Raw genomic sequence first — 144,179 nt, 5'->3', positions numbered from 1 at the left:
GTAAATTGTAACAATCACAGCTAGGGAAAAAAGACGAACGAAGTTTTATGATCTTCACATGGGGCAATCAATTGTGATAATCAATTACTTCAAGTCATTCATTGTACTACGTCATGTCAAACTGAAATGTACCAACACATGTACGAGGAAATACCATTACTTTTACCTTTGAGCTCATGAAACACGTTATCAAATATACATATGTTCTGTTTTCCACATAAGGTATCCTGTTCACATTGTATTCTAATTAGTCTTGAACATGGAATCCCGCCAGAAACACGCAATGCGGTACTGTCACGAATATGCTTCATAGCTGAATAAGTCAAGTATCATAAACATTATAAACTTATACAGAGGCACCGCTTTTCGTCTAAAAGCAGACGTCATCTCTTTCGTTCCTAATTACAATCTCCCTGTCAAGAACAATAGCAAAATGGATAGTGTATTTGAAAATTCTTCCTTTACTTAGACAAGCAAAGTGGTAACAGTAGTTGGTTGACTTAAAGAAAATGAATGCGTATTCGTCGGTTGACTTAAATTCGATGCTTTAGTAGTATGAACCGCAACGCTTTCCTACTCGTGAAACCAGGAAATCTCGCAACCGTAAGTTGCAGCTTCAAACGCCAAGCACTCAATACTCGGTCGGGTAGCTTCTCGTGTTCGTAACGACTCGGTATTAAGTTTTATGATTTCCTTAAAAGAGCTTTATAACCCGGAGGGCGGGAAAGGCTGCTTGCATCGAAAACAAGGCGCGGGTTATTACTAAAATTCGGTCGTCGTGCTATTAAAACCAAGCCATAAATCTTCTACCTGACACTTTTGTTGGTCCATTTTTTGGTCGTCAACTCGGGTTTTTCTTCTTCTTCTTTTTTCTGGGGATGGTCAATGGTCAGCGTCCCTCTCTCTTATTGTTATGTTCCATTGTTGCTGAAAATGTGTTTGACCGTTTGGGTAGATATTAAACACGTTCTGGCAACAACGTGAAGTTGATGTTTGAGTTGAAGAAATATACTGAACAATATGAGTTTTGTGTATATGTATATGTTTTATTCTGCATTTATGAATTACTTTGCATGTGTGTGATTTTAGGTTGTTGTTGGGGTTTTTTTTAGTTGGTTTATAACAGCAAATTTTATTTAAGGAACGGACATTCACGTTTCGGTCCATGTTGCTTTACATAGAGCAAAAGTAAAGTGATCGGCAATATAGGCACAAAACAAATATACCTTCATAGACTTCAGCAAGTAATATTGACAATGTGTTATTATTTGTGATAATGTGTCGATGAACTACTTTATCTAGAATACCCATAACACTACAATCAAGCGTGATTTTTGTTCCTAAGAGAAAATTGAAAGTTGTTGCTATGAATTTGAATCATGATCTTTACCTCAGCTGAAATGGATTGAGACTAAAGAGAAAAATGACATTGACGCCCCAAGAAATTTCGATAAGCAGTTTTTCATGTTGTACGTAAGCATATGCCCCTAAAAACTAGGAGAGTTCTCTGCTAAACGATTCAATATTTAAAAAATCTCTAAGAATTAAATTTTCAACCTATATCTCCTTTGGCTAACAAACTCATAACTCTTAGTATAATTCTCAAAATAAACAGAAATTGCTAAGATTGTCCATTTATATTAAAGAGGGATAGATCAATCTCGAACAACTGTTGACTGATTATAGTGTTTATTGAAAATCCTTGAGAGGGTTATACAAAAAAAAAATTGACAGAAAAAAAAATAAAATGGTTGAAATCCAAAATAATTTGATCCCTTAGTTACTTTCAGAAAATTGTACTATTCCCATATTTTTTTAAACCTACAACAGCGTAATAGTCTTTCTCTATTCAAACCTCGAACAAACAGTGGCAAACGCACCCTTTTTTTTTTCTATAGAGGGGTAAACTTACAGAATAACATTCCCACAAATAATTCCCACACTAATTTCATTTAGATGATCACTCGTCAGTTCTAACACATTCAAATTCTATGGCACATTTGCAAATAATCTATCTTAACATAGAACCCCATTCATATTTAATTGTCCATATGCTCAGACCTTCAAAAAGATAATATTAATTTCTTCTTTTATATAGATTCCTGCCCTTCTTTTGCCTTCCTATTTAATTGGCTCCCATGAAAGACCAGCACACTTTGATATCCATCCGACTTGTCTGTTCATATTTCCCCTTTCCTTGTTTTTGTTATTTTGTATTTACTTTATTTATAGCATTTTTGTATTCATTTCACTGTATAAGATATTGTTTATACTTTGTTTATCTCTATGTCAAAATGCATGACTTTATGTTTTACTTTCATATGACAGAAATCTAAAACAAACCTTGAATTGGTGATGTTCATTAAATTATTCCGAAGGTTCGTTATTTCGAAACACACATATTCCCTAAAGACATACCAAGATATTCGTTAATCTGAAATAAAAATGGGGTTCGTTAAAACAAATATCTATGGCCTATTTCGAAGATATGTTATTCTGATGTTTCGTTGATCCGAAAACGAAAAGAGATGCGCATTCATGAACATAATTCCGGGTTATTGTTTTTTTTTTTGTATTAAAAATTACCTTGGGAATAACTTACTTCTTCTCTTTTCCATTTTCGTATAAAAGAACTGTTGAAATAACGATCATTATTTAAATTTCCCGATTATTGAACCTTCAAAATAACGATTTTTTTGGGGAGTCATTTTCTTACTAACGAATCTTCGGGATAAAAAAACAAAACAAAACATTGATAACCATTTAAAGCATAATGATAATCTGTCATTTGACAAGAATGATAATGGATTTTTTCCCGAGCAGATTGCACGACAATGAAATCGATTTGAGCATCTACCAAGTGAGCCACTTGTCCGAGAATTTGCTTGTACAGAAATGTAGGGAATGTTTAAACCCATTCAGCAGAACACAAGCTGCGTACTAGATCATGCCTCTGGTCACAGCACACAAAAGGATAAGTTTTCAACAAAATAAAAACAAAAAACAACAACAACAAATTGAAATCAAGAGTTTCTTGCTGATGCCCGTCTTTTTTTTTTCTTTTTTTTTTGGGGGGGGGGGGCGATTTATCCGATATCATCTGAACACGAATCAGCTTACGATAAAGCTTAAGTATGGTGTTCAACAAGAAACTGTTGTCTACACTGAAGCAAAAATAAATAGATTGGGAAAAAAACGATTTTGCAGGATATATATATATATATATTACATAATTACAAGTAATACAATAATGCTTAAAATGAAAATATGTACCTGGATGTGTATATTAGGAAGGCCTACGTTAACGGTATTTGTATGAATAGAAATACAAATATTCTTCACTGCACTGACATGGCTGAATACAAGTAAGTCGTGAAGTATTGTTTTTTTTTTAACAAAGTGATACTTAATGAAAGAGGACATCTGATTACACAATATCAAATGTATCACGAAAAACAATTCTTTTGAAGTCTGTAGGCAAACTAAATTTGAGGTGAAGTTCAGTGAATATAAATTGAATTCTTCGGCATAGAAAACGTTATGTTCAATGAATACAATGCATGACATGTTTGATTTTGTCTTGATAACATGAATACATAAATATAATACCTTTTATCTATCGGCGTTAACATAATCGTGGCACGTTTTTCGAAAATCACTCTAAAGATTCCGTCAATCCGCGTTTTCCTCAGCTTTGTCCATAGGTAAGAGTTTTAGAGTTTTATCTTCCATGAAACAATTTGCAGGTATCATATTAATTTTTGAGTTGCGATAAACGTGGGAATCGGGTGCAATATTTCACTTTCACTTCAGTCTATCAAAATATCGACGCTTTCCTATATGTGCAACCTGAATTCTTCTTCCGTTCTTTTCTCTTTCATTTATTCTCCAGGAACCTACACTATACAAATAATCAATTTCAAGTAGGTCCCTCATTCATAAGGAAGAACCGATTTTTAAATGTTATTCATCAGTGTAAACACGTTTAACTATGCTACGATGAATTTTTAATACTTGGAACATCATATCGTCTATATGTACCTTTCAAAGCTAAATTCGTTTTAGTATAGATTATAAGAGGATTGCCAAAATTGTGTGCATTCGTTATGCACAGGTTTCTTTTACGACTGCCATTCAGTTTGTTCAAGTTGTGAAATGTTTGAATATTGTGCCACAGTCATTCAACGGAATTAATTTATTCTTCCAGGAAAAATGAAAATTCGAACTCAATTTGCTTGCCATTGTCATCATATTACACAGATTAAGTAACAACACGACAAGACACAAAATGATTTTCTTATACGAGTAGATGATTGTTCGTTGTAGATTATGTGTTCTCCTCAATGCAATATCGCCCCGTACTTCCTCGGTGCTTTTTAACAAAGGTTTGAAACAACGGGCCATAGCAGCAAGATGAAGAGTGAAGTTTGTAGGAGAAACAAATCGGGACAAACGCACACACACAAATTCAAGTGTTAGCTAAAATCATGCTTTGCTTCATCTCGACAACAATTCAGTCATTCTTCCTGCTTCATCTATCGCGTGAACGAGTTCAGGGTTGACAATATTAGTATTTGCCATTCCTGGGATATATCCTACTACGAAGACGAATATTTATCCCTTCAAATAAGATAACAATGATATTGCTTCAAATATGTCGATCACGTCATTTTCTCAGTTATCCCCCTAAACCGTAAGGCATTTACTACAGAATAAATATAGAATGCCAATTTCTAAATTTTGAACAGCATTAGTCTCCACAAAACTACAAACCTATCTAAATTCTAAATCAACTCTACCAACTCTGCTCGGTGCTTCTTTTAGTTTTTCTGAATACATGCCCCCAACTTAAAGATTGCTTAAACACATTGGTGAAATCTGTCACATGACATGCACATCTTCATTGTAGGTAAGCAGAGAGAGATATAGAGAGTTAAAAAAATTAAATTTCCCATAAATAAGTAGGTTTTGAAATGGTATGGTGTAAGCACATAGACAAATTGGATTGACAATAACTTGTGCATATACATGAAAACAACCTTGAATTGAATTCTAATTTTATTCTATCTTGTCCGAATAAAGGCACAATCTTAAAGATTACTTAAACACCTTGGTGAAATCTGTCACATGACATGCCAGAGCGAGAGAGAAAATTATCAAATTAAATTTCCCATATACATGATATAGGTTTTGAAACGGTATGGTGTAAGCACATAGATATATTGGATTGATAATAACTTCTGCACATACAACAAAACAACCTTTAATTCAATTTTAATATCATTCCATCTTGTCCTCATTCAAGTAGTGAAATAATATTGACATTTTTGACATACTAAATCAAAAGCAAGAATAAAGACTTGGAGACGTTGGAAAAGCAGAGCTTGTGTGGGAAGGTCTTCTCACAAGTAAAAAGAAAAGGAAGAAATACAAGTGTGTATACTTATAACGCGGAAAGAACTCCCACTGTAAGCAATATTATATATAAAAAAAAACCTCTTAACACATACACACAAGTATCAATGAATGAAAGTATTATAGGCTGTACTGACATTAAATACCCACAAGAAAAGACAAAGAAAGAAAGAACTGGAGGGAAGAGAGTGAAATGGGGAATATATAAAGCTTGACAAGCACATGGAAAAACAGAAGGAATATGTGTAGCTGACCACAAATTTTACAGTGATAGACAATGCAAGTGCACTGACTTCAAGAGTCAAGTGGCACGAGTATGAGAAATGAAACCACAGATTGATGTCACTTAGTCATCTACCATAATCTTTTAACGAAGAACGCTTTTCACCTTTCACTTAGGCCTACTTCGTTAATGACATATAAATGTTAGGTAATTGATTTCATAAAACTTGTCAGACTTTGAATAGAAAATCACTCTATAGAAACTCTACAGTGATAAAAAGCCATTGTAACTTCGGTTTGTGGCGCTTGTGACCATACACGTAAAAAGTTTCTATACTTTGACAGGACTTCTACAATAACGATAAAGATTACGCCATACACAGGAAATTTGACTGGGAAAGTACCAAGCATATGATTCTAATGAACGACTGAAGTTAAAATACAGGTACATTCTGCAAACGAAATGAAATATAGATACACAAACATGGACAGAATGTACCCCAAATGATATTTGAAACAACTAGTGTACGTGAATAAAAGTTATTGAAGAGGGGAAAGAATCAGACGGAAAAAATTTGTTATGATTACGCAGGAGACTTATATTCTATCAAACGTTAAAAAAGTAACCCCGCTGAGTCAGGCAATGACAAGCAAAAAGTACATATTTTGCGAAACGAAAAAAAAAAGACCAAAAAAAAAAAAAAAAAAAACCACCCGCGAATGAAACAGCATGAGTTGTTTTCCCTATAACCCTCATCAACATGATTGATTCGTACGTTTATCATTGAATAATACAGGCAAAGTTGCAGACCATTTCACCACAAATGGATTAAATAACAAATCTGTAGGTATGAATGAGGGATATTTGCCAACAAACGAAGAAGGCATTTGTACTAATGTCAGCCGATTAATATGGGAAGACATGTGCATGATCTGAACATCGTACTGGAAATTTTGCCTCGTTGACCTTCAGTTATAGTCAGTGTCTTAGCTCGGCAAAAATAATTAATGAGGAGGAAGAATTTAAGCTGAAAAGTCTTGCATTTTTAAGTGAGTTTACAATGTAGATGAATGTGATTCGCATTGGCTTGTTTTTACCTTATGTTTTTGTTTGCTGCTGTGACAAGCATCCCTTGCATGGGCTTATTTTTTTAAAGAAGGGACTGACGTTTTATTAATTTAAAAATATGCGGAGATGCCTTAGGAAGATGATTTTGATCTCAAATTGACACAGATGCCTGCGGGAAGTTAAGTGTATCAGTTTTCGTTCAAACTGACGTTCATGCCATGTTGTGCAACGGACTGTTCTTGTCACGGACTGTTCTTCTTTGTTTTGAAGAACCGTTTGCTCTTTTGAAGAGTCGCGCTCTTACCCACTCTGAGAATTTCTAACACTGTCATACAAACTTCAGATCAAACTTCCTTGTTTTGAACACGGGGCTGTTGCCTGATGTAAACCAGTGAAACTAATCAAACTAATCAAACACATTTCGTACTGCACCGCATATTCCACTTTCTATTCGTGGCTGAGTCTCCTAAGCAAATTTGGTCTTGAATTTGATTGATGATTTATCAAGAGTTTTGAACTTCTAAGATCACTTTCCGTCCTTCTTTCGTATGGTGAACATGGGTATCATCAATCATCATTGATTAATAATTTACACAAGAGGTCTATTCTTGAAATATGTGGAAAGTCAATGTTCGTCAGAGTGTCACATTCGATGGTCACGCGAGCGTTTGCCTTTTTCATGCACCCTGGTAAAATCGATCAAAAACGAAACGAAGACTTAAGGGAAAACTTAACACGGGAGTATTTCCTTTTTCATTACAGTAGTAATCCGTTAAATATCAATGAATTCAATAGCAAAAATAGGCGCATCATGGACTAATCATTATGCCTGGGAAATTGAACAGAATATTCTTTAATCATTGACATAAATTTAAAGAAATACATCACAGGTGGCTTGAAATGACACAACAACATTCCTACTGGTGGTAGCACATGCAGGTGTTAAACGATTTTAAACAGACCCCATATACGTGGTGCTAAATGTGCGGTAGACAACATCATATAGACAAAATATCTTCGAACTTAAACGATCTCACTTCTGTCAGCAATCTCAGGTAAATCCTTTCATTATGTTACGCGGAGTTTAAAACTTACGGGGCTTATAGCATGTCAATCGCGCATGTCTTTGGTCGATAAACACGGCGAATCTCCAGCTCCTAAATTTTGAATATGACAGTTCACTAGTGCTGTAAGAGTGATGTTTTTATAACGTTTTTGCTCTAAAATGAATTAATGATTCTATGGATGCATGAGAAATTATAAGCTTGTTTCTAATCAAAATTCCTTTACGAACGAGACATTTTTTCTCTAAAAAGAAAATGAGTAACTCCAAATAAATCAGTGATAATTACTACAATGAAAACCTTATTCCTAAAAAGAAAAGTGTGACGGTTTACATGTATTGAAATTTCCTTCCTCTTCTTACATTTCCTTTTCACTTTGGAATGCAATTTAATTGAATGTAGTAGTAAATCGTGCTTCTTTGGAATTTAATTTTAGACTTGATTGCTTTCATGGCAATTCCATTTATCACACGTGTAAGGTACTATGCAACTAACGCTTTATAATAAACGTCATTTCTGAAGGAAGATACATTGATTCAAGTACATTAATAACCGATAGAAATTTCGCGCTATTAAAGGCAGTGTCGAAGTTGCCACTACATTCAATGAATAACAAATAAAGAAGCCGAATATTAGGTTAATTACTTTTAAATAATCACGATTATCCTCATAACAAATTCACTTAGTGTAATAACTGAATAAGAATAAAATCTATTCGAAAATGAATAAGAAAAGACTCACACAGTATCAGATAACAACAATGTATTAAAATTAAGTTGAAACGTATGCTGATATGATAAAAGCATGCGTGTAATACAATGTTTTTTAAAAGACAGAAATATATATAAATGATTTCATATTCAGTTATTACCTTAACACAAAATAAAGTATTGTTTACAGTTATTGGACAGTATAGAAGCACTAAAAAAGATAAAAACAGGAAACCACCAAACCCACACACACATTAGGAGAATCTTAAGTTTACATCTCTACTTGATCTCTCATGAATACTTGCAATTTCCCCATGGTACCGGAAAACATATCACATTTTATGGGTTTGTATATTTTTTGAATATCTAACTGATTCGTATGTATGAATTCAATTCAGTTCAAAATTTTAAATGTAACAAATTCTTTCAAATATGATTACAATTATGACCCCCAAAATTCTCACATTTTATGGATTCGTATATTAGCTGAATTCGTAACTGATCATGTATGAATTCAATTCTAATCTCTATTTTCAATATCACAAATTCTTTCAGGTACAATTACAACAAAGCATTGTATAAATACGAAATATGCAAACATACACTGAAAGCAGAAGAGAAGATGAGCAAGTACAATACTTATATGAAACTATTTGTTCAAGATCATCGTGTTGTTTTAAAAACAGAGGCCCACGTAAAAGACATTTAGACACGCTTGTAGAGCTGTTGGACACTCAATAAATTGGATTTACAAAAGAAGAAAGTGAAATAATGCATGTGCATGCTGTGCATCGTAAAACTTATACAGAGTTCTCCCTTCTTTAAATAAGCTATATCACGCTGAGGTACATGGAAAGAAATATAAATTTCTTATGCAAATTCGTTCATGTTGACTTGTGAGTGAGTGCGCCAATTGCTGCTACTACTATATAGAGAACGGGAACAAGTTGTTTTATTACAAAACACAGAGCACGATAAATAATAAAGGTAATTAGAAAAAAAAAGATTATGAAATAACCGTTATTCAGTTACTTCTGCACTTGACATGGAAGAAAGCCCCTAACATATATGTCTCTCTGTAAATGCAGAAAAACAGTTGTATTTGTCGAATTCCACCACAGCGAAAGCTAACGACAGTCCTTTTTATGCTTACACCTCATTATGAAATTATATATGATGTAAGAAAATATATAACAAGCACCACAAGTAGTATACATTGTGCCAGTTTTTTTTAGACTTTCCTTACCCATCTTTACTTATATTTCATTCATGATTTCCAGTTAGCAATGGAATACACAGTGAATGCTTAAGTTGTTTTGGACGTAATTCTCATTGGACTTTTAATAATAATAATAATAGTGGCCTCTTATAAAGCGCTGAAGTCCATCAATAATGATGCTCATGATGATGTACAAAATGATGCTCATGATAATGATACTTCATACAGTGATCAATCCTTCAAATTTTAAGCAATATCTACGAGGGGACAAAATTATTTATATATAAAATTCAAGAGTTTCGATCTCACTTCATACCAAAGTATTTGTAGGCCTATGTTGAGATAGATATACACGTGTACCTCTCTCCATGTGATACATAATAATTTTGTGACAAAAATTGTCTGATGTTGATATAACCTGCTCTTGCCATTACAGCACTCATCCATAACATATGACAATTATTTTTCTTAATTGTTTTTACTATAATCCAATAGTTCCAACCTCGTTACTTTGTTTCGCATTGTCTTTTTGATATGATGGGTTTTTCGGATACTTTGTTTTGATTTTCTACCATTTGTGGAAGTTGTGTTTTTGTATTGAATTTATTGTGCTTTATTTTGTTCTTCATTTCGCTTCAGTTGAAAATGAAGGATTTCATTTAGACAGGATTTATCGTAAACACAATGTCATCATCACGACTGACGTCATTTCATCTGTTCATCTTGCGTTTCGAGAAAAACACATTTTATTTACTTTATGATTGAGTTATCAATGACCGCCTCACGTCAGTACCTTCGGGACGATTTGAAAAACAAGGAAAAAGTATGACAAAACAAAGGACACCGTCCACTGATCGTTGTCAACAGGGAAGACACCTAGGGTTTCTTGGATGCCATACCGCCTGAAAACTCATGACGTTTCGTGCAACGTCGGCCGTCAGTCCTGCACTACGAAGAAGTAGGGCTTCGAGCATGCCACAATAGAGACAAGCATCCCTCTCCCACAGCAAGTGTATCAACACTTCAGAGCCCTGTTTTATAAAAAGATGAAATCGATTTTAAATTTCCATAACACACAGGCTGCCATTGACTTATGATAGAAATCAACTTTATAATCAAGTTTAGCTCTTCATAAAACAGGGCCCTGAACCATCGACATCTTGAAATCTGCTACTTAGAATGCAAATGCGCATCTCGAAACTGGAAATTTGGCTGAGACAAAAGTGTCAATGCTTAGTAATATCAATCAATAAAATTGAGCCGATGGGGGAGGGGGTAGATAGCTTACCGTCGAGGTGTGTGTGTTTTTCTTTAAGAAAATGGGGATGGGGGATAAAGATATAATTTAGTACCATCTATAACTGTAGATGAGATGAAGAGGGATAAATCATAACGTAACAGAGTAACTAAGTCACATGAAGAGGAAAGAAGAGATAAAATGTTCAATAGATTTCATGGACGTATAAAGGATGATTGTAAAACGATTGGAGAAAGTTAAGAAGTAAGCCAAATAATGAAAAGTCGAAAAGATATCAACCTTCAAGTAGTTTATATTTACCATATCTATAGCAGAAGTGTAACTCTTAAGAAAAATTCAGGGCCTCATTTGACAACCTGCAAATACAACTGTTCAATAGGTTTACTACAATGTTATGATTTCTACTACCATGAACTGATGACTATATAAGACTTGGATAAAAATGAAAAATGCGACGAATACATAATGTGGTGTTTTTCAGGTTCTGCATTGGATTTAATGATTCTCTGATAACTAAACGCACATGATCTTCAAATGAGGTCAGCTAGATTGAGAGGAAGGTGAAAAAGAATACATAGAAATTAACAGTTAATAACAAAAATGAGCACAGGGGGAAAAAAAAGTAATTGAAAATTCGTTCCTATAGAAATACATTGGTTGAACGTAGACAAAAGGGGGAAATGATTTGATTGTTGCATGTGTGCAATCTGGACGATGTAAAGTAAATCAAGAGAGAAGTTAAAACTTTCATATTGTGGATCCAGTGTCAACGTTTGATGGAGAAGCGTATGTAAAAGGTTGGAGGAAGTGAAGTCTTTTTATTGATGGTTATATGACATATACATGTATTATATATATATATATATATATATATATATATATGTATATATATATATATATTCTATATTTAGAACTGAATCTGACTACATGATGGTTGACTATTTACCATCGTCCCTATATTCATTGAAAGCAGTGTAAATTTGCGAATATTTTACAAATTCATCGATTTATTTATCATTTTGATCACTAAACTTTGATCGTATTTCTGTTGGTAAAAAATCTATTAAAAAGGGTTCTTATATAGATGATAAAATACAGCGAAATTCAAATCATACGCTGTTGTGTAGATCGGATGGTCTTCTATTTATAAACTGAGCCGGATAAGTGTGGTATCCCAAGTAAGGTTGGGAAGAAAATGCACCGGAGCACATATCACTATCAATCTTTATAATAGAAACAGGAAGAAAGATGTTGAAAAGCTTCCTGCATGTGTGATGCTGCAGTGCAGGTGCATGTTTAAATGAGCTCTTGAGTGTATAGTTGTACTTTTTTTGTTCTAGATGTGAGTTAATCAGGAGGCTTGTTGGCGAAAGTGGGCAGTAATTGATGATTATTTGAATCATGTCACTATCATACTCTAAAGTGCCTTTATCGATAGATACATGTAAACACATTGTCTTTTTGTTTCGTTGTTTACTCGTTTATTCAGTAGTGATGGATGTGAAGTGGAAAAGTGCTTTTTAACAGTAAACTTCTCACATGTTAAAGATGTTTACTTCTCGAGGACGAATTCTCGTGGGAGGAAGTGTTTTGATTTCAATTTGATTTTTTTTTTCATATTTCTTAATGAAAAAATTACATCAAATATGACAAAGTTAACAAAAAACACGTAATATTAGGATCTTGAAGTGACATTGACATTTCAAAGTAGTTGGAAGGCTTATAGAAGAGTTGCTCTTGATTATGATTCCCTAAAAAGTTTGGCCTTACTCAAATTGATTGTTTTTTTTTCCCCCACAGGTACTTCTCCGTATAGATACTTTGATAGGTATTTTCCTCGAAATAAAAACAAAAAATAGAAGAGAAAAAGCATCTAAATCAGAGTGACACAGTTGATATATCAATCGTGACTTCAATTAGTACATTCTCAACAGTAATTAAGCAATTTCTGTTTTTCTTATATGTTGTTTTGCCTATTTTCTTTGTTTGTGCTTTTGCGTGTTGGTAGGACAGCAACATTTATTTTTCCATGTAGTTCTAGTAATTAAATCACTGCGAGAACGATTGGGTTTTGTAGGTTTACCTGCACTGGCAAACATCTCAGCCGAATCAAGAGGACATTACTAATTGCACAGGTCCGAATGAGAATGAGAGAGAGAGAAAAAAAAAAACCCCGACTGAATATCTGATTTCAAAATTCATGTATAAATTCGTCTCTTTTAGCTAGCTCTGGGATGAGAATATGGATATTACCATCCATTTTATGTAGATATTACCTTTCCTATCGAGCTCAAAGTTTGAGTTAAGATGATTGCAAAGATTGTATAAAGACATGCAATTCATAGAGAGAAGCCTCTCCTTTCTCGTTTACCTTTGGGAGCAGTGATCTTAAAAAAAGCAAACAAACAAGATATCACATTTGATGCACATGCGTAGGCTTGTTGTATCACAAAACAACCTACCATATACAATTTTTGCAATAAAGCCTAAAAAATAAGGAGATATCAGTATTTTTCTCAATAAACCATAACTGTAGACGGTTTAGTCTGGGAACATTCTTATTATAACTATTGTTCACATTTTGTGTATTATACGGATTCAAATTTTTACAGTAGCTATTTCTCTCCCTAACTCACATCATAGAACTATTTTGAAGGACTAGTGCTGGATTTTGATTCATCTGCAAATGGTAAATCATGCCTTTGAAGGAAATAATCTATTCAGCTTTTCTATGTAAGCGAGACATTGTTTGTTCCCGTCAAGACCAAAAAGTGTCTTAACGAGAAAATGTAAATCTTCGTCTCTTCCTAGATCTGGAGCATCTGCTGTAATACCCAACAGCCACCGCACCTCTCTTATCACGGCGACAAGATGTTTAACACAAAAATGGCGGGCCATCCTTCGCTACTGGCCCGCCTGCAAACAATGCCGTCAGGATGCCCTTGTTTCTTCTCGCCTCTGTCGAGATAACGCCCGTTGTTACAAACCGTGCCTCGTTTGAAGCACCGCGGGCATCACACGGACCGACGGTACGATAAGGCTCCGCGGTAACTCTCGGGCCGGCGGTCGCCATGTTTGGTTGGAGCTTCGGCAGAGGAGAGCAAACATGCAACCCTCGATGCAGCCGATGACTTCATCCAAATAACGGCCTTTTATCTCAACTTGTCTTATTTTGGCGGGCAGATCGCGCCGGAAATCGTATGATTTACAGCTTTGCAGTTTGATTAGACGTCCAGCAATCTCTAGCAATCACCACGATTAAGACCGCGTTGTTAACTAACGATTTGCGGGGAAATGACAATCTTAATTTTGAGCAATAGATAAAGTATCATCAGGGATTACTTGGCGGTTTTCCATTGTTTGTGCCCAGGTGTATGGTGTGTATGTCAGGAATTACATTACCTAGGTAAGATAATGTAAACTGCCATCAGCCTGCCGAAAACATCTGACTCGCTGCGATGGCAGTGAATATTCATATAGGATGGGTAATTTATTTGCCAAAACAAGTTTCGTCACTGCATCATTATAGTGATTATTGGCCTTGTTTATCTGTTGCTGACACCAACCTCTCCACAAGCCAGTAAATAACTTCAAAACTTTAAAGTTGGGAGTAAAAGGAATATGTTTGTTGCTTATTCCTGCAGTAGATAGTGGTATAATGCGTGAAAAGTCCAGAAAGTTTCGAAAGAAGATACGGCCTTATACTGAAACAAGGTAACTGATATTTCTATTTCATTATACAGCTATCAACATGGCATTTTATACACCATAGTGAATCGCTTGCTTTATGACTTAACTTAAATCTAGATATCTTGGAATACTTTGAGTCATCTGTGAAGTACAGATCACATCTCATGAAAACTAAAAAACAGATCTATGTTTTATCACAAACTCTCATGTAGGCCCTATTCTGAAATCACAGGTTTCATCTTGCCATATGGTAGAGGGGGTCTGCATCTTCTAAAATGTTAAACAGTTATTCAACAATACGATATATTACTGAACCCTTCATGTGGCATTTCAGATTCTACATATCAGATGCTGGATAACTAGCAAACATTTTGCCAGTATCACATACTATTAAGTCCAGAAAGATCTTTTGTTTCATCAACATTAGAAACCATATGTGACCAAACCGCCGTCAAGCGCTTAGAGAGAAAGTGTAAAGAGCACTGCATTGTAAGTTATGTAATGAAGACTGCTTGAAAGCTGTGGCTACAAATTTGGGGGGAAAAAGGCGATTCTGAACTTGAACTCGGTTCAATGCTTCAAATGTTTCCCAATTTGTACTGAGTGCCGTGTTTGACCAGAAAATTAAATGGCAGCGAATCTACAACACAGAAATGTTTTTGTACTGTGCAGGATATCCTATATCCGTAGAAGAAAGACGATATTCGTCATTTTTATATGGCTGTTGTCTGACTTTCAGAGAAAACAAATTCACACAAGGGCAAAAGCAGTTTCGAAGTAACCGCGGATTCTGTTTTGATAGCCAGATGGCCAACACTTGAAAGATTCTTTCATAAAGGAATAAACACACAGACATACAAATGCATTGCTTTTTGGGTGATGCGAATAATATACAATGAAACTGAATCTAAACAAACCTGTCAAACATGTTAAATTATGAAGGTTAAAAAATCAGGAAGGTATCAGGAAGGTAACAGGTTACAAAAAGAATGCGTACATCACGTTTTTATCATTAGATATTTTGCTAAATAACTTTTGTTCAAAATACTTATAACAGATTTTATCCAGATTTTTACGTGTCGGAATCATTTCTTTACACTGCTTGATGAAAAGCTGTTTGAGTATAGAAATTATTAGTAAAATTATATTGAAATTTAGATTCATTTTAAACTTCGTCGCTCAAGTTGAATTAATCCCCCTGATGAATTCAAAACTGGCTGTCTTAAATGACTCGCGCTTGATCATTTTAATCAATTCGTTTGTCTGTCAGTTTTCTTTTGATGCCGGTATGAGTGACAAAGTGTTAAATGCAAATCTTGACCACCCAGTTTTGGCAGCAATCGTTCCAACGATACTGCTAATCGAAGCAATTTAGAGGAAATTAAAACCGACAAAATATTAACGGCGTTTTACGTGTTGGGCCGAAATAATACGGTACATGATTCAAGGATGTACTGTCAAGAATGTTGTCGCTTGAGAGATATGTGTCTACCACAGGGTAGAAATCTCGTAGAGGAATGAATGGAGGCCAAGATCTAAACACAGGCGGTTACTGGCTAAGCACTGGGGACTAGGAGGAGACGGCACAGACAGACCAGAAATGTACGGCTCCGCTCGGAAGGCTGTGAAGGAGGGAGGAGATTTCCCTGCCGCTTTACCCCCGGAAGACGTGGGATTTGAAAAGGTAGAAAGCTGTGATCGTAAACCACTGAACACGACGTGTCGACCAGCAGTCAAGAAACGACATGCCAATAGGAAACAAATCCAGATGCCCCATGTTACACTTTTGTGCTTTATAAATGAAGATGGTATCATTATTATCAAAGCTTTTCCACACCACGTTGAGTTGTAAGATTTGAAAAATTACAGAACGTCGAAACGTCAGCACTTTGAAATGTTTTGATTTTTAGTTTAACCATAACACTTTTCGTGTTTCATTAGTGTGCAATGGTGCTTTTGTTTGTTTGATTGGTTGTTTGGGAGAAAACGTTCTGCTCATCTCGGTTCTTCTCAGGTCTTAAAAAGGCAACATTTTCTCGTGCAAATAGAATAAGAATTTATAGAAGCAGAAATAAATAGAACAAAGATGCCGACAGCATTGATGGGCATCATGATATGTCTTAATTACAGACTTTGCTGGGTCAATTCTATGTGGGAATGAAACTTTACCCATCCCCTCCTCGTCTTTTTTCTTGTATAACATTTTCATTTTCAAGAAAGTAATAGGAAGTCGAATCACCTGTCATCTAACAGCCAACCATTAAATCTAATTTAAGTTGTTATATCAACATTCATTAAAGTGTTCTTCACTGATGAGAACCACAATTTTAATCCTTTCTTAATCATTGCCGCCTGAAAAGATACTCGAGAGGGTAGTCTTAATCTATCTCATTGTTGAATGTAATATCGTAAATCCGGTGCAGTTGTGTGTTCAGTTTGTTTCAAAGTATACTAAAAAAAAAGTTTCTAATCTCAGCATAAATTGTTGTCATTTTCCAACAAAGTGTTGATATGCTAAAATTGGTTGAAATATGAGCTTAACTCTAGTTATCTAGTTGTGCTTTTCGATGATTTATAGAACTTTTATTAAATCAAATGTCGTTTATTCATACCGTGTAGCATAGCCATTTCAAAATGTAGTTGGAATTTCCTTCACATTCTCCCATTACTTTAAAAAACCGAGCCGAGCGATTTCTCCTCTTCATCGAAAGAGCAAATTTTTGCAATCATGATATTGTCAGAAATGAAGGATGAGTGACATTCTGTGCATCGAAACGCAGTATTTTTCAAGCATGTTGATGTTCCCTGTTTTCATGCCGACTTAACAAGGTCTAAAGCCTAGAATGCCGAAACATTTAAAACGGTGAGAGACTTCCTTTCACTTTTAGATAACCATCTAATTTGTCATAAACTGTGATCAATGATGTGATACATACGTTAAAAGTTTTGACAGCTATCGTAAAAAGTCTTACTACTCTATTGCCTCTCTCTATACGTTGTGAATTATTCAGTATCTACCGTCCTGCCCGCATAATGTCACACATCATTCTGTGTCGGTACCCTATTTCATACATCAAAATGTAGCTTATTTTTATTTCCATTAAGATGCAAAACCATCGAATCCCAAATTAAACATTCATGTACAAAAAAAGAAGCATCAAATTACGGCAAGCTTCGCTGGATGGTATACTTGCTAAAAATCGCTTGTCTATAGCTGGAAGTCCCGGCTATATAGTTGTTTGCCGATGAAAGATAAAATGTGTATCTTCATCTAAATTGATCAAAATTCCTTCAATGAACAGGCATTCTTAGCATAAGAAAATTGTGTGCCATAAAATGTTTCTGTCAGGAGCAAATTTTAACGCAGTTACTCTTCACAGTTGGTTTGTAGTTTTGGTTTGGGGTTTTGTACGTGCTGTAAATTGACAATTAAAATGCAATTTTACCCCTTAACAATGTGGTACAACACATACTATTTTTTCACATTCATCACGATATTTCAGCGTGAATTGTATAAACTTTTAAGCTATTGAAACTTTCTCTTCGTCTGTGAAGGCTATCAATATTGATGAGTGTGCGGCCGACTACTGTGGTAGCTCCATATGCCCTATGAATAGGTACGCGCCTGAATCAAATTTATGTAATTTGGGTGCATGTAAGTATTAGGTTCATGCTGCGCTCGTTAGGATTCAACGCGATGTCCCTGCTTTTTGTTTTCCTCTTTTTGTGCGTGTGTTTTCTTGGTGTACGAAAATTAAGTAAAATGGAATAATCTATCTTTTCTCGTGTATATAAAATCACATGCTTTATTGTCATATACTGCATAAGAACCAGGTTTTAGTAATATCACTATGTATAAGGCCAAAGAGAATGGTTCTTATTGACTACAGGCAACTTCTACTATGCAAAAGATCGAAACATTACATCATAACATTAATTCCATTCTGCATATTCCATTTAATATAAGTGTTTTTGGTTGTTGTTGTTGTTGCTGCTGCTGCTGTTGTTTGTTGTTGTTGTTGTTGTTAAACTCTGAAAATCAACGATATTCATACATTACAATGCGCAATATTCATGTACAAATACAAATCCAACATCCTCCCTTCCTCGTTCCACAACCTATTCATTGTGAACTCCAACGTCCACGCTTACCCAACTCGATTATCACCTCCACAATTCCAAGTTAATGATAGCTCATAAGTCAATTAGACACCATGGACCTGACGTTTGGAATAATCTCCCTGAGCAAATCAAGACAACCACTAAATTATATTCTTTTAACGCACTTGTGAAAAAAAAAAATCTTTTATCGAAATATAATGTATGAGTGATAAGAAGTTTTGGGGGTTTTATGTCCACTCATAAACAGTTTATATTGATGTAGTATTAGTTTTACTAATTTGCTGCACATCAAAATTGTTGATATTGTATACAGAAGTATGTAGCAGACATATATGTGACACAAAGATACACCAGAAGCAACTCTATCAGGTATGTCCAAACATTAAATTAACAAAATTGTATTTCATCGCATGCACAGCTCAGCACAGCACAGCACAGCACTCACCTCAGCACAGTATTATACTAAAGAATGCCTATTGATAACAAATAAACGATAACTATTTTGACTCTTCCTTTTATTTTTGACTTAATAAATTACTACGATATTTTGGATTTGATTATTGATTTTTTTTTTGTAGACACGTCCGTCATACAAATATGTAAATCGATTTTAAGTCTCGAATCTTACCCCGAGGCCTCGATCCATGTCAAGCTGCTGCTTATGATCGCGGTCTCCTGCTTTTCTGTTATTATAATAACCAAAAAATGTTTAATTTTAAAAATCAATTTATTCAAATCCCCTCTGTTATATTTTTTATCTGAAAATTCGTTTATTGGAACATGATGTACTCTGAATGAAAAATCAATTATCATTTACATAATCTGCAACTGTTGATTCAACGATTCACCTCTGGACATTTTTTTTTTTTGTGTGTGTGTATGTGTGTGTGTGAATGATACGCTACACGTCTTATACATCGAAAACTGTCATGTTCATAGTGTGTGTGTATATATATGTACTTTGAATTAATTTGTAAGACAGTATGCTTGCTTGTGTGTCGTGTAATGTTAATTTCTAAATATGTGTATTCTTTTGTTATGTGTGATTTGGAAAGAGGCAGAAATCAAATCAAATCAAATCGAAATCAAATGAAAATTGTTTGTCTATTTTACCCTGGAAGCTTTTGTTAAGGTCACTTTTGAAATAATGATTTTGTACTCATCGCCACTTAAATTAGGATTGATATCATATTACAACCAAAATTATATCATGAATTTATTGTGACTATCTCTAGGTTTACTTCTAATTTATTTCAGGTAATACATACAGCCAAAATGAATTGCTCGATTTCTAGACCAACTCACTTCATCTTCTGTAATAGGCAAGTGATTCTACGAATAATATATACATACATATGCCTCACCATGGAAGTTTAGAACTAATTATTAACTTTATATTTGGAAGAAATCATTGGTATCAATAGGGGGACGATCAAATGATAATTTCCATCATCATTCATAATAACGTACGGTTATACTGTGTATTGACAAATATATATTCCAGATTCGTTTTTTAAAGAGTGTTTCAGTATATTACTTCCCCTCCTTCTCCTATGGATTGTATACAGGGAAGGGAATGAAGTGGTATACAGCATTGTCTTTAATAGCTCTTTTACAGGACGAATAACTTTTTTGATTATTATCATTTATGTAATTTTGACAACAGAATCACACCTTGACGTAATGTCTAAACTTAAAAACATTCTGAAATCAAATCTAGCGTGATTATACCACTTTGCACAATAAAGACAAGAACCTACAAATTGAACCAATGTCAAATAGAAAAATTAATTTTGTTTCTGGGAAGCTAAACCGCTTCGGCAAAAGACAAGTTTATGATATTATGTTTATATTTGTGCTATAGACACAGGTATATGGCTTGTCATTGCATCAGATATGATAATACGTCATCAAGTTTTTTCCCGAAAAAATCGGCCATACAATAAAGAATTAAGTCAAATGTGTATGAGTTGAAATTCAGTCATCAATTCAATCATACTTAATTGCCATCAAACAAAAGGTAATACTCAATACAAAGTACTAAAACATTTTGTCAGAGTATCAGTTCAGACGTTGAAGATTGAAAAACTGTTGGAATATACCCTCGTTAGTACAGGCAACCTTAGTAAAACGATAATTAACCACTGATCACGTATCAGAGAATAATGTGATGCTTTGCCGCATCAAAACGACATTTGCCCGTCAGGAATATAACGCTGCAGATACAGTACAATGGCGGCGAGCCTACTGTATAGTGTATATATATGACCCGTTGGTGGCGCGCTTCTGTTGAATATGTGTGATTGTGGGTGATATCTGCTCACATTCCGTGAGCGTGTCATCACGACAGAACTCCGTGGTATAAATCTTAACAGTATAATGAAACTTTCGTCTTGCTTTGACAAGCGATATCAAACTTGATAAATTGATTTATAATTGACTTCATTCTTGATTTCGTTCTTTTTTTAGTTCAATTTCAAAACAAAGAAAAGAAAACTCTACCAAAGTGTACTTAGTGTACTTATACCTGTTTGATGAAAACTAAATGAACGCGAAATACCTATTTGATTCTAGTTATTGCAAAATCATAACATTTTATACTAAGGTCTAACATTGCAATAACCTTGCATTATTATATGCTATATGCCTGCCGTGTAAACATTTGTTTCAATGACATTATATTGACAAACATATACAATTGTATATATATATATATATATATATATATATATATATATATATATACATGCATTTGAATAATATGCATTTGAATAATATGCAGAAAGCAAATATAACAGTATGTTCATGTCGATAATCAATAAAAAAGAAACATACTTTGTATAAAGACACAATCATCTATTCCGCGGAACAGAAATTGAGGTACCACTCAAAAGATTATGCTTGTGAATTATGTGTACCCCCGAAAGAAGGGGAAAAGGGGGTGAAAATCTCACAACTACAAAAAGGGGGGGAAAAAGGTGAGGAATGAGGGAACAAAAAAGAATGAAAAACGAAAGTGCAGCCAAAAACTATGAAAAGATAAAAAGGAAGGAAATAGAAGGGAGAAAAGGGTGAGCAATACATAAAAATGCCTAGGTCATTAAGCCTATATAAATCAATGGTCAAAGCCCACCAATACGTTTATCCCTAGCAGGACATTACATTATTTACCATATGCAGATGAAACTAAAACCCAGCTTTAGTGCTTCAAAATAGTTCTAAAATGTGAGTTAGTGCTAGACATAAAAGATGTAAAAAGATTAATTAGTATAATCATTGTTAAGTACTTTGTATTGTTAAAAATACAAAATGTGAACAATAGTTTTAATACAATTGTTTCTAGAATAAACCGTCCACAGTTATGGTTTATTGAGAAAAATAGTGATATCTCCTTATATCTTAGTAGGCTTTTATGTCATAGTATAGGATGTTTTGTGATACAACTGATCTACGTATATGCATCTAATATGATAACTCGAACATTTTTTTAAATCACTGCTCCCAATTGTAAACAATACCTTTAAAGCAACAACAAAAGTGGCCCAGGGAACCGCTGGCAACAGAATTGGCTATCCGCTACTTGAAAGCACGTACACTCATAGTGATGGCAGGAATATGAAAATGGGATGTGACAGTTATTTCTTAAGCTGACACAGCCTGGGAATAGGCAATAATGCCGCGCTAACACAAAATACATATGAAAAGAAAAAAAAATCATTTTCTTTCTGTGGCATCATAAAACTTCAAAACGCATTATTTAGCTGTATACTTAAACGAATTCACTGAAGGTGCACTTTTCATGTCCATACTAAGAGAGTTTTAGAATCTTGGGTCAGTATAACAGGGATATCAATATTTGTCTGCTAAGCTGGTATAGTTTTCACCAAGGGTAAATGAAATTCGTTTGACCGTCTGGTTGGATATTTATGACATGTCTGGTTACGAAGAAACATGGAATATAAAAATTGACGGGAGGCAGTTATCATTATAAAAGTACATAGATTCTCCTAACTGAAATAGAAACAAATAGTCTTTAATTTTCAGAATATCTTTATCAAAAAAAAACAAAGAGCCTGTATGTGGGCATGGAGCAGAATTACGAGTGATCCGCAGTGTCTTCTTTTGAAATAGTAAAACCCTATCCATTGTTTGATGTGTGTTTCCCCATGTTAAGAATTTGAAATTAAGGTAAGGTGATATCAAGGACGAATACACTATAGATAATGAGTGTTACAGGATAGACAATATTGTAGTCTATTGATAACACCTATATATTACCAGTGATTACGAGAAATAATTTTACAAACGTTATCCATATGAAATTTCCTATCGACTGTAATTCCGAGAAATTTCCTATGCTAAACATTTTTTTAGGACAGTATCACCAAAACATGTAAATATCCATATTCAAATCATCTAATGTATTATCAAAGAGTATAAATTTTTCGATTTGTGGATACTTAGAGACAACTTAATAGTTCATATCCATTCAAATTCATTAATATGTAACTCATATTTAACTCTGCGCGCAAGAGCCTTCGCGAGAGAAAAAGAAATGCAATGTCATGTGAGTTGTCGGCGAAAGAGTATGAATGATAAAACATTAGAGGAGATACGCAAATCATTGATATAAATAACTATTAACAACACCGTACGGGCCCAATAGTCCACCTTATGGCACACCACAGTTGAATTCTTTCATGTCAGAGTTGTGATTATTTAAGAAATATATTGTTTACGATTAGATTAGTTGAATAGCATGGGGTCATAACACTACAAAATTCATCAGAGGACATGCAGATGTCCTGTTGTAACTAGGCGGAATGCACGGGAAGCAAATACAACTATTTGTGTGTGCACATGGGAGATAAAATGTCCGAATTCAACAGATAGCTATCCCTTCTGCGCTTCCGGCATTTTGGGTTTGTAAACACGGACATTTCACCTCTCCACTATCACTGTGGGGTGTCAAAATAATGATAAATCGAGCAACATGGCGGATCACTGAACGCCGCAACACAAAGGCGTTAAAAAAAATATTGTCGTTTGTGACTGTTATGTATATGTTATCCCTTCAGTCATCGTTTTTTTAAGGATTGTACTTAATGTAATGATATATACAGCGAGAGAAAACATAATTCATTCACAAATACAGTACATAAACACGGTGTAAAAGGCCTAAAAGACATCGTATGCTTAAATGAATTATTATTACTATTATCATTACCATGCATATGCTATACATGGTGCAACTATATCACAGCGCTTACAGAGGATACATGTGAAATGCATTATATCAAATCATTACAACGGAGGAAAAAGATAACTTTTCAATATTTTCTTTAAAGTGTTTGCTGAACTTGCAAATTTAATGACAGTGGGAAGTTTGTTTTATTAATTTATTGCTGCTACAGTAAAAGTGATATCCTCAATTTTACTACGAGTTTGAGGACAGGAAAGTGGTACTAGAACCTAGATTCCTCCAAAGAGGGGGAATATACAAATCGAGGTAAATTTTGAGGTATATCTTGGTGCTTGCATTGAGCTACAAATTCGTTTGTAGCTCCATGGTGCTTGGTTGTGAAAGGTTTAACGAATGAGTATGACAGAAAGTTATTTTCTACTATCTGAACCAAGAAAGGCACAAACTGACAAAATGCTCCTTATAAAAGTTTTCTGTGTTATATGAATATTGACACGTCGTTGAGACCAAATGAATAAAACTTCCGAGAAAGAAAGACACTGGTGTGTCAAATATTGTGGTGGACCTGTTCAAGTTATTCGACCGCCACTCTTTGTTGAATTGTGTGTCGTCAGTCATACGTTTGATGCCTCCCACAGTTTCGGGCCTTGTCCATGTACAAGCTACAGACCTACTATTGCAAACATCAGAATTCAAATGAACCATTTCATGCTTTCATCGCCTACAAATTTCTAAAGTCCTTTTCCAAGCACGAAGATAGAGCATCTCATACTGAAAGGCATGGCGATGGACTCACGCTCGTGCTCTTGTGGTACACGTCAGCGTCTTGCCCCACGGCGCATTTCGGCGTGGAAAGCCCAGGCGACCCGTTGGACCGTGCGACACTGCCGGACAGACTCAAGTCATCTGTGCATTTTCATATCGTAACTTCTTCATAAAGACAGGCGAACTGATTTTTTTTTATTGTGTTTCTTCCATACAATCCCATCGATTTCTTACTCGTTTAAAGAAAAATGAGAGAAGAATTTTGCAATGGCAACAGCCTGTATATTTTAGTATTACAACCCGCATCCCATTTTTAAAGTGATTATCATTAGATTAAAGTTTGCCTTCTCTTCTTTCACTAATTTGTTACTGCCTATGATGTCATCGCTTTTGAGTATTTTTTCCACTACACACACCGATCATGCTGCATGACGGAAGTTATTGCTAATGTTTCGGGGTTTTTTTTTCAGGTTTAATGTCGAACTGATTTTGAAAATGCAGAAAATCTTATTCGAATCAAGGAAGCAACAAAAGAAGAAGAAGAAGAAGGTATACGAACAAATTTCGGCCCCTCAAAAACACTAATGGTGTAGGAAGGTCGATTCGCATTTATTGGAGCTGCATTATGATATTTACACTGCTTTAAGTGTTAAAATAGATCGTTGATTAAGAAATGTCACTGATTTATTAGATGTTGCAAATTCCAGTAATGTAACACAGTGTTTTGTTTATTTTGGTTTTGTTTTGTTTTTGGTTTGTTTTGTTTTGTTTTTAATTTTCGCATCATTATCTTTTGCCTGTTCAGAGAATTATCATGTCAGTCAAATTTGATGTATGTACAACATTTCCCATCTAAAAGATTTTTTTTCTATCCGTCTTGTTTGCTTGTTTTTTTTTTTCATAATGTATTGTTTGCACACGTTTGGCTGGCAGCTCTTGGGTAAAATGTCAAGCGCATGGTTGACGATGATATGGGGTATAATTTTTTTTCTTCTTCTTCAATCTGTCTCCCTCTGAACAAATAAAATTTGTAAGGTCGTAACTGCTGATCTACATCAACAAAGATGTCGGGAAAAAGGAACCAACCATTCGAACCTGTCCTCTACAGCCCCGAATGAAAACAACGGGATGACGATGGCAAAGTCGTGCGATCTTACAAATTTCATTTGCACAGAGGAAGACAAATTGAAGAAAAGTGTCAGTTTATTACCTTATGTTCTACAGATTGTATTTTCATCCACGTTTTGTTATTAGCCAAACTTTTCTTCAATTTCCACTATATAAGCATTCACATACATTAATGTATGTTTGGGTGACAAAAATGTTTGGAATTAGTTATTTCTAGCATCTTTATTTTTTAACTCCCAACCTTATATAACATAAGATGGATAACACATTTTTGTTTGATGTATTTTTATGTCGATATCGTCAGTAACTCATTCGATCCTGATTTTTTTTTCACGCATATATATATATATATATATATATATATATATATACCATATACTGTATACCACATCCTACATTTCACTCGACTAACTACAGCCGAACCACTAACATTGTACTAAAAGTTAGCCTAATTCCCATATAAAACGCTGAGAATGGGGTTTGATTTAAGCTGATTTATATTTTCTTCTAATTTCATTAATCTCTAATCTTCATGCATTTCAACTGTTTTCTTTTTCTTTTAGAATTTCTTTTAGAATTGATCAGTCATCATTATCATTTCATCATATATGCATAATTTCCACTAATCAGCTCTGAATTGTCTTCCTTAGAACTCTCCCGAATGTCGTATACTGCTGTGACATCGCAGATATTGTCTAGATCGATAAGATGCAATAACGCTTCTTTTCATTTAGCAATACTCTCGTACCGTGCCAAAATTTCATACGTTATCATATCGCTCTACCCTAAACTTGATCTGAATATGAAAATGATATTTGTTTTAATAGCCGAGTAGAGTGTGTTGAATGCTTGCATATCAGCTATAATTACTACTTCGTGAAGCCGTACTTCCGATATAGTTCCTTCCGTAAATTCTATATTTCTCCTGATCGAACACCAACAGTCTCAAATCTGGATACACTATATTGAAAACTTGCAACAGCTCAAGAAATACGGGATGCTGATTTTAACAAACATTTTGAATGAAATTTACGTGATGTCGCCTGCAAAGATGAACACGTTTTCAATTACAAGAGGTAATTTCTTATCGCTCACTGTTCCGGTGCAACGGACTTCAAAATTGTCTTTTTTGTTCATTATTATCTTGATATAGAGAGAAGAGGAACATACAGCCAGATAGATAGGTAGACATACGGACAAACAGGCAGAAACACACAAACAGACAGAGTAGACTCTTGTCGGGTTCTGGTACTGACAGCAGCTCGATTGGGTCTCGTCAACATCCCCGTCATTAAAATTCCTTATGTTAGCTTAACTTTTGCAGGTGGACGAACGCTGGCGTGCCCGTTGGGTCGGGCAAACAATTACACGAAGTCCGGCGGATCGTCGCAGTTCTCGAAAAACGTTAAGTGACATGCTGTGCGTGGGACCTGCTGACCTAGCAACTGGACTGATTTAGTTGTCATGTTCTTGAGCAAGATTATTTGGTAGTGTCAAGCATTTGCCGTTATTCAATCGCCTTTATTTCCAGTTCCTTCAATCAATTTTCACAACACACAAAGCTTTTAGTCCTTCTTGTTCCGGCATGCATTATACTGCCCTATAGTTGGCGAGAGAACTAAAATTGTGGAGATAGGAAATTGTATTCTCAGTGCAAAAATAAATCTCGCGTCCCACATTGAAACAAATACACAATTATGACTTAGGAAAATATGATTTTGGTAACAACGGACACCAGAAGACGTAGTCGAGACCAACGTACAGAGGTTGATATTAAATTGAATGCAACCCTGTGCAAATAATCTTAATCTGAATGGGTTGGTGTCATAACTCGGCTTTGGTTTTCTTGACGCAGTGTCATCGAAATAGGGGGAAATAGTGAAAATTGATTCGGTTAATGCGTCGCGTAATGATTACTGTTGATGGCAGGCCTGCCTAGCTAGCTAAAGGAAGGTAAAGAGGATGTGCGTGAAGCGAACTGCGGGGATGGTAAACAACGAGGCCCATCATGGTCAAACTGACTATTCACCTTTATGGCCTTGTTCTAGTATCTGGTGCATCAATTTTGCATTTTTTTCTCTAAGTGAAATGTTTCTCGTCAGTTTTCTTGACGTCATGTCGTCCTTTAGGTGAAGCCAAGCATTTTGTTTATGAATTTCTTTCATGTCTCGCCAAGCCTTTGGACAACGGCCGTTTCTTGCATCTCTAGAAGAAACCCTACACAGTATGGTGGTAGCGTTTTGACGTCAGCAATAAGGAGAATCATGTCACATGACCAAAAAAATACAAGGAAGAGATCGATACAGTTCTCTGCTTGTTGCTTGCAAACTCTGATCGTGAAATACAAAAAAGCAAAAACAAAACAAAAAACACCACCAAACAGCAAAGAATACGACGACTTGTTTTGTTTGATATTATACCGTAAAACCTTACTCTGACACAACGGTTCCAAGGTTCCAACATCGAGTGTGTCATTATAACAAGAATTGCCTTTGTTTTTCATCGTCGCTATCATTAATACCGCTTACTTCAGATTAGTTGTTATTCGTTTGCTTCTTCATTTATTTCTTTTTTTTTCTGTCGAAACTCTCTTTTTTCCATCTTCCATTATGTCTCTTTCCCGATTTCAGAACTTTGAATTCCTTAAAATGCCAAACCCTCAGGAGGTTATCTTCTGCGAAACATTTTTACTTTGATAATAATGAAAACATTTAAAACGTATAATATACTTTTGTTTCTTTCTTTAGTGTCCCTTGCTCTCTCTCTCTCTCTTTATGACACCATAAAATACAAATTTTTCCGTACTCCCCCCTTTCGCGCGTGTTTCTCCATTATCTTCTTTTCTGTTTCCCATTCGTTATCTCCACAAACTTCTTGTAAACTGCTAGGATGGATATGTAATTCGTTCAGAAGAATGCTGGTGGATTTTCGACAAGATGTTTAAAGTTAGTCTTTGCCTTCTCTTTTGTTGGTTTTGTTTTATTCCTTTTATAACTTCTTTTCTTTTTTCTATGCTATAGTCACCTACATTCTTAGTCCGAATTCTTACATCCCTTGTTGTCTTTGTACATGTATTTCTGCGGTTTCCCTCATGATACTTATTCGGTCAATACATACATACATACGCACTTACACATACATACATACACACGTGTATATGAAGAATATAGTGACTGTACAACGTATATTTCATGGCCAACATCATCTAATCATTAATAGATAAGGCACTAAAATATTTCCCACTAAAATGTTGTTGTTTTTTTCAGTGTAACCCAAGTATACTGGTCCTTTAAGGAGAGTCCCCTTAAAACTATAGTAAACGTTGCTCTGTATAGAAATATCAACCACATTGGCTTACCATAGTGGTCCAAATTCTTGTATACCAGCCCAAACAATACCCAGCATAAGTCCAAGGTCATGTAACTTCCAGAGACGAAACCTTCTTTAGAAATGAATGAATTACAACTGATGGAAAACTGACATGCTACACTATGAGATTACAGACCACCTACAAAACCCATGGTTTCTCTCACATAAGATATACTCTCAGATCATATAAAACTCCACCATTGTGCAAATAAGATTTTCGCCCCGCAGCTCCACGTCATCATTAGCCACTAATGATTGCTAATGGATCTTAACAAACGTCTTTAATACAAATTAGAGGAGAGGTCCCCTGAATGATGTAGTGTCACGCGCCTTAATTACCCTCATTTGGGAACCATTTAATTTGGGTGTCATTCTTGCAAACTTCCTGCTGACGAGTGTTCAATATGCAGACAGTCATTTATAAATATGTATTTTTCCTCTCATAACTTAAACGATTTAGCAGTAGAGCTCTTGTGTGTGAGTTCAGGAAAAAAAATACAAAAGACAAAATCAACAATAAACAAAACGAGTAAGTCTGGCCACCGGTTTGGCTACCTTAATGATTGTGTAAAGCATGACTACGATATGCTGATTTCCAGCATCAGTGCTAAAGAATGAAAAAAAAAGGAACCACCTAAAAATCAAGACAACGTCAAGTTGTGATAGACCCTTTTCCTCGGCCAATCAGAGATACCATGTACAGTGAATTTCACTGATTGTAACTGCACGCAGAATGACGCCACTTTATCGTAACTTGCGCGGCGCCAGAACGGCGCAGAGTTTTGCTCATTATGCGCAGGTGCATGTCTGAAATGCGGAGTGCAGTTCACCGCACGAGGTCACACACCAACGGCTGTATCATGCAGCAAGGTTCATAGCTCACGTGGGTACCGGTGCATGAATACAAGAACACAATGATTGCATCCCCTCCCCCTTCCCACCCACCCCAAAATGCGTTTTAAGCTCCGTAGGCATGGTATTAACGTTAATTAGGACCCTTTTAAGGAATTTCGTCTTGTGAAAACTGCCATAGTATTTCACACTTGATGGTAAGCGGTGAAATAAAAGAGCAAAAACAAACAACCAGAAAGAAACAAACAGTGATCGGCCAACTTAAGGTTATTAACCACACTGACCTTTCTTGGGAGGCAAGGGTTCTTACAAATTCGAAATTAATTGTCGACTTTCACTTTTACTTCAACGGAAAGCTCTGTGTATTGCTGTAGGATGGGGACCTACTGTGTTTCCCTGGTCGTCTAGACTTTTTGGTATTTTTCTTCCTTGAGCATGTTGGAAACTGATGGCAGATTTTGCTTTCATTTGGCACAAACAATGCAATGGTCAGATTTCATTTCGCATCGTGTCTCATGGTAATTGAATGATTTATGAAACGTAAGCACACGTGTTTTTTTTTTTGTGTGTTTGTTTTTGTTGCTGTTGTTAAGGAACATTTTTGTCATTCCATTTGTCTATTCCAAGATTAACAAAATATATCAAAACACTGTGCTAACGAAATTATACTAGCAAGAAAAAGGACAAACATACACACACGCGCGCAGACGTTTTTAGGAATATTCTCTATTCCATTCATCAATTCCAAGACAAACAAAATGCAAAGCATAGTGTTACATAAATGATACAAGCAAGGAAAATACACACACACACACACACACATATACTATTTTGACGAATATTCTTTTTGTGTCATGCATTAATTCAAAGACAAACAAAATGCAGAACTTTTTGTTTCAGAATTGTTACACGCAGGGAAAGCAGTACATATATAATATCACACACACACACACACACACACACACACACACACTTTTTCAATGAACATTTGCTATTCCATTTATCAATTTCAAGATAAACTGAATGAAAAGCATAGTGATGATACAAACAAGAAACACACACACACACACACACACACACACACGCATAGTGTTTTGCGTCACTTTGTGCTGTAATTTCATACAGGAGAATGAAACCCCAAATACATAATACATATGTGGATTAAGGGAATGCATGTAGCGATATCAATAAAAGACATCAGCGAAGCTTCACGAAAATAGAACAATCCGTCAAAAATGTAAGATTTTTTAAGTTTCGGTGCCACCCTAGCTAGATGACTACAACATTTTGTGAGGTTAAGTATAAACATTAAGAATGAAAAGAAACTATAAAGAAAATTCCACATATTTTCACTTTCTAGCATTTATGAAAGAGGACTTGTCTTACCTCCTCCAGAAAACATGGGGAATTATATTAACCTCAATACTTATTAGTAATAAGTCGAGGGAATGTACATTGAATGTACACGAAATTTTGTGGATTTCTCTTTATACTTTTTACTGTCCCTTTGTGATGTCACGAAATATATGATAGTCTCCTCATCCAGCGATTGCCGCACCGAAATTTTAAAAATTAATAATTTTATATTGATTGTCCGATTTTCCTAAAACTTCTCTGATTATAATTATGTTCTACCAATATCTGTGCATTCATTGAGTCCACATGTATATTTGGGTTTCAATTCCCTTTATATCCCAACTTATTGTTTGACTAGCGGGGGATATCCCCAATTCCTATTATCACACCTGCTATAGAGGTTGCGTATTTCCTCTCCCCTCACACCTCCCCCACCCCCCCCCCCCATATATCAATAGATAGAGTATGATTGTCCAATAAAATGAAATCAACTAGAACGATAAGCACATTATGGAAGAAGCACACATTTAAAAAATGCCGACAGTTGCATAAGACGTGACCGTGAGTTAGTCCGAAACATATATTTATATCTCCCTGTTGATCTGACGGAGGTGAGTGTGCTCGCTTTGTTGTCTTTGCTACGAATTTTTTTTCAACAAATCATTGTTTTGAACATCTGTAATCTTGTAGGCGTGTTTTGATGCGTTTGCGTCATGATGGCCTAACGTCTTTCTTCCTGAAAATGCAGCAAGTAGACACTTTTGTTAACATTACATTTTTCCTTCCGTTAACGTTAACTTACATCAACAGGGCTCATGATAGCAATGTCCTTCTTCGGCTGACAAAATTAAGCTTTCGTGCAATGACCAACGGAGATTCCATGACCTAATTACAGAAGTTGTTAGGATGAGAAGATTTTCAAATTCCTTTAAAATAAGATAAAATAAAATCAATTAATGTTTGTCAGCAACTGAAATGTTATATCATGCAATACCTAAAGTTTCTTCCATTCTCTTCCTTACAACATGTACATAATTATGTACATGTTTACCAGTAATTAACAGTAATTATACCAATTCGAATTTTTACACCAGTTGTTTCTATTCCTAACTCCCATTTTCGAACTATTTTGAAGCACCAAAGCTGGGGTTTTGTTTCATCTGCAAATGGTAAATTATGCCTTTGATATTATAGCGAACGATTTTAACACGTTTCGTCGTCTTTTTATCGAAATCTTTGCAACAGTAAATCGGGACAGTCGGGAATGCGTGCCGAACGGGTTGGTCGACCCATGCGCTGTCCCTATAGCGGCGCATCGTGTGGCACATTATAATGTCCTACTAGTTCCGCATACAGAATAATCTTTTTGTCTTGTGTAACCACGCGCCAGGTCATAAATAGACTCGGAGAGAGAACATGAAGCCCGTCATTATTACTACGGCCTACCCTTTGAAACCTTTTTGCATAAATCAGTGGAATTTTTGCGGATTTCTTGAGGGGGTTAGAACCCTACTTGGAAATCCATGGAAAGGCTGGATTTCTTCGAAAGACAGAAATGGCGGGGATTTTCTCCTAATCAACAATTCATACATCCGTATTTCAGCACTTGCTCAGTGCGCATGTCCCCGTAGATTTTTAAGTTACGTATATGGTGCGGACAACGCCTCCTTTTGTGCACAAATCACCACTTGCTTGTTCGCGTAATCTACCTTTGTTTGGTTTGGGTTTTTTTCTTAAACCTAAAGAGAAGTCCGCTCTCCAATAGCTCTGTATGTTTTTTTTTTTTTTCTCCTTTATAATAAGAGGTCGTTTGTTGAGGTGTGAAGTTCATTTGTAAGTTGATGATCAGATTAACGCCAAACTTGAACTCCATTCACGTACATGTACTACTTGCTGATCCCAGCACTACGATCACTGAAAATACAACTAGGGGGGGGGGGGGGGGGATATAATATGACCTGTACTAGTATTGTCTGCGAGAGGCGCCAGACGTGGAAAAGGCGCATGCGTTGTAGCTGCACAACAAATAACCCGTTCGTTTGTTGGGCGGGAATCATCAAAGCAGTCAGAAGGCCAACTAGGTGATCTGAAAAGATACCGTGCTGTTGACACTGCAATTAGATCCGTTTTCTGTTTCAGGGCTCTACAGAGTTGATAACGGAACATCCCATCCGCTTCCAGCTCATGAAATTATATCAAAGCACAATATTTCAACGTAGATATTGCTTTCCGAAGTCATGTTTTCAAAATGATTATGAAATGCATGTATTAGCACATATAAAGCACATTCATAGATGCATCTATACACACATGGATTGTTGTATACCCATGGTACATGTATGTATGTATGTACGTATGTATACATTGTATGTATCTATGTATGTATATACACATACATAATTATATACTGTGGTACATGGAAAAAAAATTCATGTATTGTGTATGTACTGATTAATCTACCTGTGTAATATGTACTCATAAATTATGTCATTCCACATAGTGAAATGTATTTTTGAAAAAAAAAAAAAAAAATCTGCAAATTCAAGTACAGTAGGCCTACAGACAAATGTATGGAGATGTATGAAGATGTTTCCTGATGTCATGAAACTTTTGCATTAATTCAGTGGATAATGTTACCGGGATAATGAATACAGAGAAAAGAAACAATCATAGGAAAGAGAAATAGAAGGCCAACAGACCCATCACATTCTGCATGGACGGACAGACATGACAACTTACAAACACAATCAGAGTCTCTTGTATTTTACTGTGGGTAGATTTCAACACAAATTGAATGTTTATTCAGAATAACTTTGTCAACTCTTTTAACAGACGCAAACAAACTCCTCTTCTGATGTATGCACATTTTACATCGTGTGCACAGAAAGAGTTGGCTTTTTTGAGTATGTGTGTCTCTCTCTATCATCAGCACTGAGGTACCAAAGGGAACAACCAACATATATATAAATATAACACACTGGGCATGAACTATACTGATATTCATATTCCTCCTCCACAACTGTGCGTATATATCTTTATTCTACTCTACTCGGGAATTCACCATCATGGAATTGTTCAAATACATGTCAAATATAAATTGAGCCAATTTCCTATTTGTTTGTTTTTGTTTTTGTTTTTAATTCACTAAATTTTGTTTCCCTATATTCACAAGGATAACCTTTGACCACCTGGTCACAAGCCAATATCATCTTTGCGCATCTATGGTAGTATAATGAATCTGATAATTTGAATACAATTATCGCATCTGTGAACCTGCGTCATATTGCTTGAACGTTACTTCATTGCTTGACAAAACTGGACACACACACACACACACACACACACAAACACACAAGTCATTACTTAACTAGGAATGACTACTTACCAACAACGCACTAAAAATGTCATTTTTCATTGTACTTTTGTTTCTGTTTAATTTTCCTTTTTGATTGTTACCTTGGTTGGGCAAGCACATATCCATGTTTGAACGTGCCCTACTGGGGATATACCATTTGCACCATTGCTTATTATTAGATACAAAAAAGCAATCACGTTCATATTTCTCTAAAACCCCGTACTCATGGCAGGTTACATTTCTGCACCACTATGAAATACACAAAGAGACAACCAAAACAAGGAAACAACAATCAGCAAAATAACATTTGCACAGACAACACGCTCTCTGTACTATATCTTTAAATGTGGCCCTTGCAACAACAAAATAAACAAAATAATAAATGCAAAAAAAAAATGACACTACCCATGTGTATGTTCCATTAACAATGTTATTTCTTTACCAAGATTATATAACGTACATTCATTTTTGCTGTTGTTGCATATCAATGGTGCATGTATAAAGAGAGCACACACATTTCTAATGAATCGTAAACTGTGTCCTAACATTACAACAACAAAAAATACCGTCCTAACATTACAAAAACAAAAAATTGTGTCGTAACATTATAAAAAAACCAAACAAACAAAAAACTGTGTACTTGTATTCTATGCTCAAAATGAAATATGCTGCAAAAAACGGAAATGTTACACTAATTCTATGCAGGAGCAAAGCAGTGCCTGAGAGGCGGAGAGCAGGAAAGAATAACAGAGAGAAAAATAGACCGAGGAGAGAGAGAGAGAGAGAGATAAAGAGAAACCCTTTTATATAGCAAAGGCTATTAAACTCAATGTTCCTCCTTCTTTTCTGATATTCTTGTAGAGATGATATGGTGCTTTTCCTCTTTCTTCATTCTGCGATTGCAGTCCCGGCTGAAGCACTATTGAGCAGGAATTACGTAAGAACTACCAGCAGTATTGAGAAGGCAAGGAATAAACACTTGTCGTCGTATAATCAAGTCTGAGGAAGTATCGCGGAAGAAAACGAAAGGAAAACTGCTCTCCCCAAAAGTCGCACAATTTCCACCCGTCATCACCATTACCAAACTCCGCGAGCATATTATTATGATAGATTAATCACTAAGGACATTTCTGAACTGTTCTTGGAGGAACAGATGCAATTTGGCTCACATAAAAACTGCAAGAAGTTTCAATTATGATTGAAAAGCTACATCAATCACAATATGCCAGAAAAAAAAAGGAACAAAGAAAACTAAACTCCAACCGCTAACCATCAACCACGGAAATTCTAAGACTTCTTTCATCTCCAGAGTAGCATTTCTTAAAAGTACAAAAGAAATGATGCTTTAGTGTTAACCCGTTGAAGACGAGTCCCGAGAATACTCGGGTAGGTGTCAATGGGAAGTGCATGTTATAGCAAAATCAGTCCGTCCTCAACGGGTTAATGCTGTATCCCCCTATATCTTGTGATCCCTCATAAATCGTTGTAAATAATGCAACAAAACTCCACACAGACAAAGCAGGTAACATTGAGGCTTCCAAAAACGTATATATATACTGATATATAAATGTACAACCAAATTTTTCTTAGTTGGCATTGAAATTCTACAAAATTCACAGCAGATAGGAAACCAGAGGGAATTTGGCATTCAATACAGTTGCTGTCACTGAAAAACACATCAACAGGTATTCTAACATCCCACAGAATAAAATTTGTAACAACATTTCCCATTTCGTCCTATGTCTTACCAAGTGTTATTTTTAATGGTTGTAGGAATTTGTTGCACACTGACTTTTCTTCTTTCACAAATGGTCACAATGTAATGAAAAATTCTTCAAATTTTGAAAACTTTTACCTACAGATATTCTCACTCATAACAAGTTATCTACCTAACACTGCGTCTTCATGGTATATGACAGTCTTCTCCGATTTCAAAGGAGAGGTACAAGATAATTTATGATATCACAGGAACGGGCAACCATACAACTATATGGATCTCAATCATACAATCAAATAAAATCATTCAATATATTGCATTTCTCAGTATCCACATGCCCCTAAAAATGGTTGAACAAGAAACATTTTTTCTTTGCTAACTCTAAAACTGTCATTATGGTACAAAACATTGAGGTTGTTTGGTGCACGCTACTAGTACCCACCTTGAGCTCACCTTTGTGCAACACAAGCACGAAGGCTGAATATCAAATTTCACCTCATTCTCATGCAAACGTGGGAAAATACGTACATGGGGCACCTTCAACCAATGCTTAGAACATACTGTGAGCATACAATTTTCACAATGGCACCACTCACCATTTCCCTCAGTGCTGCCATAAAAAAAAGAAAAAAAAAAAAACCAAACTCACAGCTTTCTTGCTCATAACAAACATTCATTATAACCCCTATTCCTTCACACAGTTCTGAGGTCACCTCTTCATATCAGTCAGGGGGATGCCGAAAAGGGTGTCCTCTCAACATGGGGGCAAGTGACGCCCCCTACCATGACCCTACACCAACATATGAGTGTTAATGTATCCCACACAGTGGCGGATCGAGAGGGGGGCGCAACCGGCGCACGCCCCCCCCCCTTTATTTTTCATGAAAAACAAAAGAAATAAAAAGAAAAAAATGAAATGAAACCCGGAAGTGCCACCAGAAATGTTAGTCACGTCCCCCCCCCCCCCTTACAGAATTCCTGGATCCGCCCCTGCCACAGATTCTCAACAGCAGCTAAACCTTTGCACATTTTTTACTATCAAAGGAGAGCATGTGAGAGATAGAGATAATATCAATAACTAACTCACCAATGACAATAGAGCAAACATAACAATGTATTTAAAGGAACCTTCACATCAATAACATATTGCCCCATGAGCACCAAAATGATCTTTTTTTTCTTCTTCTTTTGAGGGGGTTTGTAATGAAAGTCATTGACATCCATGTGGAGGGTTTCCTTTTTACTACTTTGAGGAATTAAATCTGAATTTGTTTTCACTTTTAATCTTAACCTGATTTTTAGCTTCATTTTTACCGAACAAAATGTGCTGGCAACTTTAAACATGTTCTACTTTTTTACTTTATTCATATTAGAAGAGAAACAATATTGGTTGCTTTGAACAATATGGGGCACAAGCATATGAAGTGCTCTGTGTCAGAGTGTTTCAGAAAACAGTATAAAAAAAACATTCAGCTCCAGAACAGCAGTATGACATGGACTTTGTGAGGTCAATTCTTGGAAAAGTCATTACTGCAGAATCACACCTCTGTTACCAGCATCCTTTCCAAACTCATATGATGGATGTGTTCTTACAAAATTAAAAACAACACATGAAAATCAAACGGCACTAATGTGACAAAACTCAGAAACGCAGACAGAATACATCAAATGTATTCACTCATTACACATGGAGTTAGGCGCTAGGTCAACCCACAAATAAAAGGACAAAATCAGAAAGACAAGGACCGCACATGTTGTGCCATCGAGAACTCATGCAACTAGGAATGGTAACACAATTTCCTTCTTTCCTTCACTCATATTGGCAGACTTTATAAGGGATATTAAAATAACATGCAATCATATCATGAACTACCCAGATGTCAATAATACAGCTGAATTTCATAACACTTCATTCATTTGCAGACACAGCCATTGACAGTTAATTAAAGTCCTTGGCAGAATCTGCCAGTGCCTGTAAATGCAAAAACTGTAAAAAGGTTTCAAAACTTAAAGAAAAGGTTAAGTATGAACATTCCATAAGCCAACTGCAGTTGGGACTAAAAAAAAAAAGAAAAAAGAAAAACCCTAGGAAAGGCCAGAAAGGAACTGGGAGAGGCTTGAATGAAGACTACCAGGCAGGCAGATGATACAGCATCACATTCTCCCCACCAAGGGCTGGAAAGTCATCATTCTTTTCTTGAGCGTGTCTTGGGCTTTTTAGGTGTGCTGCATGAAGAATAATGAAACAAAAAAGTACAAAAAACAGGTCAGAATATTATACAGCTGATACATTAAGCTGGCGGGGTGAGAGCTAAATAGACTTTGTGTACTCTATACAACCACATAAAGCTCCTGTCTTGAATATTCATAAGATTAAAAAACTAGATATATCGCTACGGCGACTGATATGCCTCCGCCATAATGCATGGTTCTCCTATTAGGTCTATAGTACAATGTCTTGACAATGTGTGATGACAGTTTCAAACAATTGGCAAAATATTAAAATGACAGGTTTGACACAAATGTGCTGAATGTTCACTTTCCTAGAACTAGGTTCAATTGAATGAATGATTAAAATGTCAGAGTGCAGGTATTTGGGGAACTGATGATTTTTACTTGACTTTTCACCCTTTTATAAGTTTATGCATTGAGTAATTTTTCAAGGTATTGAGAAAAAGTATAATTTCAGTATCAAATGGGAAAATAGCATTATCTAAACCTGGCCTTTGACCTTTGACTTCACAGTTCCAAAGAGAATCACTGTTAAGTTGAACATGCATAAATATGTAAGTTTCATGATGATACCTTGAGTTACTTTTGAGATATGGAGGAAAAAGTGCAATTCAGCACTTTCACTTGACCTTTGACCTTTTGACCTTTGACCTTTTGGCAAGAAACTTCCCACAGAATATATATTGGGTAATACATGTATACATCAAGTAAACAAAAAAAAAAAAAAACCCTTCATTCATTGCCTAAATATAAGGAAAGTAGTGATATTTTGAGGAGTTGACCTTGACCTTTGACCCCCCTGACCTTTGACCCATGACCCCCAACTTCCCTAGATAATCACTGCCCATTGGTACAAGCATATATACTAAGTTCCATGAAGATACCTTGAACCATTTGCGAGATATGGAGAAAAACATGAAATTTCATTTTTTTTTTCACAAAATAACCTGTGACCTTTGACCTTTGACCCTGTGACCCTAAAATCCACACAAAGTATCATCCCCCAAGGATATACCCTCATACCAAGTTTGATGTAAAACCACCACACGGTTCTTGAGATATCGACAAAAACAAAACGGGATGGACGGACGGACGGACGACCCGAAAACATAATGCCTCCGGCCACTTCGTTGCGGAGGCATAAAAAGTTATACAACACCTAAAAAGATTCCAGCTATACAATTGGTCGATAGTTCATGTGACATGCAGTTAAAAGTACAGTTGCACACTGTCGGTGCTGAGCCGGGCAGTTTTGTTTAGGCAAAAATGGATAGTGCACAGCTGACGTCACCAATTTACACCGACTTCCATGTTAAACTCATAATCAACTCATAGTTTTTGCAACATTGCACGCCTCTGACATCAAAATAAAGATACCTTTACTGTCAACAACTTCAACCGATCGCTGTCATGTACGACTGACTGTACTGCACCACCCACTCGCCTTTCACGAAAAAATGGTGGCCATTTTGTTCTAACTTCAAGAGTAGGTGTGGAACCCACCCATTGACATATGCGGTGTTTTATAAAACAAATAGCACATGGTCTTTATTCCTGCAACAGAACAATGCACAAAATCTTGACCATTCACTATCTGTAATGAACATCTTAACATCTCCTTATTCACAAATCAATTCTTTGTGACACATTACTCTGAAGGAAGAACAGTTTATCTCAACAAGCACTTCCATCAGAAGTTAATTCAGCTTTAACCCACTGAAGACTAGTCCCAAGTATACTCGAGCAGGTGTATATGGGAAATGCCTGTTACAGCGCAATCAGCCTGTCCTCAATGGGTTAAGCAGTGGTTGCCTCGTAATATGTCCTGGACGGAGGACAAGTGTTTGGTTCTCACCTAGCTTTCTCCTGTGGCTCCTCCGCAGCCTCCTCCTCCTCCTCCTCCTCCTCCTGATTGATGCAGAAACAAAAGGTACATCCTAATGTGAGATGCTGATATGCAATGCTTGTTTGTTTTTTTACTCAAAGAGTTGCTAGTAGCCCTCACTTGCTTACATTTTGTGAATTTGCATCACAAAACTGTTATGTAATACTACTTTCACTTCATTCTATTGTTTTCAAACTTCCAAATAGTTTCATAAGAAAATAGCTAATTGGTGCATAGCATCTGAAGCCCATAAACAGCAGAGTTACTCCAAAGTGCATGTTTTCAGGCTTACTGTAGAATATAAACCTCAGCATCTTGTGATGGATTTTGTCACACGAGGACATTTATTTTGATTCAATCTGATATACTTCAAAGACCGAATGCTACCTGTCCTTCCCCTTCCTCTGTTCTATTTTGGGTATGATTTCAGAGTTTTGCTTATTTGGAATTCAAAATATGCATAGACAGAGGAAAACAAAATTAAATGTGTGGCTCTTCAAGAAAAAAAAAGGTCCAAATTCTTTTTGTGACTGTCACGACCAGACCAAACATCAACCTCAAAAAAAAAAAACAAAAAAAAAACACAGCACTTTGATGCTTTCAAATTAAATCAGTTTCTCATTCTTTCCCTGATCAGATAGCACAGTTCTGTGAAACACTGTGCCAAAGGGCAGTAAAGAGGCAGTTTTTTGTTTAATGTAAAGACCCTAAATCCTGTCACAAGCTAAACAAAGTCACATGAACCAAGGCAATCGGTACACGCGACTTCCATTATAACGAATTTCTTGGAATAGGCAGTTTTCTGTCATTATACTGAAATTCTGTTATCGCCAAAGGGTAAAGTATACAAAGATAAATAGATGATAATTTTGGGACCTGAATTTTCACTTTGTTGTGAGGAGAATTTTGCTAAGACCATGTTCATTAAAACGGGAGTGCACTGTATGAACAATGTTTGTTTGTCTGTTAGTTTGTCTGTGACATCTTACCTCCTCTGCAGGCCCCTCCAAGTCTGCCTTGGTGGCTTTCTTTCGTTGCCTGACGCTCGCATCACCCTCGGCCGACACTGCCTCTTCGCTTTCTTTCTCCCCGCCCTCAGCTGCTGCAGCCTCCTCTTCTTCCTCCTCCCCCTCTTCCCCTTCCCTGACATCATCCGGGCTGGGTGCATCACTCTTCTTGCTGTCTAGCTCTTCCGGGCTCTGCACATGAGAGATGGAGACAATATGAAAACATTATAAAGCCTATGACAAGATGTCAAAATGCCACTATCGAAATCAACTCAGATCTCCATGTATCCCCTTTTACAAATAAAAGCAGTGACAACAAAATTATCACTTACATCCAACCAAAAGGTAAAAAATAATGTGAAACATATGTTACACAAATCATACTGTTTTATTAATTTGTAAGAAATACATAATACAGTGTGGATCATAAAATTTATTAGAGAATACAAGTACAAATGAGTAGAACAATAAGAACAGGAATGTATCTTTTGCAAAGTTGACAGAAAATTAAGCATAATGATGGAAGAGAGTGGTCCACTGAAAAAACAGAGCTTGCAAAACATGGATCACTCAATACGTAACATGTAACTAACGTATCATACAGTATCAACTGTAAACATCAATATTTTTTCACACGTAAGTGGCTCAAAAACATATTTGCGGTTCTTGAATTTGCGGTGCGCAATTGCTTACTTGTATGACTTCATCCAAGTCACAGTATAAGACAGAATTCGATTTCCCTGCATGAAAATTGAAGTGCTGCCCAATCATTCCAAAGTAAGGCCTGCATAGAAACTACTGCATACACACATGAGTTCAAATGAATACTACTAATGGTACTAGGGCACAAGTGCACACACACACACTCATAAAACCGGAAGCACCACTAATAAAAACACACGATTCAAAGCTGTTCAAAATGTGCACAGAAAATCGCAAAGATATTTTTGCGGATTATACAATTAGCACTAGCCAAAGTAGTGCAAAATATGAGAAAAATTATTGTACTGCGAATATTTCCATGTTTACAGTATTAGCTATTCACATACAGCTAGAATATAACTGTTGAATACAGTATGTCCCGAAAAAAAAATTACAATTGGATTTTTGCATTGATAACACTCAATATGATTAAATCATCTAAATGCTACTTCAGGGTCTTAAAATATAACATCTTAGCTCTATTTTGCAGAAAACCCCATTCAATTTGGTTAAAGGGGATGGCTACTAACTGATCAGTGGGAATCAGTGGGAATGCTGGAGGATGATTGTTCCAATCCTTGTGGGATTCATTTAATAGTACATTATATATCTATTGTTGTGTGAAAATTATTTGCTTTAGAATGGTCTCATATTCAAGTAATGTGCAGTTTAATGTTTCCAGGTTAGCGTGCCTGGTCAGTGACGGGGCATTAATTTGCACATTACTTGAATATGAGACCGTTATGAAGCAAATAAATTTCACACAACAGTAGATATATAATGTACTATTAAATGAATCCCACAAGGATTGGAACAATCATCCCTCAGCATTCCCACTGATTCCCACTGATCGGTTACTAGCCATCCCCTTTAAGCAGTCACAGAAAAATGTGGATTGTTGTAAAGCATGTCATGAGTCTGATTCTTCCAAGTTTAGCACTTGGATGCTCTTGGGACATTGTTGGAACTGCATAAAGTATTAATGTGGTAACACAATAGACAGAACTCGGAGGGAAGGGATTCCTGACATGCACTACAAAAATCCTCATTTCTCTTTCACCACTGAAGCAAATTGAATGGGGTTTTCTGTAAGATGTGGGCAATGAGTTATAGTTTCATAACCTGAAATTGTGTTTGGATTGATTCACTATTTTTTAAAGTTATCGCTGCGGAGGGTACCATTGTAATTTTCTGGGGGGGACATACGGTATATAGCATGTAAGACTTCTTACCGACTTGAAGCAGAACCTGATGCAGAAGAAGAGCGGGATGATGACAATAAGAGCAAAGACTGCCCAGAGCCAGGGCCTCTCCTGGGCAGCATCCACCATACTGGACACAAAGGTCTCCTGAGAAGAGTGGACAAACAGAGAAGGAAGGGGGCATGAGGTCATTGCACTTCTCTGTTCACACCAACGTCACCATTGGTGGGCGACCAATGACTGAAGCATGCATGGTCTACCGTCATATTAAGCATTACAGAGCAAAGAAGGAAACACTGAAACAAATGAGAGAAGAAAATTCAAACCTAGGAATTCCCATAATATCACTTACTTCACTACTGGCGTTCACAAAAATAGGAAGAGAAGATTAAATGTTTCTTTTCTTTCTTTTTTTTAAAGAGGAAATATGAATGATCCTTTTTAACAGGACTACAATTGGAAGGGAAACATGTGCACATAGATGGGTTTGAAGTGACCTTACACTTCACAAAACATATATCTACCAGACGAACTCCATGTCCAACGAACTTTTCCTCAAAGATTATGCTGCACATTGGCCTTTTTCTGTCAACTTGAATACAGATCAGCATACAAATTGTGATCATACTTAACATATAAAAGGGGGTGGGGCCTCTGATTAGACTTTGGTAGTTTATATGGATTGAAACTTCTTGTAGAAGCATCTATCAACCTTTTGACTTAAGATACTCACAGCTGAGGCAACGACGCCCTCCTTGCGTTTGAGGTGGTAGCTGTCAGCAGCGTACTGGTCTGCCACGTCCTTGTCGGTAGTGATGATGAAGTTGTCGAAGAGGATGTTCTCGCTCATCGACCACAGCTCCAAGGCGATGGCTCCCTGGAACACGTAAATGAGACATTCACATTAAGAGGACTGCTCACATGACATGCTACCTTATTCCCTTTACTTGAGTCTATGCCTCGAAATGATAGTTAAATTCTACAGTATGTTTTCATACAGCCCAATATAAGTGGTAATACCAGTTTCGAACACAACAACACAGAAGGGAATTCTTTGAGCTTTCTTTTGTTTCCAACGATATGTCGTACAACTGGAAATGGTGAAGACGTTGCTGACAAAAACAGTGTCTGAGACAAACGTGGCGTGATGATCACTATCGCAACGGAAATAATAATGGTAACTACGCCAGCTACTTTGGTCGCACTACTTAGCTACTTTGGTAACATAGTAAGAGAAAACAACTGTCTTGAAAAGTAATGCTTCAAGGGAAAAACTGAAGGCTCAAGAAGGCCAGGATGATCAAAAGCTCTATGAGTTGATGGAATCAAATCCCTTATTGGTAAACCCCTATCAACTGTTTATCAACTCGCGGCTGACCGTGAAAGAGTGGAGATCAATCAGGGAAGTCACAAACTGTCAGCCATAACAGAAACATACCAAGAGAGATGCCAGACAAAAAGTATCATTGCAGAGATACAGAAGAATAGAGTGACATTGGGAGGGTGACAAAGGCAACTGATGACACTGACAATGACACTCACAGAGGGTAAGGTGTGGGTATAGGCAACATTGTTCACCATTCTTCTTCAAACAACCACAATCAAGTTGGTGAGTGCTCTGTCACTGTGGTGGAGAGGTCGACATTTCAATGTTCTGGAAGTTTTGAAGTAAAGACATAGTAATTCTAACTACAAATGATGATTTTGAAGAATATGAGGAATTAAATAAAAGGGGACCAAATGAAGCATGTACTGTAAAACGAGGAATGTTCGTGTGCATTTTAATTTTGCGAATTTAGCGAGAGCCAAGATTCATGAAATCACAATGCATGCAAAAGTTCTTGTTTACACTATATGCATTGAATGTTAGAGGCAGCTCGCAAAAGTTTTATGCCATGAAAAAGGCTATTGGCTCCAATTCACGAAAATTTCATGCCTCAAAAATATTGTGTTTTACAGTTAGTTGGGTTACTCCTGACTCAGGACCAATAACAAAAAAAGGAAAAAAAAAAGTTTTATGGTGTTGGCCTCAATAGCTTCCAGGGGAACTCTATTCCACTGTTTAAAGTCCATGACAGGTTCAAATTTTTTTAAGGTAATGTCTTCCGCTCTGCGGTGTGACTAGCTGTTTGATGACAGCCCTTTCTGTTTCGTAGTTCACGGAACTGTCAGCAGGTTACATTTAGGCTGGACTGACACGCACACATCAACTCACATATATCATCTCCACCAGCACCATTCTCGTAATTTATGACAATGTCATCACCAAGGACTACCCACTGTCAAGATCCCCGACATCCTCTTTGCCAGACTGGTTTCACTCTAAGGTACGGGCAAATAATGGAAAGGGGGAAGGGGAAGAAACTAAAAGAAACACAAGAATAGGGCAAAAAAGATATACTTTTCAACACTCACAATAGATGACATCTTGAACGGCTCGAGGTCTTCGAAGAAGTCTGGGTTTGCAATCATCCTAGGTTTCCACTCTCCCTGGTAGTTGGGGTTGTCAATGTAGGGGGGCTTCCATTTACCCTTGTAGCCAGGATTGGGCACCATGGGCGGTTTCCACTCACCACACCCAACATCGTCACAGAGTGGGTTGTCTGCAGATAAGGCAGTAACGCAAAGTTATTGTTGTATCAATACATAACCTCCCTTATCAACATTCTAAGGGTAAAATGTCAATTCAAGCTCACTTGTACTGCTCCTACAATGGCTGCAAAACTCTTTTCTTTTATCAACCTTGCACTGTCCATTTTTAACTGAACACTCTCAAAGTTTTCCAATACACAGGGGAAAAAAAAAAAAGTAAGGCCATGGAATTAAGTTTGTGATTTGTTGTAAATCTAATGCATCATACATATAATGATTTATTGACTTAGTAAACATGAAACACCTTGCATATAACAACTACTTGGATAAATGGGTACTCTCCAGTATGACTATAAAACAGTCACAGCCTAAAATTAATTCCTGATTTGGGATTGCAGTATAATAGATTACCCAACTTAAACCACACGAAGAGCAATCAGACGCTAAGTAGGTTATTAAATAAAACTTGCAATACCTCAACCCCCCATGTTCCTCCAACCTTTTCAAAACCTAATTTACTTTGACTTCTGAGGATCATTTATTGTATGCGCAAAGATGAAACTCCATTATGAATCTGCTTCTGTCAATCACTGATGCCACCCAAAATCACTTCTGGGAGCATTATTCCATCTTGTTCTAGATGATTTACAGGCCAGCAAATACCTTCACTGCCAGATGAATAACATTCAAATGTTCTTCCATCAACATTTGACCTTGACAGTTGATATTCGACTTTGAATGCTGCTACTGCCAGTATTACTACTGTTCCCACTACCATGACCACTACTACTACTACTATTTCTAGTAATACAGTGCACCCCCATTATAATGAACATGGTTATAACAAAATTCAGTTACAATGAAGTAAAAATTCAGGCCACAACATTATCCACTCTATGTATTTTTATTGTTTATTTGTTCTGTTTCAATGAAATTTCGATATAAAGAAAGAAAACTACTGGTCCCAAGGACTTCGTTATAATGGGAGTCCGCTGCTGTTGTTCTTCTACTACTACTACTACTACTACTACTACCACTACTACTACTTCTACTACTACTACTACTACTACTATTACTACTACTACTACTACTACTTCTACTACTACTACTACTACTACTTCTACTACAACAACTACTACTACTACTACTACTACTACTACTACTGTATGTCTACTTGTATATCTGAATTTAAAGCAATCAGTTTAAATGCATTTCCACAAATGTGAATAAGTTTGTTCAGCAAATGCCATAAAGTTTCTGATTAAGGAATAGTACATGTAAAATTTCTAGCAAAGACCTGTACATTGTAAGCAGATTCAGCATCATTTAAATTGATGCCAGTTTGAATTCAGACTCACTGATCTTTGGTGGTTCCCACTCGCCATCCATATCATCATCCCTGGAAAAAAAATCAAAAGATGAAAAGGATTCTTTTAACGGAAAAATCAAAATTATCAATTTCAGTCAAATATTCAATTAAGATCCGGAACAAAGAAAAATGGAACTCAAATTGCTTCTTTTTTGCTATTTTTGTTTATTTCTTAATTTGCTAATTTACTTCTTTTTTTCAAAACATAAGAAAGTATAAATCAACTGCTTTTTTGACTGTCACTTACTTTTCATACAGAATATGAATCTATTCTGTCCTAGCAATGCTGCTTTGCTTCAAATGATTTCAAGCAATGATTGAACACTAAAATATTTGATGGACAAGCTAACAGTTTCATTTGACTTTGAGTGCCATTTGGAGAGCCCTTACGAGGCGGATCATTTCCATCAAAAGGGATGACCAGTAACGGCTTGCGCTTTAATAGGTCAATCACATCTGCCATCAAAAGCGATCACTCGGCACGATGCTCACCAGTCGTCGGGTCTCTCTGCGTCTGGATCGTCGATCAGCTCCGGCTCGTCGTCAAGCCAGCCGTCCGGCTTCACGGCATTTTCGTCCTCAATCTGCGCGGGCGCATCCTCGTCCCAGTCGTCAGGCTTTTCGGCGCCGGGCTCGGGGATCCTGGGGAGAAAAGGATCCAAGATGTGCAGTGCAAAGTTCCTCATAGGAAATATTGTGCTGTCACATGACCATTACAAGCATTGCATGTACTAAACCTCGGCTGACATAAGCAATACCCAAAATAAATCAAGATTTGTATTGAATGTCAAGGTCAAGGAAACTTTGACAGAAATTAACCTCAAATGGCAAAGAAAATTGACTTCTGTTGCTGCATCTATTCAAAATGATAAATGGTATCTCAGTGATCATGTTCCCTTCATTAAAATTGTTCTATTGGCAGACACGGGTCATGCGAGAAGGGTGAATATGATGATCAAATAAGCCAGTCTACAAATGCATTGATAATGATAATGATAATTGCATTTATATGGCGCTTCATACTGGAGTTTCTAAGTGCACTGGTGCTATTCATACAAAAAGACTAGAAAACACAATAACATTAACAAAACTAGCATATTAACAGTAACAAAAGAAGAAGAAAGAAAAGAAAAAAAAAACCCAAAATACCTATGATACAATGATACAATAATTAATAACTGACTGTGTGCGCCTCCACGAAAAAAAACCCCCAACATCAATGTTCATATCAATGTTTGGGTTTGTTCTCTTCCGAAGGACTGAGTTACAATCTAATCAAGTCACCTGCTTCAAATAAACATAACTCAATATCCAGAATGCAGTTTGCTCTACATATTACTTTTTGATATGTCTGGCAAGCCTTCAAAGCAAGCTTTTCTAGCTGTACCGGACAGACTGTGTTACAAAGAAATGCTCAAGATTTCACTATATCAGTAAGCCAGTCTATTTGCTATTACTTTTGGATGGTTAAAATGCAAAATATCTTTTCTGACTGCCCAATTAATCATCAACTCTGAAAATAAACTTAACATATTTGAGTGTCATGCACACATGAATAAAAGAAACAATTCCAATGATAACTGTACAGTTTCTATAAGGTTTTAGTGAAATAGAGGTGACTAATTACAGTGATATTGCTATCCTGTTCATTGAAATGCATGTGTTTCTGAAATATAAAGCAGTAATAAAATGTGATCATATAAGACAAGCGGTGTGTATAGATTGGAATGCATTAAGATACTGCGCTGGATGTATGACATCCACACATGAAAAAGGACAAAACAGAAGAAGAATAAGAAGAATTTTTGGCTCACTTTTTCCTGTCATCCCAGTCTTTGGGCTTCTTGTCATCAGGGTCCTCAATTTCTGCTGGTGGGTTCACCGGAGGGCTTCAGGGTTGGACAAAAAAACAACAGCAAAAACACACAATCAAAACAAAAACCCTCCACATTTAGTTATAACAAAGATTCTATCTCACTTGCATCCCTTTGCAACCTCTTAATCCTCATTCCTGTAATGCCTTCATATGGTAGTACGAAGGTGCAGCAGCTTTCAGCTGCCGTAGCAGCTGCGTAACAACATGACGTGGTGTAGTGAACATGACAAAATGCCATCACTTCACAAATGTTTCACTTTCCATGACGGGAATGAGTGTAAAAGCTATGGGCACAGATGGAAATGTGTGACATTTTGTATCTCGCATTGATCATTTCCCCATAGGCCTACTTTTTAGCAGTCATTTTCTCAGGAGAGAAACAATATCTTTCAGACATTGATTCATTAAAGAGGTATCTAATTATTGGAGGCTGTACTAGATTTGGTTACCATGGCAATAATCAGGCAATCGGTTTGGAGTGTTTCAGTGAGTCATTGCTGTAGTTGCTGCAATTGATGCAATTTACTGTCCACATACGTTATAAACCTCTTTTTGAATGCCAATGGTATCACGATGATTTATCGTTTTACATGAATAAATTTTAGCAGCATTTGTGGTCATGAAATGTAATTTTTCTGCCGCAGTGATAAATTTGTGTCTGAGATTCTAATACTGTTTTGGACTGAGGCGCCAACACTTGCAGGTAAAGTATTGTTAGCATCATCACTCAATTAGCAAAGAAAGAATGAAATGAGTGAAAACTCTTAACTCTTGACTAAAAAGCAACACACATCATGAAAAGAAGAAAGAAAAAAAGATACTGACCTCATATCTTCTAGGAGACTGCCCTCACTGACGACCTTCTGGTCAACATACACTTGGAAGGTGTTGTCAGGATTCACCACTGGGGACAAGATAATGGTGAGGGAAAGGCCATGATGTCTCAAAGACCATTTCAACGATTTCCTGACAACAATGTAAAACTAAGAACCTCACTACAGGTGTAATTGGGCTCATTGAAGAGCATGGGCTAGATTGTTGTTCAAATTTATGAAATTCTTTGGTCAAGATGTCTTCATTGCAACTGATTGACAACATGTAGATAAATTGCTGTTGTTGTTGTTGTTGGTTTTTTTTTTTTTTTTTGGGGGGGGGGGGGGCTGGGGCGAGGGTCCTCTCTAGGACTCACCCTTGCAGGAGGCCAAAATGTGTGTTCCTGACTGCACTGGCACACAATACTTTAAGAACATGTATGACAAGGTCACTATGAAGCTGCATCTGCAGCACCAGATGTTGGAATGGTGCTTCCACACATGCAGACGTTACTTTAACAGTTGAAATGTCATTGACATTGTACACACACACACACACGCACACACACACACGTTGCCTACAGCATTGAGAGAGGTTACCAGGTACGTAGGTAGAAACAATGGCAAGCTGCAACATTGAAACCACTCTCACATACATCATCACGTCATGAAAGCTCTCACCGCTAGAAGTGAAAGTATTCATAGTTTCAAGTGGCTGATGAGAGCTCATCGTCTGGAAGCAGAGTGCAGAAGAAAGATCTCTCATCCCAAACTCTCTACATGTTCGGTTTTGCAATTTTGCTGTTGCTTTTTCGTTCTCTCTCTGTCAATTTTCCTTTTCGTTAAAGAGATGAACAGACACCTTTGCAAAAAACAGAATGTTCAAATTTTTTCTCCACGCTCTGTCTTGTGCATTTGTTCATTTGTTTTAAGCCAGCAGTCAATGAACGGGAGCTAAAAACCGGTAGATAAAAGATACAGTATATTCAGGTGCCACACACTGCAAATGAGTGGCAGTAAGCCTATCCACCTTGTGAAAACTTACTGTTTTCTATACAACTGTAGATGCATCTGCACTTATGTTAACAAAGTCTATTCAAAATCATAACAGTGTGGGAGAACTTTCAAGAGATTTAGTTTCAAGATGGGCTGCCAAAATCTGAGTTCTAAAACCTCTTGATCATGACAAGTCTATTTGATATGCCGGATGTCTGAAGGGGCCAAGCTATGACAGTGCCCTGGTGCCAACTAATACAGGAATGTTCTACAAACTGACTATCTGTTACAGTTTACCATGGTTTGACGGTCAAGTACTTCCTTATGATGCATGAGTTACGGAGGTTGTGACTGACTGACAAAACATGTCATGTTACCATAAACAGAACTTGATACATGGCCCAAGGTAGGTAAAGAAAAGAAAAGAAAACAAAACAAAAAATGAAGCCAAATATGATGAAACTTAACATAAAATTGAGAATACATGTCTACAAGAAATATAAACAAATGAAATAAAGCTTGCATAAGATTTTGCCCGGTGCATATGAAACCCTTCTTACATTTTTGTAATATAAACAGGCACAATGACAAATAGGTAAGACATGGATGAAAAATAACAACTGGCTGTTCCTTTGTATGCTTACAAGAGTAAAGATGGATAAGCTGCGTGTTTCTGCCAATCATGCTGTATCTATGCCCTGAATGTAGGTGCATACACCCCATCAACAACTGCACTCATTGACATGACAGGATAGATCCTTACCCAGAGTAAAGAGATGAACTTTCTGGTCCGTGAAGACATGGCTGAAGGAACCAGTGGGTTTCTTGGCATGCTTTTCCTGGAAGTGGAGAAAAAACAACAACAACAAAATGTATGGCATACCTGCATCTCTACACCGATACCATTGGGTAACAGTGTGAAGGGGTTAAGCGTCCAGCAAAAAGCCCCTGATTACCTACATCATCAAGTAATCATGTCCTATCAACAAGGCAATCGCCAAATTGTGTCTCGCCCATTCGCGTACAAGGAATTAATATTTTTTATAACTCCCAGAAGTTAATTGACCTGCTTATGACCTTTGACCTTGTGGTGACCTTCAACACCCTAAGGGACATTTACCATCCAAGTTGGGTCACAAACGGAAAAAGGGATCAAAAGTAATGAGCCATAATCGAAATGCGCCATAAAAACTTAACATTGGGCCCTAAAAATTTGTTGACCCCTTTCTGTGACCTTTGACCTTGTGATGACCTTTAACTCCCCAAGGGACATCTGCCGTCCAAGTTTGGTCACAAATGGACATAGGGATCAAAAGTTATGAGCCACAATCAAAACGCGCCCTAAAAACATAACATTGGGCCCTAAAAGTTTGTTGACCCCTGTCTGTGACCTTTGACCTTGTGACGACCTTCACCTCCCCAAGGGACATCTTCCATCTAAGTTTGGTCACAAACGGACAAAGGGATCAAAAGTTATGAGCCATAAACAAAATGCGCCCTAAAAACTTAACATTGGGCCCTAAAAGTCCGTTGACCCCCGTCTGTAACCTTTAACCTTGTGGTTACCTTCAACTTCCCAAGAGACATCTACCATCACCAAAGTTTGATTGCCATTGTACAGTTTGTAGCAACATGTGCCGAGTTACGTGTGATAAGAGAGTCTTCCAAGTAAACTTTAACGCATGACCTCAAATGACCTTTGACCTTATCATGTGACCTCTTACGGCACCATAACATGAAGGTACCCCTAGTGCATCCATCACCCAAGTTTGATTGCCATTGTAGCAACATGTGTCGAGTTACGTGTGATAAGAGAGTCTTGCAAGTAAACTTTAACGTATGACGTCAAATGACCTTTGACCTTATCCTGTGACCTCCAACAGCACCATAACATGAAGGTACCCCTAGTGCATCTATGACCCAAGTTAGGTTGTAATCCAAGCAACTTATGTGAAGTTATTTGTCAAAAGAGAGTCTTGCAGGTAAACTTTAACATAGAAAAGAGAGTCTTGCACATACTCTTTAATATATGACCTCAAATGACCTTTGACATCATCACATGACCTCCGACAACACCATAACATGAAGATACCCCTAGTGCTTCTATCACCCAAGTGTGGCTGCCATTGCTGTAACAGTTGCCAAGTTATGCATCATAAGAGAGTCTTGCAGGTAAACTTTAACATTTGTGACGGACGACGGACGACGGACGGACGACGGACGACGGACGGACGACGGACGGATGACGGACGGACGACGGACGGACGCCATTTGGATCCCTTAGTCTCGCCTTCACCTCCGGTGGGCGAGACAAAAACTGGGCTTGCAAGTTTTGGATCTTCATGCTGAAAAAAAAAAAAAAAAAATGTGCAAATGCAAAAGCCTAGCATGCACTTTTGCCCATTCATATTGTACTGTGTAGATCATATTGTTCACTTCATATATCCAATTATTAAATATGCTTGAAATATTCTCACACTATATTTGTTTTCTGTTTTGTTTTGTTTTGTTTTATATGTTTGTCTATTGTTGTTGATGTTGCAGTTTTCTACTATGACAACTTATAAAGTCTTCTCCTCTTAAAAAAAAAAAAAAAAAAAAAAAATCATCCAGGCAAAAGAAGAGGGAGGGGCAACCCTCTAGTTGTGGTACAATGGTCTGGTTACTTTCTACTCACTGTCGTTTAATCTGACCAAGGAGTATGAAAATGGGGAAGGGTACGAGGGGGGTCCAAATAGCTGCAGGAAGATAGATGGGTGGGACTGAAAGACAGCGAGCAGCTCCTAGAGTTGATTTATGAGTGCTGTCTAGTGGAGATGCCCACTCCAGCTTTCCACTTCCTGGTAGGGAAAGCTCAACGACCATGACTCACGGGGACGAGAGCCTGGCGCCAACAAGTGATCCACACGCCACTCCCGTGATTTACGACAGCCCGCTCGCGTACGCATTATACGCACCCCAATTTCTAGAATCAGACTGGAATGGCCAGTCTGCTGGCATAACACAGATTTCAGCTTTAATTCTGAGCAGATATACAATGCTTGTGTCTGTGGGTGCATGTGTGTGTGTGTGTGTGTGTGTGTGTTTGTGTGTGTGTGTGTTGGCATAAATTATACATCCATTCATATGACTGACAAGTACTTTATCACTGTCACATGTAAGTTGGCAATGTAAAAATCGGCCTGGGTTCTGTCTTGAACTGAAATATATAAAATCCTACAATATGTGCACACTCTCAGTTACTATTTGGATGGAAAGCATGCTACAGCATATGGCATTAAATATCCAATCTGAAAGGAAGGATCATTCATCAACATATTAACTCACCTCAAATTCGCCCGTGTTGGGATTCTTGTGTCTGAAAATAAAGTGGAGCTGAAATACAGAGAAAACAAGACAGAAATAACAAACAGTGAATGCCAATCAAAGCATCAAATGTGTCAAAAAACTGAGAAGACAGAAACATCAAATAAAGAATGTCAATCACCATTTATTTCTTTGAATGTCAAGAAAAGCCACCTTTGTTCCGCGAATACCTCCACTGACTGGTTTTGTCTGATTAAATAAAATTCATCAGTGGATTTTGAGTCATGATTATGATTCAAAAATACTCTGATATACTTGTCATTTTTATCTTCTTTTTTTTTTTTGTACTTCATGTGCTTAAAGCTATCACTTCTATTGGTTTTTTTTTTTCCTTCCAATTCTCATGTTCTGCTCAAGGGGTTACATAAGATCTAGAACAAAGGATTTTATTTCAATCATCAGTTGGCTTAGATTTGTACTTCAGTACTACATGAATTGTTAAACACTGCTAACCGCTACCATACACAGTCCTGTTACACAAAGCAGTATTACAGCAGCTATACAGTACACATCTACATTAGCAGACACACATACAAACACACACACACAGAGACTACATAGTCATTCACACTTTGTTGCACACTAATTGCGTGTCAAGGTGTTTGAGTTAAAGGTAAACCTAAAGATCATACAATGAATGAAAGACATGGGGCAGGGGTGGCTTTGCCCTTACAATGTAAGCACAAAGAAAACAGGCTTAATCTTGTTACAAGGAAGTTATTTTTCCGGGGGGGGGGGGGGGGGGGGGTAAGTTAACTACTCCATTCTATTTGATGTATTAAACTGGTGCCGTAACTGCAGTTTCATGAATATAGAAGATATATAGAAGTTTTCATATGACTGCTGTCATAAGAAGGGTAAGTCTCTACATATGTAGAAAAGCATCATTTCAAGAATGCCCCGAAACAATGCAACCAATGAGGGCAAATTCAACCAGAGCTAGACTTTACAAGACTCATAAGTTGTCAAAATATGCCACATCATACCAAGTAACCTTTCTCAACTTGGCAATTTCCAGGATATGCATGCAGTTTTTCTACATGCTACAATAAATGCACATAAAATGCACATAAAATGCACATGAAAAGTCCTCCTAGATTTGATGACACAGCAAAAGGGTTAACATACGAAACACTTAGTTACAGTGAGCAATAAGTATAAACTTTATTCCCATCTATAGCATTCAACCTGACATGACAAATTATTTTCTTCACTGTTGGCTTACACTGGTTTGTAACACACTACATGTACATGTATGAGTGTGTGCGACCCTACAATAAATTTTCTGAGGTAATGTAGAATACACTGATATAGGCTGATTTGAAGTGACCCATTTGACCAATGTAAAGGGAAATTGGGAAGTACATTTCACTGTAACCACAGGCAGATGTGCAATGTACAGTGAGATACAATTTGATCATTTTAAACACAGTTTCATGGTTTATAAACTTGCACTGAGCTGTCAAAATGCTGTCATACACTCCTTAGTTTGCAAATAAGATACTATGCCATGGACCCATTGAGCAGCAACTCTGTCCCACCAAGAATGTACATTGGCCATCAATTTTTCATTTTTTATTATTTTTTTGGTCTGTTGCAACAAATTCATTACTAGCAAATACACGGATATAACATGTTGTCCATGGTATTATATGCACAACACCAATCATTAAAACAAGGAATATCAACCACACAAACATAGCTTCTATAAGTTACAGGAAAAATACAACCATATTTCTTTCATTTGTTAGTGTGCTGTTTAGAGAACGTAAAGACAACTTTTTGCTGTTACCTTTGAATCTGCACCACACTTGTCTGGGCCAAACATGATGGTGTATGGAGTCTTGTCATGTACCCCATCCTATAGTGAAATAGACAAATATGCAAATGATAATTCTCTGATGTGATTAAAATTAAGCCACGAACATTAATCACATGTCTCCATTGGGATACATAAATAATGCAGAATGGGCCAACAATTCATAATCTTCAATACTCATGATACCCACTGTCAGATAACAAAAGATTTTATGTGACCCGCCACAACAAAAGGATCCTAAAGTCACTGACAGCCGAGCCAAGAAAATTGAGTTTGAAGTCAGATCATCAAAATCGGTCAAAACAATCGGATTTCTGTTTTCGGTATAATTTTGTGGTCTAATGTATCGTCTATCATCTGCCAAAATTTTGAAGCTAAATGATTAAAGGAAAGGCAAGAAATTAGCATTTTTCTGAGCCACGATTTTCTGACTTTCAACGGAACAGAAACGTGTCCAAAGATTTTGATTCAGCGCTGCAGATAGACTCCACCCCTAGCAACGAGGGAGTGATCTTATTGGTCAGTGCATGGCACCCTGGTTACTGACTGGTCGTGTGTAGACTGCTGGGGCTAAGCTTGAATGATCATCGCGGTGGTTGCCATGATCATCGCGGTGGTTGCCATGAGCAGACCTTCTATTGTCAAGAGGTGAAAAATGCCTTACCTCCCCTTGATCACGATTGCGTTGGAAAGAAAAGTTTGAAGGGGGTTTTCTCAAAACGCTGATTTCCTAGACCATGAAACATGGTCTCATAAAATCACCAATATCTCCGCAACCAAGTACTTTTATGAGTCATGTTATACATGAAATTAGAGCGGATGAGTAAGGGAATAATGTCATGCCATTTTCAGAAAATTGTCCTCTCCCGACATTAAGATCCTTTCGTGGCAGCGGGTCACATATGTATAATCAGTATGAGTGATTTCAGATTGTACGGTCTATGTATATCGATATTGTGCCTGCATTGACACCGTAAATTCAATTTTCACGGTCAAGTAATTATCACAATTAAGATGAGAAGAGTTTAACATCCTGCAATTCTTATGCACTCTTGTGCTAGTATAAAGGGAGAATATACCTGGGAAGAAATTTCCTTGTTTGCATTATACTGATTATTTATTGTAAAACCAGAAATATTCGCAGCATGAAAATTTTGTCAATTGGAGCCGACAACCTTTTTCACAGCATGAAATTTTCATGATTTGCCACAGGTATTCAATGCTGACTGTGTGGGCGAAAACTTTCGCAAATCCTGGCTCCTCACAAAATTTGCGAAGGTTTCATGAATGAGAAAATTTCTGGTTTTACAGTACTTCTGCGGATGGAAATGTTTATTTTTACTTTCTTTTCTTAAAAAAAGTTTTTCCTTCATAAATCTGCTTGTATCTCACAGTTCTTTACATCATAGCACATTCTCCAAAACAAAGTTGGTATACTCAAACACTGTGAAGAAAAGAACCTACATTTGTCCCTATGTGCATCATATTGTAGGATTCTTTTAGCAGTGAAATATAAGTCAGCAGGCCTACCGAGAAAGGTATTTCAAGGATCTCATAGCGTAAAAAGTCATGTGACTAATATTCAAACTACTTCAACTTTCCTACCAGCTGTGTAGTTTAAACTAGACTCAAAGTGTCCATTGATTCGCTGCTCTCATTTTACAAATTTAGGTCAAAATCATTTTCTCTGAGATCACTTTACAAAAACAGAGCAACACTAATGCTAACTTCCAGCTAAATGTATCAATGACTGAGAATATATATATGGATAGTGTATAGACTTATTTTTTTTTTTCAATGCAGCAGTACTTTTCATCTGGAATGGAAGGAAGAAGAAACGGTACATTTACTTGTATAGCTATTCATATGAATATTTAGATATAAATACAAAATTGTAAACATAGTCCCAATAAGAGATGTATAGTGTGTGCCGACTCTCAGGGATTCTCTTACCAGTTTCAGGTCAGGGTTATTTGTCAAAAGCTTCACATAGGCACCACCACAGTCATGAGAATTCTGGAACTTGACCTCATACCTGGAAGAAAAATGTTAAGGCAAAGTCACTCATTTAATATACATAGGAATGACCTGAAAGAAAGCCCCTCTCCAAAAAAAAAAATAAAATAAAATAAAATAAAAATAAAAAATAAAAAGAGCAAACAAACGAACAAACACAACAACACAAAAACGTGTAGACAAGAACAATTTTTGAACAAGACAGCTATAAAGTTCTCTCCTTTAAAAAAGAAAAAAAAATCTCATAATCAAAGTATATACTGTAAAACATGATATTTTAGCGGCATGAAATTTTCGCGAATTGGAGCCAATGGCCTTTTTCATGGCATGAAATTTTCAAGAAGTGCCTCTGGCATTCAATGCACATAATGTACGCAAGAGCCTACGTGTGCACTTTAATTTCGCGAATCTTGGCGCTCGCAAAACTAAAATGCACACGAATATTCCTCATTTTACAGTATGTATCATTACTTTCCTGTTAGGTAAATCAAAATGATATCAAACCAACCAGAAAAGATAAAATGGGATAAACCTATTTATAAAAATGGAGTGTGTTTATGTGCAATAATTGCACTACGTACTCTTAGAATATGCGGTAAAGTATGTGAGACGAGTAGCTTGTTCAAATGGATTAGGAACACATACAAGGATTACTTTGTGACTAGACTATACCCTTCAATAGCAGGGAAATACACACTGTGAGACACTGGGTCCAATTCACTGCACTAACCAATGCACATTAACCACATTATAATGTGTACTTACTGAACAACCAGTGGGTCAGCCACAAATTCAAATGGCTTGTCCAGTTTGGCAGCAACGGCATGATGCTTGGCCTTAGACTGTAATGAGACAGAGACAAGAAAGTTGGAAATTACACTCAACCACAACAGGTGGATGCAGTCAATTTCACAATACCAAAGATCAATCTTTCTGGAAAATGCATTCATCTATTAAAATCATAAGGATGACAAAAACTCAGAAATTCATTGCAAATACTTCAAATGCAGTCAAACCTGCCGAAATGGCCACCTGTTTATAGCGGCCACCTGTCATGTACAGCCACTGAAAAACATCCCGAAGGAGACAAGCAATGTTCAGACCCCGTGCACAGTGGCTATCTGTATAACACGGCCAGCGGCCACCAACTGTGTATCCCGTGGAAGATTCTAACCAGTGTAGAGCAGCCACAGACCCATACAGAGCCGCAGCTGAGTTGATAATCAGCCAGTGTGGTTTTCTGCTTTGCAGTCATGCCGGTCATACATTTTGAACAGCTCAATGATCGGCACTGCTGCATAATTCGGACAAATCGATCCCTTTTGATGGCTGAGCTGTAACTTTGGCAAAACTAATTAGGGGAAATCATGCCATAAACATTCAGCTAAATTTTTATCATATTCCAACATTGCATCTCACAAGAGATAAATATCATTCTGACAACTTTCTTTACATATCTTCTCAACAAGATTCTTGAACTTTTTACCACACATCTTCACTCATGACACTACTCTGGGTTAGTATACAATGCTGCTCACCTTCAGTACAAGACCCATGTCACCAGCAAGAGGTGTGGTTTCTGGCTCCTCCACTGCCCACTTTCCATTGTACTTAGCAATGTCCTCATCCACCCCATCCTTCTTGGCCTGAGAGGGCATCCACCTGGATTTCATGCAAAATTAAGCAGAACACTTACTGTAGAATTTTCAGAATATCCTGGAGTCATCATATATATATATATATATATATATATATATAGTTGGCAACTTGCCTCAAAATTCAGAGACACATCACATTTTCAAATTCATGAAATTCTTCCGTCGAGGTGTTTTCATTGCAACTGATTGACATCACATTTTGACCTATAAATTCTGGGATGTATCAACTTGATTTCATAGTCATCATGAACAGTTGCATGGCACCTGTTTTCTTGTATACATACAATCCCCTAATCCCCTGTAATCAATATTTGGATAGGGGACTACTGTAAAAGCTCCTATTTCTATAGTCTGTCCTTACTTCTTATCCTCCTCGATGATACTGTCTCTATCAAAATGTATGTTAATTGACAAGTTGTTCATTTCCCCTGAGATTAATGGTACACAATACGTTATCTCAATTTTCTTTAAACAATCTGTACCTAATGTTTACAAAACAAAAATCTCCAAGCTCCTTATTAGAGGGAAAAGAGAGAAAGAATATTAAAATATTAATAGAATTAAATGTGTCCTGTTCACACTTAAAGGTCCTGTTTACCTTTGGGAACAGTTATTTAAAAAATGTTCAAGATATCACGTTTAATGCGTATGTGTAGGTCTGCTGTATCACAAAACATCCTACCACATAAAATTTTCGCACTAAAGCCCAAAATATAAGGAGATATCAGTATTTTTCTCGTTAATACCCCCATCTCACTAGATGGCGATTCCGCTACGATCATCAAAAATCGACAAAGCGTGGCAGATCGTGGCTTGATCGCTTTAAATCTTCTCCATCGTATCTTGAGCAGTTCAGAAGCGCGGAGGGTCGCCACCATCGCCATGGTCGAAGACCTCACTACGGAAGTTTTGAACATGTCCAAAACTTCCGTAGCGAGGTCGCTGTGGTTTTAGAGCGTATCACAATCGCCTCACGAGCGCATTAAAAGCGCCACATTCGTAACTCTGACGTGGTGGCAACATATTAGGCGTAACTCAAGCGCATCGAAAGCGGCCCCCATCGCCCATGAAAATTACCGCTTTTACAGTATTATGTCACAGGAACCAACCATGAACGATAGAAAGTGATGCACAGACCAGGAAGGTGGACATGGAGAAAAACGTATAAAAATTCATTTTCCACGTACACTCAGTACGAATCTACTCTGTTTATTAAAGTGTTTGTTTTTCATGTACCATTCCAAGTCAATGAAAGTAAATTAAGTTGTAATTTTTTTCAAATACATCTTCATAAAAATTGTCTCATTGTCGGATACGATTTGTAGTTTGCTCGTCGCCGGTTCTTAAATATTCTATACACATTTTACCCTTTTAACTGAATGGATGACTTAACTATAGTGCAATTTCACATCAGGTTCAAACTGGTGTGTTCTAGAATGCTAAGATGTAAGGGTAAAACCATATCTACATATCCATGTTGGTTTGACACTGACATCTGCCTGAAGAAATTCAATCATGAAACCCAGTTTATACCCCGATCGCTTGAGATCATAGCATGAGCCCAGCATAAACGTATCACTGTCGCTCCGATCATATTACTGTTGTAGCGAGGTCTTGATAAGCGTACGAATGTCGCAACACAGTCGGTTCGATCGCAGAAGCAACGCGTCTCGTCGGCCTGGAAATGCGGATACAACGTGGCAAAGTCGTATTATCATCGTGGCGCTATCGCCAACTGCGCAGGTTGAGCGTGGAGAACCCGTAGTGTAATCGCCTCGGAGGCCAAAAATGGAGACGGATGGCCGATCACGCCAAGATTTGTTAAATCGCCACAGATCGCCATGGTCGCCATGGTCGTCTTCCTAGTGAGATGGGGGCTTAAACCATAACAGTACACGGTTTAGTTTGGCAACATTTTTATTATAACAATTGTTCACATTTTGTGTATGTAATAATACTTAATATTGATTATATGGATTCAAATTTTTACAGTGGTTGTTTCTATCCCAAACTCACATTTTGGATTTATTTTAAAGCATTAATGCTGGCTTTTTGTTTCATCTGCAAATGGTAAAATATGCCTTTAAGAAAATTAACACATAGTCAATCTTTATGGTCACATTTTGTCACACTTGCATGAAAAGGAGAAAAGGAAAAAGGAGGAGAAGGAGACAACAACAACAAGGACCATGAAGAAAAGGAAGAAGAAGAAGAAGAAGACGAAGAAGAAGAAGAAGAAGAAGAAGAAGAAGAAGAAGAAGAAGAAGAAGATGATGATGATGAAGATGATAATGATGATGATGTTGACTACAGTCAAGACGATATCACATACTTGGATCCCAGTACTGAGGCACTATCGAATGGCTCTGCAAGGTGAACAGGTCCTACTGGCTCAGGAGGGGAGTACTCCACCTGCTCTACTTGCTCTCGGTCCTCGGCCTCATCTTCCACGTCCACATCCATGTCATCAGCCTCATCCTCATCGTAGATGTCATCGTCATCTTCATAATCTTGACAGCGAACAGTGAGAAGGCTGCCCACGAGCAGCAATGACAGGAACAGCACCTTCAGTTTCATGATGACTGGTCAGTGCCTAATAACAAGACTCGGGATGTTGTGCTGAACCTGTTCAAGAATGGGATACAAAGAACAATCAAGTTAAGCAGCAAAGAACACAACTGTAATGGACTCAAATACACTATGGTACTTGACTAATCCACAGTCATTCCAATCATTTGGTTTCCCTGATGAATTCTCATCAAATGGAGGTCTAGAAGTGCATAGAATAGCCACACCTATACAGACCACATTGTACTTCTCACATACACACAAAAAAAAAAATACACAGAATCTTCTGTCTCAAGTATTAAAGGAGGCAGCTACTGAAGAGTGTCATCATGTAATGTGAGTCTACTCTGTCCCTGACCAAATAACATCACTGCAGAAAGTATGCTACAACTGTCAAACATCCATCTTTCCTCCACACTTCTGTCACTGTCTTCATGACCCCTGAGCATGATCAAAATGTACCACTGATGTCTTGTGACAAGACAAACACCACAGGAAGAGAAACTGCACCAATGGTGGTTTAACTAATTTCCTAGTCAGAGCTGCACCTGTTTGCTATGCAGAGGTGAAGAATTCAAGCAAAGCATGAACAAGGAGAAAAGGGTAAACATTGTGAAATATTCTGCATATTCTGTGCAAAACCTGTTAGCACTGCATCAAAGATATTACATGCTGCAACAGAAGCCAGTGTTCCTTTCCCCCATGGTCATACAAGAAAGTTACATTGAACAGTTGAATGGGCATCTCACCATGTACAATCTGAGGTAAATTATTAAACCTGTCACCTGGGTATAGTTCCTGTTGTGAGCTGTTTCAAAAAGGGTTATCAATCCAAGTATCAAGTATAATTCAAGTAGGTTCTACCATGTGATTACCAATTCCATTCCATGGTCCAGGATGGTGTTAAGAGTTCTCCCTACACTTGATTCCACTACTTACCTATTCATTGTTTTATCTTTCTCTGTTTCTGGCTGCTTACTTTGAATTGCCTAGACAAGGCTCAGGTCACTCTATTCAAAGCCACAAGTCCGTCCACACTCTGCTTCCCAATATTTCGGACAAGATAACCATGCTTCATCTCAGACTTCTAGGGAAACTGATGATGCTCACACCTAGCAGGATTGACTACCATCTCTTCCAGCACTTGCTGTGTCAAGACTCAGACTCCAAGTTAGCCAAAGTTACCAGAGCCTTCTCCACCAATAAACTCCTCCCCTCTTAGAGGAGGTCATTATTATCTGTACCCATTACTTACCCATTACTTATCAGCAATGGAAAATGATCACCACTACAGTAGTCCCGAGTCATAGAGATTGCCAGTCCAAAGAAGCCATTGCAACCAAGTCCACTGTTAATCTACATTTTGCACATTATCGGTACTCAATTCCCTAGACCTTGCACAGGCCAAAAGCTACTCTACTGCCTGTTTGACTCGCCTCACACTCCTGTGCCAGGTAATACCAATTACTAGTGATATCGTAACTGCTCTGTGGTGGCTAACCCACAAAGACCCGTCTCTACAGCCAGAATTGGGAGGCAACAAAGCATGCACCAGTTGTCCCTGGGTGTGTTTATCAACTCACTTCTGGCGTAGAATTAAGATTTCCGAACCAACTTTCAGGGAGATTTGGGCAGATGATAAAGACAAAGCTGTTGTGATTATGGGGCTAGCAATGCCTTTCTGAAATACTGAAAAAAGTGGGATCTCAAATGCATTTGAGCCAGAAACAAGTTTCTGTGGAGATGATAGACACGAAATCATTTTGAAACACTTTTATAGCTTACACTATACATGTACCCACACCAACTAGGGGTCTACATGATCTCTGCTCCTCAGGTCAAACAGCACAGAGGAGCTTTGTAGTGACAAGGCCTTCCTCTCGACTCACGATAGAGATGCACACAAGCAACAATATGAGAAATGCAATCTGAAAGCCATTTAATGTACCCAGGTAAATGCACTTTTGATAGTGGGTATTGAAACGTGTTTCAAACATGGGAAAGATTGTACACACAGCCAGAGTCAATCCAAGGATGAGACCATCAATCATGTCTGTACATCAACATCTCCTTGGGGAATGCATGCTCTAACATTAGACTCTATCACTTAGGCCTGAGAGTACATTTCACACCTCCCAAGTCCAAGAAAGTATGCAGCAGAGATTTTTTTTGACGTTATCACTCTCCTCCTGCGACAGACGGAAGGTTGTACTATACCTCGTTGTAGGGAAGCTCTTAACCACTGTCTCTATGACTATGGAGAATTAGGTGAGGTACACACTCACCCTTCTCAATTCCCAGCCCAAGATCGGCAAATTTAAGGGGAACGCAAACCCAAAGAGCAATGTGGATTGAGTGAAAGCAGCAACATTAGTAGAACATATCAGTGAAAGTTTGAGGAAAATCGGACAATCGATGCAAAAGCTATGAATTTTTAAAGTTTTGATGTTGGAACCGCTGCATGAGGAGACTACTAGAGGTTATGACGTATGAGTGGACAAGAATATGAAGAAAATATAAAGAAAATTCCACAAAAATTCATTTTTTTTATGAAAGTTACAATTTTCATCAACTTGATACTGACATATGTTAAAAGGTAGCAATATATTCCCCCTGCTTTCTGAAAGCGGTTAGTCAAGCGCTCTTTCATATGCTAGAAAAGTGAATCTATGTTGAATTTTCTTTATACTTTCTTTGTATTGTTGCCCACTCATACATCATAACCTCTAGTAGTCTCCTCATCCAGCAGTTCCAACACCAAAGTTTTAAAAATTCATAACTTTTGCATCAATTGTCCGATTTTCCTCAAACTTTCACTGACGTGTTCTACTAATGTTGCTGCTTTCACTCAATCCACATTGCTCTTTGGGTTTACGTTCCCTTTAAACTCGCATAGCAAAATCAACATTTCAAGAAAGCATTGCACTCACCAGATTAATGAATTATCCAACATTTTCGTAGAATTTTCATGAAAAAAGATGGAACAACCAGCCTGTCAGTATGTCGTAATAGCTCTTCAATATATGACTCCGTTAGCCAATCACATGCAAAGTAGATTTCTAGTTCTACGTGTTTTATCAAAACAAGTATTGTACCTCGCATGTGATTGGCTAACGGATTCAAAATGGCGACTTACAGCTAGCGAAAGGCGATGTTGCGATATGGATACCAATTTCTGCGATCTAACCTAGTTTCCGACTCACTAGTTACTGTATTTTGAATGCACAATGTGATACAGTTACCCCAAATTCAATATTGCTGCATAATGTGTCATGTCATGTCAAACTTGTTTGAATGTAAAAAAGCTGCATACAGCTGTATGAAATTGGTTTATCGTAATGTTTGGTCTGCAAAATCGTGAAATCGGCCCCACTGCAGTGCACGTGCACCCGTGCGTCAATAGCAAGCAAGGTTAGGTTAGGGCTAGGGTTTGGGGTTAGGTACACTGCAGTGTAGGGTTGTATAAATAGCGTTCGTCATTCAGCACTAGATGGCGCTCTCGCGCATGTACATCATTTTCTACACATGCAGTGTGCTCAATTTCTGAGCCCATTCGCGACGATCGCTAGCTGTAGCAGTTATGACAGGGGTGCATTGATATTCATATCAAAAGTAATACGGCCGTACTGCAAACATGTTCGAATCACAAACCTGAACTACTTTTGCCATCCTGTACGTGGGTTTGCGTCTGCTACCTACTGCTAGTAGCCCAAGGAGGACGATCTGTTCGGCATGCTAAGTCGAAATTTCACACTTATTTGTCGTGACCTTTGGTGTATTTTGTACTTAATTGACATTGCGCAAATTATGGCAGTATCGAAACTTCACTTTTTTTCAACATTGAAATGTTTTCTGATTTTTTTAAAAGGAAAATTTATCGAGCGCAAGTTAGCGCATGTGGCAAGAACGGTACATGAAATGGTGTAAAGCTTAACCAATAATAATCGTTTTCGGTTCGCGCGCAAAGACGAGCTATTGGATTACGATTGGTTTCTACCTATAAAGTAACCACGTGAGCTTAACTTGTACTGTTGGCTATGACGTGTGCTTTACATCTCTTTACATACATGTACATGTACACTGACGTACGGCCGCACAGCAGGCCGCCAGGCGCTAGCCAGGAGGTCGCTCCGCTCCCTCAGTGTCTCACGCCAAACTCTCACTCAAGGTTGGCAGCCCTGCGGATAATTGATCTCATTTCATGGCTTGGTGTACATCTGATTTTTATATGAAAAACGCTAGTATAAATATGGTTAAATTGGACGTTAAATTAGTCGAAGGACATTCAGACATTAGGGAGTCCTTCCGAGAATAAAAAGACCAAAGAAAAAAACGGGAGAAAGGGAGGACAAAAGATGCTATGCTGTGGAAATCAACCCCACCGCTGTATCAATCTCGCGTAAATGCCATTTGGTGGGGCCGCATTCATGAGAGAGTATTATACTGTGGAAGAAAGCCCCACCGCACCGCCATGCTTCCAGAACGCCACACACGGTGGGGCTGAATTCACGAGTAACTTTTATAAACTGGTGAGCCGTCGTAGTAGTACGGACACGTAGTGGTGGGACCTATTTCACGAGTATGCCGTTTGGTCTGTGCGTGACCACTGACAGAGCATCCCTACACCAGGAGTCAGTATGATCATGATGATACTCCATAGCCTTCGGTCTGTGATTAAAGCAAGTGGCCCAATGTTCGTCATCATAAGCAGCGAAAGCAAAATAGCGTGCATAATCCGAACGCTTGCGCTGCAACCATGGTTCGGCCCCCTGTACTCATTGTTCGGCCCCATATGTCCGTGCATCAACATGCGCGACGTACCGCGCCGTGCGCTCGCCCTGCCTATGTGAATGTATCAGCGCGCGGGCTACGCACGGGCGAAACCGTATAGTTCTACATACTGTAGTACATCGCACTACGAGAGCGCGGTACTATCCTGTGGCGAGAGATTCAATGCATTCACAACACGTTGCGTCCGAACCTTGGTGATGCAGAAAATTCAGGCACGGGTGGCATGCAAAATATAAATATCGCGTAATAAACGCTCAAGTTATCTCAGAAACGGTTGCAATCATGGCTATAAGTGTACTTGCTGTATAGACTCAATGCAGATAAACGGACTAGTAACTTTAAAACTTGGAATGAAACGAGTCTATATGTGTTGCTATGCAACTTTACTTACCTGTTACTTACCTGTTGAACTGCTTGTGCGAGTTGACCCGGGAGGGTTCAACAACGATTTCGGGGGTCCGGCGACGTGGCCCACTGACTCTTCGGAACACGTGTGGAGATAGTTGCATAGTTTGAATTTCGCACTTGATATGCGCTATTTTTTATTCATGAATTTCAGTGAATTTTTATTTGTAAGAGTGGGTGATTCATGGAACCCTGCCAGTCATGGACCACTTGCTTTAATTGATAAGAAGGGATCCGTGAAGCCAGAGCAGATGCAGTCTCCGCAGAACATATCCCTGACAACCAGATACAGATACAGACCGATCTTTCGGTCAAACAGCAGAGCCACTTGACTGCTCTCCCTGAGACCTTTAGAAAAGAAAGCCAAATCCATTGTCAATCCAGAACAGATTACCCGAACGAACACCCCCACCAAGGAAGAATCCGCCCGCAGTTGTTATCCACTCCAGGACAGGAGAAATTACACAAAACAAGCTTTCAATTTCAGTACGTGGGACTACACAGTGTATGCCCTGACCATGAGCGTGCATTTTCATGTTTCCCATAACTACAGTATTTTCTCTTGCAGCAAATGCACCAAATCATAATGTATAAATGAGAATAATTAATCATATCAATTCAAGTAAGTAATGCGTGAAAAAAATATCAAATGCGAATACAATTACCTTCCCTGGAAGGCGGTCACATGAACTCTCGTCGAATGTTCTACGGTCACACGCGTACCATCACATAAAGTCGCATGGAAATACACGATAGACACGCGTGGAGCACGCTGAGTGGTTGAAATTTGTGTGAGTTTTGTCGATTGGCAACAGTTATTTAGTGAGCGATAAACAATTATAATTTGCCATAAATGCATGATATGAATTATAATTTTTTGCTTTATAATGAAATCATTATTTTTACATATTAGTTATATGTTATTTTTATCCTCTGTTTGATATAAATTTTTTGCACTTACTGAGCGAGGATGAAAGAGGAAGGAGACTTTATACGCTTGATGAATGTATGAAAACAGCGGAAATTTCAAGCAGCCATATCGAGCCGAATTCAAATGTCTCGCAAGCAAGGCCGTGTAAGTGAGGTAAAACAATAAACAAATATCAAGTGTCTGTTTTAATGCGTAGTAACCTACCAGCTGAACGTTTTCAGATCAGGCGTTTGCGATCCGATCTTTTAATTCCACTCGATTCTCCCTGCTGGCCCTGGCTCTGGCCTTCCTTCTGCTGCCTCTCCGCCGCGCACTGCGCTGCCCTGCCAGCGGCGCCCTGTCGGACGGTAGCTCCGCGTCGCCTCGCCTCGGGTGCGGGCGAGGGGCGGGGATGTCTGCGCTGCGCTGCATGCAAAAGATGGCCTGGCCGAGTCATAGACTGCACTATCTATATTCACTCAGAGTCATACAAGTATTAGATTGTCTACTAGACTCTAGTTCTAATTGGTAAGGCTAGATGTCTAGATATAGTCTAGAAATAGATCTAACGTTTAATAGAGCATAGAAGGGGGGGGGGGGGTCCTACGTCCTATTACCACTTGCATGGGGGCCCCTAACCGCAGCAGCGACCCCATACGCCATACGGACAAATACGTACCGTAAAGGGGTTACTGTGTTACAGCGCCCCGCGACGGGGTTAGGGGCCCCCCACTTTTTTTCTTTTTTTTTTTACTCCGGAAGTGGCAACAGAAAAATGTGACTATCAAAAGCTATTTTTAACCCGGTAGTTGTATGATTGAGGGTACCACCTAGTATAGTTGGACCTACTACTTATCGACCGCCTAATGTTTATTTGCTTGATAAGAATATTTAACACTGAAATTCACGTTAAAAACTTGACCTACGTGATTGAGAAAATCCACCTCTATCAAATGCCGTTGTTCCCTTTTCGATTCGAAGTTTCAGTGCAAAAATATCGGCGACGAACTTGCGTGGCCTCGTTTCAGCTCCCCGCGGTAAATCGCGTTATTAGGATCGACCGCTGTTTTTGCATTGACAATGCACGCAAACCGAGTTGTATTGAACACCGTGTTGTAAGAAGCTTTTTAGAAGCCTTTTAGAAACTTCCATAGACATTACATTGTGCTGTCATTACGATTCGGTGAAAATATTCATTCGAAATTTTGTCCTTGATTAAAACCATTAATGAACAGTGAATTATCGCGTTTTCCCACACCATCCTCATCTACATTCAAAGCCAATCCATTTTTATGTGCTTTGCGCGCAGAGAAGTGCGTACTAAGTGTTCAGTGCGCGAATTATACGCGGTCGGTTTCAATAAGGGTGGTCGATATGTAGTAGGGCTACCATACCTATCGCCACCTTGACCGAAAGATCAGTCTGTATCTGGTCGTCGAGGATATGTTCCGCGGATCGGAGACTGCGTCTGGCTTCACACTCACATCCCCTCCTGTCTCCAGAGGAGAGCGATAAAAAAAAAAAGAAAAAAAGAAGAAGACTCCTGACAGACGGACCTTTCTGTCTATAAATCGCCACCCTAAGTTGCTAAGAAGGATCTGCAGCGTGTTTATTCCAAAAGTATAGAACGGATTTACCTAAGTTTTGCCACAAATGTGCCATAAATACTGCAGTTTCGAATATCATGACCGCCCTGTTTATTCTGTCCTGAATCTTCATAGTGAAATTTTTAGTGTGTGTATTTTAGTGTGTGAGATGCATTTTCTTGGCGCAGGTTAAAAGGGTACCAAAACATTGGCAATCGGTAATACACATGAATTTCATAGTCATGCGTCGTGTTCGCAATTTACTAATTGGATGTGTAACTGAACCATGTTTATTAGTTTAGTTTGTTAGTTTATGGCCTTGGGTAGCCCGACCAGATGCCGTGCACTAGTGCTAGCACAGCGTCTGACAGTGTGTGATAGTGACTGATACACATATCTACAAAACCCCATACACATACAAATGTATCTAATAAACCCCTTGAACACAGCCGCACAACAACAAAACTGTTGAAAATTTCTACATTGTTATCACAAATTTTACGAATCACTCACGTGAATTGAGATGCTTGGACTATCAGCATGGTATTTCAGTCCATAGTGAGCCCTCACGCAATATACACTGAGCAAAAAGTCCAATCTTAACCCGGAATGCTGTGATCATCGCTGGGCCATTCAAAATAAACCTTTGCCAGCTTTGAATGATGCAAATTGCGCTGCTAGAGTTTGTACGCCCGCGAAGTCGACAGCGCCCTCTTTGCCCAGTGCTGCACCGACATTTCGAATCATTTCTGCGATTTCTACGATTTCTGCAGCGTGCAGGATTAAAAAAGGTGCAATTTTTGGTAAGTTGTAAAATGAGTATAAAAATCAATATCAATAGCTGGAAACGGTAGCTAAATAGATAAAGCTTTCACCTTATGTAGTCTTAGTAACAAATATGGTGCAGTAAATTCAAAATCGAGTCAGTACACCATATTTGTTACGTAGTGTCCACACCGTACAGCCCTGTCGCGACTTACACTTGTGTACAGCGACAGGGCTGTGTATAGTTAGTGTGTGAGATGCATTTTCTTTGCGCAGGTTAAAAGGGTACCTAAACATCGGCACCCCCTCCCTACATGTAGGTAATTAATACACATGAATTTCATAGTCGTGCGTCGTGTTCGCAATTTACTAAGCGGATAAGTAACTGAACCATGTTTATTAGTGTAGTTTGTTAGTTTATGGCCTTGGGTTTGTTTTTCATGTCTTTGTTAATATTGTTGTCATAGCTTATGGCGCTTCATCCCACACATATTTTTTGTTGTATACGCAAACAGCTACATTGTATGATACACAGGGTGCCGATGTTAAGGTACCCTGCTTTTCAGCTGATGAAACTGGAAGTGGTACGAGACAAATATAGATTTAAACTGGGCCCTTCCCCACACTTTTAAAAATGCGGTGCCGGCCCTGTGTTTTACTTTTAATATTTAAATTAAAGGTGGATGATTTACACTGTACCTGTGTCATTGCTCGAAGAGGTGGATTGAACTTTGAAGTCCTTACCTGATTTCTTTCAAAGTTTCATTTATTCATCACTTCCAGTTCAGTGGTTCTGTCCTACGCAGCTCTCTCATGGACGCAATATCCTCCTTTGTCAAAATATAAAAATCTGCACATTCTATAATACAAATTTGTATGTACATGTACATTTGTAGCAGCAGCATCGTACGTGCAGAGTGAGTAAATTGTGTGAGGGATGAATCATTGCATACTATTGTGTGCAGAAAACTAGACAGAATGGAAAAGGGACAGCAGCTGACAGGAGGGCTTGTCTGATAGGGGGATATTGTAGTGATAAACTGAATGTCCAGAAACAGACTTTTGTGACTTGAGAGAATTCAACCGATCTATGCCAAAGATGGGAAGCTTTATGAGCCAAGATTGTTCCTGTTTCAATCATGCATATTTTACCTCCAAGAAATTTTGACCCCTTCTCTCTCCCCTTCGGAAAAAAAAAAATCCTATCAATGATAAATACAGTGAAGGAATTCTATATGAATTTAAGATTGCAACTGCATAGAACATAAGTCTGAAAACCGACTCTTTATCAACATACATTGTAAGTGATCATGTCACATGCTTACCCATTATCCCAGACAACCACGTTAAGTTTGCATAATTAATATCAAACATAGTTTTATGCAAATTTGGTTGCAGCCTGAATTGTCAGAAGTTAAAGGGATGGTATAGTTTTGGTTGAAACCTGGCTTCAGATTTCTATATGTTTGTGTGTGTGTGTGTGTGTGTGTGAGATAATGAGAAACCTCAAATATGAAATACGAAAGAACATGTCATTCAAAGCGGAATTCAACATTTATTTGATGAAAATTTGTTTTGAAATGGCTGAGATATCCAAAACAAAGCAATCCTAACAAAAGGTGGGACCAAACTTTTATTAGGATCTCTTTGTTTTACTTTCTTTTTGGATATCTCAGCCATTTCAAAACCAATTTTCATCAAATAAACTTTAAATTCCTATTAGAATGGTATGCTCTGTGACATTTTAAAGGTGGTTTCTCCATATCTTGCAAAAGGGATGGTATAGTATTGGTTGAGGTGACAATTTAGCTTTTAACTTTTTGCAAGATACTTAGAAACCACTTTAAGAAATGTTAAAAAGCATACAATTCTAAGAGAAATTAAAGGTTTATTCGATTAAAATTGTTTTGAAATGGCTGAGATATCAAAAAAATTAAGTAAAACAAAGTGGTTCAAATTTAAAACAAATTTTCAGCAAATAAACTTTGAATTTCTCTTAGAATATATGCTATGCTACATGTATATTTCATAAGAGGTTTGTCATTCAAATTCATGAAATTCTTCCGTCGAGATGTTTTCATTGTAACTGATTGACAAATTGCCCTACATCGAGGTAAAGGTTTTCAGGTTTGTCATTATCTAAAAAAAAAATTACAGTGAACAGTCACTGTCATTACAAACACAGTTTTGATATATGGTTTGAAACGCACTGTTGAGGTGTCATTAAAAATCATGTCTAACTCAGAAAGGAGGTTTTGAAAGTCTAGTAAAAACAACCACAATCTACAACTTGGTTTAATTGTTGTCACAGTTATGCGCAGCCTTTTTGACATAATTGCCAAGGGACAATCTGCACATGATGACATGCGCAACGACACAGTCTGCATGCTCTAGAGAGAGTAAAAAATGCACTCTGTCAACCAATGTTTCAAAACCGTGTTTCTCGGTGCAAAATCTTATAATGCAGTCTCACATGACTGCATGGCTGACATTATGGTGGTACACGCTTACATGGGCTGTGTATTTCTTGATTGGATTCAGAGCTTACATTATGTGGTATGAATGCACAATCTGCTTTGGTACTCATTATAGGGAAGACTGTTCTCGGATGATTTCTCCTCCATTCCTGATGAGGGATCTTACCATGGCTATGGTGAGTACTTGTCTGTCTTGCTGGATGTCATTTCCAGTTTTATACAGCTCTTTTCTTCTTTTTTTTTCTCTCTCTATTTCTATTTTCCTTCCTCTTCTTGCTTAGGAATGATAGTTATATTCTCCCTCTACTTCTTTTTTCCTTCTTCCTCAGCTTTCCCATCTTCATCATCTTCCTTCTTTTCTTCTGTTTTAGTGGATGCTAGTATTTATATTTTGTGATTTCCTCATATTTTCATATTTGATGAGGGGGGAAAAAAAAGAAGAGGCCAGTATCTTTTCTCATATTATGCTTTATTGATTCTAATTTCATGTGTATCTTAGTTAGCATAAATTACATTGACATTAGCCCAACCATGATAAGCATAATGATACAAATTATTTAATGTTCTGAACAGCTGAACTATTACCAGGTATTCAATGTTTATTTGCCTGCTCAGTGAGTCAGGGCATAAAAACTATCCACTTTTTGTCATACAAAAAGTCTGTACAGGTAAACCCCATTTATTGCCTTGCCAAGGCCCTGGTACATATTAAAATTGCCCAAAAAGAATTGAAAGTGACAGTCCTCAGCAGTACATTATAAAATATAGCAAAGCAAGTTTCTGTTATATAAGTGTTTTGCACTTGAATATTGATACATTTTATACATCGGGGTCCAAACTATGCATCTATAGCAATCCTGACTTAATTACTGATCAAGCAGCTATCTAAGTAGATATAGTGTTATAATATAAGAAGAAAGCCTTGTGAAAGTGGACTATTGTAGTGCTTAAATTGTATTTATGTCTTTGTGTCAGTGTGTGTCCTATGGCATGAAATGTCATGGTGATACCATGTGATGACCATTACCACTCACCTGGGGTAGATATGAAGGGGTAGGCTCTGTTTACCCAATGTGCACTGCATGAATCACTGTATCACAAGATTCATGCATGTTTTCTTACATTGTAACATTGTGCATTTAAACACCAAAGACTTAAGTTCAAAGAGAATAGATCTGTCTTTGTGAAGCTCACACCCTCTTCCCTGGGCCCAAAAATGCATTTCCCATTGATTGTCCTTTGCAGTGTATTGCTAGCACATCTTTCTAATGAGTGTAATGATCATTGCAGAACTGGGCTCCCAGAAGACTCCCGACAGGAGGGGCAGCCAGAACCTCCCCTCTCTCCAAGGGATGAATAGCGAGGAGAGAAAGCATTACAACAGGGCCCTCCGGGACTTGTGCCGTATCGTCAAGATCAGCAGCAAGAAGCTGGACCTCGCTGGAGAAGCAACAGGGTTAGAAAGTGACAGGGAGGACGTCCAGAGGTTCCAAGCAAGACGTCACCAACACTCTGAAAGAACTACAGGCAGTAAGTGATTCCTTGTGTAGTTCTTGATAATGCACGTTTTCCCCTCCCCTTTTATTATGCCTCCGCCACAAAGTGTCACCTACTCCAATGCAAAGGCTGTTTGGAACAACAATATGGATTCCTTTACTACTCGTCTGACCCATCCTAGATGGAATGTACAATACCATCTGATATCTTCATCCAACATCAGTGTTTGCATGTCTGCTATATAACATGAAGTATCCCTAATACAATGCAGTCATTGTAGCCCAGTGGTCTTCTTCCCGTGGTTGAGCAAGATAGACCTTTGCAAATAATTGCTTCCGATATGATCTCCTTTTGATGCAAAAACAGTGTCGAGCAATGCATGCTCTATGACAAGCTACATAAGAAAATGTGTGATATGTCTCTACAATTCACTGAATTTGTTTTTGTTTCATGATGGTGCACATCCTGTTCTCCACTCTCATTAGAAGTGGAGTGTATGTGCCATCAAGTTGGACCTTCAAAGGGCTTTTTTTGTACAATATTTCAACTGTGCTGAGACATGCCGGTGTAGTTGACTATGGAATGTTAGACTGCCAGACCTGCTGCAGCCTGCTGCAGGCATCCCAGACACTTTCCTTTGCAGACCAAGAAGTCTTACACCATTTGTATGGCACCATATATCTGTTTAAAAAAAAAAAAAAAATTATAAGGCACAGACTCTTCCCATAGAGTTAGTAATTGGATGCCTGAAGAAAAATGTGATTCTTAAATTACCCTTTGAAGTGTTCCAAATTGTAAATTTCATGGAGAAATGATGGAGGGGAGTTCCATAGGCAAGGAGCAATAGAGTCTTTCATGGAGTTACTGTATAAGCTGTTATTTTGCGAGGGTTTAATTTTCACGAATTTCGCGAATCACAGTTGGATCGCGAATTTAACAACACGTGAAAATGTGCTGTTTTGATAGAGCATTAACGTAAGCATCGGCGTCGATTCGCGAAAACAACATCTCGCGAAAATGTCTATGACCTCGTCATTCGCGAAAATATCTGTATGCGAAAATAATAGCGTATACAGTAGTCAGATACATACATCACTACTTTGGTCTGAAGAAACCTACTTTTCCTGGTTAACTTCAACATAGATTACAGTAATCTAGGTAATCATTGAATGTGTAGACAAGTCATGATGTTGAGGACATGCCATATTCACTTCTAGTGTTTAATCATTTCTGTCCAACAGCCCGGGAAGACTTTGCAACCCTCTCTGATCCAGATGTCACCCTGCAGTGGGCAACATCTGCCAATGGAAACCTCAATGAATCAGCCAGAAATGGGCACTATGCGCCAGATGATGAAGAGGAGGATGAATTCTTTGAAGCAAGTCTGGACAATTCCACCAGACACCATGCAAGGCAGAAGCGTGGTCATCGGCATGCTGCGGCCAACGATGACGGTCTGGGTCCTGTGAGTGAGGGTGAAGATGAAGAGGCAGAGATCACCACTGCACAATCGCTCCGTCTTCAAGCCATTTACGCGGAATTAGCAGCCATCAGTAAAAAGCTGCAGGTAAAGTTTCTGTGTGTTTTGTAGATCTTTTGTCTATCTGTCTGTCTGTTTGACCTTTCACATAATGACTGTATGGTATGAGATTCATACTCTCCTGTACTAAATATGCCATGTATTGTAAACTGTAGTACGGAGCCACTAATCAGTTGATTCATTTGACAAGGCTCCACATGTACACTAAGCTTTTTTGTTGAAGGCACATTTGGGCCACTGAAATAATCAAATCTCATTCTTTGGTGGCCTGACAATGAAATCTGGTTGGCTGAAAAAAAAAAATATAGAAAAGCATAAAACATAAAATGATTGGATAAGACATGAAAATGATACAGTAAACCATTGTGTAAATATTGGCAGTTATGATAAAGTGCTTCAAATACCAGGTACTGTGATAAAGTGTAATGTAATCAATGTTGAATTGAGGCATAAATTTGATTTTCCATGACACCACATATTTACGAAGTAATCATATTTATCATAGGGTATACCTACTTCTATTTCATGGTGGATAAAATTTGGCCATGAAAGTTGGCTTGTGAGAAAAATGGTTTGGCTGAATTTCGCCATAAAGTAGACCAAGTTTGGCCATGAAACTGGCAGCAATCTGGCAAACCTGGTCATGGTAGCTAGCTAAAATGCACGCAGTTTAATCAAGCACTGAGCCTCGAATTATTCTTCCCTTCTCTGAATGAGAAAAAGTTGAAACAACAAAATAAAACATAAAAACAATTTACACACTCAAAAATTTTGATGGCTTGATTGGGCCACCAAAACATATAATTTTGTAGCTGTAATAGTGGCCCAACGTCTATATATGGTGGCCCTGGACCACTGGACCACTGCTAATATCAAGCCTTGCATTCGCTATTCTCTTCACGTAGAGGCAGAGTACTGCCCTACAGGACAGAGAGGAATCCGTCTCTGAGCGAGAGAGGATCTTAGAGGAGAAGGAGGCTTTGCTAAGCGACCATGCGTCCCTCCGTCAAGCCTACAAGGACTTCAGCAAGAGGTGGCACACCTTACAAGAGGTGTGCTAATATTTTTTTTTTTTTCATTGAAGGGTGTTTGCCACACATTATATTTACACTTATGTATAGTTACAAGTATTGACACAATTTTTTCTTCTTCCTTTTTTCCTTAGGGAGAGGGTTAGCCCAGATTTATACATATTGTCACTCACACACTGGAGAATGTGCTACAGTATCTAGCACATTTATGCTCTGTGACAGCAACTTACAGGATGTGTTTGAAGATATGTTGGTACATGTTCACAAGTGCCAATTTTGTTGTGTAATATGAAGGGGAATATCAATAGCATATAAATCAGTCAGTTGATAGATTCAGTATTTGTTTTCTGAACTAATCCATAAGAACCCCATCCACAAAGCAATTCATTGGTTTTATCCTAACATAGCCTTGGTATTCACCTGAAATGATCACCCAAATTCTTCGTAAAGAGTGATTCTCTTTTTTATTATTATTACATTGAATGACTCACTGTTTGATCCTTGTTTATAAAACTTCATCATGTCAAGTTCACTTTGTGTATTTGTCAGTCAAGGGGTAACTTTGTTGTCAAGTTTGTATGAAAGCACATCAGCATCTGTCAGTAATATTTAGTATATATGTTAGTCAGGGATACTGGCATGGATAACATCAACAGCCCATCCCTCCCCCCCCCCCCCCCAATGTGGAGGAAACATAAACCATACCTGACATTTTAAAATATGTCAAGGTAAACTATGATCCATAAATGGGTTGTGGATGGATGTCGTACACTACGCCAAGAGATGTAACCACAAGTTTGGCACAGAATTCATTTCAATTATCTATTTTTGATGTTGTTTTTCTCCCACTGCATATGGTCTTTCATATGGAGATGACTATATAGGACCATCTCTAGGATAAGACAGATATATATGCAGATTGGGGTTTTCTTGTGGGTTGCTTTGTTAATGACAGACAATGCCTCTTTTTTTTTTTAAGATTACTCACCCACTACTACCTTCTAAATGCCTTTCCAACTTATTCATCAGAAGTACCCCCTTGCAAACTTTGAGTTTTACTTGAGCCATTGACTCATCTGCCATTTCAATTAATGTTTTTGAGTATAAACAAAAGGAACTGCCAAATGCATAATGACACCAAAGTACACTGAAGAGCTATTTGCACATCAAAGAACAGTTTTCCAGTGTAAGAAATTATTTGATATCAAAAAAAAGGGTTTTACTTTGCTCCCCAAGTAAGTCTCACATCATTGAATTTCCCCTTGTAAAAAAAAAAAAAAGGGGGGGGGGTAGCCATCTAGTTATGTCAGTGCTAGGCAATCAGGTGGTTACAGATTTGAGTTTGGCTTTAACTGGGAGGTCAAGGATCCAATTTCTGCCTCTTGAGAGTGCAGCAAAACCAGAGACTCCAACTCTCCCGCTTTCGACGGGAGATCTCCTGCCGAAAACCCATTTTCACAAAATCTCCCATTCTCCTGCTCGAGATTTAATTTCTCCCGCCCTGGCTCTGTGTCTCCCGCTTGTATGGTTTTGTAGATGCCGGTCAATTTCATAATACACATGCATGTACATGTATAACATCTGCACATGATATATGAAATGAAGTTTTATTAAGTCAAAATATATGATTTGATTCATTGAATTATAACTTACTTAGTGCCAGTGTATATGTTGAAAATAAGCCTGAGATAGCATGAGAGAGCATCTATAGAACCCTATAATGACCCAATGGACTTCGCACTTCGCGCACATCAAATTGGAGTCTCCTGTTTGCGAGGGGTTGAGGCGGGAGAATCTCCAGGTCAGAAGGTGCTTGGGGTTGGAGTCTCTGCAAAACCTTGTTTGATGCAATGCTCAGGCAATACTTAGAACAAGTCCTGTACAAGTTGGATGTCTTAAAGAGATAACTCATTATACACCAGCTTGGCTGTTTGCTAGAATCTAATACTGCATGCAGCCAAGATGTGACAACTGGCTATGAAAGCTTCCTTCTGGAGAGAAAAAGAAATGGCTGCTAAATACTGGAGACACTCTGTGTGGAGTTCTTTGCGTAGTGTCAAATTTACACTACACATTTAATGTTGTGATGCAAATGAAAAAAAAAGTGTACACGTGTATGGCAGTAAAAGATCACATCTCAACATTCAATTTGTCAGTGGCTCGGCATGACGGTGTGATTCCATTCCTGGGACTCACCATCTCACCTTTCACCAATTTTTTAAGGGCTTTGAACTACCTTTGTTGTCATCACACTGCATATTGTATTTGACAATTAAACTTGCGTCAGACCATGTGGCTGTGTTTCTCCAGTTGTTCGACTCTGATATTTTGAAGAAATGACAAGGTGTAGAGTTCTGTCCATCTGTCAACAGGAACACGATAAGCAGGTGCGGGAGCTGGAGACTATCATACGAGAGAGGAACAAGGAAAATAAGAGGCAGAAGGAGTCTTTTGACACTCTCAAACAGGCCAACGATGCCCTGAGAAACCAGGTAAGTGAGCAAGTGTTGAGCACTTGGTGTGTTATTTGGATCAACTAACTCACATTCAAGTTTGAAATTTCCAAATTTGTATTCATGTAGGCAATAAATGAATAATAACTTCAGGTAACTTCATCGAAGCTAGTATATGGTTGGAAGTGTCATCAGGTATTTAGTGACTAGATTTTTGTATATAATCTGGAAAGAACAAATTGATGATTATCTGCCATCTCACTCAGAGTTTATGGGAGATACTACAAACAAACTGAGACTGAAAGTATGTACAAAAGATGTAATTCTGTAAGAGATAATACCCTCAAAGAATTTTGATCCAAATTCTTATGTTGTAAATGTTATGGCATTTTGTACTGTGGAACAATGAGGTGTCAATTTTGATGGAATGAACATATTTCACCGATTTCAGCCTGCAGTAATTTAGATTTTCATCTTACTGGAGATATAGCTATGTGTTGTTGATGTTGTTTCCAAAGCTCTGTATTGATGTCAGTGAGTTATCAAGCCAGTCTCTCTTTTTATGACTTCTCTGCTTCCCATCTCAACAGCTTGATGTTGTCCAGGAGCAGAACAAGAAGCTGGAGTCGCAGTCGATCAGTCTGCAGAGCCGAGTGACCAACTTGCTGCGGCGTCAGGAGCTGACCAGCCGCCATCGCGACCAAGACAGTGCCATGTCCAAGGCGAGGGCCGAGTCGGTCAAGAAGAGTGGGCGGCAGCAGCAAGTGGCCAGGAACATGAGCTCAACATCAGAGCCATCATTCCAAAAGACTGCAACATCCAGAAGCCTGAAGGTAACTTTCAATTTTGTATAAAAAGAGATGATATATAGGCCTCCGTCGGTCAGTGTTGACCATGGTTAATGCGCTCTAGGAGTTGTCAAGTTGTGGTGATAATCCTTCCACTAGTGCCACAGCATCGGCTGTGGCTCACAAGTCCAATTCGCGAATGGCAGTCTCTACCACACCTGTGACAAGTGTGGGTAGTCGCAGGGTTTTCTCCGTGTGCTTGTGTTTTCCGTCTGGCTCTCTTTTCATCTGCAAGGCTCAGGATCCTCGCTTCACCTGCTTTGAGTTGCCTCTGAAGCGTACTGCGCCATCTGTTGCGGTCTGCTGATATGTCCTCCCAACTGTTGGTATCAATGTCCAGGGCCTTCAGGTCACGCTTGCAGACATCCTTATACCTCAGCTGGGGGCGGCCAATAGATCTTTTGCCAGAGGCGAGCTCACCATAGAGGATGTCTTTTGGTATGCGGCCATCGTCCATTCGGCGCACATGCCCGAGCCAACGCAATCTGCGTTTTCTTAGCAGCGTGTACATGGTGGGGAGGCCAGCACGCTCAAGGACCTTGGCATTTGGCACTTTGTCGGTCCAGTTTATGCCAAGGATGCGCCGCAGGCTGCGGAGATGGAAGCTCTTCAGCTTCCGCTCATGTTTGGCATATGTGGTCCATGCTTCACTTCCGTAGAGGAGTGTACTGATAATACATGCATTGTACACTGCCATCTTTGTTGTAATCGTTAGCTTGGGATTCTTCCAGACTCGTGTCGTCAGTCGGCCAAGTGTAGTTGCTGCCTTCCCAATGCGACAGTTGATTTCAGCATCGAGGGATAGATTTTCGCTGATTGTGGAACCAAGGTAGGTGAACTTGGGGACAACATCAAGCTTATAGTTGTCAATAGTGATGACAGGTGGAGTGTCAACATCTTGGCCCAAAACATTGGTCTTTTTCAAGCTGATGATTAGACCGAAGTCCTTGCAAGCTTGAGAGAGTCTGTCCATGAGACATTGGAGACCCCGCTCAGTGTGTGATGTAACTGCTGCGTCGTCAGCAAATAGTAGGTCTCTGATAAGGACTTCACGTATCTTAGTCTTCGCTCGCAGTCTTGCAAGGTTGAACAGTCTACCGTCTGATCTGGTATGTAGGTATACCCCTTCAGCTGAGGTCCCAAAGGCATTCTTTAGTACTATGGAGAAGAAGATACTGAAGAGGGTGGGCGCAAGGACACAGCCTTGTTTCACACCACTCTTGACATCAAAGGGCTCGGAAATGTTGCCCTCATACTGTACAGTTGCACTCATGTCGTCATGAAAAGATCTAATCATTCTGTGTAATTTTGGAGGACATCCAATTATCAGCAGAATGTTGAAGAGCCCTTCCCTGCTCACCTGGTCAAATGCTTTAGTCAGGTCGACGAAGGCGACATACAAGGACTTTTGCTGTTCTCTGCATTTCTCCTGCAGTTGACGGAGGGAGAATATCATGTCCACTGTTGAGCGTTCTGCACGGAAGCCACATTGGGACTCAGGGTAGACGCGTTCTGCGAGCTTCTGCAGGCGTATGAGCATGACACGGGCAAAGAGTTTGCCGACGACACTCAGGAGGGAGATGCCTCTGTAGTTGTTGCAGTCACTTTTGTCACCCTTGTTTTTGTACAGGGTGACAATCTTGGCATCCCTCATGTCTTGTGGTAGGGTTCCCTCTCTCCAACATTGGCAGAGGATGTCAAGAAGGGGCAGAAGAAGGGTATTTTTGCAACGCTTGATCAGGTCTGGCGGGATGCCATCGTTGCCAGGTGCCTTGCCACAAGTTAAGCTGTCGATAGCCTTGCAGAGCTCCTCCTGTGTTGGATCTACATCGAGCTCCTCCATTACAGGCAGAGGTACAAAAGTGTCAAGGACGGAAGAGACAACAACGTTTTCTTTGGAGTACAGCTCTGATTAGTGCTCAACCCATCTCTCCATCTGTTTTCCTTTGTCAGTAATTACTTCCCCACTAGCAGATTTGAGGGGGGCCGTCTTGGTCTGTGTTGGGCCTAGTGCACACTTGATTCCCTCATACATCCTTTTGATGTTGCCTGTGGCAGCTGCAGTCTGGATGTTGTTACTGAGCTGCTGCCAGAATTCGTTAGCACATCTTCTTGCTGTTTGCCGCACTTTGCCCCTAGCAGCTCTGAGTGCTTGAAGAGATTTCTCGTTTGGTGAGCGCTTGTATTCAATAAGGGCAGCACGCTTTGCATTGATGACGGGCATCATCACATTTGACTTGGCTTCAAACCAGTCACAGTTCTTGGAGGTCTTCTTTCCGAATGTATGAAGAGCTGTTTTCTGAATGGTCTCCCGAAGGTGGTCCCATTTCTCAGAAGCCGAGTTTTGCTGTTTGCCTGCAGACAAAGCATCCACAAGTGACTTCGCAAACTCCTCAACTTTATCCGGACACTGCATCTTTGTGGTGTCGATGCACGGCTTCCCCGATGTCTTTGTTCTGTGGAACTTCTTCGGGTGAAGTCTGAGCTTGCTGCACACCAGTGAGTGGTCAGTGTCACAGTCTGCACTGTGGTATGAGCGAGTGAGAAGCACAGTCTTGAGGCTTGTTCGTCTGACAATGACTAGATCCAGCTGGTGCCAGTGCTTGGAGCGTGGGTGTCTCCATGACACTCTGTGCTGTGGCTTAGTCTGAAAGTAGGAGTTGGTTACGCAGAGGCCATGGAAGGAGCAGAGTTCTAGCAGGCGCTGTCCATTCTCATTAATCTTGCCCACACCGAAGTGCCCCAGGCAGGATGGCCAAGAGTCGTGGTCAGCACCCACTCTGGCATTAAAGTCACCAAGAAGGACGAGGTGTTCATTGTCTGGAATGTTCCTGATGACATCGCTGAGGTTACTATAGAACTCGTCCTTGGCCTCTGGCGTGGAGGTCAGAGTTGGTGCATAGGCACTGACAAGGGTGACTGGGCCATCAGAGGTTTGGAGTCGCAGAGTCAGAAGTCGATCACTACCCTTGTCACCTGGCTCAACCATACTCAGCAAGGAATTCCTCACTGCAAATCCCACTCCGTGTTCTCTGCGCTCCTCTGTGCTCTTTCCTTTCCAGGAGAAGGTGTAGTCTCTCTCTTTCAGGATGCCTGATTCAAGTAGACGTGTTTCTTGTAGAGCAGCAATATCAACCTGTAGTCTCAGTAGTTCATCATTAATGATGGCAGTCTTTCTTGCATCGTTGATGCCTTGAAGGTCAGAATCATATCCGTGTCCAGGGGTCATTGTTCGAACGTTCCATGATCCAAGTTTGAGAACTAGTCTCTTGGTTTTCATTACTTTCTTTCTGTTTTTGTTTTTGCTTGGTGCAGTAGTTACAGCTTGCTTGTCGGAGTTATCCTAATCCCCATGCACCCAGTGAGGAAGGCAGGCTGTGGCGGGACAGCACCTAACTGGCTGGGGGCTGCCCAGCTTGAGGCGGGCGGTAGCTGTCCAATGGGACTGCGATGATCCCTCCCACCGTCAGAGGCAACCCGTAGCGTCCGAGTATACGCCAATTTACTCAAGACTTATAACTCGTAACTGCTGCCTCCCGTGTTGATATTACCGTCAATGAAGACAGTGCTGGAGTGACCTCTCCAGAACGCAAGCCTGGGCGTGATATATGGAGATACTGGGATGCCCAGTCGTCAGAATCCCCCTCTCTGCCTCACTGATGTGATCCAAAGGAACGACGAGTGCTACGTTTGGCATCAGCTTGGCTGCAGGAGTTGTCAAAGCAATGTCCATAACACTGATCCACTTACGGGGCTCCACTCCGGATTTCAAAGGTTAACTCCTTATACATTACATGTGGGTGTGTACCACCTCCAAACTGGCCGTTGACTGGCTTAGCAGCTCATCCGCCCCAGGATGAAGTTGATATTACATATGCATGTGAATAAGGGAAAGTGTTTGGAAAGAGAAAGAAAAAGGTAAGGCTCAGCATTGACTCCAGTTACCTCCCATACTAAGCATAAGACATATGGGGTTACGCCTTTGCCACCACTGCAGGGATCTGTGTATATGTACCCCACCATGGTGTCGGTGATGTCTCGACTTTTCCTAGGCTCAGGCGCCTCTATTCCTACCTAGCCATAATGTACTTAAGCCCTAGGCAACTGGATGTTGAGTGGAAAAAGAAGGGAAAGAGAAAATGAGCATATGGGAGGTAGAGGTTGCTCAGGCCCCACTCTGGTAAAGAACCAGCCCACCACCATTTGAGATGATTATTCAGAATTCATAATTTTAGTGTGGAAGAAAGTGAAAATCTTACAAAGTTGAGGTCTATGAAACTGGGCCTCATCAGCTGCACATGAGCAAGGGCTTTGACAAAACAAAGACTCTTGAATCAGAATTATTGTAAAAGTTGAAATTTTTGCCCAACCAGAAACTAGTGTGAAAAAAGAAGCATGCAAGTATTTTTGCTTGTTATATGTACCACTATGTAATGTCTTGATTCCACAGAATCAAAAACACATGAAATTCATCTTACTCGGCAGAGGGTGAAAAATTACTCCGCAAAAATGTCAACTTTTACAGTAGATGTCTGAAAAATATGTCAAATCTGTATGATGTATATGTACTGCATCCAAATGTCAGTCCTCAGAATAATCATTGGTTGATCTTTCATTTCATTCATTCTCATTTCATCTATTTTCATCTCCAACAATAATACTACTGCAGTAGAGTATTTGTACGTAACTTTGGTATACATAGTAAAATATACATTTTACCCATGTTAGTTCTTGCAACTTCTGCAGAAGTGTAGGGTCAGATAATTCAGCAATGAGTCATTATGTTGACCCGTAAGTACTGGTCCTTGATCTGTGTGCAGCCACTAGGACTATTGACTATTACATAAGTGATGACCATGCCATACTACACTGAAGTTTGTGGCATATATGTACCATAAATGTTTGTGGTGGTCATGGAAGATAAATGATGGAATGGTAGTATAGGCCCAGCCCCCCAATCCAGGGTCACAGGGACTTCATGCATGTTCCCAAAATCTCAGGTAAAGAGATACTTTTCCTGCAACAAAATCCAGTCTGAGAATTGTAAAAAAGAGGTGTATTCACCTTTCACCTGGAGATTTTAAAGGGGGGTTATAACGCTTCTTGAAGAACATAGAAAAATTGATCAAAAATTCATGTCATGAGATTCAAATTTTTGTTTGGTTTGAGTTCTGAGATCCCATTTTTATTGCATACCAATAATGACAGCTTTCCTGAGATTAGGTGGGGTTGTTTGTCTTGAGATGGAGGAATGGACTGAGAGCTCACATGAGATAGTGGCTGGGCTGCATTGAGCAGTGCTCCAGATCTAGGGGTATCTTCACGGCAGAAAGAGCATAATTGAAAGCCTACGAAAGGGGGTTCCAAAAATTTTGCAGCCCGGAGATAGGGGGCGCTTTCAAAGAGAGGGAATGAATATATTCATAACCTAAATAATAGTTAGGGGGAGGACTACAGAAGAAGGATAGGCTAATAGGCGGTGATAGTGCAGAGAGAGAGAAAGAGATAAATAGAATAGGGTGGTAAAGCACATGTAAGCAGCGATAAGACCTTTTACCACTATTACCCTTCTTTCCACTACTACCCCTCCTGCAGTTCTTGTCAGAACATAAACACATGGTATATAACAAACTCAAATGTTTGGCCAGCATATCTTGCAAACTTCTTCCTATGAAATGTCTGATAATGATTTGTTTTGTTTTGTTTTATAAGCAACATTCCAGCAGTCTCTATGATGCTCTTGGCATTCTTCTCGACTGGGTCAGTGAAGTCCATCTCAGACACTACTCTACTGACCCATCCAAACCCTTGGAGTCCCTCCCCTCTCCGGCCATCACCCACGACAGGTGCACCAGGGTAAGATGGGGGGAAAACTTCTCAGTCCTTAGTCATTGAAGTGGGTTCATGAGGTTGAGGGCAGGGAAGTTATCACTGCAGATCAGCACAAGGTTGTAATGGTATGTGGGCTGCTAGACATGCTACCAACAGGGCTCATTAGAGTCATGGAATAGACACATATTACCAAAAAGTTTGGACTTCCACTTCCAAAGTCCAAAGAAAATTCATGAAATAATTTCTTTGATTTTTCAAGAATTCATTAGCCTTATAATTGTGGTTTGTATTGATTTGCTTTGTTTTGTCATGGTGGGGATTTAAGAAAGAAGAGAAAGATTCCATTTAGAAACACACACAGGAGGTTCATACAACCTTAGTTCCCATGCAGTAGCCCCAGCACAGTTTCTGCCTTGGAACAGTTCAGAAAGGCAGCAAATAACCAAATCATATGATTGTGTGTTTCTTCAGTATTGAACATTCAGTGTGATTTTGATGGCTTCACTACAGGTGCTGCCAGCCCTGGTTGAGGTGATGGGGCAGCTCCCCGCTCAAGCAGCCAAACTCCACCTTCCGTGTCTTCAGTTTGTGTACTGGGCTCTTCTCCATCTGGACTCCAGCGACAAACAGGTATTAATGTCATTTTTTTTTTTCTTTTTTGCTTACTACAAAGTGTAGATATGTTGTGGTCACACAGACAATTACCTTAGTGGTGGTAATTGAGTTATGAGTACCTGAGCAGGCAGTGCATTTGGGGGTTGACATGTGCATTGCAGTGCCATACCCAAGGAGAAAATTGGAAATACAGTATTCATCGCATAATCGGGACAGGTTGGGAGTAGCAAACACGGCCCCTTTAAGCGGGGTGCCCGATTTCGCGATGAGCAGTCACCATACACTAACGGCATACGACATGTACATTATGTAGTGCACACACACACACACACACACACACATGCATACTGACGTACTGTACATGTACATGAATACACAACCACGCTACCCCTCAGCGCGACCCTCTAGCTGTCCCTGCATTCTCGCAATGATGTAGAGTAATCGCAACCGGGTTCTTCTTCTGTCGCCTCTCTTCGAACACAAAATTTATGTGGATTAAAAGCTAGCACTTTCTTAAACATTCGTAGAATCCTTGGACACGTAGGGCGTTCTGTATTTATCCACAACCATGGGAAATGATTACCCAGAACTGATGTGGGAACGTCAATGAAAAGTCCTTCAATCATTCAATCATCACGGCTTGATTGTTTACTTGCCGCGATCACTGCACTGTACATGTGTTGTAGCGATCTGGCTCGCCATATACTGTATACACATGTACAGAAAAGCGAAGGCGGGCAGCGAGCTGAAATGTACGTGTACTGGATGGACGGAGGTCAAAACACACCAGTCCGAAGCTTGCTTTGTAAGTTTGATGTAAACGACAACTGATAGGGAATCTTTGAAATATTGTTGTGGTATTTTGGTAGATTTTTTGTGTAAAATATCAACAAAATTAAAGATCGCTTGAAGAAAAATTGTCCCGTTTATCAGAGGTCCCCGCCCGATTATCCAGTGAAAATAACGTGCATTGGAAATGTTTCTGGGAAGCGTATGTCATTTAAGCGAGGTTCCCGATTATCAGATGCCCGATTATGCGATGAATACTGTATCTTCTTATTACAGATAACACAGGTGAAGGCTAATTGAGAAACAGAGTTTGCACTGACATCACAGGTACATGGTAACTGGAGCATGACTGGAAAAGCTTATTTACAGTTGCTTGTTCTTTGTGTGCTCTTGTGATGATGATGATGATGAAACATCATTTATATACCACCATTTATCTGTAGAAACATTCAAAGGCTCCGACTCCCACAATGTGTCACACATCATCCACAAAACTGCGCAGGAAACATTGACTGTATTTGACATTACTTTCTGACATTTTTGTTTCCTCCAGCACATCAACCTCTCCTCAACGTACCGCCGTCTCGGAGAGGAGCTGTACCGACCCGTCGTCGTCAGGTTTGCCTCTGATCGAGAGAAAATGAGTAGTCCGGACGGCCCGGCCGAGAAGCCCAAGGCGGCCAGCTTCTTCAAGAGCACCAACCTTCACATCAGGTTTCTCTCCTCTCTCATCATCCTCAAGACTGTCTCCCAAGGTCAGTCAGTCAGACCTCTGTGGTTGACCTCATAACCTCTGACCTCATGTTTAATTTCTTTGTGTGTGTGTGTGTGTGTGTGTGTGTGTGTGTGTGTGTGTGTGTGTGTGTGTGTGTGTGTGTGTGTGTTTTGTTTTTTCCATCTGACAATTGGCTGGATACCCCATATTCAGCTACACTAGCTGGTCTTAAGTGGGGTCCAGTTATATGTGAGGCAGGACCACTTCACCAGGTTATGCACCCAGGTCTTTGCAATGAGTGAATGAAGAGGGATCTTTTACGTGCATGAGTTGTAACTACCTAACACATGGGACCTCTATTTTATGTCCTATTCAAGGAACAGAGTGTTTTGCCTCTTACTAGAGGGGATGATATGATTTCACACAACATTGCTCTGTTAGACTCGGGAATCAAACCTGGGTCCTTTGGCTCTGGAGGCAGATGCGCTACCAACTGAGACAAATCATCTCCCTTCTCTCTGTGCTAAGATTAATGTCATGAGTGACATTATTCATGTTATTTGCTTCACAGGCTTCTAATAGAATTCAGAGGCATGTTGAGCAATTCCGTAGGATGCAACACATTGTCAGTGTGTTCTGCTGATAAGAAATCTCTAAATATCAGCTCTTTCGAAATGTCATTTAATCTAATCGGAGAAGTAGAATGTATTAGTTTATATTTTAGCAAGTAGATGACAAACAGTGATGTAATTAATTCACTTGCTTCTGTAGATATGAAGATGGTCTCTTTCATATAGCACAAATTTTATTGATGGGTAGTAACAAACTAAAATTAGTTTTGTGTGTGTGTTCTTATTGACACTGAATCATTTCCTGCCTCCCATTCAGTGGACTATCTTGCCAATGTGTTTGATGTCCTCCGTGCCGACCTCAAGGATGAAAGAGCCAAGGAGCTCTACCTCCGCTACCAGGCCACACCCATTATTGTGGGATTCATGAAGACCAGTGTCAGACCTGTGGTTGGGTGTGCTGTCGACATCTTCCTCCAGATGTCTACAGAGTCCAGTAAGCATTTTCTCTGTTGTCTTTTACATCATTTTGCTTTTGAATCATTAGGTTATGACACCCATCATTAAAAAGACAATTGCTACAAGGGTTGAGTGTGTGTTTGTTGTGTGTGTGTGTGTGTGTGGGGGGGGGGGGGTACATATGTATGTTTTGTTTGTTGTGTATTTAGTTTGCTCAAAAGGACCAATCACTAGAGCCACTGTTTATGCTGGCATATGCTGGCATATTTGCATATGCTGGCATATTTGCATATGAACCTCTCTTGCAACAAAACGATGTCTCTGGTTCTATTCATCATGTCTTGTGAGTTTAGATATGAAAGTTTTGTGGCATTGACCTTGAGATTAGATTCTAAGTTTGATACCAATACTTATTTTCAAGCATGTCATAATGATGTTATTGACAGGAGTACCCCAGCAAATGTAGAGTTTATTTAAAATTCATATCGATCTCAACAAATCCTTTCAGTACAATCAAATCAACATGCTCACTTGTGAATCTTGCACAGTTTTAAGTTATCGAAAAGAAAAAAAAATTATGTCTACCCCTTATATTCTGCTAACCCCCTATGTAAAGCATACAGTCATGCCCAGTTGTCATGCCATTTTATGGAAAGCTATAGCTGACAATTCAAGTCTTAATTCAATGTTAACATTCTATGTGAGTTATAGATAGATTCACCACAGGATTCCCATTACAGGGAGTGTTCGAATGTCTTGTTTGATGTAATTGCACATTTCTCCCTGGGAAACACCCCACCTCCCAACTCCAATAATCAGTCAACTTTGTCAAATTGGATGATTTTCATCAGAAACTGGGAATCATTCCACTAGTATGCTAGAGTAGCTTTTAATCTGTGTGCTGTCCTTTCATCGTCCACCCTTTTTCGGCAGTCTTTGTGGAGAAATTCCTACAAGGCTGCAGCACCGAGCCATGGTTCCGGGCCTGTGCCACTCTGATCAGCTCACCGGGCCTGGACGTCAAGGTCTGGGAGAAAATCAGCATCATCCTGCAGAAGCTGTCCAAGATCAAGTGAGCAGCACTGTTTTGTTTTAATGTCACTCTCAACTGATGAAATACCCTTTTTTTTGTTGATATTCATTTAGTTATTCATTCATCTACACTGCATGCATCCTTATTCATTTGTGTGATTCTTCTACTCTTGTATGTGATTTTTTTCTTTGTTAATTTTGTGGTAATGCCTTGCATGTGTGTTTTTGAATGCTCATGTTTTGTTATGATGTTGCCTCAGAGTCAGAAGCCACCCCTCTTTGCTCTTTTTCGCAAGGTTCTTTTCCAAGAAATATCCCAGCATAGGCTGAGGATTTCATTGTAGTCTTAATATGGTGTCTAATTGCTTAAATATGCCCTTATGTTTGCCCTGTTGGCACAGCATCAATTTTCAAAGATAGATTTAAGTATAAATAGTATGATGTCAAGTAATTTGTTCAGTTCTTTCTGCCATCACTTGACAACTAGCGATATTAATAATTCTGTGAATTGATCGTGGCCAAAAGTCATCCACAGATCAAATTACTAGTTATACTTGAAATAGAGCCGTTCACTTTGGAGGTAGATGCCCTCATGAGCCAAACTGTGACCAAAAAGCTTAGATGAATGCATGGCCATCTCCCGAGCGCAGTGCACCATGGATTTGCATGCATGTCTGTATGTTATCTACGTTTGATCCGTGAGGGCTTGTGGTGTGTGAGAGAAGAAGGATCGGAGAAGAACTCTCTGACCTCTTTCCTGGATAGCCATGTGGCATGTTACTTGGTCCAAACACTGAAGGAACATACCCTGGACACATTTTCCTCTGACAAAGATTCTGCTAGTATCAAAAGCTTAGGCCCTTTTTAACTCGCATTTTACTCCACTGGCTCGCTGCTATTAAAAAAGCAGTTTTCAGCAGGGTTTTTTTTTTTTTTTTTTTTTTGCTACAATAAAATAACGCTATAGGCTTCTTTTGCTCATATGTAAATACATACACATAAATACATGTACATGTACCATATGACAGGACATTCCGCAACGACAACTTTAGAAATAGTGAATGAATCCAAATGCAATTTCAACGTACGTATGAAACTGTAACTTATTACCCACATTTTGCAGAATCTCTCATCTGATTTGCTTCAGTGGTCAAAGAGAAATGAAGATCTTTGTAGAGCACGTCAGGAATCCTTCCCTCCAAGTTCTGTCCGTTGCGTTCACACATTAATGCACAGTTCCAAAAGCATGCAAGTGCTAAACTTGGAAGAAACAGACCTATGACATGCTTTACAACGAACCACATTTCTCTGTGACCACTCAACCAAATTGAATGGGGTTTTCTGCAAAATATAGCTATAAGTAAGATGTTATATTTCTAGATCCTGAAATAGCATTCAGACAGTTTAATCATATTGAAAGTTATCAGTGCAGAAATCCGATTGTAAGTTTTTAGGGGGACATACTGTACAGTCTGAACTTGCTCCTCACTCCCCTTGATATAAGCTGTTATTTTCGCAAATCACAGTTGGATCGTGAATTTAACAACACACGAAAATGCCTCGATGCACTTGGGTGATAATGCGTTTATGTTCCTGTTGGCGTCAATTCACGAAAACAACATTTCAGAAAAATATCTATGACCTCTTCATTCGCGAGAATAACAGCATATACCGTATTTGAACAATCCTAGTAAACTTGAGTAAGGTTCCAAATACATGTTTCACAAACTATACAGTACTTTTATCTTCATGTTGACATTCGAGCCTAAGTATCAGCCCTATACATTGATGTTTTTGCACCAATGCCCAAATGCACTTGCAGTCCCACAAGTACATATTCACGTTCAGTATCATAATGTTTGTATTGCAGTTGGGAAGGATTGCAACGTAGTGTACACAATGTATGTAACTCTTAATAACATGATTATTTCTTAGAGTCATTTTCTCAAAGCCGAAATCTCAATTTGTGAAGGTATATGCATCGTAGATACATGTTTACCTTTTTACTCTTATTGCATATTCAAACCTGAATGTGGAAAGATTTGGAACTAAGAACTTTTAGGCCCAAACACATCTTACCACAGAGCTAACTCATCTCCCTGTGTCAGTGATGAGTATTCCAACTTTGATACTTGTGTGGACATCACTTTGACTGACTTGCAGCTGTTAGTTCCCATAATAGACTTTACTTTCCGGTATGTATGTTTCTATTCCTGGTTGTGACAGATTTGTCACATCTCCTGACGTCAGCATGATTGCAAAGATAGAAACCAAAATAGCAGATCCGAGTTTTTCAACCAAAAAAAAAACCGAGACAGTTTTTCTAACCTCTCGTGGCTGTTTGGGTATAAGAGCCCCCTCTGTTGACAGGGAATGTCCAAGCCTTTTCATGAAGGCTGTTAATGATCACCTGTTGATAGTCAACAAGCAAGATTATCCCAACAAGAAGTGAATGTTTTTAGTCATCGGTGAAGTCACATTATCAGCCAGTAATTAGTCATCCTTTTCGCAGTTTTCTTGATACTCGACGTTTGTTGCAAGTTCTTGTGGTGAAGGAAAGAATAATTCCAGGCCGCAACAAATAGCAGCAGCTGCAACATTCATAGCAAAATCTTTCCGTTTATTTCAGCTGTATTGATATTTGTGGTATTAAAATTCACAAACTTCTGTTCACTGTGTACAGTGCTGTGTGAAGGAGGTTTAGCAGGGCTCAACACTAGCTTTTTTCTTCTTCTTCTTCTTCTTTTTTACTGATGGCCTGTTTGGTCCACTTACATCTTTAGATCTGAAATTTTAGTGTTTTGAAAAACAAATCTAATGACCCAAAGTAAAAGGAAACCTAATAGTCTATTTTGAATCATAGTTGCCCAATCAGGCCTTCAAAAGATGACCTTGGAAGTTTGGTGGCCCGTAATAAATTTTGAGTGGTCCCATCCCTCCGGGCCACCACTAAAGGCTATCAAGAGATAACCTTTTTGGAAGTTTGGTGGCTCAATATCAATTTTTTATCCCTGCTTTGTATATAATGCATCATCATGTTATCAAGAAGGAAGGCCTAGGATCAAGAAGGAAGGCCTAGGTTCAAGTCTCAGGATATATGAGCGAGATACTATAGCCACAATGTTTCTCTCTATCTAGATATGTATAAATGAGTAAGTGGGTAGGACAAGAAACAGAAATGTGGTAGTATACGTCAAGCTATGGCCTGGCCAGAATATTTTCCTGAAGTGGATTCATGCCCTGAAAGGGCCCAGGTTTGATTCCAGTGCCAAGGGTAATGTTATGTTGTGAAATCCTTTGTGCACCTCAATTGGGTGGAAAGCTGCTCCGTTGAAAACCTGGTAGTGTGGGAACAGAAGGGTAGCCCTGTTGAATCAATCTCCTATGTACTTCAATGTACCGGGGTACATTTGCAAACCACGACTAGTGCAGGCCTGCTAGAATAGAATTGCCCATCAGGGAATATGTGCATTGAAGCGTACACCCATCAGTAACGTTCGACTACAATAAAGATTTTTTGGCTATCTGTGTACTGACATACAGATCAGTGATAAAGCTGTACACAATTCATTACATATGGGGATTCCTGAACATATATCGGAGCCGGGCCAGCCTTCCCATTGCATGGTATCCCCTCACTACTGGGCTTTAAAACAACTATTACATTTGGTTAACTGTTCATGTGCCAAGGTGGGAACCCCCTTTGTGCCACATTATTCTGAGACACTAACGTTTTCATGCTTTGAGAAAACATTCTGGTTTTCAAGTCTATGTAACTTCTTTAGATTTCTGTTGATCTGGACAAATTGTGAGTGAAGTTGTAGAAAAAATGCCAAGCTTCACTTTGATGTATTATTGTATGACAAATCTATGGTTGTTTTTCTTTCAGATGACCAGTAGCTACATGCTGCAAAGGCATGACTTTTGCACACAAAACAGTGACAGAAACTTAGAAATTACTCTCAAATCCAGTAGAGAACACCTCTTGATAATCAATCACTACATGAAATGCAAACTATATGTGAGTGGAAGGAAGCGCGAGAATGGCTTTCATTGTACAAGTACCGCGGCATTTGGCGATTTATCGATCGGATTGGGCGGATTGACGCGTTTGAGCAGAATATGCGAAGTTGGCGCGCCGTCGACTGAGTCGGACGTGCGAACGTGGCACATAAAGAGTTAAACATACCTCTTTATCTATAGATCTATTCCTTTCTTCTACATTACAATTGTTTACAAGTGTGCAGCTCTTCGACCATTTAAAAGTCACATTTTAATTTTGTGGGGTAAAAAAAAAACACAAAAAAACAACCTTCCTTCTTGTCACATGCAAGGTCAGGCCATGCTATTCTCTCACGACCGGACAACAAATGCTTTTCCACAAATACGTTGGCTGTTTGGGACATGTAGGAAATGTATAATTACCAAAAGCAAGCACAACCAAATACAGATGTTTTGCACTTTGTGAGCACTTCAGCCCTGTCGCTTGGATTCAGAAGTTACTGCAGCATCCTGATAGGAAGTGTCATCAGTGCTGATCTTTAATTGCATACATTTTGATGTCTTTGTCCATTACCACCCACCTCACCCCTAGGAAAACATTCAAAACTCAAGATGCCTATTATTTTCCCACTCTCTCTCTCTGCCACAAGTGGGTGTACATTTTAATATCAACCAAATTTAAAAACATCGGATCTGAGAAAAAAGAAATCTCTCTATTAAAGAATTTTTTTTCTCTTAATTTCTACTCTGTCACCTTTGTGTGAACTTAAGGACCTTAAAAACAGACAGAAAAGTATTGTTTGTGTAGTCTCTTGGACCATTTCTCTTCTTTTGCTTTCACATCTTATGACAGTAAGAGAATATTTGTTAGATGTTAGCTGTACTCAGCTGGGCCTATGCAATGAAATCAGGGACAATGAGATGATAAGGAAGTTTGTATGGCAATTATCGGCCTGAGTCACACCCTCATGCAAGAGCTCAATACGAGCTCATTCCTGGTCTCGTGGTGAAATGACCCTAATCTTCCGATGATCATCTCTCCCTATTTTGAGGTCAGATACTTCTGTTTCTCTGGGACTTCTCCTTGGCTGCATTTTTGTCTTTCTTTTACAAGTAATAAAAACTGAGATTTCATTTGCTCTACATTCATCAAAACTAAGAAATTATTTTGACTTTCTTGTCACTTTTATTTTTCTAATGGTCATGTAACAGTTTAGTCAAATTTCTTGGAAATTTCCAATATATTGGCAGCTGTCTGCTATGGTGTTTTTCCTTGAAAGTGATGTTAAAACATTATTCCCATATTCTCAATAGTGTTTCTGATGTGTTACTATGACAACACTGCTGTCTGTCATGTGTCAATGGTTAAATTTTTCTGTTCCATTTACATTTACATAGTAGAGTATGACACAACTACTTAAATATGAACATTTGTGTAGAAATACCCTGTTGTTTACAATTCATAAAACAGTCTATAAAACAAGAAAAGTGATTCCTACCTGTGAAAATTCCTAATCTCCTTTAGATAAAGTTTGTGCTTGTCTTGTGAATCCTTTTGGGATCTTTTTCTCTACCTTTCTCTGCTTTTGGTACAAGACTCATCACCTTCTAGTTTAATGAAAAATGAAAGTCTAGGATTTTGTTCAAAGGGTGTCATCCTCGCAGTGAATTGTACAAGGTCCCTCTGGTTACCTCAACAAAAGAGTTCTGTTTCAGGACCATTTACACTGACAGTGAACAAAAAATCACAAATTTAGAAAGCTTGTGACATTACGGTGAAAGTTGCACAGCAACTGTGCCAAAAGTGACTCAAAGCATTGCCAGAAAAATTGGTCTCTGGGCTGTGATTTCTCAATTTTTTGGTGAAGTTTGCTGCCTCTGCGTTCCACAAGATATACCTCACTCCCAAAATCTTAACTATTTTTGTCATGAGAATTCTACTCAACATTTGGATCACTCCTCGCTGTCACATGTTGGTGAGTGTTTAGTCAGCTGGCTTTAGGCTGTCCATGACTGCATGTAATACATATTATTTGCATGCAGATTGCCTAGCCAAAGTGCATCCATTACAATGCCAAAAAGTTAGGATATTACAAAATATTTTGACATTGATGTTTTCAATGTAGTGTGAATAAAAAAGTTTGAAGATCTGTAACAAATTTTGACAGTACCAGTAGTCCTTGTATGGTAGGGCCTATTTTTGATCTTTTTAACTTTGTATCATTCCAAGACCTATTGTATGTTGCAAATGTGGTACACAGGTTATTTCCTGTGCCAAGGCACAACTAGCAAAAAGCCCTTTTGTGAAATATGGGCTCCTCCCTTTTGATTTAGATGGCACAACGAAATGGTCATATTTTTCACATAAACCTCCTACCCCTTAACCCCCCCCCCCCCCCCAGTGTAGATGTCTTGATTAAGCGTTAATCTCCAGGAGTTCACGACCCCTTGAAGAGGTGTTCTACCACCTGGTAGTTTGAGGCAGAGGGGATTACATCGTCACTGGTGAGAGACAAAAATAGGCCGATTTGAATCTGATATGTGGTTTTGCGAGGAGATTTCGTTGGGTTTCTCACAAAATCAAAATACACACTACAGGAAAAGAGGGATATTGCAGCTTATGTCATGCCTTCATTTAGTCAGAATGGGAAAAAAAAAAGTTGGAGAAAAGGGAGATGGGTGTACCAGGTTGTGTGTTGTATCCTTAAAGGTACAAGGTCATGAAGGTCTTTCCTAAATAATGAAATTTGAAGGAAAAACCTGTACCTAAGAAGGCACAATTTTTTGTCATTCCTCCGCCATGAAGTATCACCAGAGACATTATGATTGTTGGTTGTCTGTCTGTCTGTACATCCTTCCATTTGTCCGTCTGTCCTTCCGTCCTTCCATCCATTCATCCATCCGTAATCGATTTTGTGGACAGCGTAACGTAAGAAGAATCATTTGAGGTATCCAAATGAACCGTGGCATCATATGTATTTGTGGACAGAAGTATACCAGTTGCCATAGCAACATTTCTAGCTTTCCTTACCAGGGTAGAATCAAGTTGCAGAGATTACAGTGGGGATTTCAAAATACTTCACCATGAGCACTGGATCATCGACCATTTTGTTGTAATGCATTGCTTCATGTATTACTGAGAGCTTGTAATCTCTTTGCAAAGCAAAGTAGCATATGAAGCGTTGTTACGTCAGGGCTGCACTCTAACCCATTTTTTCTACTGGTTCGACCTGTCTGTCGGACCAGTAGGTACCCAGTTTTTCTAATCTTTTACTGGTCCATTCCTCAAAAAGTTACTAGTCCGACAGTTACTGGTCCTGGACCGTTCGACCAGTGCCAGTGTGCAGTGTTGGTTACATTACATAAATCCATTACCTACAAGAACATGATTAGCCCATTATAGTCTTTGTACATTATAAAATCTTGTGGAGGAACAGGTTTAAAGGAAGTCTCTTTGAGATTGTGGACTTTTGTCACACCATTTCCTGTTCTTGACAAAATAAGAGCAGTACTGAGGTTTCCCACCAGCTATTAGTGTCAAACCAAGAAGAGAAAGGGGAGAAACAAAAAAAAAAAAAAAAACCACCGAAGTAACATAAATTAACTGTCACGAGTTATGGGTATTAAAGGGACTGTACAGTACTGGTTGAGGTGAGGATTCAGGTTTATAACATTTCTAAGTAAGATAATGAGAAACCCCTTATGAAATATGAAAGAGCATGTAATTTTAAGAAGGATTCAACTTTAATTGATGAAAATTTGTTTTCAGATGGCTGAGGTATCTACAAAAAGTGATAATAATAAAAGGCGACAGGCCATGCCTTTTATTAGGATCTCTTTGTTTCACCTTGTTTTTGGATATCTCAACCATTTCAAAACCGATTTTCATCAAATAAACTTTTTATTCCCCTTAGAATTGCATGCTCTCTGACATCTCATAGAGTGGTTTCTGAATATCTCGCAAAATGTTAAAAGCTAAATCCTTACATCAACCAGAACTGTGCAGTCACTTTAACAGAGTACATAGTCATAGCAATAGTAAAAGATGAATCTTACATTGCCAATTCAATGTACAAACAATGCAATTTAGAATGACACTTGTGTGTCCATTGTGGTAATCACTTGAAAGAGGACTTGAACTGTATTTACTAGATACATTTTTGGGTAATATGTTTATTAATATAGGCTGATGGGAGGACTTGTGTGTGTGTGTGTGTGTGTGTGTGTGTGTGTGTGTGTGTGTGTGTGTGTGTGTGTGTGTGTGTGTGTGTGTGTGTGTGTGTGTGTCTTTGCCTTTCTGTCTGTCCATCTGTTTGTCTGTCTGTATGCAAAAGCTGTTTGTGTGTGTCTGTTTGGCAAATTGGTGCAGACACTTTCTTATCAAATGTATCTAACCCTTGCACTGTAAGGATGCATGGTAATAGAGCTCTCAGCCTGTTATCCAAGCTCCTCAATATGTCTACATTTGTTTCGGGGAAAACCTGGAAAATACAAAAATAGAGGACAAAGAAACAGTTTAACAAAATTAAGTTGGATGTCCTGTCATTCTGTGATCATGACAGGATATGTGCACATCTTATTTTGTCCTTCATATCACTTTCTCTATCTCTGTCTTTTCTGCATATGAATAATAAGGTTGGCAACAACAGCGACAACCAGAACATTAAAAAAAAAAGGGGCAATTCACAGGTGTGGGTGCTGAGTCACGAAGAAAACACAATGCCATCAAATTCCCGCGCAAGCTGCAGCTAATCTCGATTGAGGTTTCGGGCCGAAAAAATTCCGCCCAAAGAGAGTGAAATATTAAGGCCACACCACTCCCCAGGCTACGTGACCAACTGGCGCTGGTTATTAAAAGTGCGCCGTGGCTTGTTGCAGAGTGCAGCTATGCAGATTTTGAGAGATATGAATCAACAACACAGCGTGCTTCCTTTCTCTTTGTGGAAATGGTGATTAAAGGCAGAATTAAGTTGTGTTAATACTGCTCCCTGAGTTTTACAATGTGTGTTTTTTTTTCTCTGTAAAGTAATCTCAAAGAAAGTGGCCCTCACTTTTTGCACCAATGCAATTCACAAGATAGCACTGAGTATCAGTGAAGTGCCTGTAGCAGTAACAATAAAGTTTTTCCAGTTATAACAATGAGAAGTGAGAACATTAAGAGAATCTCCTCTTTGTGTCATGAAGTTCATCAAACTGTCTTCCTCCTGCCTGCAGAAAGAAAAAAAGAAGAAAAAAAAGATGAGTTACATGTTTGTGCAAACGTTCTGCCTCAGTCACAATCTAAATAGCGTGATGACTTGCCTGTAACTGCTTCTGGTCGGTCATAGGTATCATTTGATGCTGTCATTGGCTGTTACTGTGTAGTGGCTTGCAATTATCATAAGTGCAATTATTATGTTACCATAGTAACTGCTCAAATGCTCACAGATGATTGGTTGTTTACGGCTTCTGCCATGGTAGCGGCAAGTATTGCAAGGTGGCAGTGATTTCAGAAGTGTTGATGAAACCCGGCCCTTCTGGTCTGCAGTTGATATATTGTTATTGAGAGCTACTTTCAGCTTGAAATTAGGCTCATTTCAGCATCAGCTAGGTGTCATAGGGTAAAATTGAATTGTGATTCGGTAACCTTTCTTGTATTGTTTTTTTTTTTCAAATCACTCTTTTTCTTTACAAAGCTGTAATGAAAAACAACAACCAGCAACCAAGAGAGTGCCAGTAGTTTTGTTCTGTTTTCAATTAACCCATTACATATGAGATTCTAGAATTCCCATATACTTTGCATAAGACCAAATAGTCTTCAATTTGCAATGGTTAAACTCAGGAGGACAAGCATGCAGGAAATGATGACATAAATGGTATCCCGGGGTACCAAATAAAAATCAGCCATTTTGTTGAATTATTTATTTTTTCAAAAAGGTTGTACCCTGGGTGCCAAAAAGAGGAAATTATTTTGGTGCTGGAACTAGCGTGTGCTAGCCACTGCACTGCATGTGCACTGCACTAAAGCACACGCTAGTGGTATCGCAGCTTCCATGCACGCATAGTAACATGCAGTGGCATGGGAAAATGACTATGTACACGCACACACAGTGCATGCATTTTTCTCTGGCTGTCCTCGAGTGGACGTGAGGTGGCGCTACACAACATGGTTACCCGGGGTACTACGGTACCCCGGGGTAACGCGTGATGCATCAAATATATAGCAAGGAGAAATGTTGAAGTGTAATCCATTCTACAGTAAAGGACATCTCACAAACCAAAGCAGTAGTTTTTTTTTTTTTTTTTTTTTTTTTAAATGCACTACTCAGTTGAAAAGCTGTAAATGGAAAATATAGAGAATGGTATTCATGTATCCTTGTTCTATAGAATTAGATTTCCTTGTATTTGTTGAATGTATAGGCCTAAGTACAAACTAAACAATGCACTGTGTGTACTCTTTTCTGATACCGCAGTCAGGTCAACGCCATAAAGTATCTGAGTTGTCTTTGCCTTGTGCAAGCAGTGTTTTGTATGCTTGTGTCCTGTACATGCCAATAGTGATGTATGCCGTAATAGAATGATTGATGCCATAGATCTGAGAGAATTACCTGACTTTTGCATTATGTCTTGAAATTCTTGACTGTTTTGCCATCAGGAGTAACAAGCCGCTCTTCGAATCCTCGGGGACAGTTGGCATCATCCAGGAGATGATGAGGACCGGTGGAGTGATGGGCGGGGCCGGGCAGGACAACGCCTTTCTCCTGCTCAATCTCAGGTCCATCCTCTTCAACCTCAATCTGGTCAAATCTCACCCCCTTCCGTGAATGGAACTAATTGGTCAGCTGCCCCGATACACCATGGCTGGTGGGTTTGTTGGTACACCGGAGTACCTCAAGATGCGCTTCTCTTCTTCCTCCTCTTCCAAGGAGGAGATGAATGATGGGTATCTTCTAGTCAAGCGGAGCAATAATACTTTCCTGTCTGCACATCAAATGAAGTTCAATGAGTTGCATGAGTAAGTCAATATGTCACAGGTGGTACAACTATTGTGGTATACTGCTAAAGGTGTAAAGAACCTAGGTTTACATCATTGTCATACTCTTTATTTTTTTTTTAATGACAGAACTTCACATTTGAACAGACCTGAAAGATGTCCTCTGCAGCTGAAAGCAACAACAATGAGATGAGAAGTAAATAGTTTTCCATCAGAGAAATGTGTGTTGCAGCAAAATCAGCCCGTCCTCAACAGTTTAGAGTAAATCTGGTTTCGGCTTTAGAATTACTTGAAATCTGTATTGTACAAGTTTCTTTTTGTGATATTCCTGCATCCATGTTTGCCTCATTTGCATAAAGAAGGATTGTAACTTTCTTCACGCCTAAGACAGAAGGAAATGCTCACTCTCCATATTGCTTTACCGAAAGTGTACATGTAACTTTAAATAATCAGCAACAAGCAACTTCCGGCGCAACATGAGTTATCTCGCCCGAAGCAATCAACATTTTGAGTAACATCACACAGAATGATTCACACTGGTTGAATGTGTCCTTTATCATTAAATTTGTGCGGGGGTGGGGGTGGGGAGAGGAGGTTGTGAAGCAGAACTGATCAAGCTAAAACAAAGATGACCCGAAGTGAGAATTTGAACTACTTTTGCCAGTTACTGAACAAAGTGAAAGATACCAAATGTTCTGAAAATTTTTGCATGTAAAAAAAACAAAAAAAAAACAAAACAGTTGCCTGTCTGTATGTTGCCAAGTGACTTTATTTTAGTCACCATAGTTTGCTGGGTTGTTGGGAGGGAGGTAATTGCAAATTTAAACAGAGGATCTTTCTCTTTTTTTCTTTTTTTTTTTTGATTGGGGAAAAAAAAAATAACATTGAACTCGATGAATACCCACCACGTGAGAGAAAAACCACTAGACTGAGATGGGAAAGAGATCCGGCAACAGTTGTTCCATTGGCAGACGCGGATAGAACTCTGGAACGTTTTTACAAGTGTCGCGTCATTCAGACAGGAGACGGGACTGAGACATTCCTAAAAAGTGATGAATTCATTGTGAATCACCGGCGGAGTAGGATATGATTTCTGTGGCATATTCCAAAAAAAGAAGAAAAAAAAAAAGGAAAATGAAAAGAGGACATCCTAAAACCAAACCGCTCAGCTCTGTGGGCTGTCGCCAGTTTTCTCATTTTATTACTCTCTTCGCCAGCTTCAAATCTTTTTCACCTTGGACTTTCTGATGTAACCGCAACATCAAAATGATTTCATCTCTCAAGGTGTCTGTAGGGGGAGGAATATGTACATTAAAAAATATTATACAAATAATGAATGTTTATGAGTGCAATGGACAGAATATTTCATGAGGTGAAAGATGAAATGATCCGTTCAACGAGGTGCAGCCGAGTTGAATGGATCAAAGATTTCATCTTTCACTGAATGAAATATTCTGTCCATTGCTTGAATGAAAAACATTTATTATTTCTTTCATAAAAAACCTAAAATTGATCCTTGTCATTTGATGTTTTATGAATTTAGAAACAAGAGAGAATGTGCGGGATCTGAGATCAAGAGAGTGCTCACTGAGCGCGCTTGTCTACGCTAGCGCGCTCATCCGTGCTGTCACATGCACACTGCAAACGCAAGCGTTTTACATGCGTATTGTGCCAGGCTCTCGCCATGTGTGCAATGGAGCAAATCGCATGGATCCAAGATTGCACGGTAAATGGAGCAACAATTGTACGGATGATGACGTCATAGTGAAATGGGACGAATGATCAATAGCAAATAACCAATCAAATGACGAGGATCTATTTAGGCATTCTATATAGATAAATAAATTTTGTCCCACAAACATGAATACCTGAACATTGATAAAATTGATAAATAAAACCAAGAAACATCACACTTGCCCACAAATATTATTTGTAGTACGATGTACTAGTCCTGTGTTTTACTGTTAAGTTGTGCTTTACTGAAATGCTGAAAATGAATCCACATTGACAGATATGTTTCTGAGTTATTGTGTCATTTGAAGGTGTGTCCAGAGGGAAATAGTTTTACAGTTCCTGTATCACATAATACTAGCAACCAGGGACCATCATATAATGTATTCAGCAAACCCTGGCTCGTGGTAGACCAGGGGGCATTTCATGAAGCATTTTGTCAGATATTTTTTTCTGACAAATTGTTACAAGCTATATGAAATCCTTGCATCTGATTGGCTGAGAGCAATTCCGTCTGACAAATTTTGTCAGACAAAACGCTTCATGAAATGTCCCCAAGGCAAGATGTACACACTCCTGGGACCCAGTGAGATTACATGTACACGTGTGAAATGTACCCTCAAGCAAATGACAACAACAACAAACTGTTTAGTATGGATTTATAGTAGGTAATGACAAAATCTGTGACTTTATGACCCATAAACATGTACTGGTAAGAAGTGAGTTTATGAATGTGACATGCACGTCTACATTTCTCCATTCAGTACTCTTCTCTACAATTGAAGAGCTCATTTGCAAAAGGGGTTAGATCCATTTTTGACGGAAATTGAGTTATTAGCATCACTGCACAGAATTCTATTTGAGTTAGTTACAGTGAAAATTTCAAATCCAGACAAACATTTGAATAGAAATTATAGCAAAATTAGATTTTGATTTTCCATACACTTGTGTACAAGTTCTCACAAACAAACCAGTTTTTCTCTAAAGTACTGAAAGTGGATCTAACCCCTTTTGCAAATAAACTCCTCAATTGTGAATTTAACCACTCGTGAAACTTTCGTGAAGTTCTGATTCACAAAAAACGAGACTCCCTAAACAGATGGTTTATGCAGTATATGATGTGTGTTCTCAGTAATATACATGTACCTCTGTGCATAATGAATATGTATAATATACATGTATGTCCCTGGATCCCAAAACCAACAGAAAGTAGTCAGATATTGATTTTTTGGTTGTTGTTGTTGTTGTTGAGGACAGACTCTGAGAGACCAGACTCTAAGCTTTAACAGGATGTAAAACTCCATGGTAATTACTATTAAGGGGTCATCAGATTAAATTGAAATCCTTCACACTCATTAAGTACATTCTATTCGTGACTAATACTTCCTTTCCATGCAATAGCATCGTCCTTTCAAAAGTTATTAGAGTTGAAAGTGAAGAGTGTTGACAAGGTTTTTAAGACATGAAAAGGAACCTCTAAGTTGGACCTAATCACACAGACAAAAAAAAAAAAAAAATTAGCTAGAAAAACTTAAAATAATGATGATTTCCCATTCGTTTTTAGTGTCATAAACTGTAGATTTATAAAGAAAATCGGTGCTTACAGAAAATGTAAAAAAACTAAAAATTGAATAGGTTGACCCATTTCTCCATTTTAGGGGGTCCTCACATAAAATCAGGGTTGTTGTTGTTGTTTTTTTAACAAACATATAAATACTTTGAATACCAGTAAGCACGCCACTGATTCCAGTGTAGAAGAACCAATGAAATCAATGAAGGCCACGAAGATATAGCCAACCCTTCATTGTCTTATCATTATTACATATGAGAAAGACACTCATTATTGTATATCTTAGTGCAATCAACATTACACAGTTTCTAGCTGTGTGTACAAAGTGCTGTTGTATATTTGTGTTGTACATGTCAAAGATGAATGAAAACATTTTAGATGCACTGAAGAAATAACATGCAGGCAACAGTGACTTGTATATGATGAGAGTTATTTGTGTTGATCATGTGAATCTTTGTCACTGTACAAGTACTAGAAATCACAACTGTGTGTGCCTTTTTTTTTTTTTTTTTTTGTACTGATGTATAGTCTCTTCAAGTTGGTGCTTCCCAGCCATCAATTAAAATATGAAAACGTGAGAAATTTGACATATTTGTTTTGGATTTTTGAGTGAATTGTGTATGCCCATCCTCAGAGCTGAGTGTGTAAGAGTGCACTTTATATAGTTGTTTTGTTTTTGTTTTTGTTTTTTTACCAAACATGAACTGTACCAAGTGGAACAAAAAAGTAAGTGGTCTTATCACACAGTTACACATCAACAGGCACCCACACATGTAAGTACACACACACACACACATCCACACACATGTGGATATGTGTTATGTATGCATGTACACTTTGTGTATGTGAGTGTGTGAGTGGACGTGTGTATGTTTGTTTGTATGTAAAGTATGTGTGTGTATAATTCTATGTACTCACTTACACTGTAGATCATTTATTATTGGACTTTTCGTGTGAAAAAAAAGGCAGGAAAGGTATTGGCAAGCCAACTGTGCCACTCTTTAGCCAGTAATTCCCATATTTTGTGTGGAAAGCTGTGGAAAATGAAAGGAAGGATGGTGGTGTCGTTTCAGGAGTGGTATAACCATATTATCAGATGCAAGCTGCCTTTTGCTTCACACATAATTCATGCTTCAGTTGATATAAACAGCAGCTAACCTTGCATAAGTTGAAACCTTTGGGACTAAAACAGCTTCGACTTAAAGAGAAATTTAACTTTCAAAAGATTTTTAAAAAAGGAAAATTACAAAGTGGATGCTTTAGAACATCAACCTGTGCAATATTCGACTTGAGTTGGACTTATGCAAGATTGAATGTATACTTCTTTTAGTGAAATCTTTGAAGGCTTCCATGGCCGTAGAACGTTGGAAGGTAGAAGGCTTAACAATGCACCACGTATTCTTTCTTGGGTATGTATGTGGCCCTGAAAAGGGCGTACCCACTCTCGACGTTCCGGCAGGCATGTTCCTGAGTTTTCAAGAGTAAGAAAGAAGATACTTCTTTTCAAGAAATACTTCTTTCAGGACACACTTTTATGACAAAGTTTATCCATGGCAATTCTTCCGTTTTTGACAACCTAGGAAAAAGTGTTGACAGGCATATACAAATAGAGTTTCAAGGAAACAAAGAAAGCTAAAGATAGATGAAAATTGATTATTGAACCACATATTGCCTTTTGTGCCGGACGCAATCGCGTATATGGCACATTTGAATTTATTGTTTAATTGCCCTATCAAAACGGGCTAAATGTAAATAATTCAACATGCATTTCTTTTCCTCCGTATTCGGTAATGTATGCTCAAGAAAACGTGCAACGATTTAAAAATCTTGTTGCTGAAGGGAAATCTTTTCTGTTTAGTAACACAAAAAAAAATAATAGTAATGATTGCCACATTTGAAAAAGTCATACCTAAAAGACACTGATTCTATTTGTTGCTTTAACAAGGTAACCGTGAAACAATGCTGCAAGCGACTATCAGTTGAATAATCCAGTTTTTAAGTTTATTATTTATTAAGAGAACAGTATTGCTGATGCCGATTCGTTTTCGTTTCGTTTCATTTCGTTATCTTGGATCACCTATTTTTTCTGAACTGTTTCTTCTTTATTTCTCCCCAAATGTTGTGCAGAGGTTAACTCAAAATGTCCTTCCACTATTAACCTCAAACTTATGTCATCCATGCCATAAAGACGACAGAGCTAGTCTTGCTATTTTATCTGTAGCATCTGCTACTTCGGACAGGAGAGGCAATCGAGTACAGGCGCTCCCATCATCTACTTAAAGAAGTCCTCGGGACCGGCAGTTTTCTTTCGTTGTATTACAAGTATTGAAATTTCGTTGTAGCCGAACAATAACATATATATTAAGATAAATGGATGATAATTTGGGGATTTGAATTTTTACTTCATTTTACCGGGATTTACGTTATAACCGTGTTCGTTATAACGGGAGTGCACTGTATTATGGACAAGATTCATCTTTAAACTCAACTGTACATTCAAAGATAGTAAATACTAATGATATTTCATGAAAATTCAAATATAGTTTAAAGGGAAGATAAACCCCAAGAACAATGTGGATTGAGTGAAAGCAGCAACATTAGTAGAACACATCAGTAAAAGTTTGAAGAAAATCGGACAATCGATGCAAAAGTTATGAATTTTTAAAGTTTTGGTGTTGGAACCGCTGGATGAGGAGACTACTAGAGGTTATGACGTATGAGTGGACTACAATATCAAGAAAATATAAAGAAAATACTACAAAAATCCATTTTTCATGAAAATCACAAATTCCATCAACTTGATATTGACATATGTTAAGGGTAGCAATTATTCCCCCTGCTTTCTGAAAGCGGTTGGTCCACTGCTCTTTCATAATTCTAGAAAAGTGAATTTTTGTTGAATATCCTTTATATTTTCTTTGTATTGTTGTCCACTCATACGTCATATCCTCTAGTAGTCTCCTCATCCAGCGGTTCCAACACCAAAACTTTAAAAATTCATAACTTTTGCATCGATTGTCCGATTTTTCTCAAACTTTCACTGATGTGTTCTACTAATGTTGCTGCTTTCACTCAATCCACATTGCTCTTTGGGTTTACCTTCCCTTTAAGCCTGCCTCAGTTATTACGATTCCCAACCTCGGGAAAGATTTGTGCGACATAGAGCGAGAAGAATACCATTCTCCTTTCTATTTCGAAAACCTACCAGAACACGCCGAACACGCCTGATATTTGTGACGTCACAGAATGGACTCGGCAAGCAGAAGCAGACTACGTCCTATAGACAATGCACAGATTCAAAGGTGTTATTTTTCCAAGGTGAGCATTGTATTGATATTTACCCGGGATAAATGCCATACCGATGCAAAGTGAATCTAGCGCTTTTCCGTGTCATTTGAATAATATCCATCAACAGTAACGACAATATATCAAATAAAAGGTAAAATTCCATGTCTCTTATAGATTGGTCAGTTTATTACATCGGTAAAAACTTCGCCGAATTTTCTCGAATTCATCCGCAGTGCTTTCATTACCGCAGACATCGTATGAATTTTCTCATTGCTCTCAATTGTTGCATTCCCCGTTGTGGAATGAGGAAAAGTCTTTCATTTTGTCACTTCCAAGATTCTAGCATAAACACAGCATATAATTTCTGCCAAGTTGTAATTTTCTTTGAATTTCCATTTTAACTGATGTGACAATAAATGGCCGAGGAGCGACTCCGCAATGATCGGGCTGTAACTCAGTTCCACTATAGTACGGACTGTACAAGCGTTAGAAATCTGCGTCCGGGGAAATAAAAGTGACACGCCGTCCGTCGGTTCGAATCACCTACCACCGTGCGAATTCACATGTTCATCTGGAAGTGCATTCCGATTGCGAAATTGAAGCCATATTTTTGTCATTAGAATGCTTATTTTCGAGGAAGTGCCGCGCAGGAGTCTGGAGTTTTCAAAGCATGTCGTGTAAATTGATAGTGCTCTATTTGTAGCACAGCGCCCTCGTGGGTACAGGGTGTGTGAAGGAAAGATGACGAGTTTGTGTCTTTAGCTCTCCCATGTTTTATCCTTTTGGTTTCCTCTCTTTTTCTCTCTTACCATCCTTCGATACCAGGTGATGAATTACTATCTTAAGGTGATTTTGTGACATATCGGTTGAGCATTCTTTGCAATATTGCCACCCCCTTGTGGAGTAGTTTGTTTGTTTGTTTGTTTGTTTTTGGGTGGGTTTTGGGGGGTGTTTTTCTTCCACTTTTCTGATACATGTATCAAAATGCACGCCAGCATGAAATTCCATTGACGTTATGTACATGTTGTATATAGGAAAATTACATATTCGAGCATTTTTTCTTGTGTTTGTTTATTTGTCTCTTTTTTTGTTGTTGTTGTTTTTAGTCATTTTGTTTGTTTGTTCGTTTGGTTAGCTTTGTTATTGCTGTTGGAGGGTAGTAACTTTGTGCAGAAGTTTGCATGGAGTTACGCCATTGGATCAATATTAGAATCCTGTTCATAATTACAAGTAGCTGCACGCCAAACGATGAGTTGTACAGCTATCAAGACAGCTACCTCATCTTAAATCAATCAAATGTCCACCCCATTAATGTTGGCCGAGTAATAACGATTAACAAAAATGATAAGACCAGAGAGGTTTATAAGTGGTCTCTTAAAAACACTCTATCCCTTGAGTCGGATAAAACCAGTCTTGAGTGAGAAAAGTCCCCTTTTTATAACTGATAAAAGTAGACAAAGGTAAGTCACCTGTAAGAACTAGGTTTTTTTCTGTGTTGATCACAAATAAATCGTCTTTAAATTTGTTGGATGCCTTTGTTTGCCTTTGATTCTTTTCCTACTTGATAATTTCAACATGTTGAGATGCATCATTAGGGTTGGAGGCATTTTAGTGTACCCTGTACTTTGGAAAGTGTAAAGTGAATGTTTGATGTTTGCGTTCAATTGGAAGTGACGGAGCAAAAGTGCATGTTGCCCCAATCAGAGAACTAGGCCGGATAAAAACTCTAACACAATCATTTAGGGACATGTCTGTTGATGCGACACACGCGCAGTGTCTTCTTCTGGAATCTTTTTTTTTTCAGTCCTCCCACTGTGGTGTGCTAATATGAGAATATGATTAAGTCTTCATCATTCTCATCCTTCAAGGATTTCATTACATTTTTTTTTCCGCTGCTGCTACTAATCTATGAAGAGCTGGATGACAGAATCTATCTCCATAATCAAGAAAGGATTCATGTATTTTAGTTTTCATGATAGTATTGGCTACAACTATCGTCAGCATCCCCCTCGCTCTTATCAAAACCATCATCAACATCGACATTATTATCATTGTTATCATCGAGATTATTATCATCATTTGTATCCTAACCACCATTCCTATCATCATTGTCGTTGTCGTTATCGTCTTTGACATCCTCCTCCAACTACTGCGCTGCTTCCTCGCCATCGTATTAACTCTCTTCCCAAAATAACACTCCAAAATCTATTCACAGTTTCACAGTCAGTTCCAAAAACAAACAAACAAACAAACAAACAAACTAGTTTTCTCATGATCATCGTCATCGTCATCATCATCATCGTCATCATCATCATCATCATTATGATTATCATTTTCATTATCATCACCGCCGTCATCTTCGGCACCGTTGTCATTTTCGTCACATCACATCTCGTCCAAAGATATACGCAATGTGCAGTGAGCGTCCGGGCCAGGGGCAGGGTCTCCCGTTCGTTGAGGGGTCCAGCCACGAGCCACCTTACCACCCTCTGATCAACGATCGTACTATATCACAACACATATGCGTCCCATTGAAAAATTTGTATTCGCAGTGAAGACCTTTTACCAGTGCTCGAAAGGACACCATGTTTAATATGTTGACATCGTAACCAGTCATAACTTTCGCGATCTCTCTTGATATTTCGATAGTTCTATCGCTTTGATTTCTTCGATTTCTTTCATAGGGACTTTGTGGAGCAGATTTTCCTGTAATACCAAATTATTTGGTACATCTTGACTGCTGCTCTCTGAATTCCTTAGACTGAAAATCAATCGACGGTGAGGAACTAATCCAGTATTGAATTGAGAAAACGGTTGACTTCTATATTCTATTAGATCGAGATTTTCAATCTCATTTTGGAGTGGTCCCTCATCTCAATACAAAGAATTTAGAGAGTGATTACTTTCAGGTCGTTGATCGCGCTAACATCTTTGCGCCGCAACGCGTCAACGAAACAAAGGAGGTATCACACGTGTGTGATACCTCCTTGACGAAACTGAGTGAGACATTGATTATGGCACAATGAATACATAATTGCTGTTCTATTGTACCTTTTTTTTGGCAAAAACAGAGAAAAACTGGTCCCCGTCTGTAATCGACTTGAGAGGAAACAAGCACTGGCTTGTTTGGCAGATTGACTGATCCAGTAGGAGCCTAGATTCTCCATTAAGTAATACTGTATTTTTTTTCCAGCCCACGTGAGCCGACATTTCAGTGGCGACGCAATTAGTTGAAACATAGGCTGGTATGAAGAAAAAAAATCTTCTTTTTTAGCTTGCCGTCCTTTCGCTTTAGCATTGATAAATCATTTCCTTTCATTGAAAAAAAAAGTACAATTGAATTTAGTCATTAGGACATTCGTAGGAGTACGGACAAATTCCTTGTGGCTGCTTTTTTATCGCAGAGAAAACAAATTATCATCAATTTGAGAATGAAATGAGAAATCCGCGTTTGTGTGAACAAAAACAGACGAAACGAGGCGAAAGAGAGCGAGAAAAAGAGCATGGAAAGGATATGGCAAGCCAGTTGGTGCTATTCATAATCACCGTTGCAGGATATGGCGTTTGGCAATAGGCAGAGCGAGAAACACATGTAACCAATGTGTCATTGACTCTCCCGCCATTTCGGCTGACATGCAGGGTTAGCGCGCGAGTCGTCCTCTGCGACCAACTGTCGACAACAGAGAAAAACATCTCGTATGTTTTTCCTTCTCTTCCGTATGGGAATATTTGTCGTTTATCCCTCTTTTTTCAGTTTTGTGTGTATGCGTGACACATCCGTCTTTGTTGATCTAGGAAGAAATAATCTCATTATTGGTGTCGCTTGTGATCGTCTCATTTCCTCTTTACTCTGTGTAATCATGACTTCCAAAGCAAAGTGGGTGAAAGTCATTATATTGACATCTGTTAAAGGTTGTACCCCCAGTCTTTTCCATGTTTTTTTTTTTCCTTTATGATTTTGCAAACTTCACCAACGTCCATGAATTTACACGGGAGATGATGATTGTCTCAACAAGCAAGGATCAATAAATAGAGAGAACAAAAAGTCCATACCTCGTGTCTTGAAGAAAAAAGGCCGCCCTTTCATTGGTCTTGGTTCCAAACATACCTTCACCCTTTTAACCCCCCCCCCCCCACACACACACACATTCAAAAGAACGAAAGAACGAACACCTATTGGTAATCACTTTAAGGTGTGGTACAGTTTCAATTGAGATGGGGCTCCAGGTTTCCAACGTTTTTTATGATGATTTTCAGAGATAATGAGAAGCTTCTTATGTAATATGAAAGAGCATATGATTCTATGAGGAATTCAAAGTTTATTTGGTGGAAATTGGTATTGAAACGGCTAAGAAAGTGATCCTATAACAACAGGTTGGTCCCACCTTTTATTAGGAGTACTTTGTTTTACTTTGTTTTGGATATCTCAGCCATTTCAACACTGATTTTCATCAAATAAACTTTGAATTCCTCTTAGAATTGTAAGTAATTTAACTTTTTCTAAAGTGGTTTCTAAGTATCTTCCAAAAAGTAAAAAGCTGAATTTTCACCTCAACCATTGCTGTACCATTCCCTTAATCTACGATGCATTCACTGAATGCCTTGGGAACTTTTCGCTCTTTTTCGGTTTAATAGAAAGATAAACGCCTGGATGCCAGACTATCATCTCACCTGTTCCATACTGGAACGTATAACACTGTCAATTAGATTAGTCTATCATGTACGAGAAAACATCTATGAATCAGCCAGTCCACCCACACATGTAGTTTTTCTTTTTCTTTCCTGGAATATTTAGCCACTCTTACCGCTATGTTTTCCCTTGTAATTCACTTTATGCCAACATTTGTCTCTGTAGCCTTCAAAGCTTAAACGAATAAACTTTTTTTTTTACCGCACTTTTACCTATACTTTTTCACCAGTATGTAATGAAACATTCATGATATAATGAGAAAGTTTTATGTCATATTAAAGAAAACATAAGCTGAAACATATCAGCGAGGCGTGAGAGAGCAACTCTCACACCTCTCTGAATATATACTTAAACTGACACACACAAAACCGGCAAAACACACACAAATGCACGAACGAACAAACACTCCCATACCCGGCACATTCACCTACGCACGCTCACAAGGATTATTTTTTTTTCTTTGCAAACAATACGAAGAGTCGAAGATTAGGAACACAAAAAGTGCAGCTGACTTTATCAACAACATAACCAGATCATATACATATCCTTTCTCTTCATGCCCACAGGCAACGTTTCCGAAAGAGAGTAGATGAGCAGACGAATCGTCAATAATTCAATTTTGAAATAATGTCAACGTCCACGCACACATGCACACGGGCACACAAAGGAAAGACATTGCTTCTTCTTCTTTTCCCCCCCTTTTGAACTCTATTTCCTCTTCCGAAGTCAGTGCAGAAGCTATGAGCACGTTCCAGATATCACTATTAAAGTCCTATTTTTGTCTCGACCTTTTGCCGCCCAAATCTGCTGGAGAGGAAATATCAATGATTTTTCCATACCCATTGCACGAGCGAAAGGGAACGCTTTTTTTTCTCCCGTGAGGTGCAATTTCCAAAGTCGCAATGCTGTTCTATATAAAGTACGTTTGTCTTCAAGGTTTACCGTATTAAACTTAGGTGATGATAATAATGATCAGAATAGAGAGATATTATTAAACACCTATTTATTCACCACTTGACCTATTTATCAGTTTTATTTTACATCATCATTTTGTATTAAGTGGTACTGACATTTGCTGGCTCTCGAGGCTGTGCGTTTGTTTCATTTAGCTATCACTATACGCTGCTTTGGTCCCATCATTTCTCCTGTATACCTGCATTTCTTTTACGGCAGCCGTCGATTTTTCCAACACCCGATTTAATCCCTCGTGATTCCTTTCGGTTTGAAAATGATACTGGTAGATCTATTTGTGTTCTGATGATGTAGAGCACGTGATGAGATATCAGGCGATCCTTATGGTGTTAACACCTCATTTGCATACATCATCCTTGGGATAAGATATTATGATTGCTTGGCAAGCCAACTTTGTCGACAAATTGTACTATTTAAAACAGCATTTCAGGAAATCATCATCGGTAATCATTCATCTGATAAACATGGCTCTTGATATACGTCAGGGACAGAGTGTGACAGTCTGCGATCAGAGTAATGATAACGACAATAATAATGATGATAATAATAATTATAATAACAATAATAATAATAATGATGACAATAATAATAGTAACAATAATAATAATAATGATAATAATGCTATTAGTGTTATTATCATCATCATCGTTAGTACTGTTATAAAAACTTCAGAAAGATATCAATAAGATATCAGTCTCGATGATTTAGCAGAAATTTGACACGTGGAACAATGTGATGAAATGACATGTCCTCTTATGATTACTTTGTTGCTGCTGGTGTTGTAGGCCTAATTAAAGGCTTGCAAATATTTTCCCTTACTTAACAGACAAGAAGCAACAAATTTGACGGAGAAAAGCAGAAACAACGAGAGACACTTTTTTTTTATTTGGGAAAATGCTCTGTTGACAGGACTCCTTAGAGAACAATAACGTACACACATAAACACACATCTACACACTCAATAATCATTGTAACCCGGAGAAACTCTCACCTCGTAATCCGTAAGCTTCTTGCAGCATAATAGTCTCAAATGTTAGTTATCCGTGGTGATGTCAAAACTTGAAAACACATTCTTTAGTGACTAAAAAAAAAAAAAGACGATACAATGCTTAATCTTATTTCGCAGCACCATATCAAATGACTTTACTATTATCACTCTACGAAACAGAGTGTTATCAACTGATTGAAAAAAAAAAGTCATGTCCTCGGGGAGGCCGACATTATTATGTCTTTTGATATTTTAAATTGCTGTTACTCTCAATTTTACACGGAATGGTATAATTTATCTTCATCATTGGTTGAAAGCTGTCATCAGTATTCTTGCTACTGTTGACCTAAGGATCATATTCTTTTTTTAAAGAAAGCAGTATTTGTCAAGAGATGGCTCTCATGAGATGTACATATTCTTTTCTTTTTATTTAATGAACTTTGCCTACATGCGACAGCGAATTTTGCTGTGGCAATCGTTGGTGAGCTCCGTGTGAAGGCGCGATCTACTTTGAAAGAGCGCTCTCAATTGGCCAAACGCAGTACTCGAAAGCGAATCACTGAGCAATGCTGAAAGTATCGGCAATCGCGGAGCGGACGCACAATCACTTCACACTTTCATAATTGCATCCCCAATATAACAGGGTTAAGGGAGAGGGGTGAACTAGACAGCGAGGGGGGAAGGGGGGGGTGAGAGAAGTCAAGTTGAATGTTACGCGGACATGACTTTTCGAAACGCACCAACTACTATTTTGAACCGGCGCGCCGAGTGACGTATTCGGGGGGTTCTTATTTTTCACACCGTGTGTTTATAAATAATAATAAAAACATCACTCCGCGTCCGAGACGGGGTTGCTGGGCGGGAGACCGCGCTCGTCATCCGCTCAGCCCTATCAGTCGCTGACAGCCCATGGTTACGGTTTGTGGATGTTGTTAGCCGAAAGGCCAGGTGTCATCGGAGAGGGGGAGAGGGCGGACAAGAGGCTGGGATATGATGGGGGCGCATCCATGGTAACCATGGCAACACGTCGCTCTGCTATAGCCGAAATAGCGCTGACTGCGAAGAGCTTTTCTTCTTCTTTTTCTTCTATATTATATCTATCTCTCCTTTTTTTTTTTTTTTTTTTTGGGGGGGGGGTGGGGTAGGGGATGGGCAGACATCCGTTTTACCTATCACCCAGGTGGAAATAGGATCTTTACCTGCTGGTTACCAGGTACCGCCAAGTTGCAAAGTGGAAAAATGGAATTAAGTCAATCACAAGGTGACGACGGCCTGTCCCTCTTTCTTGCCAGGCTGTTATCGTCGGTACATGTAGGAGACTCAAAGTAGATTTTTTTTTTCTTTTAAATGAAATACTTCTTAAAGTGAAATCAGCACCATAGCAAAGACGCGAGCAGGTAAAGGCCTTGTTTAGCAATCTAAATGCGGCGACCCGAAATGATGGTTGAGAGGCGCTGTGAGAATAAGAAGGCAGATAAAAACAGACTGAAGAGCTAACAAACTAGAAAGTGTGAGATAAGATATAGGGGTTGGATAATAAGAATGGTACTGAGAAGGGGTATAAGTGTAACTGTAACTGTAAGCTGATTTAAAGGAGAACATAGACAGACACAGACACGCACGCGCGCGCGAACACACACACACAACACACACTCACACACACACACACGATACATATATGTACAATGTATATGTATATCAATCTACAGAGAACGACTGCAACGACGTCAAGGTGCATGAGATTTCTTTATATTTCCTCGTGTTAAAAGTATGGGATGCCCTTTGACCTAGATGCAATAAGTCAATTGGGGATTCCACGTTGGGCATGAGCAGAAAAAGGTCATTCGTACCAACCAGGGAGGTGTCACCTCCCTGGTACCAACAGGGCATGTTGGTCTTTGAATTCACGAGATATGTATCTCGGATGTATTGATTATTCAAGTAATCCTTATATACCAACGGTGCTTGCCACACTACCACCTGACAGCAAAAGTGGTATTTGGCAATATCAATAGAAAGAGATCGTTTAGACGTTCAGTGCAAAAAAAAAAAAAAAAAAAGAAAAAGAAAAAAAAATTAAATGCATGCTTTCCAACGTGTTAATTGACTGACCATTCTGGTCACCTTGGTCTAGTTCATCCTTACTTTGAACATGACTGATGAATTCCATGGATTGTTACATCGGGCAAGCCTATACATTATGTCGCTTTGAAAACGAGTGAAGTGTATAACCAACTGAGAAAAAAAAGTCGTTTGTACCCACGTGCACATGAGCTAACTCCGAACTGGCTTATTGCGATATGCAGTCTACATATATGTAAATCTATATATAGATTTCCATGGAATCCAAAAGGTTGGCTGTCATCTCTTTCGAATATCTTTGCAAGGCATGGCTGTGGGTTTTATTCTTCATAGTTACCGTTTCATCTGTCACTTTGTTTTCTTATCTTTTATCTGTTTTTGATGAGACTGTACCGTACCTATGCTATTACACTTGAATAGCTCTTCTGAGTGGCTTAAGATGTATACTCGTACATGACACTTTGAGACGTACTGTGCTTACGATGTTTATCTCGCTGTGTATGAAAGTTAAAAGCATGAATTATTGTATTATGATAAATTCTTTCTTAGCGCAACTTCACCTCGCGCTCTCGACTGATGCTTGCAAATTTGGAAATACGAGCAGTAATTCGTCACAACTTTTTTTTGCTTGTATATTTATTTGTCTATATTTGTTTCTTGTTTATTTATCTATCTTTTTGTTTGTGTTTTTGTTGTTATGTTTTAAATTGGGAGTTAAAGCGACAGTCGAAAAGAGTAGAAAACCCAACAGATGCAACGAAATCACACAAGTGGCACCAATAGCGCGACTCCCTAATTACAATTCTTATCGGCAGCACAGATTGTAACCACTCCCCGTCTCGACCGTCTTATGTCTTCCCGTTAATCTGGTATTAGGATTGAAAACTGCGATGAGCCGAGTGCAGATTTAGAGCAAATGAAATTACACGGGGCTTCTGAGTTGGCAGTTTCTCGCTCTGGATTATTATGACTTTGCACTTCGAAATGCCAAGATGGTTTCGTTTTTCCCCAGTTTCTGATGGTTATTAGAAAGTCTCGATCTGAAACAGGTGTGATGGATCGGTGAAAGTGTGCAGCAGTTTTGTGATTATAGCACGCGCGTATCATCTAAACCCAGTTCTTCATAGAGAGTCTTTTCTGGTAATGATTGCAAATTGTGATGTGTGGGTTTTTTTTAATTTCCAAAGCACCCATTACGAGCATGCTTTAGGATGATTGATTCTCACCGAGCTGGTGTCATAGTAACTACAATTATTTGCTGAATGTAATTAATTGAAAGTGCTCCAATACACAGAGTTAGACCTGGATTCATTCTAAGTCGTCGCATCTGCATGTGTCATTGGTTGCAATGTTTAAAAAGGGCGTTTGAAACCCATACCAGTGCTTGTAATTATTCGTCTCTGTCTGGAACATCCATCGCCTAGTTTCCCCAGAAAACATATCTTCTTCTTTTGTTTTATTATTCTGTGCATTTGTCGTGGTATATGAATGATACTTAAATAAGAGAATGTACAAAAAGTGTCAAGAATCTGTACAAAATGAGCTGAACGTGAATTTTATCAACCACTAGTAGGCAGATCATCAGTGGTATTCCAATAGAATCTACAATGGGCTAATCTACGGTGAATAAAAACGTATATCACGCACCTCCTTTGGTGGATTTTGGCAAACGCGACTAGGTCAACAAACGCATCATCTCACAATATAGTGTAGGCCCTATATCTTTCATCTGTTTTTACAGATTAAACTCTGCCCTGCTTTCCAAATATAAAGCAATAGCCTCTATTTTGTTTTTAATTCTTCATTGCATATATTAGGCCTATTATCAGCCATATGTCATTTGATTCTGAATTCGAATTCTCTCCATTTCCTTTCTTATCAAGACGATCTTTGATAAAAAGGCACACGTAAGTTTCTTTAGATTATAAACTCGTAAACGTCTCTACTTTTGTTTTGTTTCAACCATTTATGATCGCGAAGTAAAATACAAGTAAAATCTGCGCTTTCTATATTAGTGCTGTTTAATGTACGCACAAACGGGGATTATCCATCATGTTAGCCCGCTCATCTGTTTTGACGTGTGCATGGAATTGAGGCGGCAGAATGAAATTGATGCATTGCAACCTTTTGTTTTGCTAGAACGATACTGGAAATGGCACATCTTGAAGAAAGGAACAAACAATTTCTCTTCTTTGGTCAATTTTTCTCCGCTCCAACACCATTTTTTTTTTTGTTCTGTTTCATTCGTCTGAAGGGAACCATTTTTTGTTGCAATGATGTCGTGTTATCGATGTGTCGATCTCTCGGTTTTTCGCGGGAAGTGTTTCGTCGACTCTTTGTCATGACCTGTGTGTCGCTACAGTGCAAATTTAGAACCGCGATCTTGTCGCTGTCAAAGCGATAGGACTGATTTCTGAATTTCGCTGAGAGAGAAGGAGATATCTTTCTTTCTTTTCTTTCCTTTTTTTTGCATTTCTCTCTTTCTTTCGCTTCAAAACTTTTGATCGCAGTATGGAATCGGAAATCTCGCCACCCGAGACACACGTTTTGTCACAATCTCCTTCACTGCTGCAGCAGCGCCGCTACTACTAATTACCCGTGACCTGCACGGACCTGCACGCCGGTCGCTCTGGGAGAGAACAAGGCGTCGCGCGCTGACTCTCGCCCTGAGGCCATCCGTCCGTCCCGTTGATATGATGAATTGTATTTTTCTCTGCGATTTCTGCGTTTCAGTTTTTGTTTCTAAACTGTTGAATTTGCGGTATTCTTATGTCTCCTCGTCAGTCAGCTCAATTCTTAAAGGTGCCTGTCGTCGATGGTCGCCAGATTAGCTATGAATGATTTTGACCATAAAATTTCCGCTGGGTATCAAGACAGTGTGGACCTCAGAAGCAACAGGACCTCGGGAAGTGGCGTATGGTCATAAGTGACAAAGACAGTATCGCAGTGTATACTCTGGACACGCGTATTATTGTCAAGATAGGCGTGAATGATGGTTTTATGATGATTTGGCAAAGATCCATAATGATCATAAGTATTTGCGTCATGAGTACATAGCCTAGATGTGTGTTTTGCTCAGCACGGACGTGAGGGAAAGCGAAATCAATACACTTCCGGGCGTTTTCAGCCATGATTTATTTCTAATGAGATAAAGTATATTTATGCAGTACGTGAAGTTGGTTTTGTTGTTTGCATTGCTTTTTTGTTTGTTGTTTGACAATGAGATAAAGTCATACTTATGTTTGATCTCTTTTTTTTTAATAGTTTGTTCTGCTCTTTATTTGTTTTTGTTTTTCTCAAAGTAAATTTGCCGGCGGGGAAAACTCTGACCACTGCCACGAAACGGAACCCCCCCCCCCCCCCCCAAGCGAATACAGGAGTACTCTCATATTATTCCAGTTTAGCCTATTTGAAATATAAAGTTTGAAATAAAATTCAGCGTATGCTATTTTCTGTAGATGGCGGAAAGATAATGGAGGAAACATTGCTTGAAATAAGTACCAGTAATCCTTTAAGCTTGCCTGACAATGGACTGGAACGACACAGTCGAACGTCGTAGCACGGGACGTCTCGCTTTGTTTTTCGGTGTTCTGTGTTTGTTTTGTTTCGTTTTGTGTGTTCTTTTTATAAAGTTTCCTCGCTCGCTCCACTGCCACGAAAGAAGGAGTCTCTCTCGATGTGCTGACCGTGAATCTCTTCCACGCCCTACCGACCATCCCTCACCAGAAGCTATTTGTCTTGCTTTCCGGCGGGATAGCCTCCTCCCCCTCCTCCTTCTATTCCTACTCCCTTTTCTTCCCTTTGGATCTTACCACATCAGCTTGAACATTTTGAAGGTACAGTCGATAGTTTCTGTCCCGACACTTCATACCAAAGTTGGTGTATTATCTTCGTCACGTAATATTTTCTCCCCCCCCCCCCCCCGCGTTATCTCTCTCCCCTTTATGTAACGTGATTATATACGTGTATGTATGTATGTATGTATGTATATATATATATATATATATATACACACATATATACATACATACATATATGTCAATTTACATATATCTCAATTACGTCGATTCATGTGACAGACACATTAATCTTATCTAATAATAAAAATCGAAACGTGATAAGATTATTTTCATGTGATCATCACGTACGAGTTAAACAACATTGATAGATGCATGTAGGTGGTCTACATTTCCTGCATGTACATAAACTCAGATCTAATTAATATCGGATTTTCTTCTTTTTTGCCAATCTAAAAATCTAGATCGAGGTCGGGTATATCAATGTCATAAGTAATAGAATGCATTCATATTAAAAGTTGTATTTGGCCACTGTGTAATAGCAAACACACCCCTCAGATGTTGATGGGTCGGTGAGAACTCTGAGCTAGTAGTCACATTCAGTATACACGCGTTGACAAAGCTGCACCTTTATCAACAATGTCCTCATTGTCTTTTTATCTCCTCAGACTTTCTTGCTAAATCATTAATTAATGATCTCCACACAAATCATACTGCGAATGTTTTCGCGCATTACCGCTGGAGGGCTTCATTGAACTAGGTGTATATATAGGGCTCACACGGGTAAATATTTCCTCCTGTGTTGAAATTCAAAATTCAAAACAATCTGTAAAATGAAATGAGGTGTTTCATCTTCGGTAACCTGAAAAAGTGAGGTATACTCTTTCATCCATCAAATTTCCAAGGGGGATTCTTCAGCTCAAACTCTGTCCAAGGGTTCGCAAAGCCAGACTACGAGTTCTCTTCACTCCAAAAATCACATATTTTCTGTACATGCACCCAATCAAATATAGTCCCTTCAAATTCCACGAGAAAAGCTTTCATCTTCCAACCAAAATGCAGTTTGTAGAGGAATTCAAACTCAATATCTGCAGCTATTCAGTTTCTGCCAAATTACCTTTTCTGATTTTTAATTATTTTTTTTCTTTAAATATTTTAGTATCTTTGGTACGATTTTGTAATGGGGTCAGGAATATTCCATTATATCTACAGGTGTGAGCCCTGTGTGTTCCTGAAGTATAGAAGTGCTAGATAGAAACATATTGAACAAAGAAAAAATGGCGGTGCTTCCGGTCACTCGAAAACTACATCAGAGCAATGCCAGGAATCCCTGACGCCATCTTGTCACTTCCTCTCGATCTTAATTCTCTGATGGCCTGAGGAAAAAAATAGTACAAAGAAAAACTAGCTTTTATATTTTTCTTCCTTTTTCAGCTAGATTTTTTTTTTGTCATTATCAGCCAAAACTATCCCTTTCCTGCTGCTAAGTGTTCCGTGCAATTTGTAATATACCGCTGAGAACACCACCTTCCTCATGCGTCAATTGTAATCAGGATTTGGAAACGTCAACTGACCACCGTTCGCCATCAGGTTTCCTTTGTTTCAAATGATTTTAGTAATGACGACGACGATGATGACGAAAATGGATAAGATAATCATGACCATAATAATAAAGCTCGGCATTGCTCGGCATAACAATAATCATAGTGAAATGATAATGAAACTGATTATGATAATCACAAGTACATGACATTGTGTATGTACTTCAATCGTAAATATAGTACTACAAATTGCCATTGTTCCTGAGCGTTTATTGGTGGATTAGTAGCTATGACAATGATTAGGAAGTGATGATGATGATGATGATGATGATAATCATCATCATATAATAATAACAATAATATGACTTAAAACATAAGAGCAAATGATGTTTATACCGTAAAATCAACACAATTCATGTGCGCTGTTGACTGTGACTTTGATTGAAAACATTCTTCATTACGAATCAAGTCATTATTTATTACACATGAGGCTCATTCGTGTTGAAAGTTCGGAAGAAGTGCCAACTCCTAAATCATTGCAGTTTATTAAACAGAAAAAGAACGGTAAAATTCCAGATAGTTTTTGCATCCTGCCTCTCCGAAGTTTGGCTGACTGTGCCATGGTTCGCGGTTGACATCAACCCGTGGAATGATCGTTTTGCTGTTTCTCAACCTAAACAGGAAATTGGCAGAAGTACTGACACATGTAGCTGTCCTCAAACAGCATTTCCACAGAGAATGAAGAACTCAAAAATTTTTCAATTTATCAAGAGATAAACCTCAACGCAGCTTGTCCTCTGCCTGCGTTCGTTGACCATCACCAGGCACCAATATGGCCAGGCATATCCGGTCAATACTGACCACTCCTACTCCCTCAGCGACTATTGATGTGTCAGAATGCTTCCCCCTCCCTTTTTCTGTTTTTTTTTCTTTCTTCTTTTTCTCCTCTTCTAACGACGAGATCGCAAGGGGTTAATTTGTGCGAATCCTACCTATATCAATTTCTGTGGTCAGTTACACGGGGAAGTATTATCTTATTTTTTTTTCTACATTTTTTTTTTTTGATAACTCTCACCCATAAGGGCTGCGTGTCAAATATCTGGACGGGTCATCGTTGCACATACATCTGGTCAAGAGTTGATGATCTCTAAAGTTTGCAGGACCTTAAAGAAAGGAGAACAAAAAAAAGGGGGGGAGGAAGGAGATTTTAATGACAAAAACCTATATTTTATATTTGGAATGGAGAGTTCGACTGAAACCAATTCAAAGAAAAACGCTTAATTTTACAAATAGGGTCAACTGGATAATCATAACAGCTGACACCACTAAACAGCATCCTCAAAAAGATTGTGTGGGCCCATCCTTCACACAATGATTCAAAATGACTACGACGCATACACAATTACATATATTGTTGTCTACTTGACTACCACAACAATAATACTAACATCATAAAAACGGAAGTAATGAGTATGATTTGAATTTTATCATTTTGATTTGATATATGCATTTTCCCTTAACTATTTTAAAAAGATTAAATGCAAAATTCATCGTTGTACGAATTATATGGATAAATCCATGTAATAAAATTGTGTTCATTCTCATTCGAGTTCTAACATACAGAAAGGTAAGTAAATTGTCCACTGTATGTCGCGGTTGATTACAACCATTGTCATGAATGATGATAATTGCAATAAGTGGAATATAAGCAATACTATATCATGATGAAAGAAAAATTTGAGGATAATATTACTCATCATGCCAATAGTAGTAGTATCGATGCTTAATAGATACCAAGCTACTCTCAAGAATCTTCTTTATTATTAAACACTAGCATTACTTCATGATAAGAATTATTCATCTTGGTTTCAATTTTATGCCCACTTTTCAAGATCTTTTGATCGATTTTGTTACAACGGAGACGGCGTGGGTTAGAGTTCATATAATCATTCCAACCGCCGGTCATGTTCAAAGACGACTGACGTCATACACAAAATTATTCACGTCATAAGAAATAGGGTCAGTTTTGCAAGAGGCAGCGTTGCCAATTAACAAAGCATAAAGATTAAGCATGATTTTCAAACCCCGGCATCCCAAACATCCCACCCACGTTTTCCCTTGCCGCCAAAAGTAACGGAACCTGTGCTGTTTCCCGCCGATTCCTGCATGAAATTTTCATGAATATTTCATAAGTGTGTTTCTCTTTTTGCATCTCATTTATTTTCTTTTATTACTCCCTTTATCAATCTTTTGATTTTCTCTCAGTAGTGTTTTCGTTCCTTTCTGCACGACGGACGTTGCTCATTCTGTCTCTTTTTTTTTTCTTTAATTTTTGCCATTATCATTATTTTCACTTATGCTTTGGCAAAAGAGCTTACTTTTCACCAGCCTCCTGTATCATAATTACAAGCCTTTCAAAATCCGATAGATGTCTCCAACATTTACCTTTACACATCTTTCTCCCCCCCCCCTTATGTTTTATATCTCTACATTGTATAATTATGTAACATTCTAAGACCATAATAACAGAGTGGTAAAATGGAAAATGCAATGGAGATTACTTACGATTTGAACATGTACATTTCTGTTGTCCTTATCGCTTTTGTCTAGCACATTCATACACTTTACAGAAATTCATGATTATGTTAAAAGTCAAGGAAGAGACAGCTTTCATTTGATCATTCTTATTACAATCTCCCTCCGCCCCCCCCCCCCCCTCTCTCTCTTAGGGATTCCCCGTCTTCTCCAGCATGACAGCGCTCTCATATTAACTTTATCTGAGTCTCACCTACTTTCACTCCTTCTCCCTCACCTCTATCGGCTAATTCGGATAATTACTCCAGGTTGTTCAAGGTTTTGCACCATGTTGCATGCTACGAACATTGTTGACGGGTGAATAAGTGCTCCTCGGCATCATTCACCATCCGTCAACGAGATAGGAGCGCGCCAAAACCCCAAATCCAACAGGAGAATGACTATGAAGACAAAGAAAGAGAAAGGCATGACATAATCCACGCAATGTGTGTCGTATAATGATGTTTCGGTTGCAAAACGCGGGGTAACAATGTACGATTACCGGTTCGCGGACTCTCTCGGGCGATTCGCGGGCTTTTCCGCAGCCACTGTCCGTCTGCCTCCCGCTTCTTTTCTATCTCTCTCTCTCTCTCTTCGTCTGTCTGATTAGTCAGCATTTGAACGTAATTGGTGCAATACGCATTTCAAATCATCGAAGCCGATGATGGATGTATTCATACGAATCTGTATTTGGTTTGCCTCGGCACGATAATAGAGACATCTGAAGTGTCGAAACTCTGTACCATGAGCAATCGACCCGAGAGAGTCGAGAGGAATCGCGACGAAGTTTCTTTCATTCGAACTGAACAATGAACTTGACTTTTAGTAGTCCTCTCCAGCTAATGTCAGAGAAGTATGGCGGAAGAAAGCATCCGTCATTAAGCGACCCAATGCTCAGGTGGCGTCCAATTTGCAGGTTTCCCCAACAAGTCTCAAACACTCGCGTTAGTCACACGTCAAATTGAAGCCCAGACACAAGTTTCCTTTTCTCCTTCTACCTCTTCTTCTTGTTTCATCTCTTTTTCTACTTCCTTATAGTTCTTCTTCTTCTTGTTTCTCCTCAATCTTCCTCTTTTCCATCTTCTTCGTCATCTTCTCCCTTTCTCTTCCTTCTTTTCCTTCTCCTTCTCGTTTTTTTTATCCCTTCTTTTCTCCCTTTTCGCTACCAGTCCAACGTCGTGATGACCAATAATAATATCAAACGCTTTTTACAGATCCATGAACATTCCTAATTGAAAATTATTTTATTAATTCATGAGATTATCTTATCTTGTAAATCCATCGTTGTATGAGCGGTTTCTATATTTTCATATTGGCTGTTGCAAAAAATATCGTTATCACACACACACACACACACACACACGCACACACACACACACACACACACACACACACAAGAATACACACGATTTAAATGAAATATTTTCAGTCACCTTCAAGAAACAAGGCAGAGTAAAGACTGAACAATAAGAGATAGGCATCCCCTTTCTTCAAAACAGGAAGTAACTTTGCAATCATAATTTTGTTGGAAGATTACCAGTTTCTCTATGTTTGTTGAAAATAAAAACCAGTAGTTTGACTATCGTGTTGATGACATGCTTAATGATATTCACATTCATATAACTGAAATCAAAGGAATGGCTGTTCTGATTTATGATTTATTAAGTTCTACAATGTCAAATTCTGTCATAATTTCTAGTAAAATTGACTTTTGACAACCAAATGTCGTTTAAAGGTAAATATTAATTGTAACATTATGACTGTTATTTACAGGAGTCATTGGTGGTTCTAATACAGTCGAAGAGCAAGTCTCAAAATAAGTTTAATTCATTAGTGATAGTTTGTGGGGCCTCTCATCACAAACCAAATATCACTGTGTACTTTTCTTTGATTTTCTGAAAATATAGTTTATTACAGACCGTTTACCTCTTCTATTACTTGTTTTGGCTTATTTTATTGGAACAATGTTGTTTAGCACGGCACAAAACCCCAAAACAATAGCCACGTTGTTCACATTTCCTTCAAATCGAAGGACTTCTTTTTTTTATCAAGAAATATCTTATATATACAAGTTTTTTTTTTACGTGCGATGTATTTCAAACGTAAAAACTATAGTTTATGACAGACCGTTTACCTCTTCTATTACTTCTGTTTTTGGCTTATTTTATTAGAACAATGTTGTTTAGCACGGCACAAAACCCCAAAAGAATAGCCACGTTGTTCCCATTTCCTTCAAATCGAAGGACTTCTTTTTTTATCAAGAAATATCTTATACAAGTTGTTTTTACGTGCGATGTATTTGAAACGTTTTGAAGTAACCCGAAGTTTCCTTATCTTTTTCTTACGTAAATCAGTTTCCTTATACGGTAAGAAATGGGCATGAAAAAAAATGCTGTAAGCTTCGTTTGCATCAACAGATGTACAAAAAGGCGACCAATCTAAATCATACAATTTGTGATTCAAAACGTCAATGATATAATGTGATTCAGAGATATACCTTATTATCGCACGTGTGCTCTTAAATAAAAAAAAAATCGTATGGGTAAATGATTAATAACATCAACGTCAAGAGATTCACAATCAAGGTGAGCTTCAATAACATCTTTGTTAAACATTGTCAACGAGCGATGCGCTATTACTTTGTACGAACACGAGTAAAATAGAAGAACAAATGACAGGAAATAAGCCAAAAGACGAATTTGGATCAAGAAGAATAAGTCCATTTTGATCTATGGAATCTTTCAATAGATTAATATAAAGAATCTCCTCAACATATACATGCTTTTTACGCTCATATGAGAGTGCAGCAAGTACTCGATTATAAAAATTTAAAACAAAAATGTCATTATTGCTACCCTGTTTTTTATCCCCAACTGTATGTTTTATATAATTTTCAACCACAAAGTAAATAAATAAATTTTCACAACAGTGATTTCCCCCTTCTATTTGGGAAAAAAAATTAATGGTTAATTTTGAACTTGGCGGCATCTGACCAGAGTAGACCAACCCCACCCTCTGGCAAAGAATGCCTATTTGAAATGACAACCATATCTTTCTGGATTAAAAGGGATCATTGGAATACTAGAAATCTAAGTTTCTGTTATGGCGATTTTAACAATAATGGTCTTTATAAATTATATTCATCATCATCATCATATTCATTATCGTTTAACTTGATTTGCGCGCGTTTGTGTACATCCAGTGAATGCAGATGGGTTTGTTTTCTTTTCCTGTTTTCCCACTTCTACCTTTGTTGAGTGCATGCTTATAGATCTATGAGTTTCTTCCCCGCTTCAACTGTGATGATAATTTGATATTCTGACTTTGTATCTGCATGGTACATTCATAATCATTATTGTTTGACTCACTCTCAAGCTGCATATAGCCTAATTTGTGTAATTCATGTATACATAAGTTCCATGTATTTTCATGATGTATAAATCCATGTAAAAGTGCAGGGCGTCTTTGAATAGCAGTTTTGTACAGCTGAATAGCTAGACCAAACCTGCGGGAAAATACAACAAAAGCATAAAATAAAATAAATATAGATAAATAAATAAATCATTATCATTTTGATATGTTAATGCAGGCTGATAGAGAGGGAGGGAGAAATTCGAGCACGCATGTTGCCGAGATCACAACTCCTATATGGCTTTTAACTGAATACAAGAAGGTCTGAAAATAGATTGTTCTATCCTTAAAACTATATTCTATATATAGGAGAGATTGCGCTATGACAACCATGCCAAACTTGAAGTGTCTCATTGGTTTATCAAAAACAAACAAAATTTGTTTTATATATTGTTCCTACCTCTGTAGGGTCTCATGGGACCGATTGAAATCTTGAAGTACTTAAACGCAATTAGCAATTTGCTTTTATAACATTGCGTCACGACACGGGCATAGTCACGCCGTCACTGATCGTCAACATTTAACCATTGATCTTCAGTTTTATTGGCATTTTATCATTCTTGTTCTTATTTTCAAACATTGTCTCCTCTCGCAAAAATAAGAAGAAGAAGAAGAAGAAAAACCCTCCGTGACATTCTCTTTGCACAAAATTTGCAGACGACTTTTCAATTTCCGAAGTTTTATGATGTTTCCGAAGGAGGAACGTGAAAGGGTAATCATCTTACGACATAAAGAGACTATAATTGGGGTTCTGAAGAACTATAAACTCTACTCAATCGGTATCGTGTGGAGAGACAGAAACAAGAAAGGACTTAAGGTAACGATGATTAACATGTGCATAGTTTGTTCTTTGAACTCGCCAGTAGTTGAGATGAAGACATCAATTTTGTGACAGGTTTGGCAATGAGGGGAAACGGCTCATTTGGAGGAGCGGTAGTTGTATATTTTCCACTCATTCTTTCTCCCCCCTCGTGTGGATGGGATCGGCGTAGTTTGCTACGTCGTTCACGAGCCCATATTGAAAATTCCACGAGTTGATATTTCCTCTCGCAAAAGAAAAAAAAAAATACTGCACGGGAGTTGATGGAACGAAAATGAGCGGGATGCTAATAAAAGAGTTATTCAAACAGAAATGTCGCGGGAGTAAGTTTAGCTAAAGTTGTCTGGTCAGAAGAAAAAAAAAAACGTGAGGTGAAACGTCTCATGAAAACTGTTTTGAGCTTGAAATAAAGTAGATGACCGCAGAATTTAACAATCTGGAGACATATCATGTTTCCACAGGAGTCCTGAAGTATTTTCCTCTGGTTAGGTCTATACCTCCCCAAGTTCTGAATTTATTGCCGCTCCTAGCTGAATTTCTCCCACAAAAGGGTACACAAAAATGCAGACGAATTTGATAATGCTGAGCGTCTTGTGGTAACACGGTTTTCTCCTCTGTTTCCTAATCAGATGACGCCGAGAGAATCGAACAGATTACAAGCAATTAGTACTAGAACAATTCCAAACAAAACTGACTGACCAAACAAAGAAATAAACTTACTTAAGTGGTATTATGGGCTGGTTGTCCTTATGGTAGCCGTAGAACGCAAATTGACGACCACGCGAATAGGCATGATAGGGGTTACAGTGGTTTGGTTTTGACGGATGAAGCCGTGAATGGCCACACCTCTTCGCCTAATATTCTTGTCATTTGACACCTTCAGATGCCAACAACTGTTGGTTCAGTGTCGCTCAAAAAAGATATACGACTGTCCTTTTTTCACCTACATTAACGACTATCTCTCGTTCGGTTTTCTTCTCATCCTATGGAGGCGCTACGATGTCTTCATCATTTTGTCCGCTGATGACCACTAAAGATACCACCGGCTCCGGAAAGCTTAATATGACTAGACGACTTGATAATGATGATGATAATGATGATGGTGACGATGATGACATAAAATAAGTACATTCATGCATGCATGCATACATACATACATATATACATACATGCATGCTAACATATAGATGCAAAAAAAAAAAAAAAAAAAAACTATTCATGTAAAACTGGTGATTGGTCATTCCAGGGAGGTGGAAGAGAGTCCATCTCCCTGGTCATTCGTCAGTGCCGAAGATGGAAATGAACGACATACCTCAGTATCGCGTGACAAACTTTCGGAACGCGAGTCATAAAAGTTGATCCTACAATCCTAATAATCCTGATAATTACCTTCCTTCGTCGCGGTCTTCGTTAGTCGATGAAGAAGAAGAAACAAAAACAAAACAAAAAAACCGATCTGCTTTTTTGTATATCTCTGATTTTCTTGATATCTCTCTAGATACATAAATATGCTTAATTTATTTGATATACGAAACTTACGTCCCAATCGTAGTTAGTTGCTCTGCTTTTGATATCATATACCTATGGTCACTTTGAACCTTTACAAGATGTACGATTATCAGTTAGTCAGTCATTAGGCTTTACTTTTCAAACAATTTAAGCATCGTAATAATTATGTCAGACAGTGATTTCATTTCTGCTTTCTTCAATGCGTTTTAAAGATTGCAATATATAATTTTCGTTGTATGATTAAATGACTGATATATTATGATAAGAGTATAAGAATGGCTGAGTGTTAGGTACGCCTTGCACACCTTTCGTGTTCTTATGTAATTTTGCCATCAATCTCCTCAAACCTCACTCTGCTTCACAATGATTGCGACCATTTTGATGGATTTTTCGTTTTGTTTCTTGTATCATTTTAGTTGTATGATATTCATCTCTTTCAGTTCTTCCGCTTTACCCCAGATAATGAAATCTACAGATCAAACTATTTTTGTTGTTGTGAAATCAACGTTGTGGAGAAAGGTCCACACTTATTAACTCATCTCGTAATTGTCGAGTTCAGCGGTAAGAATATGACTGAAATCGGATGGAAAATAAGGAAGTTATAAAATTTTGAAGTTTTGATAATTTCTCCAAAACAGTTTTGTACAGTGGGTATGAATGAGTGAGCTAACAATGTCATACCCTCATAATTTTCCATTGATCGCGTACAAAAAAAAAAAAAAAATAATGACGAAAATTCAATGTTTGCGTCATTGAAGTTTGAAACGTGACGTTATTCCTGGTTTAATAACTTCAGAATAGTGATCAGTTAGATGATATTATGAGCATTTGAGCCTCGGGCGTAATTGCGTTTGAATTAAAAACTGGAAATTTCAAAAAATTGATGTACAAACTATATGGTAAGTTGTGAGGGAATGTCATGCTCACTTTGCCATTTGCATATTCATATTGACTGTTCAAGAACTGTTCCCCCCCCCCAAAAAAAAAGAGCAAAACTTCAAAATGTCATAACTTCCTCATTTTTCATCCGATTTCGATCAAATTTGTAACGTTGAACTCGTAATATTTTACTCTTTCTTATCAGACTAACTTACATTTGGACTGAATTTCCCCTTTAATAATATCTTATGGGTACTGAGCTACAATATTAACAAAACAGTAATCGACGTTTCTTTTTCTTGTCTGCCTATATGTTCATTGTTTACTGTTGTACTCGTTACTCACCCGGCCTTCTTCGATTATCATCTTATCTCAGCTATAGGTTTCAGTTTTCGCTTATAGCTTAATATACCCATCTCCCTCCCTCCCTCTCTTCCGCCCTCTTTCTCACTCACTCACTCTCTCTCTGTCAGTCCGTCCGTATCTCTGTTTATCTGTCTGTCTGTCTCTGTTATATGATATATCTATCTGCCAATTTATATTGCTCTATTTCTATCTTTCTCTAAATCTAGCTACCTTTCATTCTCTATCTATAGCTATTCATCTATCCACCTGTTCATTCATCTGTCTACACATCTACACTACACACACACACACACACACACACACACACACACACACACACACACACACACACACACACACACACACACACACACAATTTCTCTCTCTCTCTCTCTCTCTTATAATTTGCTGTTAGTATCTCAATCTCTCTTTTTTTATTTCTCGGAAGCTTATTGTCCCTATGGTTTTGTATCTCTTTAGCAGTCCCCATTTTTAGGGGTGTTAATGATAACATGTTTCCGTCCGTGAAGATGTCCTTATTAACCGAAATATGACTACAATAGAGCCAATTTCCGCTCCAAAACTTGCAAAAGAACTGAACTCTCCATTAGAGCCCTTTTCGTTATTCCCAGACAGTATACATCACTCGAGAGGAGAATATTTGGCGGTTAATCGGGGGATATTGAGGCACAGCTATATGAAATTTGTGAGAGACTGGCGATTCCATTGTCATGACGTGGCAAATCGATGGTGTATGGTGTCCTCAAAGAGAAACTAAAAGACAGCCAGGTATGCTATTGATTACCATGACGACGTTTAATCCGCACAATAGGAAGAGCGCGTTCCCCGGACAATCATAAATTCTTCCTCTGACATGTTTATCACCGCTCTGCTCTGGACATATTACTTGAATTAAACCATGGAGCTCCGTTCTCTCTTCCACCTCCCCTGCTCTAACGCATTACATTCGTCGTGAAAGGAAATGCCCAAAATGGAAGGGGGCTGCGAGATATATCAATTAAACACAAGTGTCTTGGAAATGTGGAAACTTGCAAAACTGGCCCGAGATCTTGCACTGAAGCTTTAATTTCTAACTTTTTCTTCCATTGTTAAAGAAGAATGATTAAGGGCTAGTGCCGTTCTGCTCATCATCGATTTCCTGTTTATGTTTGAATGATGGTGACAGTATGAGGCCTAAAAGTTATGGACATGTTAATGATAATGATTGTCACGATAATGATAGGAGCATATAATATTGATGATAACAATAATGTGCATAATGATGCTAAAGACTGGAATAGTAATAGCAATAACGATAATAACAACGAACACGATGGATGCAAAAATCAAGCTTCTCATTAGGGCTTTTCATCATCAGAAAAAAAAAATAATAATGTATCTACAATCCCTTGTTATCCTCTGTCAATCTAGGTCATAGACAGGTTACCTTTTGATGCAAATGTTTGGTTGAACAATCGAATTCAATTATTAGCTTTCTGATATTTTACATAATGACTGGAATTGTGACACTTCTCATTACTGACGAATTCATCATGAAAATCTTTGCAGGGACGAGGCGCGGGGATCACTTGATTTTTTAAGTTACAAATAACCCCATGCAAAAGTTGTTTGCCTGTAAAGAATAGATGTTTTAAAAGATAAAAATAGAATTAAAAAATAGATTGGTAAAAGTTTCATCAAATGTTCAAAGTTGTCCAATATTTTCACCAAAAAAAAAAAGAGATTAGAGCAGCAAAATCATAACAATGCCAATTAGATGAGGTGATTACATCATGTTCTCATATAAGTTCTGTTATTATTAGACTATAGTCGCCTTCTCAATAATTCCACGTCTTTAAACATGACGCCCGGATGAGTTCCAACGAGTCAGTCGCCTTCTCACCGCACGTTTGATTTCGTACCTGCTGTAATACCTGCGTGCACGATTGCCAACAATCGCGTCTCGTCATACCTGGCTCGCTCGAGGTGAACCTCGGAACGAAGAGGTCAACCACTCCACGTGCGTGCAGGTGAGGCTCGTTGAAAAGGTCACGAATGTAATGAGACAGAGGAAAAGGCCATGGGTGAAGTGGGTCACGAATTCGCACGTGCAATTGACACTAATATTTGGGAACGCTCCTCTCGCCCTATCAAAAGCTATCGGCCGATACTCGGCGTACGAAAATAATGAGGGGGAGCGGGGTGAGACCCCTTTCACACCGTAAACATCAGCTCGCCTCTGGTTTGCAACAGACTAAACTTGGCATTATCCTACAGATATTGTGTCATTTTCGATATTTAGATTGGAGATTGGATGCGAGAAGTTTTGATGAAGTTTTGATAAAGGCAACAATTAACGAACTAAAAGCTCTGTACGTATTCTGCTCCTAGCCGATCACTGCTTTCACTGAGGTAGAAAATTGCTCGGCTGTTGTCGCCGGTTTAAAATCGACAATGCTTTCTTTAATATTGTTGCCTTGTTTCCTGATCAAAGAATAAGTCACTAATGCAAACTCACTTAAAATAAAAGAGTCTTTTCTCTCGAAATTGCACTTCACAGGACAACGTAATTTCAGTTTCAATTATCGTTGTTGGTTATTAATCATTGGTTGATTTTATTTGCTGTTGGTTGATATGAGGCTTTCGTCTTCACGACATCCTAACTGCCAGGTTTAGGAAAAAATAGTTTCATTTTACCAATATCAAGTGGGTTTCTCACTCCCAATTTGTCAGCGGTTTATAATGCGGCTAGGCTTCAGCTTGACTTTTTCTTTTCAGCGCTAAAAATATAGCAGCCGAAACGATGGAAAAGCAGGAAATAGTGATGACAACTTTATGAGAGAATTGCCCGTGGCAGAAACAAACGAGATCGGGTTTTTCTCCTGGGATGGATTGGAGAGGAGAGGGGGGGGGGGGTTCGGTTACTGATAAGATGAGGAGGGGTGGATGGGTCCTTTGAAGGAGTTAAAAGGTAAGGACAGAAGTAAGTAAAGTTATTAAAGCTCGAGAGCCTTTGGGATACATTAACTATTAACCAATATAATATTGCAAACATTTGGCTCCTGTCGTAGAATGTTCTAAAGAAGTGATTCTCGCTATGATTTTACGCAATGTGAATATACAATATTGTACGCTTTGGACACCAAATCTTGCTCACAGAACGTCGTTCTTTTTGCAGATTTTCGTACTAACGTCTTTCAAAAAACATACAATAGCATATTTCACAATTTTATTGATGTCAGCGTATATTCTTTCTTTTTTTTAGTGATGTCTTCCCTGAATCACATACAGTAAAAGCCAATACTTCATTCATGCCAGTCCAATTGCGTTTTAACTGATAGACAGCATAATTTTCGTAACTACGCTTAGTTTTTTTTTTTTTTTTTTTTTTTTTTTTTTTTTTTTTTTTTTTTTAACAGCAGACTTGTCTTCACCCACAAGGCCAAAATCTAAGAATGTTCGTATTTTCCTGCTTGCAGTATAATTATATGCAGCAATCGGGGTCGTCAACTGTTGATGTGTGTCCAACTGTGTATTTTGGAAATGCAAGGAATTCCAAATGTACATGCACACACGCACACATAACACACACAACCACTCAGAGAAGCTAATTACATGTTTAAGATTTCTTTAGCCGCTCGCCTGCCGCCTCACCACGGGGGACTCCTGTTACCCTATATGCCATCAGACGTCGAATGTCTTGCGGTATGTTCTTTGAGTTTGTTTCCTTGATTGAATGATAAGCAACATGTGTAACGGTATAGTGGTAGGCCTATATTCCTTTCTTTATTCACTAAAGCAGACTCTATAAATGCTTGAGAAGGTTTGTAAAGACCGTTTTGAGGTCATTGACATGCTAGGCAATACTAAGTAGTTAATCAGTGCAGTGAAGCTGACCACCGTATGATAAAACTTTGAATGAACACTCCGCCAGCTCGAGCGCGCAAGCGCGGGCGCTATACCTGACACCGCTATTGTTGTTGCATTGTTATGGAGTCTAATTTGTGAAAATACGTCAAGAATGGACAGGACATGACAAGGCGCGAAAAAAAAAAAGATCCGTGGAAAAAAAAGAAAGAAATCTGAGCGAGAAACAAACTTGAGTCCAGACGAGACGAATAGATAGCAAGTCACGGGGGTGACGAGTCTTCCTCGGTTCGAGGTGTGAATGTCAACTTCCCTTCGTCAACAGGCACGTTGTCCAGTGACCGCGAACTGCCGCGAGAATCTGGACCTAGTTGGCAGACAGTACCGAAGAGTTCTGTCTTCTTTGACTTTATAGGGAATTCCAAAGTGACTGCCCGCGAAATGTTTCCCTATAACCTGGTAATCATTATCGGCCAACCAACTTGTTCGTTCCATCCATGTTCTGCATTACTGATGCCTACCTGAGCAATTTTGACCACATTTAGCTCAAAAGTCATCATAGTACAAATTAATCCACTCCATTATAATGTCCATATCGATGTCTACACCGATGTCTACACCGACGTTTTATAAACAGCATTCAATCAAATGAAAAATGATGGCAGATATTTCTTCCTTTAAAAAAACCAAAAACCAAAAAACATACAATGATAAAAGTTTATGGCTTTTTAAGTTTCACGTGCATTTGTGGACTAGTGATACTGATCTAAATAGATATTCAAAACAGATGAGATGACGATTTCATCCCCTCATAAAAACTCCAATTACTTTACATACAAATACTATTTGTGTATGTTCAGGTTTGTGGGCGATAATTTTTGACGGCTCTAACAACATAACCCCTCCCCTAAAAATCCCCATTGTGAAATAATCATAATGCCACATAAGTATATAAAAGATACGAGTTGGGGTTTTTTTCTCGTGTTCAATTGAAAAAAAAAGAATTTTGGTGAAAATTTGTGTGCATGTCGATAGGCGACTATAGATGTCGTAATAATAAGATGTCGACTGATTTCACTCACATTGAAAGTGAACGAGAATTTCATCCGCATTAAAGCCGAGTATTTTAACAACCTTTTTATACCGAATGATGATTATCGAAAACAGACATTTTCCCATTCAATCAAACTGTTGTTTGTTTGTTTGTTTGTTTGTTTGCTGTTGGCTCTCTTTTCCTCATCTTCATTTTTCATGCTCTTCCAATAAGACTTTGTGTTGATTTGGTTGGACTGGACCCACCATCTGAAGTTTTTACTCTAACCAAGGAGCTATACGTAGCTCCATCATGCCCTGACCTTTGGCATCGAGCATTGAAACCGTGAAACCCATCAAAGCCTTGCAGAACATGATATTCTTTTCTCTGATGTATCTCCCTCTCTCCCCTCCCTCTCTCCCCCTCTCTCTCTCCCTCCCTATATTTCTCTCCCCATCTCTCTCTCTCTCTGTCTCTTTCTCTCTTCCGCTTTTTTTTCTCTTTGTCGTAATTCCTTTGAGGTAGAAAAGATGAACTTGTATGATAATGATTCGCGGCAGTTTCAAGAAGTCTAAAAATATACTCGCAGGCTTTGCTCTCTTACTCATTGGAACTTTGAGATGTTCATTCATCTTACACACAGTCAATTCCATGTGATTCGAGACCTTTTCCTTTTTCTCTCTATAAAGAACTGGTCGACAGTTGTCCGTGGATTAGTCACTATTATGTCGAGACGAGTAAGCAGTCGTGTCAACACCCGTGGTATCGTGTCTGAGATCGAAAAAAGATGATGATTATTGATGCTAAGGAAACAAAAAAAAAAAAGAAAAGAAAAATGATGACACCATACTTGCAAACTACAGAAAGAGAGGGGGAGGGGGGAGAGAGATGGAATATAATAGTTACAGCACACAAGGTTGGACGAAGATTTGGTTTGAGTTGATTTGATTTTTACTTTTTATATCTGCACTGTTCTCGTATTGTGACAATATGACAAGTCAGATAAGGGGCTGAAGGGCGAACGCTGAATGTTTTAGCAGAAGTGTAATATTCTTTGCAATAACAATTTATATTAGATTATAACTAGCATAATATGTGTGAAAAATAAATGAATATATACATATATATATATATATATATATATCCTCTGACTCGATTAAACAATAAAACACCATTGTAAACCAATAGATTACTTTTATCTATATTTTAGTAACTCTTTTACCATTCATTCAAACTCTTCTGTTCCTTTGTTGATCAGGAATGCAGATTTCTCACAGGGGTATCCCCTTCTATCTAAAGTGTAATCTTCCCCACGATTAATTTCACTTGGGGAAAACAGAGTCAAGTGGAAAAGACAGAACGCTGTATGTTTGTCCTGTGAATTCGATGCGGTTAATTGATGTTTTAAGTCTACATGAATTGGTCTTATAAAACAATGCATTAAATGTATGATTTTGAAAGGAGAGGTGGATAACAACTCTTTGTCAAGACTGCGGCTGCTACGTTATTGGTTTTAACAAGCCAACAGCAATCTCTTCCTGTTTTATTGTTGATTCTCACTGCATACTTTCAAAAAGATCCATCTGACTCTTTCCACCGTTGGTTCAAAACAAAATGTCGAAAGATCAACCGAAACAATCTGCTGCCCTGCCTGGATTGCAACCCTACCCTCGACCTACTGGACCCGCCGGGTCCTCCGGCCACGGACGCGCTAATCGCCCATCATTTCATCGTCGCCGCCCCATTATACAATATACCACCTCTTCAAATCTACCCCCCGTAATTTGATCAAGTTCTAGCGAGGTGTCAAAATAGACATTACTTCAACTGATCCACGCGGATCTAGTAGTTGGGGAGTGATACTTATTGATTCCATGCTAACTCCCTCCTACAGCATGTAAAGGTAGAAGTAAGTGTGTGTGTGGAATTAACCGGATATCCCTTTTATTGAGTACCGGGAATCCTCGTTCGACGATGAAGAGACGCTTCGAAAATCTCGGATTTAGGAAAAGGATTGTTTCGATCACGCGGGGAACAAAAAGTAGTCCAGGTTTATAACCTTGGTGAACAATTTTCAATATGCGGGCGAGACCAGTATCAAATTATAGACTCTAATAATGGAAAGATGCGCGCTTATACACGGAACATCAGCTCTGTATTATCAATAGTATCTTTGTTTGAATAAAAAGGTTATCGGCTCGAGCTGGTTAGGGTAGTTGCCTACAAAGGATGTTTACATTACTGTTTAAATAAGTACAGCAATCTTGCACTAATTGTGTCTGCAAGCAAAAGTCATTCCTGCCATACTTTACGTCATATATGGATTTTTTTGTTACAGTTTTGAAATCATTGTGTATCTCTGTCATCTGTACTGAGAAAAAAAAAACAAACAAACCTGATCCCGTTTATATATTATTATTACTGTCTAGCGAGAAGGAAAATTAAATGTCTTTTTGTATTCCCCTTAGTTTTCTTCTCTTCTATTCTTTCACCTCCCATTTGACTGAATGAAATAGAGATTCAACTTTGATGGGGGAAACTTTCCCTTCAATAGATTATGTGAACTTCAAAAGTTTGTCTTATGTTGCTTGCATAAATGCCACGAGATCTGATGAACGTCACCTTAACTATGACAACACAGCCATGTAACGACAATGATTTTTTTTTTATTTCTCTTTAGATGCTGGTGTATTTAATGGTCCAAGATCACATGTCGCGTCATTAGACCACAAGCTGCATGATAATTACCACAATCTGTGACAGAGAGAAAGATAGAGCGAAATGTAAACGTTGCCGCCGATCCGATTGACTACCGGAAAAATTAATCAAAGCACGCCCCCATACGCTTGTAAACGTCAGTTGTGCTACGTCATCCATCTCCTTGTTGGGATACGACGTCTTATCTTCGGGAATTTTCCTTCCCGACATGGACTTGCAATTTTTATAACTATTCCTCTTTACTTTTCCAATACTTTAACAAGTAGCCATATGGTACACTGGTGTGGTTGCTAAACCAATAATATGTCATCAATGGGTCAATATGCGTTTTCCCCGCAGTGATGAGTTCATATCGGACAAAACAAAGGCAGGATAGTGTTCTGGTATACATTCTGATTGAAATAGTATATTTGCCCCCCCCCCCCCCCCCCCCAAAAAAAAAAAAAATAAATAAATGAATAAATAATAATAATAATAACAATAATAATAAATAAATAAATGAAATAAAATAAAAAATAAAGATCTGTACAGATGAATGCTTAAAAAGTTCCTTCATGTTGTGGTTTTATGCTACTTATGAAAGTTTCTTTTACAGACTTTAAATCAACTTTATACTTATCTCGACAGCTGTCTTTTCGACTTGCAGACGAAAACTTAAACGATGATTTTATATGAATTTATCCACGTTTGGTTCCCAATCTACTCTCCCTTTATTGTACTTTTTTTGTCTGTGATGATTTAGTTTACAGAATCTTGTAATCTCCGGTTCCTATAGTCAGTTGGCTGTAGCCTGGTCTTGCCGCAATCCAGGAGCTCTGTCATCGGGCCCCATGCAGTAGCACCTTGGACAAGTTTTTGGTTCATAATATTTGCCGGGATTTTTAGGGGAATCTGGCTGTCAACGCAAACAAGGGTCTCATATAATTTGGCGCTGTGCTCGCAGTGCAGATGGGGGAAGAAACGTTCTGTCTTCTTCTTCCACGATGTTTCATCTCCCCCTCTCTCGCTCCCATCTCCCTCACACTATAGGCTTAAGTTAAATTCGGAACATAAGACGGCTTCTGATGTTGTAATGGGTCCATAATGAGGCTCTTGAACGAAGGGGAGGGGAAGAATCTCCTCTTTGACATCATTCGAAACATAAACAGAACAAAACAAAACAAAGCGATACAAGATATCTTCTGGGATCGCATCCTTGTCGCGATGACATCGGGGCTCCGCCCGAAAGTCGTCTTGATGTCAGAGGCCGAGGAGTCTATTGCATTACAGATAAGAAGACTCCTGCTCGGCGCAAATCTAATAACATGTGCAAATTATCGACAAATTTTCCCCCAATTTTCGGAGTCATGGCTGAGGTCATTTTGATTTGCTCGAATTCGCAAATGACTCCAGGAAAGTATGCATATCTCTTGTTCTTTGCCTTTTCCTCCCATTTTTCCGTGATATAGAGATAAACTTTGGCACCTCTCCGGGGCGTTTGACAGTAAAAGAGAGAGAGGGGGAGAAGGAGACGAAAATCTAATTTAGCACCTCGTGTTTCTTTTTCACATTCGCACGTGGAATGAATTAATGCGCTGCTGTGAATTGTTCTGCTGATGCTGTCGATGCTGCGGAGGCCGGCTCGTGTCGGCAAACAGCGGGAAACGATCGGCATGGTATAGGGGGAATCAATTTCATGCCAAATCAGGAGGACGCAGCACAAACTTTTCAGAGTAAATGAGACCAAGCGGACATGGTATATTTGTCATTTTTTAACAGCTTTAGGATACAGGTCAAGTACAAACAAAGATGATTGTATTGGAATGGAAAATGTAGAGAATAAAACAAGAAGAATGGAAAAATGTTAATGACAATATGGTCTTCTTTATCCAGGATCACCGAGGGTCATAGCCTTCTTCAGAGTTACCAATGTTTATACCACATGCAGGGCCTTACTATTATCATTATCCTAGCGTTGTCCAGGTGAAACCCATTTATACTCCTGGGTCGAGAGAGACGTGGTGGGTAAAAATATTTTGTGCAAGGACGCAGGCACTTGACGGGATTCGAACTCGGGTCCTCCAATTGAAAGTCAGGGGTCTTCTGCACTCTACCACAGTGCCCCACCCGAGAAGAAGAAAGGAAATAACAAGAGTAGAACATGAAGGAAGAGGAAGAAGACAAAGTAAAATAATAACGTTAAGATCAAAAAGAAGTAAGGCGAAAAGGGACAAGAGAAGAAACACGGAAAAACTTTCCTTTATTTTCTCTTTCCGTTATTATGTATTTTCTTCTGCTTTGTCGTGTTCCTCTTCTCATTTTCCCCCTTTTTTTCCTTCTTTTTCAGCTATCAACATATATAATTTTTCTTTTAGGGAAAGAAAATGTTACAATCGAGAAAAGAAGAAGGTGATGATACATAAATGTATAGAACAGACTTGAAGATCTTAAATATCCATTGATATCAAGTTAATCACATTAGAACAGATCGTTTTAGATTTGATTTTGTTTCCCTATCGTTATGGATAATTAGCTGGAAACCAAGTGGATACTTTGCAGCAACCCTGCTGGTGCTTTTTTTTTTCTTCACTGAACTGAACTGAATTCATTTAAGTGCTAGATTGAAATATATGATGATAAAGCAGACATAAGACATCATACTTTCAACGCGTCATCGCCTTCAGTGAATAACCGAGCGTTGTGCTGTGTTTTGGTTTATAAAGGCGGCCACAGTGACGCTTTCATGCAACTCTCGTGGTTATGATATTCCGAATATTTAAATCCTCCACCTTTCCCCATCATGAAGATTAGAGTGATCGTGGAGATGCGTCCTTCCAGTAAGATGCCCGGCGCTGAGCAAGGCCAGGTCCATGTAGTGTCCTTTCATAATGTCATTAATTCTTCTTCACTCATCATTACCCAGGGGTGGATTTTTTTTCCTTTTTATTTCTTTTGTTTTTAACGAACAATAAGGGTGGGGGGCATGCGCCGGTTGCGCCCCTCTAGATCCACCACTGTTACCTATAGCCTAGGAGGTAGACCCCAACCCCTCTCCCCCAGGTATCCTTGGTGGATCTGTTAACCCATACAACTGAAAAGCCTGAAACCGCCGTCGTATTACTCCCTAAACCGCCCGAAACCACCCGTCCGTTGTTTAGATACTTTTTTTGCTTTATAATTTTTTTTTCATATAGAATACAGAATTATGTAATTTGGAAGAGGTCAAAGGTCAACAAAAGTATGTCAGAATTATTTCTTTTATATACACACCACTAGGTAAAGTCTTAATAGTCTTTCAACATAAACATAACTTGTGTATTATAAACAAGAATAAACATGCAGTGAACTACTTTACATCATTAATTTATAGAAAATTGTCGAAATGAGAGCAATATTGCTGTACCTTCCAGGAAATCATATCAGGCCACTATGTACAGAAGCTTCAGTTGCTAACCTTGTCAAGCCTTATACACAGTAGATGTCCTTTTCACACTCCTTAGATACCACAACTCATTCCGTCGTTAACCTTTTGCATTTCATACTGAACACTATGTAACTTTACGCTACACACGCTAGGCTGTTTAAATCTACATATATGTACAAGTGACGGGTAAATAAAGAAAATTGACATTTGCGATATTCACCTGTACGCTGACAATACAGTGTAGTACATGTGACTGACCCTAATCCGCATCAAGTTCAAGGTGGTGTTAAAAGAAGATTTATGATGGATCTTTTTGAATGGATGTATGGCATAAGAATAAGTTTGAATTGAGATTATATATATATATATATATATATATATATATATATATATATATATATATATATATATATGTTTTTATTGTAACCAGAAAATTGTTGAACAAATACAAAGTTTCAGATCTGAATGTAAACGAATATAAAGACATTTTATCAAGTTGATTAGGTATCACATTCGATAAGGAGTTAAATTAGACCGTCCGGTTGATTATGTTTGTAAGAAAGTAAGTAAAATGGTAAGCTTCACGAAATATGACACTAGCATGTGTATTTCCTTTATATTACCGTAGTTAGATTATGCAAATATAGTATGGACTCCTGTAAAATATACATTAAGATAGGATCCAAAAACTTCAAAATAGAGCAGCACAAAAATCTAAATTCTTATACATCACACCATAAAATACAACACATCCTTTAGTTGGATTGCATTGCTTCCAGACTTACACAACACTTAGTTAAATTACTTGAAAAGATTTAAATAGATTGACATCATCTTGTGTTTCTAATAAATTTTGTCTTAAAGAAAATAAACGGTAATTATAATCTGAATATAATCTAAACATCCCTATGCCAAGGAGTACGTTTCACACTGGAAATGAATGGTTTCATATAGGGGCAGAATGAATTTTAATGCACTTCCTTTGATCATCAAAATGGAATTCACTTTATTCACTTAAATTGTCTTTAAAGACATATATATATATATATATATATATA

At 38.4% G+C, this 144,179-nt stretch overlaps 2 protein-coding genes across 2 annotated transcripts; one reads left to right on the top strand and one right to left on the bottom strand.

Annotated features, from left to right (window-relative positions):
• Positions 1-38,168: 38,168 nt before the first annotated feature.
• On the bottom strand, positions 38,169-68,532 carry LOC140234601 (calnexin-like). Its single transcript, XM_072314629.1, has 18 exons — positions 68,476-68,532; positions 62,379-62,671; positions 59,927-60,050; positions 59,154-59,230; positions 58,326-58,407; positions 56,346-56,414; positions 54,515-54,562; positions 51,951-52,026; positions 50,205-50,283; positions 49,318-49,392; positions 47,996-48,145; positions 47,493-47,533; positions 45,958-46,145; positions 44,276-44,419; positions 43,573-43,689; positions 41,621-41,830; positions 40,602-40,654; positions 38,169-38,740 (listed from the first exon to the last, which is right to left on the bottom strand). The coding sequence occupies exons 2-18, from the start codon at positions 62,621-62,623 to the stop codon at positions 38,701-38,703; spliced, it is 1,818 nt and encodes a 605-aa protein (XP_072170730.1). The 5' UTR covers positions 62,624-62,671; positions 68,476-68,532; the 3' UTR covers positions 38,169-38,700.
• Positions 68,533-74,825: 6,293 nt separating this feature from the next.
• Positions 74,826-102,434, top strand: LOC140235317 (uncharacterized). Its single transcript, XM_072315342.1, has 11 exons — positions 74,826-75,078; positions 76,287-76,612; positions 77,491-77,637; positions 79,989-80,108; positions 80,660-80,902; positions 86,630-86,773; positions 87,260-87,379; positions 88,707-88,908; positions 89,757-89,933; positions 90,830-90,968; positions 101,565-102,434. The coding sequence occupies exons 1-11, from the start codon at positions 74,826-74,828 to the stop codon at positions 101,731-101,733; spliced, it is 2,040 nt and encodes a 679-aa protein (XP_072171443.1). The 3' UTR covers positions 101,734-102,434.
• Positions 102,435-144,179: the final 41,745 nt, after the last annotated feature.

This window comes from Diadema setosum, chromosome 11 (assembly GCF_964275005.1).
Source record: "Diadema setosum chromosome 11, eeDiaSeto1, whole genome shotgun sequence".
Classification (NCBI taxonomy): domain Eukaryota; kingdom Metazoa; phylum Echinodermata; class Echinoidea; order Diadematoida; family Diadematidae; genus Diadema; species Diadema setosum.
This window is presented reverse-complemented; position numbering and strand designations above follow the sequence as displayed.

Bases quoted from the DNA above. Each gene is read 5' to 3' on its own strand.
- LOC140234601 (XM_072314629.1), bottom strand. From the start codon at position 62,623: ATGAAACTGAAGGTGCTGTTCCTGTCATTGCTGCTCGTGGGCAGCCTT. The intron at 50,284-51,950 runs GTAAGGATCTAT...TCTTGTCCCCAG, and splicing joins AGTTCATCTCTTTACTCTGG to TGGTGAATCCTGACAACACC. The intron at 43,690-44,275 runs GTGAGTATCTTA...CACTCTTCTCAG, and splicing joins AGGGCGTCGTTGCCTCAGCT to GAGACCTTTGTGTCCAGTAT.
- LOC140235317 (XM_072315342.1), top strand. From the start codon at position 74,826: ATGATCATTGCAGAACTGGGCTCCCAGAAGACTCCCGACAGGAGGGGC. The intron at 76,613-77,490 runs GTAAAGTTTCTG...CTCTTCACGTAG, and splicing joins CCATCAGTAAAAAGCTGCAG to AGGCAGAGTACTGCCCTACA. The intron at 77,638-79,988 runs GTGTGCTAATAT...ATCTGTCAACAG, and splicing joins GGTGGCACACCTTACAAGAG to GAACACGATAAGCAGGTGCG.